This window comes from Narcine bancroftii, chromosome 3 (assembly GCF_036971445.1).
Source record: "Narcine bancroftii isolate sNarBan1 chromosome 3, sNarBan1.hap1, whole genome shotgun sequence".
Lineage (NCBI taxonomy): Eukaryota > Metazoa > Chordata > Chondrichthyes > Torpediniformes > Narcinidae > Narcine > Narcine bancroftii.
Genome location: NC_091471.1, coordinates 220682573 through 220826751, shown reverse-complemented (window position 1 = coordinate 220826751; position 144179 = coordinate 220682573). Strand labels below are relative to the sequence as shown.

General features: G+C 41.4%; 3 protein-coding genes and 1 long non-coding RNA gene across 6 annotated transcripts in view; 1 reads left to right on the top strand and 3 right to left on the bottom strand.

The window, feature by feature from the left end:
- Positions 1–45479: 45479 nt before the first annotated feature.
- plrg1 (pleiotropic regulator 1) lies at positions 45480–96437 on the bottom strand. Of its 3 annotated transcripts, XM_069926679.1 has the most exons (16): positions 96287–96436; positions 91722–91830; positions 78851–78957; positions 68579–68712; positions 63599–63652; positions 63123–63216; positions 61171–61261; positions 60948–61049; positions 59137–59229; positions 51465–51614; positions 51236–51337; positions 50991–51093; positions 49796–49904; positions 49143–49282; positions 47021–47214; positions 45480–45935 (listed from the first exon to the last, which is right to left on the bottom strand). In XM_069926679.1, exons 3-16 carry the CDS (start codon positions 78895–78897, stop codon positions 45876–45878), a joined length of 1473 nt encoding a protein of 490 aa, XP_069782780.1. In that variant the 5' UTR covers positions 78898–78957; positions 91722–91830; positions 96287–96436; the 3' UTR covers positions 45480–45875. The 3 variants fall into 3 exon arrangements, with proteins under 3 accessions (XP_069782780.1, XP_069782779.1, XP_069782781.1); XM_069926678.1 differs by lacking the exon at positions 91722–91830 and having other exon boundaries at positions 96287–96437; XM_069926680.1 differs by lacking the exons at positions 78851–78957; positions 91722–91830.
- Positions 96438–99320: 2883 nt separating this feature from the next.
- Positions 99321–119756, bottom strand: LOC138758155 (fibrinogen alpha chain). Its single transcript, XM_069926677.1, has 6 exons — positions 119646–119756; positions 119331–119444; positions 119058–119241; positions 109416–109561; positions 105165–106221; positions 99321–99424 (listed from the first exon to the last, which is right to left on the bottom strand). Exons 1-5 carry the CDS (start codon positions 119691–119693, stop codon positions 105202–105204), a joined length of 1512 nt encoding a protein of 503 aa, XP_069782778.1. The 5' UTR covers positions 119694–119756; the 3' UTR covers positions 99321–99424; positions 105165–105201.
- A 3811-nt stretch (positions 119757–123567) lies between these two features.
- Positions 123568–135159, bottom strand: LOC138758154 (uncharacterized). Its single transcript, XR_011354174.1, has 3 exons — positions 135023–135159; positions 126834–127996; positions 123568–123717 (listed from the first exon to the last, which is right to left on the bottom strand). It is a non-coding gene; the product is annotated as an uncharacterized lncRNA (long non-coding RNA).
- Positions 135160–143339: 8180 nt separating this feature from the next.
- fgb (fibrinogen beta chain) overlaps positions 143340–144179 on the top strand; it is a 20912-nt gene continuing 20072 nt past the window's right edge. Inside the window, exon 1 of the mRNA XM_069926676.1 lies at positions 143340–143485. Within this exon, the coding sequence (XP_069782777.1) occupies positions 143393–143485 (93 nt within the window). The 5' untranslated portion in view covers positions 143340–143392. The remainder of the gene's footprint in view (positions 143486–144179) is intronic.

The following is a 144179-nucleotide window of genomic DNA, read 5'->3' as shown; positions in this document are numbered from 1 at the left end:
CAGGTTGCTACTTAAAAGGTCGCCCTGACTTGGCTTTTCTTGGTTCAGTGTGAATGACCTGACCTGGCTTTAAACATGGGTCATTCACCAGCCAATTAAGTGGAATCTCTGTGTAAAAGGGTATATGAGGCTGCAGGAGTGAATCCATGGTGAATCCATGGATACTCAGAAGGAACTTCTCTTTGACTTATTATTGGGGCCACTGGGCAATGCTCATGGAGACTCTTTCTTTACCTTTATGTTAGTATATTGTGTATATAGCATTTTTTGTATTATTACATGACAATAAAAGGAACCTTTGAAACTTTGAATCTAAAATGATAACATTTAAAAGATATTTCACTAGGTACATGGATGGTGAAAGTTTAGAGTAGTAGTTTTCAAACTGCCCCACAAAACTCACATTTCACCTGAAGCAATCCCTATGCCATCGTTGCTCTGTGATTAGTAAGGGATTGCTTCAGGTGGGATGTGAGTAGGAAGGGAAGGTTGAGAACCACTGCTCTAGATCCAATTGTTACCAAAATATTTTGCTTGATAAAAATTGCCATTGGCCCATTTCCTTTGGAGTTATGAAACCGTGCACATAACGAGTCAATAAGGGATGATTAAAACAGTGGATTTCAAACCTTTTTCTTTCCTCCTTAAGTAATCCCTTACTAATCACAGAGCACCGATGGCATAGGGATTGCTTCAGGTGGAATGTGAGTTTAGGGAAGCAGTTTGAAAACCGCTGGCCTGGAGGAATGTGTGTATGGACCTTCTATTCAATTTGATCTGTTCTGAGCTACCTACAGTCCTGTTTCTCTTTGGCCACTACTGCTGGAACTCATGACATAATCCACACATCTTGTATTGGCTCCAGTCTTTTCTAATCAAAGCTGCTGTGGCTATATGGACCATGTTATCTGCTTTGTAGATCATGTGTGCCCTTGGCCCTGACTTGCCCATTTAATCTCTCCCTTCCATGAGTTTATGACAGCACCTTCCTGAGAGTATCTAATCCCCAGTATCTGCGCATACCCAGAAATCCACTGATGCTGCACTCCAAATAGCTGAGGCTTGCATCTCTCTGCCCTCATTGCTCTCCCCCATATGGCTCTCCCCCATATGGCCCTCCCCCAACATCTATCATACAAATATCCTCTCCACCTCTTGGTTAGGGTAGGTCAGTCATCAAAACAGATGACTGCGTCCAATATTATGTCGCATTGGCATCTTTAATCAAGCTGTTGTGTTCATTATCACTGGCCAGTGCTAGCAATGGGATCCACTGTCAGTTGTTTGACATCACTGGTCTCTGTGATCTGCTCAGCAGTGAATAAGTGCGAAGAGGTTTGTGCTGCGATTTCTGCCGGCTTCGGTGGATGTCTCTCATTGCTTCCTCCCTTATTAGACCACTGCCTCAGCTATATCTTGACGTGTCCAGGTTGCTGGTACTTAAAGCAAATCCCCCATGTCTTCGTAGCTGCTGTATCCACCACAGCCGCCTTACAAACTCTCTGCCAGTCTGTCCTTTGGTTCATGGCACTGTTGCAGAATAGGTGGATTCCAAGTGAGCTCAAGCCTTCCTTCAGCACTTTTGGGTCATCCTGAGCTTAATGGTCTGCCCTGACTACTCTTCATATTCTTACTCCGCATCGTTCACGGTAGGTTCATCAAACAACCGACATCATCACTCCCCGATTCCTCTCACTTTACCCACCCTTCCCAGTCACTCCTTCTCTCCTACCTTCTCCCACTCCTCATTACTGGCATGCACACGAGTTACCCAGGACCCATCCTGCACCCCCTGGGCCAGGCTGCCAGTTACGCAATGAGGAATCGTATTCCTCATACAGGAGGGAGATAGATCAGCCCGTTGAGTGGAGTAACGACAACAACCTTACACTCAGCATCAGCAAAAACAAAGGAGGTGATTGTGGACTTCAGGAGGAAGTCAGGAAAACATGACCCAGTCCTCATCGAGGGCTCAGTAGTGGAGAGGGTCAAGAACTTCAAATTCTTTGGTGTCAACATTTCCAAGGATCTGACTTGGAGCTTCCATGTTGATGCAATCACAAAGAAAGCTCACCAGCAGCTATACTTTGTGAGGTGTTTGAGGAAATTCAGTATGTCCCCAAAGACTCTCATAAACTTCTACAGGTGTACCGTGGAAAGCATTCTGGCTGGTTGCATCACTGTTTGGAATGGAGGCACCAACTCTCAGGACAAGAACAAACTCCAGAGGGTCGTTAACTTGGCTTGTGACATCACAGGGACCAGACTTCACTCCATTGAGGACATCTACATGAGGCAATGCTTAAAAAAGCAGCCTCTATCCTCAACAACCCCCACCACCCAGGCCAAGCTCTCTTCACTCTGCTACTCTTCTGAGGGGTGCTGGACAAAGTGGCGACTCTCTGTCTGCCTTATGGTAGACAAAAATAAAACAATTCATGTATGTTACATTCTAAATGTAGTATTACATGACAATAATGGAACCTTTAACTTTACCATCAGGGAAAAAGGTACCGGAGCCTAAAGACGAGCACTCAGCGACACAAGGACAGCGTCTTTCCCGCTACCATCAGATTCCTGAATAATCAATGAACCAAAGACACTGCCTTCCTTTTCATGCTCTACTATATTTATATATATAGTAATATCATAGGATGGTTATAATATGAATGTTTCCACTGTGATGGTGCTACAAAACACCAAATTTTGTGACTTGCTCATGACCATAAAATCTGATTCTTGAGCAAATAGCTATCACCAAAATTTGTACTTTCTTTCCAATTACACTAGACAACATTTTTTTCCCCAAAAGGTTTGCTTCCTGAAAAAGAAGTGGGGATTATGACTAACAACTTCAAGCTGAACACAAAGATAATTTTAGATCTGCTGTATCATGCTGGAAGCTGGAGACATATTAAATTCATGTTAGATCACTGGTACCATGTAACCCAGTACTACTTGTCGCCTGGTCAGGTCGTCGGAGACTAAACCATGGCCCCCACCAGGCTTGCTTGGTGTGGAGGGTGGCTAGACACCCTGCAGAATGAATAACAAGATCTATTAAAGGTTGGACGATCCCTCCCGTGGGGTCAACGGCCACCTAGCAAACACGTGCCGTGAAATGCGGAAAAGCCATCCCTTGCATCGCAGTTCGGTCTGGCCATTCACTGCAACAGAACTTCCCCCAGCTATCTTGGACCTCACCGTGCCGCTGGATCCGGGAGGGGATGTTGAGAGGGTGGGTCTGGTCCCGTGCAACCTCTACTCACCTAAAATCCATTAATGCACATGCTGCTCCTTTCTGAGGAGTGGGATATCCTCATATCAAACCCCACAAACTGACTGAAAGGAACCATCATCATCCTATGGGATGGATGGCCGGAAGAAGAAGATTAAATTAACTTTAATTGAATTGAGCATGTTTAATTGCATAATGATGCTGACACATTGATGCCTATCATGTCAATGTCCAACAATTGTCGGCCATTGATGGATTCCAGTTGCCTTGATACCGCTTTTCCATGGTTGCAATATCCAACTGAAACTTTAAAGCATGTTCATCACTGACTGCACCAAGATATGCAGGGAAGAAGTCCAAGTGCGAATGCAGAAAATTAATTTTCAATGACATGCTGCACCTCATGGATTTGTAGGCTTGAAGCGTGTTGTCATTCAGCTGGATGTATATTGGTGCTCTGTAGTTGTCAATGTAATGCATAGCATCTGTACATGTGAGCTGCTTTTTATAGCCTGTCTGCATCTATCCTGACTGAACATGCCCAGGCCTAAGACAACATTTGCATAGAACTTGCACTGAGTACATGCCCAGACATGCTTGGACTGACCAAAACAGCTTGCTTTGTGGGCAATATATTACAGGAAATATATTGCAGGAAATCACAAGAATAGGCTATATTAAAAATAACGGCACATGATACGAAAGATTTAAGGTGATTTTTGTGATCAGCAGCCCAAAATACACCCAAAGGTGTTCAGGAAGCAAAACCTTTGTGGTCCAGTGTTATTTCTTCTAACATGCCAAAAGTCGGCATTTCCATGTGAAACTATAAAGGAGAGTAGCTCTGAAATAATGCTTTTTTTTCTTTCTGGGTTGTGATTTATGGGTGTGGGTTATCAGAGTGAGTGGCCGACTGGGGTTATCAGCATTCCAAGCCTGGCCACAAATGGCACCGTCCGTCCAGGTAATGCTGAGTCTAATCTCTTCTTCAAGTACTTCCAAAATATACTGGATTGGTAGGTCTATGGGTGTAATATGGAACCATGAGCTGGGAGAGCCTTCTACCATGAACTAGGGGATTCTTCTACCATGAGCTGGAAGAGCCCTCTACCATTCTGCATCATGAAAATGAAGTTCCTATATAATTCCAATAAAGAGCATTGAGAATCAGTCTTTTTACCAGTGTAGAATTCTCTAATGCTCTTTTTAAATTATTTTGATTGATTTTAATGATCAAAAAATGATACAATTCAATAAAATGATATGGACCAATATACAAACTAAATAAGATATTCTGTATATCACTAACATACATAAATTGTAAATCATATCCATGATTCATATTCTAAATAGTATATACCTTTTTATAGAAAAAAAACTCTAATAATGCAAAAAAAAAGCAAGAAGACAAGAATAGAGAAGAAAAACTCAAACCCCCTTACCTCACCGTGTTGCCAGAGGCTGTATATAACTGGTATTAATAGAAAAACAAAGGTTAAAAGAAAATGAATAGAAAGAACGTGGAAAAGATACAAGTCAGAAATTTAATTACATTGGAGTAAAATTATAAAGTAAGATAGTGAATCATAAATGACACCCAAACTTTTGGAATCTTGTATCTGAATTATTATTAAATAACAAATTTTTTCCATGCTCGAACAGGACCTGATGTCTCGCAACCACTGATCATGAGTAGGTGGGGCAGCATCCTTCCATTTATGTAAAATCGCTTACCTCACCAAAATAAATAGTGTGACTCTGAACCAGAGATAAAAAAGAAACATTCCCTCCTCTTGAAGAGGGCCACCAAAGAGCTTGGTATTAAATCTATATTGAAAATTTCTATGGGCTTTCCAAACCTCCCAGGAACAGCCCAAATTTTTTTAAAAACACCCCAATTGCAAGTAACAAAGCTGTAAATTAAGTAAGTGGAAAAAAAACCTCGGCCTACCAGGCAGGAGCTGTGATGGCCCACAGAGCTGGAGCAGCGATATCGTGCTCCAGGTGGGAGCAGAAACTTCGGCCTAGCGGGCAGCAGTGATGATAGTCCACGGAACTGGAGCGGTGACATAGTGCTCCAGGTGGGAGCAGGAATCTCAGCCTACCAGGCAGCAGCGATGGCCCATGGAACTGAAGGAACAACAGGGTGCTCCTGGCGAGAGCAGAAACCTTGGCCTACCATGCCGCAGAGGCGACAGCCCACGGAACTGGAGTAGTGACATCATGCTCCAGGTGGGAGCAGTAACTTCAGCCTACCGGGCAGCAGTGGCTACGGTGATCTCAGGGTCCCAGGTAGGAGTGGTTATGGTGGTGCCCAGCAGTGGGGAGGAGTTGGGGAGTGGTGGAGCCGTGGGTGGGAAGGTGCTTCTTCCAGCATCGACTTATACATTGAATTGACGTCAATCTGGTTTTCTGGTGAATTTAAGGACTCAAAAGTATATCCAGCAGTTAAGTCAATCCCCCCTTTTGAGAAAATTTTTAGGGATTCTCGACTCACTTATAGGCCAAAAATATACCGTATATTCCATTAGGCCCTGGGAACTTATCCTCTGTAATATTTTTCAAGACACTCTAATACCTCTTCTTCCTTAATTTCAATGGACCTTAAAATGTCAACATCCACCACCCCCCCCCCCCCCCCCCAATCCACATCTTTCTGCTGCTTTGGTGAATACATTGCAAAGTGTTATTGAGGGTCTCAGCCACTTTCTCTAGCTCCATGCATAAATCCCCTCCATCATCTATGAGGGGACGTCCTTTCATTAGCTACCCTCTTCCTCCAATATACATGTAAATTGTCTTGGGATTCTCCATACTCCTACTTGCCAAGGACATTTCAAAACCTATTTTCGCCCTCCTAATTTCTTGTTTAAGTTATTTCCTGCTTCCTCTATATTCCTCATGGACCTTGTCTGGTTTCAACATCTCACACATGCTTCCATTTACTTTTTGACCAGGTACAATATCTTTTATTATAATATTTCTTGTCAACCAAGATCCTGGAAACTTGCCATCCTTATCGGTCAATCTCACAGGAACCTGCTGGTGCTGAACTCTTAAGAGTCTGGCCTTTAAAAGATCCCTCCCATATATTAGATGTGGATTTTCTCTCAAGTTGAGAGAAAAGTTGCTCTCTTCACTTCTTGTGTTGTTATTCATCATGTCCCGATTCAGCGCCCTCGTCCGAGAGGACCAGTCTTACCTTTATCGGTAACTATTTTAAACATTAGGGTTGCTGCTCCTGAGATGCTCCCCCAATGAAACTTTGATCATCTGACCAGGCACATTCCCCAAGAAGCACTCCAAGATGCAGCTAACAATCTGCCCTGGTACTGATTGGGAAAGTTGAAAAAAAATCATCCTCTACAATGATCCTGTGGTTTTGACACTTTTCCTCGATCTTGCAGCTGCTGCTGGCTCTCGGGAAGCCAATTGCAGTGATTACACCTTCCATATTTGTGAGTTCTATTTCTATGGCTAGGTGGCATGGTTAGCACCGTGCTATCACAGCACCAGCGGTGCTGGTTCGATTCTGGGGCTGCCCGAAAGGAGTTTATACGTTCTCCCTGTGTCTGCGTGAGTTTCCTCTGGGTGCTCCAGTTTCCTCCCACCGTTCAAAACATATGGGGATTGTTGGTTCATTGAGGTTTTTGGCCAGAAGGCCCTCTTATTGTGCTGCAGCATTGACAGTAGAACGCACGTTAGAGGGGTGCATTAGTGTGTTAGAGTGGGGACAGAGTACACCCCTCATAAACTCGCTCAGCTAGGGGGAGGCACAGCACCTCACTTGTGGGGGGTCACAAATGCCTCCCCTTGGCGCCAACCCTACTGTGCTGCACGTCTAGATTTTTAAAAACTCTAAAACTTTACAAATTTAAATTTATGGTTTGCTGTCCGTGGCTGTCGACTCCACTTAATGCTGCTCCCCACTTTATTCTCATAAGGTTGATCATGAGTTTATTGTCTTACATATTGTACAATGTACATATGACCCAAAATTATTACCTGCTGCAGCTGAACAGCTTTTTAAAAAAAAAACAATACAATTAAATTAAAAAGAGACAACAAATGGAAAAAATCAATAAATAATAACAATGATCCAAGTGCATAAAAATTTAGAGCAATGGTGTAGAGTTTTTTTGATGCTGTACTGGAGTAGTCTATGATTAGAGTAACATGGAAAGAAATTGCTCTTGAACCTAGAGGCAGTGTCGTTACTAGGGTTGGTGTCACCCAGTGCGGTAACTCATAGCGTCACACTCCCCAACATGGACCTCCTCCTGTACCAGATCATACAGAATCTTTAGTGATATTTTTCGTACTAATGAAACTCGTAAATCCTAATTCCCTTCGATCCCTGAATGTAATGGCAATAGTAATGAGGTAAACAGAAAACAGCCTGAGCACTGGCCTCCGTGACGTGACAAACCCATACCTCTGTCAAGAACGTCCTGAATGTTGTGTGTAACTGTGGTTGCTGGAGTGTTAAATGTGAGGGGGGAAGGGGATAGAAAAAAAACCTGAACTCTACAGAAAACCTCGTTTAGAATTGATAATTGTAAACTATAATCAATGTTGATGTTGTTAACATTAATATTAATATTAATATTAAGGTGCCTGCCACATTGACCACCGCCAGTGGGCTGATATCGCCTCAAACCGTGCATCTTGGCGCCTCACAGTTCGGCGGGCAGCAACCTCCTTTGAAGAAGAGCACAGAGCCCACCTCACTGACAAAAGACAAAGGAGGAAAAACCCAACACCCAACCCCAACCCACCAATTTTCCCCTGCAACCGCTGCAACCGTGTCTGCCTGTCCCGCATCGGACCTGTCAGCCACAAACGAGCCTGCAGCTGACGTGAACATTTACCCCTCCATAAATCTTCGTCTGCGAAGCCAAGCCAAAGAAAGAGAAAAAGATTAATAACTGTTTAAGTTTGGAAAATCACAAATAAAATATTCAAAAAAAGTAGCAGTGGGATAAACAACTCGTAAAATTAAAATTACAACATCATACACACAGCCTAAATGTATTTACAAATATAAGTTACCACAATATTAGAGCTAAAACACCAGAAAATTTGACAAAAGTAGCGACTATAAAAACAACAGCAGGAATGTAAACAACAGCACTTGTTTGTAGCGGCTGCAGACAAAACCACAAGATTCAAAGCATTATTGTAATTGGGTAATAATGACAGCTCTGACCGGAGCACATTAGAAGGTTCAAAAAGTAAATCAGCTTTGGGGCGGTGCACATACTCATGGCAAACCGGCCTCGCCTGCAGCATGCACCTCAGGCAGGCGTGATGGTGTCACTGCCTGCGTGGGGGCAGAATTCACGCTGCCCTTAAAGGGGCGCGCGTGAGTTTTGAATAAAATAGTCGTTGAGAACCTTCAACGTGGTGGTTGTGAGTCTTCTTCATCGTAGCTAAATTGGTGACCCTGACGAGTTCAGACGTTTTTCTGGCCTCCCAGCATGGATCCTGCAGAGATCAACACTGTTGCAGTGAAACTGCCCCCCTTCTGGACACATCGCCCACGTACGTGGTTCGGGCAGGCGGAAGCACAGTTTCGCCTCAGAAACATTTCTTCAGACACCATGATGTTTCACCACATCATGAGCGTACTCAACGAGGAGACCACGCCCAGGGTGGATGACTTCATCCACAACCCGCCAGATGATGGTAAATACCCTGCCCTCAAGAACCTCCTCCTTGGCACTTTCGGTCTCTCCCCACAACAGCACGCCAACAGACTCCTGCATCTGGGTGGGCTAGGAGACAGAACCCCGTCAGCCCTGATGGACGAGATGCTGGTGCCGGCGGAGGATCACAAGCCCAGCTTCTTGTTTCGCCAGATCTTCCTTGAGCAGATGCCCAAAGACATACAGCTCCTGCTGGCGGACGAGGATTTCTCTGACCCATGGTGAGTTGCAGCCCGTGCAGACACCCTCTGGTGAACCAAGAGGGAGAACGAAGCCACCCTCGATCAGGTCACCCAGCCAGGACTGAGTCGGCCGCAGGCCCCCCCCACCCCCCGCAGGCACCGCTGGAAAAATACCATCCCGCCTGGTGCTTCTACCACCGATGCCGGGGGGCTCAAGCCTTTAAGTGCAGGAAGCCCTGTACCTTTCAGGGATACAACTCGGCCAGCTGCCATTGATGGCTGCAGTGGCTGGCCACGTGAACAACCTCCTGCACGTGACTGACAAGTGCACCAGCCGACATTTCATAGTGGACCCCGGAGCAGAGCTGAGTGTCTTACCCCCGACTGCACTTGAGACCTGCACCCAAGCACGGGGCCCTACCCTGCAGGCAGCCAATGGATCCGCCATAAAGACCTTTGGCACTCGCAGAGTGTAGATCCAGATCGGGAAGGACGTTCCACTAGAGGTTTGTACTGGCCTCAATGGGCACTGCACTGTTGGGGGCCATCTTCCTCAGAGCGCATGGCCTGCTGGTGGATGTTAAGGTCAAACGACTAGTCAATGCTCACACTTTTCAGTCCGTTCGCCTCGATGCCACAAAAGCATGTAAGCCGGAGATAGCCACCATCACCACTCCCAGGGACAAGTATTCCACCATACTCAATGAGTTCCCCACCTTCCTGCATCCGCAGTTCACCACCACCATGCACCAGCATGGGGTCTATCACTACATCTCCACTCAGGATCCCCCACTGCATGGCAAGGCCAGGTAACTACCTCTTGAGAAGTTACAGCTGGCCAAGGAAGAGTTCTCCCACCTGCAGGAGTTGGGAATCATCCACAGGTCTGATAGTCCCTGGACCTCCCCATCCACGTGGTCCCCAAGACTTCTGGGTCTGGCAACCCTGCGGGGATTATCAGTTACTATGCCGGACAGGTATCCCATCTCACATATTCAAGACTTCACGGCAAACTTGCATGGTGCCCAGGTCTTCTCGAAAGTCGATCTGGTATAAGGCTATCATCAAATCCTGGTCCACCCTGATGGCATCAGTAAGACCCCGATCGTCAACCCGTTTGGGCTGTTTGAATTCTTGCGGATGCCTTTTGGCCAAAAAACATGTCCCAGACATTCCAACGCCTGATGGACGCAATGGGCAGGGACCTGGACTTTGTGTTCATATACCTCTATGACATTCTCATTGCCAGCCGGGACTACGATGAGCACAAGGTCCATCTCCGCACCCTGTTTGCCCGTTTGGCAGAGTTCAGCCTCACAGTCAACATGGTCAAGTGCCAATTTGGCAAGCAGCTGCTGCAATTCCTGGGACACACCATCTCAGCGGCCAGAGCCACTCTGGCACCAGAGAAGGTTGCTGCCATGCGTCAGTTCCTGAAACCCACCACCCTCAAGAGCCTACAAGAGTTTGTCGACATGGTGAACTTTTACCATCGGTTCATCTCTGGGGCGGTCCACATCATGCGGCCGTTATTCTCAATGATCGCCGTGAAGGACAAGGTCCTGGTTTGGTCGGAAGAGGTGGAGAGTGACTTCACAGCAACAAAGGATGCGCTGGCGAGCGCCATGCTATTGGCCCACCTGCGCCCAGAGGCCCACACCACGTTCTTGTAGATGCCTTGGCTATGGCCGTTAGGGGTGTGCTGGAGCAGTGGGTTGATGGCCAGTGGCACCCGCTGGCCTTCTTCAGCAGGCACCTCCAATCCCCGGAACTCAAGTACAGTGCCTTCGACAGGGAGCTCCTGGGCCTGTACCTGGCCATCAGACTCTTCAGTACTTCCTGGAGGGCAGGCCATTCACCGTGTTCACTGATCACAAGCTGCTCACGCAGGCCCTCACAATGGCCAAAGATCCCTGGTTGGCTCGCCAGTAGTGGCACTTATCCTATGTGTTGGAGTTCACCACCAATATCCGGAACAGGGCAGGTAGAGACAATGTTGTGGCAGATGCGCTTTCACGATCTGCAATCCACAGCCTCGCCCCCATCCTAAACTGCACCCAGCTGGCACAGGCCCAGAGGGAGGACGCAGAGACACAGTCCCTCTGCACTGCCATTACAGGGCTCCTCCTCCAAGACATCAGTTTGCTGGGCAGCCCGGACATCCTGCTCTGCAATGTTTCCTCTGGATTGCCACACCTGGTAGTCCCGCCGCAGTGGAGGCTGCGGGCCTTCAGCATGGTCCATGATCTAGCACACCCCTCAGTCAAGACATCGGTGCGAATTGTGGCAGAGTGGTTTGTGTGGCACGGGCTCAAGAAGGCAGTAGCACAAATGGTGAGGAGCTGCACCCATTGCCAGACCTTCAAGGTCTATCAGCTCTCTAAGGCCCCGATTCAACTGTTCGACCTGGTGGCCAAAAGATTCCAGCACATACACGTTGATATCATGGGCCCCCTGCCAGTGTCCAGGGAGGCATGCTACTTGCTGACAGTGGTTGACTGAACCACAAGATGGCCAGAAACCATCCCCATTAAGGATACTTTCGCCGAAACGTGTGCCACGAACTTGCTTGCTCACTGGATCACCAAGTTTGGAGTCCCAGCGCACATCACCAGCGACAGAGGTGCCCAGTTCACGACCGCCCTCTGGACACAGATGGTGAGCCTGCTGGGGGTCAAGCTCCACCACACCACAGTGTATTACTCGCAAGCAAATGGCCTGGTGGAGCGATTTCACCATCACCTGAAGTCAACCCTCATGACCCGCCTCACTCATTCCGGCGGGGCATCAGGATGGCTCCGAAGGAGGATCTGCAGATATCATCCATGAAGTTGGTTTACAACATGCCACTGTCACTGCCCGGTGAGTATTTCGGCCCGGACACAGACTCCATGACCGACAACCCAACCCTGTTGGCAGATCTCTGCAGCAAACTTGCCTCGCTGGCTCCCCCTCCTCCTACACGCCACAGTAGCCGACCATGCCAACTGCCCAAAGAGCTAGATGCAACTGAGTACGTCTTTGTCTGGTGTGGCTCGTACACAGCACCCTTGGAGTGCCCTTATGAAGGCCCCTACAGAGTCCTGCAGCGATCCGGCAAGACCTTCATGTTGGATATTGGGGGTAAAAGCAAATTGTTTAAGTGAACTGTTTATGGTGGACCGCCTCAAGCCGGCACACCTGGACCTCACTCAACTGATTCAAAAGGCCCAGTCTAAATGCCGAGGCCATCTGCCCAAGCAGCGGGATGCGTAAGACAGTTCTGGGGTGGCACACATACTTGTGGCAAACCGGTCCCGCTTGTACCTCCACATGGCGGGGCAGCCACGAGAAGATAGTGCCATCGGGGGACCTCCTTGCCTCGTGGCTTTAGCCCAGCGTGCACCTCAGGCAGGCATGATGATGTCACCGCCCACGCTGCCCTTAAAGCGGCGCACGTGAGCTTTGAATAAAACGGTCATTGAGAACCTGCAACGTGGTGGTTGTGAGTCTTCTTCATTATAGCTGCCACTACAGCATCGAGTTTTAGCCTTGTAAATATATTGATACATGTCAGCTGGGCTTGTGAAGAATGTTTTTGTGGTTATAACTAACTACAGGGATATTTAATAATAAATTTCTGCTGAAACACAGCACAAAATTTTTATAGACAGTCATTTTAGTCTCACGCCCTCTGATGATGTCACCCAGTGCGGTCTGCACCCCCCCCCCACCCACCCTCCTTCTCCAAAAAAGTAGCAAAAAGACGAGATCGTGGCCAGGGAGATGGGTGCCTTTTAGATGTCCTCAGTGGTTGGGAGATTGGAGCCAGTGATGGATTTGGAGCTTTCCTGGGTAGTCAAATTCCCAATCCAGGCTGTGATGTACTCAGTTAGTCTACTTTCAGACTACACCTGCAGAAGCTTGATAGAACATTTGTTGACATGCCAAATCTCCTCAGACTATTAGAAAACAGAGGCCTTCTTCATGCTTGCCTCGATGTGCTGAATCCAGCAGTGGATGTGGATTCACAGGAACTTGAAGGTTCCAACCCTCTTGTCCTCCTTCCCCTCAATACAGGCAGGTGTGTGTTCCCACAGCCTCTCCTTCCTAAATTCAGCAATATTCTCTTTGGTCTTAGTGATGCTTGGAGCAAGATTGTTGTTCTGGCACCACCCAAGCAGGTTCTCAATCTCCACCCTGTATTCTGACTCTTCATTAAGGAATAAACAAAAAGCAGATAAGTGCATGAATAAAAAGGTTGGAGGTGTTAGGTAGTTATGGGTGGGAGAGAACACAAGAACAGAAGAAATAGGAGCAGGAGTAGGTCATCGGCCCATCGAGCATTCTCCACCATTCAATGAGACGGCAGATGGGTGGCACGGTTGGCGTGGCGGTTAGTGCAGTGCCTTTACCGCGCCAGTGATCGGGACTGGGGTTCGAATCCCACACTGTCCGTAAGGAGTTTGTACGTTCTCCCCGTATCTGCCTGGGTTTTCCACCATTCAAAATGTCCCGGGCGAGTCGGTTAATTGGGTGTAATTTGGGCAGCAAGGACTCGTGGGCCGAAATGGCCTGTTACCATGCTGTATGTCTAAATTTAATTTAAAATTTAATTTTGATCATGAGTGATCTGATGATAGGCTCAACCTACCTTTTCCCCATATCCCTTAATTCCTGTACTATGTAAAAATCTATCCAACCTTGTCTTAAGTATATTTACTGAGGTCAAATCCACTGCTTTAAAGGGCAGCAAATTCTACAGTTTCACCACCCCATGGAAAAGCAGTTCCTTCTTATCTCTGTCCTAAATCTACTTCCCTGAATATTGAAGCTACATTACATAGTTCCAGTCTCCCCACCAATGGAAACATCTTATCTACCTCTATCCTATCTAAGGATTTCAGAATTTTATACGTTTCTATAAGATCCCCTCTCATTCTTCTAAATTCTAGTGAAAAGTGACCCAGAAGACTCAATGTCTTGTAATAAATAGGCCAAACCCACCTCCACCCCCAAGTCTCTGGAAACAATCTGGTGAACCTCCTCCGCAACATTGCAGAAGAAAAAAAGCTGAGAAGTGATAGGGGGAACGGATGGAGGGAAGAGGGAAGGGAGCTGGAGAATAAAAAGAAAGAGAAGCCTCACAGAAACAGAAGTCAGATGTTAATGCCACCATTCGGGGCCCCAAACAGTCCTTCCAAGGGAAGAAACACTTTATTTGTGTATCCGTGGGAGTGACCTACTGCATCTGGTGCTCCAGTAGTGGCCTGCTGTATATCGGAGAGACTGGACGCAAGCCAGTGGTGTAGCTAGAAAGGGAGTGGATACTTCTCCTGAGCACATTTTTCAAAAATGGAGTCTTTCCCCCCCACCCCCACCCCGATCTGATGCTGCTGCTCCCCCAGGTCCAATGCCTCCCCTCTCCCGTGGGTCCAATGATGCTGTCTGTGTATGGTCGTGATGCCTTGTCTATGTGCTCGCTCCTCCTAACTTTAGAACCTGGCTATGCCCCTGCTGCAGACTAGGTAATTGTTTCAATGAGGACCTTTGCTCTGTCTGCTGCATTAACGGGGACCTCTCAGTGGTCGGCCATTACAATTCCACACACCGTTTCTACACCAACTTGTTTGTTCATGGCCTCAAGCACTGCCAAACCAAGGCCACCTCCAAATTTGAGGAACAACACCTGATATTCCATCTGGGCACTCTCCAACCACATGGCATTTAATTTGCAGCATGGTAACAGGCTGTTCTGGCCCATGAGCCCACGCTGCCCAAATATAGCCTCGTGACCAATTAACCTGACCCTTTACAGCTTCAAAACGTGGGAGGAAACTGGAGCTCCCAGAGGAAACCCATATGGACACGAGGAGAATGTACAAACTCCTTATAGAGAGTGGAGGATTCAAACCTGGGTCATTGACAGTGTTATTGTGCAACACTAACCACTCCACTAATGGTACCACCTGATAATGATACTGTCTTATATAACCTTAGTGGATGTAATGGTGTGTAAGCCCTGCCACAGCTGTCAGGCATTTGGTCTGGAATTGTCTCTTTGCCTTGGTGATGGCTTTCCAGGGGTCGTACCTGGAATTTCTGTCTGTTTCTGAATCCCTGGGCTTAAATGGCAGTGATCCAGTCTTCAACGGTTTGCAGTTCATCCATGGCTTCTGATTAGGAAACACTCAGAGAGTCTCAGTAGGAACACACTCATCCACACATTTCTTGATAAAGTTGGTGACCACTGTGGCATGTTCATTCAGATCCACTTCTGAATCCTTGAATGTTGCCCAGTTACAAGGCTGCACTTCTGCCTCCCCAGATCAGGTCTGTCCAGTCTGTGCTGCTGGTTCCATGTCCTTCAGTTTTCAGTCTGTGTGCAGGAGTATTGCCAGGTGGTCCGACTTTCCAAAGCGCGAGTGTGGGATGGAGTGGTTGGCATCCTTGATGGTCGTGCAGCAGTGGTCGAGAATGTTCGATCCTCTAGCGTTTACTTCCCACTCAGCCATACTTGAAACTTCTCTTCACTGGAAAATTCAGCGGCCGTTCTTCCCCCTCACTCAAAGTTTCTGTGATGGTTACAAATTTGTAGTCCCTCGAAATACCAAACCAGGCTCTAGTTCATTTGCCTTATACACATTGCAGAAAAATAAATACACGACAGACCCTCATCATTCCTGCCATGTTCATTAACCGGGCCCTGCATGCTTTCCTTTTTGGACTTCCTTGACTTAACCTCTACCTTCTTCTCAATCATTCCCATTCCACTTGCTGGCTTACTGCTCTAATGCTCAGATGCTGGTACAATCTCTCTCAAAGGGCACAAGCAAACCTCCCTGCAAGGATCCTGTTTATGTATAGACTTTGTTTCGATTTTGCCTAATCATGGTAGTCACAAGTACATTTTGCTTCAATATTCTCCAAGTTAACATAAGATTGGGCAACAATTTTTTTCAAAAGGTTTGCTTCCTGAAAAAAAATTGGGGATTATGATAGACAACTTCATGCTGAACAGAAAGATGATTTCAGATTTGCTGTATCATGTAGTATGTTGGAGAAGCATTAAATTAACCTTTATTGAATTTAGCATGCTTAATCACATAACGATGCTGACAAATTGCATTAATTCAACCGACCTAAAAATGTTTTGCTAAATTTTTGTTTGTACTCGGCATCTGATGTCAGTGTCCAACAATAGTCGGCCTGCATTGATGGATTCCAGTTGCCCTGATACCCAGTAGGGGAATTAACGACCATCTGGGCCCAAGGCTGAGCTTTAGTAAGGCCCCTCTGCCCCATGGGCCCAGCCCCCACCAGCAGATTGTGTTTGTTAGCTTGATAGCTTCAGATTTCTGAGTCTCCTGCCTCTCCCGCTTTTCAATTGTCTGAGTTGTACTTGAAACGTCGTTTGTAGTTTGATGAACAATTTCAGAGTTAAATAAGTCAAAGGTTAGACCCTGCAACATTAAGAACCCATACAGCGTAGTATGTAAAATATGTTAGACGGACTCTTCACACCCAGCCAGGTTAATCGGAGGATACTAATGTCCACACCATATGGCGGGAACTGCTGATCTACTCGTGAGCTAGATGCCCCTGGGGTACAGGCCTGGAGCCACTGCCCACCCTGTCAGTTGTTGTCATTCAGATGGGAATGAAATTCTCTCCTCAAGAAAGAGCAGGCCCAAGGAATAAATCACTCCTTCCTCTGCAGGGTTAACTGATCCCCCTCTGAACCCGTTTTGTTTCCCTGCACTGTCAAAACTCAATCCACTGAATTAACATCATTTCCATTTGTTTCACTCGTGCACCTTTCCATCCTCAGCTGCTTAAAGTGATCAACTGACAACCTTTGCTAGACCCATGTTCCCTTATTTCCGTATTCGCAGTACGCACAGGCAATAGGCTCCGGGCACAGTCTCGCTATCTCGCATCAGGTAACTGCTGTCTTTCCCCACATGTCAACAGATCTGTCTCATAGTGCCGAGAAGGTGACTGGAAGGCAAGGGTGTTTATGCCTGTCTCTATCTCTGGTTTACAATGAGCTAAGAAGTGAAAGTTTGATGGGTTCAATGTAGCACACATGACTTCCTGTGTGATAAATTTGCTGGGATCAAATCAGTTTTAGAGACACGTTCCCTTACCTTGTTTTGTTCGAGAATGACGTGTTGAGTTCACACAATCCATTTTATTTTACAACGCTACAGGATATAGACCAATTGCTGAAACCTTGTATCTAGTTTTGTCTTTTGTTTATTGAACAGCCACTTTTGAAATATATTCTTAGGTGTTCAAAACAGTTTGTTGTTGAGGTTCCAGTTTATGTGGCAGGCTGCTGGCGACTTGAGGTGTGGAAACCACGGAGGCTGTGGGCTGCTGGAGACTGGCTCGAACTGGCTGGAGGGGTACCAGGTCTTGGAACCAGGATGCAAGGAGGTGCCAAGGGTGCTGAACGGTTCCTGACCATGTCGGAGGTTCGAATCTGGAGCTCGGATTGTTAATGGTTTGGACTGGACTCCGTGTGGCTGCGGGGGTTGCAGAAGTGCTGGAGGCAAGTTCACATTACACTTGGTGACTCTGGGTGGGGGGGGGGGGGGGGGTCTCTGTTTTGCTTCTCTCTGACTATAAGTCTGACTGTACATCTGACTGTACGTCTGACTGCAAGAGGCGCTTAGGCAATTCCTGCTGGTGGCAAATCTGTCTGCCTTGCAGCAGGCATAAAAGAAATTTCATGCAATACGACACTGTTTTATTACTATGATAATAATTTGAATCGAATTCTTCATCACAATCACCTTCACTCGAGGCACGTGCAGCTTTTAAAATCATCGAAAAGGCTTTGAGCCTTCTCTTGCACTAAAGTAAGGCTAATAGGTATATTACACTGATTTTGATCATCTAACCAAATTATTAATAGCCTTTCCATTTCAATTGTTAAACCACTGCATTGCTTAGTAATAATTGTAGCTTTCATCAGGACAGGGCCTTTCATCTGTGTGGTGGTACACCACCGGCCTACTGCAGGGCGCAATCTCTGTACCTGCAGGAATGTAAGGGGACAGGACAACACCTGGCCGGCTGTCAATCAGTCGACCTGAATGGATCAAGCCCCACCCGGTCGGGTGCCAATCACCCTCCAGGATATAAGCCTGCTCCGGCCTCCCAAGGCCTCAGTTAGAGTTGCTGCAGCCACAGCCAGCCTGGCTCTGTGGAAATCTTTGTGGATTAAAGCCTGTTGTGCAGTCTTTATCTTTTTGTGTGTCTGATTCTGGCTAACAGTGCACCACAATCTGCTCCATTAGTCTCACTTTATCCTTTAAAATTGTTCCGAATATTGCCCAACTGTAGCCTAACTTACAAACCGCGTGCAACAAGGAGCAATAGGTAATGAACCAGACAGTGTTTAATTTTAAAACACTAATTTTATTTCTAACTCTTAAGCTATAATCTTAACTTTTAAACCATCCTTAACAATAAATCTATCCCCAAGTAAGTGTGTGTGTGTGTGTGTGTGTGTGTGTGTGTGTGTGTGTGTGTGTGTGTGTGTGTGTGTGTGTGTGTGTGTGTGTGTGTGTGTGTGTGTGTGTGTGTGTGTGAGAGACCCAAATCATTACAGTCCAGGCCAAAATCCAGAAAGTTTCTTTAAAGTTCAGTCTTTCATATTCTGTGCTGAAACATAGGTCTTTGAAACTTGATGCCCAGAATTAATGTTGAACTGATGAAGACTGGAGTTGAAGCTGCTACAGACTCTTGAATTCTCCTTGTGTTGCCTTTGAAGAAATGTCCATCCACATGATCTGGTCCTTTTGTAGGCAAGACTCAAACTGGGCGGCCTCCACAAAACTTCCAAGATCCTGTCACTGGTCCCTCCAAGTGACCTCCACTGTAAGTCACAATCAAAATGAAACACTTTGCTGCCCAAAAGACCCTCCTGGCACAGATCAATTCACCAAAAAGTTGTGAATTCTAGAATGGTTGGCCACAAGAGCTGCCTCAAAGAGCTGTTTTCTCTTCAGCAGCCAGCATGGTTCACCCTTGCAAAATCACCATGTCTTTGCAAATGTATCAAATCTGGAGCAGACTGTGACAAACCTTCCCTCAGTTCTTCCAGTGTAACAAATTATCGCTGGGCTGTGACTTGTGTGATGGTGCTTGTGTGAAATGTTACCTGTAACCATTCAGTTCCTCCTGTCAATACATGATAATCCCATTTTACTAAAATGGGAGCTCATAATATAATGTTATTCCAATGACTGACGGTGCTTCACCTGTTTCCAACTGCTTTATTATTTTCCCTTTATTTTCAATGGTCATCGTTTTCTTTTCCTTTGATGCATCGCCAGCACTTGCATTGGATTTATGCTTTGGAAGCATGGTTACAAGGCTAAATAAGAGAAAAATTTAAGCCCAAATACGAAGTTGCACACTCAACACAGTGTTAACGGCAATGTGAATCAACTTAAATGGTATACAGTGTTCTCCTTCCTCGAGCCCACGAACCGATGAAGCCACACATCGTCTGTTCGCAAGGTTGAGTTGCCCGCAAATTGGACGTTCATAACCCGGGGACTTACTGAATTCAAAACCACCTTGTTGGAAATTCAGATTCCCAAAACAGTCTCCTTTTATTGCTTCTCTCTGCAGATTTATAAAGCTACAAGTGTCTTAGATTGAACACTACTTCTCCTTTGTATTAACTGTTATCCCACAACTTCTGAAAACTTCCATGACTAACAATTTCAAATACCAACAGCTTGGCACCTGGATCACCAGGCATTGCTTCCCTTTCAACTTACAGAAAAACGTTATTATTGTACTGCATATTGGTATATTAATTGGAATAAAATCCAATCACTCATGTGATTGACCAACCTTCATCACAAGTGTGCAGAATAATTGGAATGTTCCTGAAAGTGGGGAACGGAATTGCTCTGAGATCCATCACTGTCTCCCTCTTTTGATGCCATGAGAAAAGAAGGAAATGAGCCAACTTTCAATGCTTTGACTGGGGGGCAAGCTGCAGCTTTGCAGAAAAAATTCAAGGTGGTCCTGATTTGCAGTTAATTTCTTATTAAATATCCGATTAGATAAATTGAATGTCATAGTTATACTTGGTATACGTTGTGGGATTGAAAAGCGTCATATGAAAAAGGAACAAAAACACACTTAATTTTGTAGGAAAACAAAATCAAATCATATGTATATACTCTACCGATCAGAGAAAAATACTTCTGGGCTAAATAATTCGAATTAAAGAGACATCGGTGATAGTGCGGAATTTTACGTCACTATGAAATCAAGCATCTCCAGGCAACACAAATAAAGCAATTGTCCTGCCTTTCATTTCTTATTATTTATTTTGTTATAGCTAGAGGTTCGATGTGTGCAATTCATCAAAACTGCACAAGCAATTGAACCCAGACAACCATGATTCTATCATCATGTTTTTGCTTAACCTGCATCTGGAACGCTGTCACGTCCTGATTAATCATTCGGTTGTAATCTGCACCAACGTACTTTTAACTTTGTATGCATCCATTGCAGCAATGAGAAGACCAAGGAATTAGTAGAAAGTGCTGGCCACCCAGAAATAGGCTCTTTTTTTGTTGTTTTTTTTTCTTCCCTTGAAATAATTTGCTCCAAAAAATGCTGATTGGAAGTTTTTTGGGCATCCTCAGGGATTCAATGTCTGGCAAAAATTCAGACTAAATTGGAAACTTCTGCTGAGTTGAGGGAATGAATTTCATAAATGTATAAGAATCATAAATAAATAGGACTGTATCAAAGGTGTGCCACGACAAATGAATTGCCAGACAAATTAATGTATTCTTTTACTATATTAATGCATCAGAATTGAAATGATAAAGTTTTTATGCAAAATCATAACACAGATAATCTTTGAGGCACTTTATAAGTATGCAGGATTTATAGAATGAAAGCAGTCTAACATCAGTGGAAAGGCAAAACACTGGAATCTATTATTAAAGAAGTAGTAGCAGAACATCAAATAATAATGATGGAATTTGGCAGAGTCCCTGTGGGATTTGTGAAAGGGGAATCATGTGCATTGAATTTGTAACTGCAGAAGATGTTCAAATATGTATTTGAACTTCGAGAAGCCCTTTGAAAAGATCACACAAAAGATTATTAAATAAAATCAGGTCGCATAGTATCAAATAACATATTTGTGTAGGATTGAAGCTTGTTTAACAGTCAGCTATTTGTGGGATTAGGTGGGAACATTTTTGGTTGGCACATCATTAATTATTTTCTGGAAATCTGTATGGTTCATCCTCCACTTCCCCTTTACCTATCGAACAAGAGGATTAATGGGGACAGGGAGGTAGATGATGTGAACGCAGACTTTATCAAGGCCTTTAACCTCGTCCAGCCTAATAGTCTGGAAGGTCAAATTACTGTACATGAGATTCAGGGTGAGCTGGCTAATTGGATAAAAAATTGGTTTGGAGTCAGAAGGTCTTAGTGGAGGGTTGTTTTTCAGATTGAAGCCCTGAGACCAATGATGTACCGCAAGGATTGGTACTGAGTCCAATGTTGTTGGTCATTTAAATTAACAACTTGGATGAGAGTGTGGGTGGCATGGTTAGTAAGTTTTCATTCCAAAATCAGTGGCATAGTGGAATGTGAAGAAGATTATCTAAGAATGTGATCATCTGGAAAAGTGGACAATGGAATGGCAGGTGAAATTTAACTTGGACAAGTGTGATATGTTTCATTTTGGCAAGTTAAACCAGGGCAGGACACACAGAAAATGGTAGGGTGCTGAAGGTTGCTGTATTTAAGGCAGAGAGTGACATGCATTTGATTAGTCAGGGCATAAAGGGTTATGGGGTGAAAGTCGGAGAGTGGGGCTGAGTGGGTGGGTGGATGGATCAGTTCAATGGGCTGATTGACTTATTTCTGCTCCTCTAGCTTGTGATCTTGCAACCTAGGCCATTGTTGCATATTTCCCTGTAAATGGCAATGCTGGTAGCTTGGGTGGTAAGGAAGGCACTTGGCAACTTGTCTTCACTATTCAGGGCACTAAGTGCAATGATACAATATACAAGACATTGGAGAGATTGTATTTGGAGTATTGTGTGCTATTCTGGTCACCTCACTCCTATCAAGCTAGGAAGGATGCAGAAAAAATTCACAAGGATGTTACTGTGACTGGAAGTCTTGAGTTCTAAAGAGACTGGAAAGTCTGGGACTTTTCTCATAGGAGTGTCAGAGCCTGAGAGCTAATCTAGAGGGAGTGTATTGGGAAGGGTTGTAGCTATCATGTGACAGCACTGCTCCCTGCCTAGACCATACCAGCTGCTAATCAAGGTTTGGTTCTGCCCCACTCATTAGTGCACACCTTGCTGTTGGTTACATGTAAATTACCTGGACTGCATTCTCCAGCCTGTCTGTACTTGGCCTTGGGTCATTGGCTGTTGTAATTAGATTAACCCTCCTGCCACTGAGATATTGGCTCCCAGTAAATGATGAGGGCTTGTCTCTCCAGCACTATAAAGGTGCCATGTGTTGTTTTTGTTCTCTCTCTTTCCAAGCTTGGGACCACCCTGTTTCACCCCAGGCCTAGAAATGTGGAAGGGTGCTGGAGAAACTGTTGGTAAGTTGAGCACTGTTAAAAGGGTTGGGAGCTTTTAATTAGTGTCCCTTGTAGCATAAAGCTGGGCCTGCACTGAGTCAAGGGGGGGTGGGGCATCGGAGTGATTTTTCCCTGATCATTGTATGTACCAGTTCATTGTGTGTGTGTAGAGATTTGCCTAAAATATCAACCCTGTTGTCCCATTTCCATCCTTTGTGTGCTTTGTACCTGCAGTTTGCTCTGGTTCTTAACCCGTGGGACCCACATGAACCCAAACAACAGGGAGATAAAATCATGACCGGCATAGGAAGGATGAATGGTCACTACCTTGCTCCCAGCATAGGCAAACCCAAAAACAGAGGGCATAGATTAAAAGGGAGAGGTTAATAGGGGATCTGAGGGGCAACTTAACACCTGACACAGAAGGTGATGGATGTATGAAATGAGCTGCTAGGGGAAGCAGACCTGCTGGGCTTCTCCAGCATTTTGTGTTTTTACTACTAGAGGATGCAGTAGAAGTGGGTACAATTAGAACATTGAGGCAAGTACATGAAGAGCAAAGATTTAGAGCATCTTGGGCCAACTGCAGGCAAATGGGATGAGCTCAGATAGGCAACTCTGTCAGCTTGGATGAACTGGGCTGTGTGATTTGATGATCTTGTGACCGATTGCTAAAGCACAATAATTGATAAGGCATCAGAATAAAGATTGTGTTTTTACTCCAGTCACAGTGTCTGCGGATTTTCATGTTTCACTCCATCCCGTTGCTCCCTCTTTAAGGGATGCCTACCCTGAAGAAGCTCTCCTCCTCTCCGAAGAGAATTCTGTGAGAGTCTCTCTCACTGCTCCCCCTCTGCACACAGTCTTTATTCTAAACCTTTCTGACTGACCTCTCACCTTGTCAAAGGCCTTACTAAAGTCCATGTAGCAACATCTACAGCCTTTCCTTCATCAATGTTCCTGGTAAACTCCGTGAAAACCTACAAGATTTGTTAAACATGACCTACCACACACAAAGCCATGTTGACTCTCCCTAATCAGTCTCAGACTATCCAAAGTCTTGTATGTCCAATCTCTTTGGGCACTTTCCAACAATTTACTGACGCTCACCATCCTATAATTTCTTGGGTGATTTTTAAAGTCTTTTTTTTAAGCAACAGAATAATTCATGCTACCCTCAAATCCTCCGGCACCACATCTTCCAGGGCCCTTGCAATTTATGCACTAGTCTCCCCAACGGTCCAAGGGAGTACATTGTTAGGCCCTGGGGATTTATCCACCTTTAAGCTCTTTAAGGCAGTATGCACCTCTCTAATCTGAAGAGGTGCTATGACCTTGAGACTATGTGCTAGTTTCCTGAGTAAATACTGATGCAAAAAGTCTCTCTGTACATAGCAGGCCATTTCAAGAGGATAAATTTAGTCCACAACTATCCTTTTGCTCTTAATATACCTGTAGAACACTTAGAATTTTCCTTCACATTGTCTGCCAAAGCAACCTAATCTTTTCTTTTAGCCTTCCTGATTTTCCCCTTAAAGTTTTTTCCTGCATTTTTAATACTCCTCAAGTACCTCATTAAGTACCTCATTTGCTCCTTTCCTTGTTGTTTTTACACTTCTCTCTTCTTCTTAACCAGATCCCCAATAACCCTTGAAAACAAAGGATCCCCTATGCCTGTTAGCTTTGTCTGAGAAACTCTGTACTCTCAAAACTTCACCTTTGTTTGAGCTAATGGTTCAATAGCCAATGCAAACAGAGCTGGTGACAATGGACAACCTTGTTGAGTTGAACACGTCAATTTAAACGATGATGAAACTTGACCATTTGTCACCACCCTAGCAGTCAGGTTTGTATATAAAGCTTTAACCCAACCAATAAAAAAGGACCAAATTTAAACTTTCCAATACTTTAAATAAAAAATCCCATTTGACCCTATCAAAAGCTTTTTCCGCATCAAGCACAACCACCATTGCTGCTGCTGTTAATATGCATTGACCAGACTAATCAATTGAAGAATATTATCTGAAGCATTTCTATTTTTAATAAAAACATGTTTGATCAACATGTATCTATTTAGGTAAATACTTGGCAAGTCGATTTGCTAACATTTTTGCTATAATTTTATAATTGACATTAAATAAATAATAGGTCTATACAAAGACACTTTCAACGGGTCTCTATCTTTTTTCAGGATTACAGTAATTAAAGCACTAGAGCAAGATTCTGGTAACTCATGCTGATCTGTCATTTATTGTAATACCTCCTCATAAATAGTTTTATAAAATTCCACCGAAAACCTATCATTACCTGGTGACTTTCCATTGGGCATTTCCAACATAGCCGCCTTAATCTATAATTCTGTAAACAGAGCTTCCAGATCCATAACATCCTCCTCTTCTAATGTTGATAATGTTAACTTAGATAAATAAGAATCAATAAAACCACTATCCTGCTTTCCCTCAGAAGTATATAATTTTTTATAAAATGAATAAAACTGATCATTAATTTCCTGAGGTTTATAGGTAACTGTTGAATTCTTTTTTACAGCATTAATAATCCGTGAAACCTGTTCTTTCTTTAACTGCCATGCAAGTACCTTATGTGCCCTCTCACCCAACTCATAATAACGCTGCTTAGATTGATTAATTTCAACATTCAAATTGACAAGTCTTCAATGTATTATAACGTAATATCAATTTAGTCAAAGCCACTTTTTTAAAAATCTTCTATCACTTCCTTCTGAAATTCCTTCTCCAATTCATCAATTTTCTTTTCTAATTCTAAACTTTATGCCATATATTGTTTCTTTAGTGGTATAGCTAATAATCTGTCCTCTTAAATAAGCTTTTAATGCATCCCTTAACACAAAATGACTTTCTACTGAATTAGCATTCTCAGACAAAAAGAAAGTAATCTGTTCTTTAACAAAGATAACGAACTCTAATTTTTTTCAACAACATAGTGTTAAATCTCCATCTATGAGATGAACGTAGCACTTCTGAACCTACGCAAGAAAAAAAAAGAATGATCTGATATAACCCTACCTTTATATTCCGCCTGTAGTACCTTTCCTTGTAAATGTGCCAACACTTTTTAAAAAAAATCTATTCTAGAAAATGAATCATGTCGAGACGAGTAAAAGGAAAAATCCTTCTCTGTAGGGTTAACCCTTCTCCAAATATCCACCAAATTTAAATCCTTCATCAAGGCCCCAAATTTTAATCACCATCTTTGATTTCTTTATACTTTTTGGGGATCTATCCAACAAAGGATCTGAGACACAATTAAAATCTCCCCCAACTAAAATATTTTCATTAGCTTGATTTAATAACAGAAAAACATCTGAAATAAAAACACTCATCATCCACATTAAGTGCATAAACATTAAGCAAAGTCCAAAATTCAGTAAAAATTTTACAATTCACCCCTAAAACCCTTCCAGCATTCCCTTCCATAGTTTGCAATTCAAAAGACAAATTCTTATGAATTAGAATTGCTACACTCCTTGCCTTAGAATTAAATGAAGAAAAAACACATGCCCAACCCAATCTCTCTTCAATTTCAAATGTTCTTTTTCAGTCAAGTCTGTTTCTTGTATTTAAAAAAAAAGCAATCTCAATTTTCATTTTCTTGATATAAGCTAAAACTTACTTTCGCTTAATTGGATTATTCAACCCCTGAACATTAAAAGTTGCAAATTTCAAACTCGACATCTTTATAAACTAACAATATAATCACTTACTACAAAATATCACTCCCCTTCTAATAAATGAAAACCACTCTCCCTCCCCTAAATAATTAATTATCCCCCCCAAAAAAACACTTCCCAAAGGTAGTAACACCCTAAAAAACTGGGTGTGGTAAATGGCACTAGTGGCAGATGACTATCAAAGATTTCAGTGCCATCCACCCCCCCCAGCCAGAAATACATCATTCATATTAATACAATTCAATACTGTAAATATATTCAACCCAATGACTCCATTCCCAATGATTGTTCCGGGTCTTCAATGTCAATAAGACTTTGTGTTAAAACCTCTTTCTTTCCATTTTTCCCATTCTGCCCATTTCCCTTTCCATTTGCCCTCTTTTTAGGCAAAGGTGGCGAAACTCTTCCATGTCCATGTAAATCTGGTAATGAATTAGCAAAAATTAATGCATCATGATTATTCTCAAAAAATTGAGATTGAAAGTTACTATAAAAGACCTTTAACACAGCAGGATATCAAAAGGCAAATTTATAACCCTTCCGCCACAGCACTTCTTTAGCTGAATTAAATTCCCGTCATCGCCTAATAATTTCTTGACTCAAATCTGTGTTTTTTTTAAAAAAAAAACAAAAAAAACTGTTATTTTGACTTGGAAAACTTCCTGAACACATTTAACAAACTCCAAGCCATCCAGCCTTTTTGCATTATGGGAGTCCCAGTCAATATGTGGAAAATTAATATCACCTCCTATCACAGCTTTTTGCTTCCTTCGGTTTTCTGCTATCTCTCTACAGATTTGCTTCTCTAATTTTCACTGACTATTGGATGGTATATAATGAAACCCCGTTAAATGATCATATTTTTCCCATTTCTCAGCTCCACCCATATAGCCTCAATCAATGAGCCCTCTAATCTATCTGATCTGAGCAAAGGTGTAATATTTTCCCTTTCGAGCAATGCCACTCCTCCCCCTTTATCCCTTCTGCTCTATCGCGTCTGAACAAACCGAACCCTGGAACATTGAGCTGCCAGTCCTGCCCCTCCTGCAACGTAGTTTCACTAATGACAGGGTGGAACCACTGTTAACACTGTTTGTACATGTATGGTTGGCCCACCCCTTGCTAATTGTACCTGTGGTTTCTCCCCCTTGATTCCCTTAACAAGCTTGGGTTTCAGATGCCTTCTGCTTATGGTAATAAACCTATCAATCAGGTAACTCCTAGTCTTTGGAGTTATTGCTGATGCACCACCACAATGTCATAATTCCAGGTGTCAGTCCTACAATACTCTGCATTGATATAGATGCCCCTGAGAATGTTATTTTTAACCACTCACAACCCTTTAATTTCTGTTTTTATATCCAGTCTTAAAATAATCTTTTTCATCCTCCTCTCTACTACCTGCTTTGGCACTCTGGTTCCCATTCCCCTGCAAATCTAGTTTAATTCCACCCTCCTCTCCCCCTCCCCCCCCCACACACTCCAGACCATCAATAACAAACCTTCCCATGAGGATATTAGTTCCTCCTCCAGTTCAGATGCAAATCATCCCGCTGGTACAGTCCCACCTTCCCTGGCAGAGAGCCCAAAGATCCAGTTATCTGAAGCCCTCCTTCCCACACCATATTCTAACCTCATTAGCACATGGCACGTGAGATCACAACACTGGTGATCCTGTCCTTCAACTTCACGTATAACTCCTTGAACACTCTTTACAGGACCTTATCACCCTTCCTACCCAAGTCATTGGTACCTACATGGACTGCAACATCTGGCTGTTCACCTTCTCTCCTGAGAATGCTGTGAACTCAATCAGAGATATCCCAGATTCTGGCACCTGGAAGGAAACATACCATTAGGATTCATGATCTTTTCCACAGAAAGTCTTATCTGTTCCCCTCACTATTGAATCACCAATCACTATGCTCACCTCTACTCCTCCCTCCCTTTCTTAGCCACAGGGCCAGACTTTGTGCCTGAGACCTGACCGACATGACTTGTCCCTTGTTAGTCGTACCCCGAGAAGCATCCAGAATGATATTTGTATTATTGAGGGGAACAGCCACAAATGTGCTCTGCACGGACTGCCTATTCCCTTTCCCTCTCATCGTACAGTACCACCATCTGGGAATCTTGATCCCTTCCACAGAACCTCTTATCTGTCCCCCCATCACTAGAGCTGACCTCCTTCTCCCTACATTTCTTAGACACCTAATCCCACCAACAGTATCCAAAATGGTATGCTTGCTATTGAGGGGAATGGCCACAGGTTGCTCTGCCTGTCACCCAGCTACCCTCCTCCTCTTAGGTGTCACCCAGCTACCCTCCTCCTCCTAGGTGTCTATCACCCCCTCAGCCTCCAGAATGATCTGAACTTCATCCAACTCCAGCTCCAATTCCCTATAATGGTTTGTAAAGAGCATAGTTGCAGTAGGGGTGGGGAGCAAATACTGCCCCGAGTACATTTTTTCAAAAATGGCACTTCCCTCCTCCCCCCTACCTGTGGTCCGACGCAGTGGTCACCCCCCCCCCCCCACTCTGATGCAGCCGCCATTCTCCCCTGCTCTGATGCAACCCCCCTTCCCAAGCTCAGATGTGGCCCCCCCGCCTCCCCATTATGGTCTGGTCTCATGCAGCCGAAAAGTCAGTGCAGCTCACCATTCAACTTGCCATCTGGTACGTGCTTGCTCCCCTTAACATTAGAACTTGGCTGTGCCTCTAGACAGTAGTTGGATGCACTTCCCCTGATCCACAACAACCTGCATATTCAGGCAGAGGAAGGTCTTTCCATTAAGAAAATTAAGTTCTGTCAAAGAACATCTGAGTTTGTGGGAATCCAAATGTGGTGAGCAATAATTTGAGGAATACATTTCACCAGTAATTGCGTTGCATGAGTTACAGGCTGAGAAGGTAAAAACTACCATGAACTCCACCTCCAAAGGGAGAGCATTGCCTGGAATCTTGAGGTTTTGAAGGTTTTAGAGAGATCACTGGTGTGACATGGTATCTCTGAAAATGTTCTGTGCATTGGTTCGTCACAAGTGGACATGGGTGTGCCTCTTGTATCTTGCACCATTCCCCACAACCATCACAAATCACTGGAAATTCATTCTGAAAGCCTCTCCCACCGAGTTGCTTATTGTAAGAATGGGACAGCAGCTAAATACTGCCATAAGCACACCCTGCTAGTTTGATAACATTCAGTAGACTTTGGGAAGTGAGATGATTTTGAAGCTTCTTCTGAGATCTCCTAATGGCAGAGGAATAACCTTTAAGATTTATATCTCTTTATAAGCACAACTGCTCCGCTTGTGTCCCTTCGATTGTTTCACAACTGACGTAAATTGGAGCTCTGGGTAACATTGGAGTGGGTGGGAAAATATTCCATGATGATTGGCGACATGTGTGTGCCCAAAGCTGAAATAAAAACAGGAAGGACCCACCAACATGAATCACAACTGGTGGTCTGCAATCCAATTTCACGAATGGTGAGGTTTTAATTGGAGAGGCTCACTAATGCAATTTTGTCCAGTAAAAATGAGCATTCAAGTTGAAAAAAGGCAGAGCTACACAGCCCAATTTCTTGGTATAAATTATTTATTTATGATTAACAGTAAGACATCAAGTTAAGCCATATTGATTGAGTGGAACTGCATTTTACAAGGCCCGCTGCCCCGTTCAAATGTAGACAGTTTTAATAATCACTTAACTGCAAGGAAACTTGCAAGTTCTAAGCTCCAGCTCTGGAATACCAGCACTACCCTTTTAGTTTATTTGAACTGTTATGTCGCAAACCAGCGGCAATGGAAATTCACCAAGGCAATGTTTTCTTTTTTGAAAACACTATTTATTTATAACTACTAATAATATAACGCATTAGTCAAATCAAACCCAACTATGTGCGAGTGTGTGTGCATAGGGTGGGGCGAGGGGGGTGGGGGGGTTGGAAATACAGAAGCTCACAATTCTGGAAAGTCATTCCAAAATTCAGTTTCAGAAATCCATTGTTGAAATGTAGGCTTTTAAACTGATGCACAGAAGTAATCACGAAAGAGGTGGGAGAGACTGAGTGACCGGACTGCCGAAAACTCTCAAATCCTTGTTGAGCTTCTTCCAGAGAAAAACCCTTTCATACAAACAGTTGTCACAACTCTTTTCCTTGCATAGGGGAAACAAAACACTTCCATGATGCTTCCAAAGCTCAAGAATGGGTCAATCGAAATGACCATTACTTTGGTCACTATCCAATGCAGCAATTCTCCTTTTCCTGATGGGGGAATCAGCTAAATTGTCCATTATCACAGAGTCATTCCTACTCTGTGTTCAGTGAGATAGGCACTGGTCATTAATATGTTGTTCCTTCAGTGTTTCACACACACAAACTCTCTCACCATCTGTAGTCCCTGGAAAAAACAACAAATATTCTTCCTCCTCTCCAAAGTAGTGAGTACTAGCTGCTACCACCTAGTCTCTCCATAGTTGTGAATGGTTGCAGTGATATTCACATTAAATGAAATGGGAGCTCATAACAAACAGAACATCAGAGAATTGGACTGGGAAATCTGTCCATGAGCTTGGAGCAAGAATATCAAATCACTTTGGGAAATAAAGAGCTGTCAGATAAATAATACACTTATGTATTTTAGAATAAATATTTTAATTGCCAGCGTGTTTTAATTAAACAATATTTTAATTTTTAATGGTGCTTTCAAATGTTTAAGTGTCAAAATCATGAATTAAGGTTAAAAGTCCTAAATTGGTGATCAAAGTCATGTTTGGAGTTTGGAGGCCTTGTGGTATGAGAGTCTCACCTGAATTGAGGGAGTCCACCTCGCTGGGGAAGGCTCTGCCTGGGACACTAGAGTAAATACTGTCAGTTGGCAAGCTAGTTAGCTTGATAGCACCCTCCTTAAGCTCATCCTGAATGTTGCCTTTCTAGTCTTGAATTGTCCCATTCAATGGTCAGGTATCCATTGTTATGCTCATTTGCCTACATTTCTTCTCCAATTTCTGATACATTGTTAAAAATAAATCTTGTTTCTCCTGTTCAAATCACTCCATGGTCTTGGCTTTGGTCTCTGTCCCATGCACTGCAACATTCTACTTCATTGTTACTCAAACTCTCCCATTCCTTCATTGGTGGTGATATCTTCTGACTCGTTTCCAAACTTTGAATGGTCAGTGAATTCTATTACAGCACCAGTGATCCGGGTTCCAATCCGGTGCCATCTGTAAGGAGCTGGTACGTTCTCCCAGTGAAATATGCAGCTGCTCCAGTTGGGTTGTAAGTTCATTGGGTGTAATTGGGCGGCCCAGGTTTCAATGGTCAGAATTGGCTTCTACCATGTTGTAAATAAATAAAATGAAACATCTTGTGATACTATTTGAGGAAATTGTTTTAACTAACTGAATCAAGTTGTGTATCTATTCATGAATATTTTATTTGTTAATGTTAAAATGAAAAGAATGAATAATTTCCCCAATCAAAACACACAGAAGAGTATGAAAGAATCTTGTGAAATTCTACTGTAAAAAAAAAAAAAAACCCCGCAGGTACAGCAGTCAGCTGGCAACCATCCCAATATTAATAATCTATCGGGGGAAGGAAATCCTGGCCAGACTGTTACGAAAAAGTTCTTGCCTTTTGAAAGTGCACTGGAATCTCCATACATAAATCATTGAGCCACATAACCTTTCATTTGCATCTCTGAAAATACAATACTCCCTCAGTACTGCATTGGAATGTCAGCACAAATTGTTTCAATGCTCAAATGGGATTTGACTGAGAAGTGAGGCAAGCTGACATTTAGCGAAGAAAAATAGTAAAGTTATATTGTTGTTGTAGGGGTTGATTTATTATTGGTGAACAATTTTATTACTGCTTTTAGTTGTACATCAAATTTCAAGATAATTACAATAAAGAATAAATATTTTTACTCTATTCATTTCAAATTAAGTTGAACTTATTTAAGTCTTGGTTCAGAATTACAGCTACAAATAATAATTATTGGTACCGTTAAAATATACAACTGTATTTTTTAACCTTTGGTTAATAAAATAGTTTTTATTTTGCAGAAACGAGGCATTGTAAATTTATACCAAGCGTTCTCATTGACTAATTCGGCTACCAGAGCAGAGATGGGTGCTAAAACCTTAGCATTCACACATTCTTAACCTGCACTAACCACAATGAATAAAACTTGCCAAGGTATTAAAAATGATAAATTGATTAAAATAAATGTTCATTGCCTCTCATATATTTGAAAATGAATGAGATTTCTTCAATAACTCTGAATGCAATGAATTATTCTTTTCACATGAGTATGAAAGAATTTACTGAAGCAAAGCAACCCAAAGTTCCTTCATAGTATTCAAAACATTTATTCCTGTACTGACACTTCACAACTTCTGCTCCATACATCACAGTAATATCTTTTTTCACATATGCCCTGTGATTAATGACTCAAATTTATGTGATAAGTTTCACCAAGTCAAGATGAATCATATTGATATGGAGGGTGACAAAGTTATTTCAATATGACATCGTTTCTCCATGTAAAAATAGAACATTTAAAATGTTCCTCATGTAACAGTTCAAAATTTAATCCTTTTTGTAGACTTTTGGAGGACAGCAATGAGGTTTATAATTAATACATTTTCATAATTATTATGCAGTCAAGTTACAACTTTTGCATTGAAATTTCAATAATTATGAGATCATTTTCTGAAACAAACATAATTGCCGCAGCAATGCTTGTATAGATTTAATATATTAATGCACTGATATTTATGGATTGGATTTCAAATTTCGGTTGCAGATTCAAGCCACATTCTGGAAATCTGAGCACGTATTCTTAGATTGATGCTTTGAAGCAGCATTTTGTAGCCTTAGCGCAGCACCAGTGACCCAGGTTTGGATCCGGCTCAGCCTGTAACAAGTTTGTACGTGTCTGGGTGCTCCTGTTTCCTCCCACCCTTCAAAAACATAGGTGGCTTGTTGGTTAATTGGTGTAGTTGGGCTTCACGACCTTGTGGGCTGGACATGCCTGTTACCATGCTGTATCTCTAATTTTAAAATGTAAATGATCTCTCAGATAGAATGCAAAAGATTCTGTGGTATCATTTGGAGGCTGGAGAGTTGTCCCAGCTTTATCTTTGCTCAACCAGTATTACTGAAGCTGAATGACATGGATTTTTCCCTGACCAGTAAATCCATTGGATTTGTGCCAGAAATATAGCCAGAGGGAGAGGAGTTTGAGGAGATTCAGTATGTCACCAAAGACTAATGACAGGAATAAATTCCAGAGGACTGTATTGTGGGCACCAATCTTCACTCCATTGAGCACATCTACAAGAGATGGTTTCTTAAGAAAGCAGTCTCTATCCTAAAAGACCCACACCACCCAGGCCATGCCCTCTTCACTCTGCTACCATCGGGGAAAAGATACAGGAGCCTAAAGACGAGCACTCAGCGGCACAAGGACAGCTTCTTCCCCGGTGTCATCAGATTCCTGAATGATCAATGAACCAAAGACATTGCCTTACTTTTTGTACACTATTTTGATTTATTTTTATAGACTATATGAATGCTTGTGTCTTGTTCATCAGAATAAATTCTGATTCTGAAGGATGTTTGTGGCCCTGGATGGAGGAGCTGTAGAGACATGTTTTGCAACTTTTGTTGCAACATGATGTGCCTTCTCTCCATTCTAACCCTTAAGTACTGTCTGGCTTGCAGATTTCTTTAGCTCAAATGTCCGGTGGCATTTAATCTGGCCAAGTGGGAGGTGGTGTCCTTTGGGTGGTCAAATGTAAGGGAAACCTAGACAGTTAATGGCAGGACTCAATGCTGTGTGGAGTGATCTGAGGGTTCAGCGTGTAAAAGTGGCTATGCAAATCGATTGGTAAAGTAAGCATGTAGGAGTTTAGAAACAGTTACTTTTTGATTATTGTAGGAGTTTAGAAACAGTTATAGAAGGTAGAAAAAGGAAGGAAATAGCTAAAATGTTCTTTGTGTAAAATGGCGCATGAAAAAGTAGACAAGATAACAGGAATTTAAGGAGATATAGAAATATGCACGTACACACAAAGGGCTTGTTTAATAGGGGGTGGGGAAAGGAGGTGTGAGTACGGGATAGGAGAAAATCAGAGTCGGTCAAGAGTCAGGCGAATAGGGAAAAGTGCCAAACAAATCCAAGAAGGATAAATGTAAGAAAAAATGTAAGGGGAGGTGAATTGAAAAATGTATAAAAACAAAGAAGCTTCCCGCCCTCAGTGTACTTTCCCGAGGTAGGGGGAGAGTACCCAACCTTGCAATGTTGTAAATGTAAATAAATGTTCTTTGTTCTCAACTTTTGTCTCAAGCATATTTTGTGAACGTGAAGGGACTTCTCACAAGCATGTGGAATGCTTGCCTTCATTAGGTGATGAAATTTTGCAGCTTGTGAAGCTTTGGCTAGGCTGCATGGAGTACTGTGTGAATTTCTGGTTGCCCCATTGCAGAAAGGATGTGGAGGATTTGGAAAGATGCAGAAGAGATTAGCAGGACGTAGGCTGGAGCAGAGTGTGTGAACAAGGCTGAGGGGAGAACTGATTAAAGTTTATTAGAAAATTACATTGATCTGCTAGACAGTCAGAATCCTTTTCCTTTGGGGAAAAATATCACATTAGAGGATATACATTTAGGGTGAGCAGAGGGTTGAGTGAGTTTAAAGGAGATGTGTGGGACAACTCTTATACGAAGGAAGTGTATGATGCCTGGAGTAGAGGTAGAAAATACAATGGCAGCATTTATGAAGTCTCTACATAGATACATGCAGGGAATAGAGGCCTATATATCATATTCAAAATTCTTTTAGTCATGTAATAAGAGATGTTTCCTTGGCTTGGCTTCGTGGACGAAGATTTATGGAGGGGTAATGTCCATGTCAGCTGCAGGTTTGTTTGTGGCTGACAAGTCCGATGCGGGACAGGCAGACACGGTTGCAAGGGAAAATTGGTTGGTTGGGGTTGGGTGTCACAAAACAGCCTTTAGTCTGCAGTAAGACAAATGTCAGGGATCATCAGCAGAAATTATCCAGCACCCCTTAGAGTTATAAAAACAGAAGCAAAAAGGAGTTCCCCAGAGTCACTGAGGGGCTGTAGATTTGCCAACAGTGCTCCAGCAGCCAAATCCACTGGCACCTAGTCCAAACCATAAGCAAACCAATCTCCAGATTTAAACCTCCGACCCAATCAGGAAGCTTTCAGTGCCCAAGGCACCTCGGGACCCTTCTCGCCCTTGGCACCCTCTTACATCCCGGTTCCAATACCTGGTACCCCTTCAACCAGTCTTGAACCAGTTTCCAGCAGCTCACAGCCTGGTCAGAGTCCTTGGACCACAGTCACCAGCAACCTGTGGGGATTCTTCAGCTCGAGTCACCAACAGCCTACTGCCTGTGTTCTTTAGCCACTGAGCCCCTTACTGGTCTGCTGCTGTGGTCACCATCCTGTAGGTCGTCAACTCTGCTTCTCATTCTCATCATTACCGATGCCCTGCACCACTCCTCTGCTTCCCTGGAGTGTGTAACGCTTCAAGGCTGTGACCAAACCCAGGCCCTGTCATCCTGGGCCCAGACGCCATGGTTGCGGATTTTAAAATAAAATTCTGTAGGCTCCTTTAACAGGCTATTTAGACACTGTGCCAGATCCAAGAGGGTGCCAAAGGCAAGAAAGGTCCCGAGGGACCTTGGGCACTGAAGGCTTCCTGATTGTGTCAAAGGTTTGGATCTGGAGGTCGGGCTGCTGATGCTTTGGACTGAGTGCCACTAGGCGGAAAAACCCTGCAGAGGAGCACTGTGACTTTTCCCTACTCTCCCCTGGTCTGCACTGCTGTTATAGAAGCTCCCATAGCACCGTCATATTTTTTTTTTGCAAGCAGTAGAATCATTTAATTTGGGCATCTTGTGCAGTGCAGACGTGGGCCAAAGGGCCAGTTCCTGTGTGCACAGTTTCATGTTCTGTACTACATTATGCACTGGGAGAAGGACATACCTTTCAACAGTGTCTAAACCATCAATGCAATACCATTATACCATTGAAAATGCTATACAACAGGCCAATCAGTAGCTCTGGACAAAGAGCCAGAACTTTAATGTGAAATCTAGCATTGTGGAATGAATGGATTTGGTCGAGGTGAGGGAGGGGTTGAAAGCCATCAAAAAACATCGGGTTGAAGAGATGCATCAGGCAGTGTGAAAATGGCACCTCCAGGAGTTTTGGCTGGTAAATTAACATACACAAGATATTTACACAGATTTTATAATTGGGATCTGTGGGTATCCTGAAGCAAGGGTTGAGTACACAAGGAACTCAGGTGAAGCATAGGGCATAAGATGCTATCTCAAGAACACAGCCAACATTATAAGAGATGCCCATCACCCAAATCACAATAATGTATAAGCATTGCCCTACTACGTTAACCATGCAACCTTTCAATTAAAAAAATTAGAGATACATTCTATGTTTTTCCTTCATTGGCCATTTCTAGTGTTTTAATGTACTCCACTTGTTTCAGATAGATCAACTAATGCACTGCCTGTGAGGGGAAAGAAAAGCACTTCAATATTCCTTGCATTCACATAATGCCTTGTTATCAGCCTGACCTTGGTATTTGGGCCTTGCACTGATGATTGATAGACAAGTGCATGTACTTGTCACAATTAGAACATTTCAGATGGCCAAATTCATACACTAACTTGCTTCTTTATATATGTGCAATTTTTTTTTAAATTTTTTATTTTTCACACCATAAACCACATTGACCATGATACATTTTCCTTTTCAAATATATACAGTGCCATTTTCTCCCCCCCTCCCTCCTCCCATCCCACCCTCCCTACCTCTTCCCCCATCCATTTAAAGTACAAAATCTAAGATACATTAAACCAGTCAAACAATGTTGTCATTCAATAAAAATAAACAAGAAATTCCACTGAGTCAATTCTTTTCATTTCCTTCTCCTTTCGTTAATTTAGGTAGTGAATGTCCCCGGTAAGTTTTCTCTATTGTGTTTCATGTAAGGCTCCCATATTTGTTCAAATATTTCAATATTATTTCTTAAACTATATGTTATTTTTTCTAATGGAATACATTTATTCATTTCTATATACCATTGTTGTATTCTCAAATTATCTTCCAATTTCCAGGTTGACATAATACATTTTTTTTGCTACAGCTAGAGCTATCTTAACAAATCTTTTTTGTGCACCATCCAAATCAATTCCAAATTCTTTGTTTTTTATGTTACTTTGGAGGAAGATCTCTGGATTTTTTGGTATATTGTTTTCTGTAATTTTATTTAATATTTGGTTTAGATCTTCCCAAAATTTTTCTACTTTCTCACATGTCAAGATTGCATGAATTGTTGTTCCCATTTCTTTTTTACATCGAAAACATCTATCAGATACTGTTGGGTCCCATTTATTTAACTTTTGAGGTGTAATGTATAGCCTGTGTATCCAGTTATATTGTATCATACGTAACCTCGTATTTATTGTATTTCTCATCATTCCAGAACATAATTTCTCCCATGTTTCCTTTTTTATCTTTATATTTAAATCTTGTTCCCATTTTTGTTTAGTTTTACCATTTGTTTCCTCATTCTCCTTTTCTTGCAGTTTAATATACATATTTGTTATAAATCTTTTGATTATCATTGTATCTGTAATCACATATTCAAAGATACTTCCCTCTGGTAACCTCAGACTGCTTCCTAATTTGTCCTTCAAGTAGGATCTCAATTGGTAATATGCCAGCACTGTATCTTGAGTTATATTGTATTTATCTTTCATTTGTTCAAAGGATAATAATCTATTTCCTGAAAAACAATTTTCTATTCTTTTGATCCCTTTTTTCTCCCATTCTCTAAAGGAAAGGTTATCTATTGTAAAAGGGAGTAACTTATTTTGCGTCAATATTAGTTTTGGTAATTGGTAATTTGTTTTATTCCTTTCTACATGAATCTTTTTCCAAATATTGAGTAGATGATGTAATACTGGAGAACTCCTACGTTGTACCAATTTTTCATCCCATTTATATAATATGTGTTCAGGTATCTTTTCCCCTATTTTATCTAATTCTAATCTAGTCCAATCTGGCTTTTCCCTTGTTTGATAAAAATCTGATAGGTATCTTAATTGTGCGGCTCTATAATAATTTTTAAAGTTTGGCAGTTGAAAGCCTCCTTGTTTATACCATTCTGTTAATTTATCTAGTGCTATCCTCGGTTTCCCCCCTTTCCATAAAAATTTCCTTATTATTTTCTTTAACTCCTTGAAGAATTTCTCTGTCAAGTGTATTGGCAATGCCTGAAATAGGTATAATATCCTTGGGAAAATGTTCATTTTAATACAGTTTATCCTTCCTATTAGTGTTAATGGTAAATCTTTCCAATGCTCTAAATCGTCCTGTAATTTTTTCATTAGTGGATAATAATTGAGTTTATATAGATGGCCGAGATTTTTATTTATTTGTATACCTAGGTATTTTATTGCTTGCATTTGCCATCTGAATGGTGATTCCTTCTTAAATTTTGAGAAATCCGCATTATTCATTGGCATTGCTTCACTTTTATTTACGTTAATCTTGTAACCCGACACTTCTCCATATTCCTTCAATTTCTTATATAATTCTTTTATTGATAGTTCTGGTTCTGTTAAGTATACTATAACATCATCCGCAAATAAACTGATTTTATATTCCTTGTCTTATATTTTTATCCCTTTTATATTATTTTCTGTTCTTATCAATTCTGCTAGTGGTTCTATAGCTAACGCGAACAATAAGGGTGATAGTGGGCATCCCTGCCGTGTTGACCTGCTTAAGTTAAATTGCTTTGATATATATCCATTTACTGTCACTTTCGCCAATGGCCCCTTATATAATGCTTTAATCCAATTAATATACTTCTCTGGTAAACTGAATTTTTGCAATACTTTGAATAAATAATTCCATTCTACTCTGTCAAAGGCCTTCTCTGCATCTAAAGCAACTGCTACTGTTGGCGCTTTATTCCCTTCTACTGCATGAATTAAGTTAATAAATTTACAAATATTGTCTGTTGTGTGACTTATTTTAATAAATCCAGTTTGGTCAAGATTTACCATTTTAGGGACATACTCTGCTAATCTGTTTGCTAATAGTTTAGCTATTATCTTATAATCTGTGTTAAGTAATGATATTGGTCTATATGACGCTGGTGCGAGTGGAACTTTCCCTTGCTTTAGTATTACTGTAATTATTGCTGTTTTACATGAATCTGGTAAGCTTTGTGTTTTATCAATCTGGTTGATTACTTCCAGGAGGGGAGGAATTAATAAATCTTTAAATGTTTTATAAAATTCTATTGGGAATCCATCCTCTCCTGGTGTTTTATTATTTGGTAATTTTTTTATTATCTCTTTTATTTCTACTATTTCAAATGGTTTTGTTAATTTATTTTGTTTCTCTATTTATAATTTTGGTAGTTCAATTTTAGTTAAAAATTCATCTATTTTCCCTTCTTTCCCTTCATTTTCAGTTTGGTATAATTGTTCATAGAATTCTCTAAAGTTTTCCTTGATCTCCGTTGGATTATATGTGATTTGTTTGTCTTTTTTCCTTGATGCCAATACCATTTTCTTAGCTTGTTCTGTCTTAAGCTGCCATGCTAGAATTTTTTTGCGTTTTTTTTCCCCTAATTCATAATATTTCTGTTTTGTCTTCATTATGTTCTTCTCCACCTTATATGTTTGTAGTGTTTCATATTTTATTTTTTTAATTTGCCAATTCTCTTCTTTTAGTTGTTTCTTCCTTCATTGCTAATTCTTTTTCTATATTTACTATTTCCCTTTCCAACTGCTCTGTTTCCTGATTATTATCCTTCTTCATCTTGGTTACATAACTTATTATTTGCCCTCTAATGAACGCTTTCATTGCATCGCATAGTATAAACTTATCTTTCACTGATTCCGTATTTATGTCAAAGTACATTTTAATTTGTCTTTCAATGAATTCTCTAAAATCCTGCCTTTTAAGTAGCATGGAGTTTAATCTCCATCTATACATTCTTGGAGGGATGTCCTCTAACTCTATTGTCAATATCAAGGGTGAATGGTCCGATAATATTCTAGCTTTATATTCTGTTTTTCTTACTCTATCTTGCATACGAGCTGATAACAAAATAGGTCTATTCTTGAGTATGTTTTATGTCTACCCGAGTAATATGAATATTCCTTTTCATTTGGGTGTTACTTCCTCCATATATCCAAAAGTTGCATTTCTTCCATCGATTTAATTATAAATTTGGTTACTTTGTTCTTTCTGTTAATTTCTTTCCCAGTTTTGTCCATATTTGAATCCAAATTCAGGTTGAAATCCCCTCCTATTAATATGGTCCCTTGCGTATCTGCTATCTTCAAAAAAAAATCTTGCATAAACTTTTGATCTTCTTCGTTAGGTGAATATTCGTTGAGTAGATTCCAAAACTCCGAATATATCTGACATTTTATCATTACATATCTCCCTGCTGGATCTATTATTTCCTCTTCTATTTTAATTGGCACATTTTTACTAATTAATATAGCTACTCCTCTTGCTTTTGAATTATACGACGCTGCTGTTACGTGTCCTACCCAATCTCTCTTTAATTTCTTGTGCTCCAATTCAGTTAAATGTGTTTCTTGCACAAATGCTATATCAATTTTTTCTTTTTTCAGTAAATTTAAGAGTTTCTTCCTTTTAATTTGGTTATGTATTCCGTTAATATTTAAAGTCATATAGTTCAGCGTAGCCATTTCATACTTTGTTTATCTTCCCTTTCCGTTTCTCCATCATTACCTTTCCTTCTTATCCATTTCTGCTTTGTACACTTTATAAGACAACATTTCTAAAATATCAAACATTTTCCTTATTCTCCTATTTAAAACTTCTTTAACCCCATTCTCCCCTCCCCCTCCTGAGTTGCCCTTTATCCCTTGTCGGGCAACCACATCTCCCCTCTCCATTTGGATTTGCGAATTCACTCGCAAACGTCAACTGATTTTGTAGTGACTGTAACTCCTCCCCACCCAGCCCCCCCCCAGAAAAGATTTCAATGTTCATATGTAACAAAGGTCACTCTTTTAATTCCCTCCTTATTCCCTCTATTCCCTTTCCCTCCCTTATTAATTCTTGTCTATACTCTATATATTTTCCTCTAAATATGGATACATTCATGTATACACACTATATATATATATACACACACACACATATACCCCTTTACACACATACATATAGTTCGTGGTCATTTTTACTCTCATTACATGTCTTCATCTCTCTGCTTGTTTTGTAGTTGTTCTGCAAATTTCCTTGCTTCCTCTGGATCCGAGAATAGTCTGTTTTGTTGCCCTGGAATAACTATTTTAAGTACCGCTGGGTACTTTAACATAAATTTATATCCTTTTTTCCATAAGATCGTTTTTGCTGTATTGAACTCCTTCCTCTTCTTCAGGAGTTCAAAACTTATGTCTGGATAGAAAAATTTTTTTTGACCTTTATATTCCAGTGGCTTTTTGTCTTCTTTTACTTTCTTCATTGCTTTCTCCAATATATTTTCTCTTGTTGTATACCTTAAGAATTTTACTAAAATGGATCTTGGTTTTTGCTGCGGTTGTGGTTTCGGGGCTAAAGTTCTATGTGCCCTCTCTTTTTCCATTTCTTCCTGTAATTCTGGTCTTCCTAGGACCCTGGGGATCCAATCTTTTATAAATTCCCTCATATTCTTGCCTTCTTCATCTTCCTTAAGGCCCACTATCTTTATATTATTTCTTCTATTATATCTATCTTCTGAGCTAACAGCTCATGTGCCTCTAACTTTTTTATTAGATTCTTCGAATTTCTCTTTTAATTCCTCTACTTCCATTTCTACAACTGTTTCTCGTTCTTCCATATTTTCCACTCTTTTTCCTATCTGTCATGGCCATTTCCATTTTATTCATTTTTTCTTTTGCATTCTTAATTCTTCTTTTTATCTCATTAAATTCTTGTAATTGCCATTTTTTCACTGATTCCATATATTTTTTAAAAAAAGATACATCCATTGTCTTGCCTTTCTCTTCTTCTTCCACTTCTTTCTGTTCTTCTTCTCCTTCTTCCTCTGGATTGACCATCTGTTGTTTCCTTGTTTTCTTTTTACCCTCTTCTTTCTTGTTGTCGTTATTGTCTGTGTTCTGCACCTGCTGCTGTGTTGCAGGTGTCTCTCTCAGCTGTGGAGATCGACTCCGCAGCTGCTCCCCCCTCCCGTCAGTGTTTTTTTTCATGCGCGGTTGCGCACTTTTACTCGGCTCTGCGAGCCATTTTTGTAGTCCCGAGCCCGGGACTTCCACTGACCTGCGGGAGCGGGCTTCTCTCTCCGTGGCGGGCCTCTTCGGACAGGTAAGGCCTTCACCTTCTTCTTCCGACATTTTCTTCCTCTTTTCTTCCCGTATTTTTCGACTTTTCTCTCTTTGCTGCCATTTTCTTCTCACCTTTATTTTTACTTTATTATAAATTTTAGTCTTGTACCTTTGTGTGTTTTTTTTTTAACTTTTCGGGAGAGGGCTGGAATTCCCTGACCGGCCACTACTCCATCACGTGACTCCCCCTATATGTGCAATTTTAAGGATGCTTACCCCCTCCCCAAATGATTTGTGGGGCTATCTGATCACCCATTCAGAACATCAGACCTGAATCTCAAGTTTTTAATCGTTTGCCTATTCAAGCAAGGCTAACTTTTGGCTTTGCAAACTGAACACTGCTGAAGTTGCTCATCTCTCATTAGCCTCATTGAGATTCAAAGTTTACAGTCTCTATTGTTTTGTTCACCTCGTCATATCAATGACATGGATTACGCTGTTTCTCATATATAAAAACCATATAACAATTATATCACAGAAACAGGCCCGTTACCATGGCAACTTCAGTAAAAGCCTTGGTATCTGCAATATAAGAAGCTGGCAGCCTCAAGCAATGGGCAAAAAAAGGGGGAAATAAATAAGTAAATAGGTAGAAATGCACAAGTTTAAAATTGTAAGTCTTCTCTGAAATAACGCATAAAACTTTGATGAAGGTGGGAACAAATATTCAGCCAGCAGAGTGTCTTGCAATGGCATCACCCAGGATGCCACTCTTAAAGTGTCAGAGGCTTTATTTGTAAACTTGGGGAAGGGTGGAGGGTTAATTATCGATAATGTTATTGTTCGTCTTTCAGGCGGCTCTGTGGAGGGGGAAGAAACCTGCAGTTGCAGCGATGGTTAAATATATTCAAAGAAAGTGAGTGAAAATAAAGTAAAATGATTTAAAGTTTATATATTCATGCAAATGAAATTTGTGTCTCTTTGTCTTTTAAGCTGTTTATTCTTAATCCAGGTGTATTAGTTAGGCATTGTAAGAGAAAGTCTCAAGCAACCAGAAAATACACTTATCTGACATATGCCAATCCCCATAGGTGCCAGATACCAGGGATTTTATTGTATTGTGTTCTCTTATGGCCCTGTATAGTGCCAGCTTTATTTGTGAATTCAATTGCACAAAACACGTGTATGAAATCTGCTCACTTTTGCTTTATGATCTTCTGGATATCTACAAAATCTCTGCTACAACTCGACTCTGTTCTGGTCTTAACTCAAATGTTCAGACATCTGATCCTCCTATATATCTCTTTCTTTCTATCTATCATTGCTTGGTTCACTTTCACAATACATCCATAACCTGTTGTTACTTTATCCCTAGTTTATCCAGTTATTTATTGCCTTCTTCATATCGTCAACCATGCAGATTAAAATACCATACAAGGACAAAGAGCATCCATCTGAAGCAATATTTTGCTTCAGGATCACAAAAGATAAATTGGTAATTAAGTTCTATACCATATCAGCTAGTACTAGTAGTGTGCACAATTATGACATTTGTCCTCCATTAGCCATTAGCCTCCAACATTATGGAGAGAAAAACACCAGCCTATGGAGCCTCTCCTTATAATTCAAGCCCATCAGTGCCAGTAACATTTTCCCCAATCTTCTCCACACCCTTTCTATCTTAATGTTATCTTTCCTATAACTGGATGTCCAAAACTGTGCACAAATGCAGTCTTGTATAGTTGTTACATGACAACTATATGCTTCCGTTCTCAGTACCCAGATTGATGAAGGGAAGCGTGCCAAATGCCTTTCTTGCCTTTTTGTCTACCATGTCACCACTTTGACAGAACAATGTACCTGAAAACACCCCCCCCCCCCACCCCCCCAAGTTCTTTAGCTCAACACATCACAGAGCCCCATATTTCACCATGCAAGTCCTGGATGGGTTTAACTTATTGAAGTGTAACATCCCATACTTCTCCAAATAAAATTCCATCTGCCATTCCGTGGTTCATTTTCTCAGTTTATCTAGACCTGTTGTAATTGTGGATAACTTTAGTCATTGTCCACTATACCACCAATGTTGTAGTTGCAAACCATGCCAACTATATTATTATCTGCATTAATAACTTGGATAGCAAACAACAGTGGACTCTGTGCCTATCCCTGCAGCGCACCACTGGTCACGGACCTCCAAACTGAGTAACAATCCTCCGGTATCATTCCCTGTTCTCTCACCATCAAACCAATTTTATCCAAAATGACCAGATCATCCTGGATCCAATACGATCTGAATCGATGAACCTACTATGCAGGACCTTGTCAAATGCCTTGCTAAAGTCCAGAGAGAGTGTCTACCTCCCTGCCCTCAAACTCCTTGGTCACCTTTTCAAAACAAAACTCAATCAAATTCATGAGACAGGATTTCAAATGCACAAAGCATTGCTGACCATTCCAAATCAGTCTTTGGTGAACTGAGACTATTTTCAACAACAGACCACAAATTTAATGGGTCAGAAGATGTGTCGTTACAGAGCAGAAATCCTAACTCCTTAAAATGAAAGTAACTTCCATGCAGTATTTTCATAATGCATTGATCTCAGATGTGTATCTTGCAATTTCTAAACTCTCGCCTTTGAATAATTTCTCTCTGAACAGAACTGTTTGGCTTGCATCAAAGATTTATACAATTTATTGTAAAAAAAAAATGCAATGTTGTTATACATATAAAACATGTTCAGCCAGTTGGAAACAACACGATATTAAGTATTAAAAAACACATCTGGAAGACCACGTTAATGTTGTCTCATAAATTGACAGGGATACTCTTTTATGACGGGGTCATGCAGGGAAATTGCACAATAGAAATTAAAACAAAATCTATTCAGTTATTCTGCTGGCATAAAAATTGCAAAGTGACATCCTGCTGGTGGTCCAAAAGAAGCGTGGCCTTCTTAGAACTTCAAAGGAATAGGGAGGCGGGTAGGTAAAGTAGACAACCCAAGGAAAGGTATGAACATACAGCACAGTGGCTGCTAGGAACAGTAAGTGGAAGTCACTTAGAATCTCTTCCTTTTGATGATCTCTGGTTTCCAGTTGACAGGATGAGTTTCCTCAGTCTAGGATTTAAAAAAAAAAGACTGTCAGAATAAAATGAGAAAGAAATATCCTCAAGTTTAAACTTGATAAATTAAGGTTTCCCCCCCCACCCCCACCAAATGTAACACATTAGGGTAATATGACAGACTCCATAACTGTTTGGTTAACAATATAAAACTACAAATTCATGGACCATGCTCCAACCCAATAATCACCTGGTGGTAGTGGGGGAGGAGGAAAGGAGAAGCAGGAGGAATAGGAAAGATAAATCTCTTACCTTATGCAATAGTTACTCTAAATGTTTTGTTTTTGTTTTAAATTTTCAGACTGTTAGTTTTGTAATTTAACTGCTGCATCAGCAGTTGACTGCAAAAATTTCAAATTTCTGCTGAACCATTAATCCTTCAAATGCAATCAGAACATTGTACAGGAAGACAGAGCCACACATTTTCTTTATGTTTTAGAAACAATAGGATTTGCAGTTTTCACAATTTCTGAATATTAAATGTGATTCACAGCAATAACAATATTCAAAATAGGAATCTACTGACATTGAAAATCTGCAGTAAAACAGAAAATGCTGTAAACACTCAGTGGGCCAGGCAGGATCTTTAGATAAAAAGAACAGCACAGTGCAGGCCCTTTGACCCATAATGTTGCGCCAACCGATATAAACCTACTCTGCATCGATCTCACAGCCCTTAACCCCACCTTTTGCTCTTTTTTTTTACATCCACATGTACATCTGAGAGTATTTTAAATGTCTCTATGAATCCACCTCTGACATCTTCCCAAAACTTTCCAACACTCACCTTAAACAGATCTCTTCTGGTATTAGCCAATGCTGCACTGAATAAAAGGTGCTGACTGTCCTCCCTATCTATTTCTCTCATAATTTTTCCTTCTAAGTCTCCTCCAAATCTCACTCAACTATCAATCATGAGACATGTTCTCCAATCCAGGCACTATTCAGGTAAATCTCCTCCATATCCTCTCTAAAGTTTTCATATCCTTTCTACAATGAACTGAACAAAATGCAGTGTGGTCTAACCAGACTTTTATAGAGCTGCAACATTACAAAGAAAGTATTTAAATCAATACATACAGCCATATCATCTTCCTTGTAGACTTTGATTGTTTTATCAGCTTCTGCTGTAAGTAATCTGCTTTCCGACTGGTCAAAGGTGCATGCAAAAATCCCAGATTCACTATCCAAGGATCCTGGCTGCACAGCAGCATGTATTCGCTGAAAGTTATACCCGGTTCTCCAATCCCAAAGGTGCATTGTGCCATTGTCAGCTGTTGATATAAATTTTAAGTAACAATTTACTAGGCATGCATCTGCATGTAAAAATATAAAGATATACATATATTTTGTGAATTACACTTGTTTGCTCAATGTGTACAATTCCTATGTGGCAACTGATAACCCTCTAGATCAGGGGTGTCAAACTCAAATTCACGGAGGGCTAAAATTAAAAACTTGGACTAAGTCGAGGGCCAAACTAAATATTTATTGAAAATTTTCAACAACATCTGCATGTTTTCTCTTCTTTCAACATATGTAATGTTAAACTTTAGGATATAACTTTAGGAGGATAATGTTACAGGTCAGGAGTAGGTAGCTCAAGTTCACCCTTTGCTTGACCTGAGGGAAACCTATTTGGTCCCTGTGGAGATGTAGTCAGCATTCACAGGCTGTGTCCATTTTGGCCTGCATCAGGACTCAGCATTTCCTGCTCACTCCTCAGGCTCTAGGCCTCTATTCACCCTTGACCCACCATCCCTCTACCTGACCAGTCCTTTACCCAACCTCACTCGCTCTGCCTCTACCCACCCCATCCTATACACGCCCCTCTACTGCCTCTCCCCTCAACCTGTTCCTCCCTCTACCCGTCTCTCACCCTCTAATCACCCCTCCCCTACTCGCCCTGCCCCTCCCCTTTCACTTCTTCCCTATCCACCCCTCCTTCTACTCATCCCTCCCTCTAACTGCCCCTCTCACCACCATAACTTCCCCTGCCCATTACTCCTCACCTACACCCTCTGTCCACTCCTGTTTACCCACCCACTCAGGCCCAGCGCGCTGCCGATCAGCCTTTGTGGACAGCCACCATCTCTCTCTTCACGTGCAGGGCCGAACCAGCCGTCCCTGGGGTCCGCGCGGGTGCAAGCGCTGAAGGCCGTGGCGACCGGGAGAAGTGCGTTCGCGCTGTGGAAGGGCCGTCCGGTGCCAGTCGCGCGGGGCTCGCGCTGCCCGGGGGCTGTGCGCAGCCTGCCACGCTCGTCACGCCGACAGGAAATCACAGGCGCTCGCCCATCCACCGCACCGCTCGACAGGTGGGAGAAGTGACTGGTTGTGCGGGGAGCCTTCCAACCGGCTTGCCGGCTGATGACAACGACAGACTTCTCGTGTTACAATTTCTCGTGTTACAATGGGGAAGGATGTGCAATGAAGTGGGAGGATGGTGGGGATGACATTACCAAAAAACAGCATCAGCGGGCCACCTCTAATACATTTTTGAAATGATCTTGCGGGCCAAATATAATTATATCTTTGGCCCGCGGGCCAGAGTTTGACATGTGTGCTCTAGATCATCGTTTTTTTGAAAGTATGTTCTTAGCATAGAAAAATGCCAACATTTTATGACTGCTTCTGCAAGTTGCAAAAACAGATACAATACAATGAAAAATAATCTAGTCATATCAAGTTGTAATTACAATACAGATATTGAGTATTTTCTATATACATGTATAGGCAAGGGTTGGGTTCCTGATTAGCTGATTTATTAGTTGATCTATTAGCTGATTTCTCCAAGTCAGAAATATCTGATTTCCTCAGCTGCACATTGTATTGCTCTACATAAAATCTAAAATTTAATTCCACTGAAATATTAACTCTAACACTACCCATAATAAACAGCATCCAGACATGAGTGAATGCCTCAAAATATTTTATTATTACCATCTTGAAAACTGCTCAAAAAGTGTGGTAGAATTTGCCTAAAGTTAGATTTTTGCAGGTCAGGTCATCTGAATCCTATGTAATTCATCCGAACCCCACATATCACAACATGGTGTTGTGTACTCAACTACGCCACCAAAGTTTAGTTTTTGCTGCCAACATTATGACCAGATTATTCTTGCCTCTTGAGAATTTTCTTTTTATTAAATATTTTGCTCAGCTGCATTTATGCCTCCATTCCATTCTACCTCAAATGATTTACCTCCTGATACCAGGACACCGTCCGAGTTGACAGAAAGTGTGTTGATGATAGCATTGTGTCCAGGTAGGTTCTGAATGAAAATACCATCAGGGCACTTCCATTGTTTTATATTATCCGGAGAACCAGAAGCAAATGTATACCTACAATAAAATAAGTATTTATCATTTAACATACAGATAATAAACATTGCAAGTAATTAAAACAAAGAAACTCAGAGAAACACAAAATCTGCAAATGTCAAGGTACTGGAGGGAGTGAGCAGATTATTCAGCATCTATGGGTAGATATGGGCAGTCAACATTTTGGGTTGGGATCCTTTATCAAGAGTAAAGTGGGAAGGAGAGATAACACATTTACCAAGGGGAAATAAGATGGGGGAGAAGCCAAGAGGTTATAGGATAGTGGCCAGAATATGGGAGAGGTGGAGAAACATGTAGAGGGAGAGATCACTATGAAGTCGGGGGCATTGGAGTGGGGGGGGGGGGGTTAAAGTTATAGGATGAAAACAGTGGAACTGAATAGAGGAATTGTTTCCTGAGTTTCTCATTGTTTGTAACTGACAACTTCAAGAATTTCATTTCAAATGATCTTCATTGTTCAATCAGAACCACGAATATTAACATATCAAAGAAACAATTAAGAATTAGACGTACTGTCTTGGATGCAGAATTAGAGAACGAACCGACTTCTTGTGATTGGTTAAAGTAACTCTAGTTTTCCCAGCTACTAAGTCCCAGAGCCGTATGGTTGTGTCATGGCTTCCTAAAAGAAATACAGATTTACTATTTCATTTATTTTCAAGTAGGATATTAAAAGTAGGTTTTAAAATAGTCATGCATAGCAATGGAGATCAGACTATTACAAGTATTTAATTGGTCTATAAAACAGAAGCAAATAAAAATAGCAAATGCATGAAAAGTTCAAATTAAAAGCAATGAGTGTTTAGAGACTCAATGAGGACTTCCCAACAAGGAGAAAATAAGCAAAACTTATGGTATCTTAAGGATAATGAAATCACATCTCTAATGCTGTACAGTATTAATTGTTAAACTGGACAACTAATATATTATGTTTCACACTACACTTTAGAATCTTGCTTCCAGAGATCATACCACAAGCTGTTGCATCACTGCACAAATCTTTACAAAGGCCATTCAGGACAGACTGGACAGTTTTAAGGTGAAGCAACAGATTGAATCAAGGAGCAAGTTGGCTCTGAAATAGCTCAAATAATCCAATTCATTGGCAACTTTCAATGGAATTTCAATCAATGTCATGAGCATAAATTTTTAATGTAATCAGACACTTTCAATCCATCTTTAATGAAAGGTTATCCCCTTCGAAACATTGAAAAATCAGGACTCTTTGGTGTCTCGCGCAGCAGCCTGAATTATATTTAATTAGTTCTTTCTTCATTCATTGCCCACATCAACCTAGGGATCATCCAAGTGAATCTCCTCAGCATCACCCCTCCAAAGCAAATATATACTTCCTGCAGTGAAGTATTAATAGTTAGGAAAGAGATTAAAAAAAACCCAAATTTAAATCTGCACGATCCTCAGTAACACAGGAATCTGGAATTTTTAAAAAAACTTCAGTTAGGGGAGAGACTTTTGCTACTGCCTCATAGGCTTTAAGACATGTTATTTGTGAACTAAATAAGTGACTCATCAATGTAGGCTTATGCAAAAAGAATCAAAGGAGATTTGACTGGCATTTGAGAGAGAAAACCAAGTGCAGGGAAATAATGAGAGAAGGAAATGGGACCAATAAGAGGGTTTTACTTGGAGTTGGCAAGAATCAGTTAATTAGTACAAGAACAAGATGCTTAAAATTCAGTGTGATTACCTGTAATAATTTGTGGTTCTCCAGCTTGGCATTTCACAGTTGCTACTGTATTCGTGTGCCCTGTTAAAGTGTGTACATTTGCTTTTGTTCGAATGTCCCATACCTGCACCAAAAATAACCCGCAAGAAAAAGGTCTAGCAGGTTTCATGGTTCACTTCAACACAGTATTATTTAATGCAGATTAAGCCAAGGTAATTAACGATCCATGAACTAGACCATGGTGCAGAATTTTGAAAATAACTCACCCTTGCTGTTGAATCTCTACCACAAGTTATCAAGACATCGATAGTTGGATGTAAGTCAAGCCCATATACTGCACTTAAGTGACCGTGGTAATGACGAATAACCTAGGTAAACAGCAACAATTGTTCAAATGCACAAAACACAATATACATTCAGTACTAACACTGAAATTCAAACTGCAAATAGCAGCATTTTTAACTCAATTTAGAAGTGCACAATATGCAAATCTACCTTGTTGTATTCCAGATCCCAGCATTTCACCTGCTTATCCTCTCCACAGGAAAAAAGATATGGGCTGCGTGAACTGACAGCCACTCCACGAACAGTGCTAATGTGCCCAGTCAATGATAGCTTCAGTTTACCACTGGCAAGATCCCATATCTAGGCAGCAAAAACAGTATTTATTTCTTGCAACAAAATGAAGCATCTTTATAGTTATGCAACTTTGTAAAGTCTGTCATGGTTCTTCGTATTTATAATACATGAAACAAATTTTAAAAGTGACAGATTTCTAGAACAGCTTTTTTGTTCTGCAATTTAAGTTCAAGTTTATTATCATCCAATTGTCCAAGTGCAACCTGACAAAACTGTTTCTCGGTGTAAAAATATTCAGGCACACAATCAGACATAAGATACTACTGACAAGCAATGCAGATGCAGTAGGAATAATCATATAAAAAGAAATAAATATTATTTAATAAATAGTAGCTTTGGAGAGTTAGTGCGAGCAGTTCATTCAATTGTTTCAACGCCATCATCCCCTCAGTACTGGTTAGTAACTATTATTTGGTATTCCACATTAGCATAAAATTACTAATTAATTAAAATTGAAGTATTGCAATTGATATCAAGTCTTCATTCACTTGATGGCATTTCTTTTTCTCTCTCTGTATTGCAGTTGGTTTACATTTGTTTACATGTGTACATTGAGTAGCATTTTTTCCATGACCAATAAATGGTGATTCTGCCTGACCCACAGGAAAAATAATCTCAGGGTTGTATGTGATGTCATTTATGTACTCTGACAATAAACCTGAATATGATTTACTAATAGCAGTGCCTTATAGTGAACTATTTCTATACATAGCATTTTATATTTCCGATAGCACATTCTTTCACATGCCATCTCTACAGACTTTTACAATGCTTTAGAAAACAGGAAACATAATTGCAACAAGTGTCTATACTTAAACGTTGGTTATGCATATTTATCTTTGCTATACAAGGTACACTACTTGACCTTCTGAGTTTCTCCAGCATTGTTTGTTTACTCCATACTTATTCTGTCATCAAAATATTTCAATTCCAAAGCTCTAATCAAATGTGAAGCACTGTTTGCAAAGACTACTTCAGGAGGGAAAAGCTGGAAAGTGGCCACAAAGAAGCCAGTACACTGGTCATTCACTCGCACTCAGGATGAACAATGATGGCAGTGGAAATAATGCTAAAGATGTCACTATACCATTATTTAAGGAAATGCATTACTAGTAGTGCCATCACACAGAAACAAACCTTTGTTCTAACCCTTACTGCATATAACTATACAATAGTTTACAGCACGGAAACAGGCCATATCGGCCCTACGAGTCTGCACTGGTTAACTTGAACAACTCCACTAGCTCCCCCCGCCCATAACCCTCCAACCCCCTCATATCCATGTACACATCCAACCTTCTCTTAAATGACTGAAAGGACCCTGCCGCAACATTCTCCTCTGGAAGATCATTCCATTCTGCCACTCTGAGTGAAGAAGCATCCTCTAACATCTTTTCTAAAGTTTTGTCCCCTTACCCTTAACTTATGCCCCCTTGTTCCAACCTCCCCTGTCCTCAGGGGAAAGAGTTTACTCACATCTAGTCTATCTATTCCCTTCATAATTTTAAATACCTCTATCAAATCCCCTCTCAACCATCTACATTGTCATGGTGTCTACATTTCCTGGCCACCATTTTCATTATCAAAGAGAATCTCTGGCCTGGGAGGAGATTTGCAGACAAAGAAGGAAAGGCAGCAGCTTCCAACACACCCAATAAGAGGAAGACCAATTTATCCACACGTGGAGCAGCTACTGAAAGTCCCTAGTCATGCTAGCACTCACAGCCCCAGTTGGAATGCAGCCCAGAGCCCTGCATCTTGGCATGAAACAGTCACAACACTCATTTATAGCCCACCCAACACTAAGCCTCTGCAATGTGCCCCAAAGGTTTGCTCCTCTCCAAAGCACATGTGAATGACAATACCACTTCATTATGGTAGGAGAACGTGGAAAGGCAGGGATATGCTCCAGGATCCCAACATGGAAAGTTCAGACTTGGGATGAAGAAAGCTATAAAGAGTGAATATTCAGTAGGTTAATGCAAGATGGGGTACCAGTATTTCAGCAAGCCAAATATCAAATCAAGAAATTATTCCATACAATGGAATATCATATTAGGAGACTCAATAGTAAGTGGGACACAGAGAGATTCTGCCATCAAAGGGAGACAGGCAAGAGATTCTGCACCTGAGAAGATAGAGAATATTCTCAAGGGGGAAAGTGAACAGCCAGTGTGGTTGTACACGTTTATACAAATGACATGGTCGAGTATAAGGAATGAGGTCCTGCACAATAAATTCACGTTTAAGTAAGAGTGAGAAGCAGGACATCAAAGGTACTTCCAATGCCAGCAAACTTAGAAAAAGGAAGATACCCCAGATGAATTTATGGCTAAGAAGCTACTGCAGGGGGCAGGGATTCAGATTAATGGATCATTTGGGTAAACTTTTTGGTGGGGGGGGGGGGAAGAGAAGAGGTGACCTGTTGAAGTGCGATGGTTTGCACTTGTACCAGAGAGGACCAGCATCCTGGGCAGGCAGGTGTGCTAGTGCAATATAGTGGGTTTAAACAGGATTGGTGAGGGAGAGGGATCTTATGCAGGGCAGAAGCAGGTTAGAAGTTGGTAAGTTAGAAGTCAGTAATGAAAGACTGTTTAGTGGGCAGGAGAAAGGCATGAATGAGGAAGGACTGTTGGTTTAAACTGTGTCTATTTTAATATGGTTTGCTAGAGAAGGTGAATGAATTCAGGGCATGGATAAACACGTGTCTGGAAAATGGGATATTTTTAAAAGATGTGTTGACAAGCAAGAAGGTGGCATGGTGGCACAAGCAGCTGGGATCAAGTGTATACCTGGAGGAGTTTGTTAGCCATGACTGAAACCTGATAAGAGTGGCGCGACAAGGAGCACATTCCAGGGCACAGGGGCATCAGGAAAGACAGAGGTGGGATAAAAGAGGAGGGGGGGGGGAGTGCATTATTGGTTAAGGAAGATGTCATGCCAATGGTCAGAGAGGATATTATAGATGGGTCAGCTAGTGCTATACAGGTGGAGATGAGGAACAAGAAAGGCATAATGAACTTGTTGGAAGTGTACTACAAGTCTGCAAATAGTCAACAGGATTTAGAGGAGCAGATGTGCCAGGATATTGCTGCCAGATGTAGGTCAAATAAGATTATTACAGCAGGGGATTTTTACTTTCCAAATATTGACCAGTAAAGTCATAATGAAAAAGGTTTAGTTGGGGAGGAAAAGTTTAGACAGGTGTTTAGACAAATTTATTCTGCATTGTTTCCTTCAGCAATATGTAGAGCCCCAAATGGGAAAGGGCAATGCTGGATCTACTCATGGAAAATTTGGAGGGGGAAAGCGAATGAAGTGTTTTTGGATGAGCCTTGGGACCAGAAACCAGGTTTAAGGTGTCTATAAGGATAGACAGGGTGGGTCTACAAATTAAAATTCGTATTTAGGGCTAGGCCAACTTTAAAGATACAAGATCTAGCTCAAGTTAATTGAAACAGGTTTTTTTTGAAGGAAGGAGAACATTAGGAAAATGGGATATTTTTAAAAGATGTGTTGACAAGCAAGAAGGTGGCATGGTGGCACAAGCAGCTGGGATCAAGTGTATACCTGGAGGAGTTTCAGGAAATGAGAAGCTAACAAAAAAGCAGATCAGGAGGGCATTATAGCTCTAGCAGATATAATATTAAGGATAATCCCAATAAATTTTACATTCATTAAAGGAAAAAAGGGTGTCCAGAGGGGAAAAAAAGGAGACCCTTCAGGGTTCAATGAGGTCAACTGTTTGGAGCTGCAGCACACAGGCATGGTTGTAAATAGAATAGCTATCTTATGTTGAAACTCTGGAGAAAGATATGAGGACTGGGAACTTGGGGCAGCCAATGGTACTGTCTTGAGATCAGTATTATGGTTGAGGAGGTGCTGAAGGCCCTGTTGTATATGAAGGAAGACAATCTTACACCTTCAGAGGTCCATTCTCTACACTCCAATCCCAACCTCGCTATCAAATCCACAGACAGAATGGTGCCACTGTAGTCTGAACCTACCACTTGAGCAGGATCCTACCGGAAGCATCAGGCCATAGTCTCCTAAACCATCACTGACCTCATCACTTCCAGTAATCTCCCACCTAAGATCCACAAACCCAATTGCCCTGGTGCAGCTATTTTTACACATACTCCTGCCCTCGTCAAACTGCTATCATATCATAATTCTGTTTTGTTCTCCCTGGTCCAGTCCCTTCCAACCTGCATCCATGATACCTCACATGCTCCTACCACTTCAACAACTCAGTTTCTTGGGATGGACTGACTCATTTTCACCATGAACGTCCAGTTCCTATACACTTCCATCCTCCAAAAAAAAGTTCTCAAGACTCTGCTTCTTCCTTAATAACAGACCTAACCAGCCCCTCTCCATCATCACTCTTCCTCCCTGGCAGAACGCACTCTCATCTTCAATAACTTCTCTTTTGGTTCATCCCACATTCTCCAAGTCAAAGCTGCAGGCATGGGTTCCAGCCATGCCTGTCTTTTCATTGGATATGTCGAGCAATCCATGCTACAAGCTTATACAGGCAAAACTCTAACATTTCCTCCAATATATTGATGACTACATCAGTGCTGCCTCCTGCACTCATGATGAGCTTGTCAATTTTATCCACATTGCTGTCAAAAGCCACCCTGACCTCAAATTCACCTGGTCGGTCTCCAATGCATTGGTTCCATCTTGGGAGAAAAACTATCCAGACTCCCACAGTTAACCAGACTACACCTCTTCCCATCGTCTCCCGTAAGGGTTCTATTCCTTTGCCTCGATTTTTCCATCTCTGTCACATCTGCTCCCAGGAATGGACCTTCCATTCCCTCATATCTGAGAAGTTTTGCCTAAAGAAAACACACACACACACACAGTAGGCTTCCCCTACTGCCATTAACTCAGTCTTCATCTGCATCCATCCTATTTCCCCACACGTCTGCCCTGGTCCCTTCCATCCAAGATGTAACAACAGGGTTCCCCCTGTCCTTACTGACCATCCCACCAGTTTCCACATACAACATACTGTTCTCACCAATTTCCACCACTTACAAAGAGATCCCACCACTTTAACCAGCAACCACTCCCTCTAGGACTCCCTCATCCACTCAACACCCAATCTATCGCCTACTCGGTACCTACCTCTGTGACTGCAAAAAGAGCCAAACTTGAACTTACACCTCCTCCTTGGGCACTATTGGGGGCCCTAAATAGTCCTTTCAAATGAAGCAAAACTTCACCAATGAATCTGCAGGGGTCATTTACTGCATTTGGTGCTCCCAACATGGCCTCTTCTACATCAGTGAGACTGGACGCAGACTGGAACATCATTTCACTGAGCACTTTGATGTTTGTTAGAACTGCAAGGGTCTTTCAGTGGCCAATTAATTCCACATACCACTGCCACCCTGACATGTCAAATTGAGAGCACCCGCATATTGGAAGAACACCACCTTATATTTGATCTTGGCAATCTCCAACCAGGCGGCATCAATAATGACTTCTCCAATTCTGTTACACTCCTCCCCCAGTTTCTCTCTTTCCCTGCTCCTCCATCTCCTTTTCTCCCGCTCCTGATCCCTTCCCTTTCTTCTCCTAGTAGAGGGTGATGGTGGAAAGTTGTTTTTTCGGACTGGAGGCCTGTGCCCTGTACTAAGGCCACAGGGGTTGATGCTTGGTCTATTGCGGCTTGACATCTTTATTAATTATTTAGATGAAAATATATGTGGCACAATTAGCATGTTTGCACGATTCTAAAGGGTCTGGTATTGAAGACAGTGACGGAGGTTGCCAAAATTGCAGCAGGATCTCGATCAAATGGGTAGAGGATGGCTGATTGAATTTAATACAGAGAAATGGGAGGTGTCACATTTTGTGAGGTTTAAGGCCTATGCAAAAAATGGTAGGGATCTGGGGAGCATAGTAGAGCAGAGATTTAGGAGCATAGGTACACAGTACCTTGAAAATGGTACTAAGTATCACAAGTGGTCAATTAGAGCATTGCATATAAAATTTGGACTCAGCCAGAAAGTCATGAGGCATGGGATCAGTGGAACCTTGGCTATGTGGATAAAAAAAAATTGGCTTGCAGGAAGAAAGCAAAGAGTAGTAGGGGAAGTAAAGTATTCTGCCTGGAGGTTGGTGACTAGTGGAGTGCCGCAGGGATCGGTTCTGGGACCCCTGCTCTTTGTGATTTTTATAATTGGCCTAGATGAAGAGACTGAAGGATGGGACACTATGTTTGCAGATCAAAGGTTGGAGGAGTTGTGGATGGAGCTGAAGGTTGTCAAAGGTTATGAGGATATAGACAGGATGCAGAGTTGGGCAGAAAAGTGACAGATAGATTTAAATCCAGATAAGTGTGAGGTGCTGCATTTTGGAATGACAAACTAGAAGGTTAATGGTTGGGACTTAAGAATGTGGATGAACAGAGACCTTGGGTTACAAATCCATACATCCATCAAGGTCGCCGCACATGTCGATAGGATAGTTAAGAAGGTCTATGGGATGCTGGGCTTCATTAATAAGAGGAATGAGTTCAGGAGTAGAGAGGTCATGTTGCAACTCTACATATCTCTGGTACACCAATTCTGGTCACCTCATTATAGGAAGGATGTGGAAGTTATGGAGAGGGTGCAGAGGAGATTTACCAAGATGTTACCTGGATTGGGAAACAAGTCTTATGAGGCAAGGTTAGTAGAACTGGGACTTTTCTCTTTGGAGCGTAGATGGATGAGAGGAGACTGAGATTATGAGAGGCAATGATAGGATGTTTCCCAGAGCAGGATCAGCAAATGCCAGAGAACACGTACAAATGAAGGGAGGGAAGTTTAAGGGAGGCATCAGGGGTAAGTGGGTTCCGGGCGTCTGGAATGCCTTGCTGAGGATGGTGGTGGAAGCTGAAATATTAGGGGCATTTAAGAGACTCTTAGACATACACATGGATGAAAGAAAAAGAGGGTTATGGGGTAGGGAGGGTTTAGTACTTTTTTTAAGGAAAGTTCTGAGTCAGAACAACATCAAGGGCTGTATTGTTCTATGTAACCAGAGGTTACTGTAGGTTAAAGGTGAGGGCAGAGAGATTTAACAGGAACCTGAGGAGTAACTTTTTAAAAAAAAACAGGGTGGTAGGTGTTTAGAACAGGTTGCTGAAGATGGTAGATGCAGGTACAAGTGGAATGTTTAAGTAAAATTTGGATAAATACAAGCAAATGATAGGATCAGAGAGAAGTGGGTCAAATGCAGGCAGGTGGGACAATTAGAATGCTGAGAACTAAAGTACCGAATGAGAAACATATTTTTAAAAAGGGTGTGCTGTTGTAACCGGTACCATTGTAGTCAGCTAACTTGCTGGTCCAAGGTACTCTTTGGAGCCCAGTTGTGTGACATTTAATTTTGCAAATGATTGACATAAGACTTGGTGCTCAATGTGCAAGATAAGTAGGAAGAAAAATAATAGGAATCAGGAAGAATTCAGTTCAAATTTGCCACAATTTTAAAAAAAAATTACATTTCCAATAACTAATTTTACCTTAATAGTTCTATCAGCTGAGCCAGTGACAAACCATTGATTGCCAGGTTCCACTGCAAGACATCTTACCCAGCCCAAATGGCCACTAATTACCTGCAAAATAACAAGACTCGAGATTAGAAATACCAAATGTCATTGGCTTGTGCATGTACTGGTACAAGGATGAAAATAACCCAAAACCCCTACCCAAATACAAATCCTCTGGACAAAATTTCGTCTTGTATCTCTTGAATATTTAGATTTTCCATGGAATATACAATTACCCACTTTCTTCAGTGGTTTCTCTTTTGCTCCTGTCAAGTTCTTTCCGAGTTTATCTATCCCTTATTAGCATTCTGAAAAGAACTTGCTTTCAATTGCTGTTCTCTCTCCTCACAAGGACTGTTCCCCCTCTCTAAATAACCAAACTTATCTATCCTTATCAGTATACTCTATTTTCCTACTTTTCTTTAATCTGCTGTCTCCTCCCAAATCCACTGCAAAGTTTCTTGCGAGTATGCCTCTTTCCCCTCTTCAACAGGTCTGAAAGTCCCTTCCTCACCTCTGGTCCCCAGTGGTTTCGACTAATCACTTTCCAGCCCTTGCTTCACCACTTCCCTCTTTACACTGGCTAGCTCATCGCTACACACTCAGTCCTGATGCATTGTCTCGACCTGAAGCATCGACTCTCCCTCAACTTCTACAGATGCTGCCTGGTCTGCCGATTTCCTTCAGCAGTTTTTTTTTAATATACAAAAACTACACTTTTGGTTATCTACATTAATAATCCTAATGTGGATTCTGTCCAATTTTTGTCTGCTCATGATGCAAAACGCTTGAGGACATTTTGCAATGCTCAAGGTGTCAAGACAAATACAAATTGTGGTTGTGCCTGCCAAGGCCATAAACAGCAACTGTTAATGAAGGTGTATCAACATATCTAACTTGACTAGTTTTGGAAAAGTTCCTGGAAGTGAAAGATGAAAAATGACAATGCAAATAGAATACACAGGAATAGAAATAAACTGATAAAAAATCCTAAAAGAGTATATTCTATGTGAATCAGCTGTAGAAGAGGATGAAAAAAACCAGCACTTTACAAAATTATATTTTTAGGATCTGATTTTTGATACTTTCTCCATCTGTCAGCTATTTTTATATACAGCATTAGAGGATAATTAACACCAATGACCATACATGTTATGCCAACCTTAGTAAACCTACTCAATAATCTTAACCTTCCCTACCTCACAACCATAACTCTCTATTTTTCTTGAATCCATGTGCCTATCTAAAAGTCTTTTAAATGCCTCTATTGGACCACCTCTACCACTATCCCAAGCACTGCATTCCAGGCATCCACAAATCTGGGTTAAAAAAAAACTTGCCCTTCGCATCTCCCCTAATCTTTCCTCACCTCACCTTGTGCAGATGTCCTGTCAGCCTGGGATAAAGGAGCTGGATGTCCACCCTATCTAGGCCTTCAAAATCCATAGAGCCATGTTGCACGTACTACAGCTACTTAGAGCCATAGGCGAGAGCTGAACACCAGGTGAAGACCAAAGGTGGGCGAGCTGCCTGTAATGGGCAATACAGGCTCACCTCTCCCCCCTCCCCCCACCACCAAAGGTGCTACTCCTCCCTAGACACCCCATATACCCTAGGTAGCAGCAGAACATAACAATAAACTGAATTCTTTCATTCACATAGCTAAGCACTGTACAAAAAAAAGAAACACGGCAATGTTTATTTGCCACACATGCTGAACAAATTTCTGCTATGATGACATCCAAGAACAGGCTTTTACAAAAAGTAGACAATATTTTTCTTACTCGGTAGAGCTTCCAAGGTGGATGCCATTGTGGTTTTGGCATTGTAGGAAGTTTCCGTGTTATTTGTGAGGAATTCTTCGTACCTCCAGCTTCCAAGAGTGCCTATAATGGAAATCAAGCACAAAGGCAAACATGTAATATTTTCTCAAAATTAATTAGTTTTTCTCCATCAAATACAATGCATATTAATATTTACAACTTATCGAGACCAAAGAAACTGTACCATGGATGACACTGGAGGCTGTGAACGTTCAGCAATGCCTGCATGTCTGTGGATGTCAGCAAGACTGGCAGCAGTATGATTAACTTCTTGCCTTGAAGTGAAACAATCAATAGAGTCAACATTAAAGTGCTATTAGACAGCTTGGATCATCCAACACTTTCCACTTTGCGCATCACTATCTATTTGCTTAATGAGTAACTGCCACGCCAACATGGAAGAATCTACTGTAAATAGCTGCAATACAGGGTTAGAATCCACAGTAGGTAGATAACAGAAACTAAGAATTCTTGGTGAATTAAATAGGGATCCTCAGTTATTAATTTTTTTCTATTAATTAGACATAAAGCACTGTTACAGGCCAATTCGGCCCTATGAGTCTGTACCGCCCAAATTACACCCCATTAACCTACACCCCGGTACATTTTTGAAGGGTGGGAGGAAACCGGAGCCCCTGGAGAAAATCCACGCAAACACAGGGAGAACGTACAAACTCCTTTCCTGACAGGATTTGAACCCAGGTTCGGTCCCAATTGCTTCGCTGTAAAGGCGTTGTGTTAACCACTATGCCAATCGTGCTGCCAGTTAACAAAAGATACTTGCTATGGAATTGATATCTGTGAGCCAACTAAGTAATTGCAGTACACAGATAGTAATCTAAAGACCAAAAAAAATTCAAGTTCTTCCATGAGTAAACTTAATTTAAAAAAAATTATGTCAACCATCAAGGCTCACAATAGTCAATGTTAAAGAAAAGACAGGGAGCAAACCGAAATGAGGAATAAACCTACTTGTGGGCCTGCTTCTGTGCTGCACGACTCAAGGCAGACATTCAGATTTAGAACGTAGAAATCTATAGCACAGTACAGGGCCTTCAGCCCACAGTGCTACAAGACCTCATAACCTACTCTCTAACAGTTATCTAGAATTTCCCTACTGTATAACTCTCAATTTTTCTCAGTTCCATGTACCTATCAAATAGTCTCTTAAATAATCTATTGTACCTGCTTCCACCACCATTGCTAGCAATGCATTCCATGCACCTGCCATTCTCTGTGTGAAACACTTACCTCTCACATTCCCCTTGTACATACTCCCAAGCTTTAAAACTATGGCCCCTCATGTTATCCACTTCTGGCTTGGGAAAAAGCCTCTGGCCATCCACATGTTCAATGTCTCTCATCATCTTATACACCTCTATCAGGTCAATTCCCACCCCCCCACCCCCATCCCATCCTCTGTCACTCCCAGGAGAAAAGATCAGTTCACTCAACCTATTCTCATAATGACATGCCTTCAAATTCAAGCCGCATCCTTGTATATCCTGTTTTACACCCTCTCTGCAGCATCCACATCCTTCACATGAGGTAAGCAGAACAGAACACAATATTCTAAGTGGAGTTTAACGAAGGTCTTATTTGGCTGAAACATTACCTGACGGATCTTGAACTCAATCCCACTGTTAATGAAGGCCAATACACCATACGGCTTCTTATCACTATCATCCTGTGTAGCAGCTTTAAGTGCCCCATGGACAGGAACCCCACACTGCTCAGCATCCTCCCATGAACATTATGTTCTGTCTACGATTTTGACTACCAAAATTACACTTTTCTGGATTAAATTCCATCTGCTACTTCTCAGCCCAGCTCTGCATCCTATCAACATCCCTTTGTAACTTCTGGCAATCCTCCAAACTATCCACCACACCACCAATCTCATGTCAGCTGCACACTTATTAACCAACCCTTTTACTTCCTCATCCAGGTCATTTATATATTATATATAAGAGGAGGAGGGTTCCCAAAATAGATCCCTGTGGAACACCACTGGTCACCAACCTCCATGCAAAACATCTACAACCACCTTATGAGGGCAACCACATTCTGTATTCACAAAGTACTGCTTCCCTGGATTCAATGCCTCATTGCCACATTTCTGAAACAAACACTTACCTGGCTTTTGAAGATGGAATCACCATAGCCAACGCAAGAGTGCTTGTTTCACTGGGCATTTTCTGTAACTGTGTATCAGCTGTCAGTGCCACTCCTACAATTTAAAATGGCAATGAATAAAATATATTACGTTAAGCAAATAATTTAATTTCACTACTGTGTCAATCAGTACTAATGCTAAATTTTAATTTCTGAATCTAAATCATTCATGTTCATTTTGACTTTGAAATAATCCGTTGCTTACGATCCAAAAAAATTCCATCAATATTTAAAAACTACAGTAACTCTCCTTGCAAATAACTAATACAAGTCAATCCCAAACAAAGGCAAGCTATATTTCCTATATCCTTTCCAATGCTCATTTTTCTAAACAACTATTTTATTTAGCCCAAAGAGTTAGCTAAGTGATAATCAACCTACCAATCAATTGCAGATTAGGAAGTTCAAAAAGAAAACTTTTCAGGAATGCAACTGACCTGGACCTGATGGGTATGGATGAGTACCAGTTATAATGTAATCAGGTTCCTGACCTAAAATATAAAGAATGCCAAAATACATTGTTTTTATTTAGTCTTCAGTAAATTTAATTTTATTTTATAACCAGTGTTCAATTAAAAACATGCAAATAGTGTTTAACTTTTTTTTGTAAAAAATATTTCAGTAAAGTAAGATTACATTAAAAAAAAATACAATGTTTAAAAAATAGCATTTACAAAAACTAGTCACTTGCATATCCCTGATCCATAGACAAAACCGTAGTCAGATAATTGAAATAATTAAATAAATAGAATGGAACAGATAGAATGAAACAAGCAGAATATCAAGGAAGGAAATATTTAGGATCCGAGGGGAAACCAGAATTTTTAATGCATTAGTGGAACATAGATGTTGGTAGGTACTTGGATAGCAAGTTAGATCAAGATTGTATTGCCTAGACGTATTAAAATTAATTTAAAAGAGATACTGGAAACAAAGAGGGAAGAGAGCTTTTTTTTAAGATCGTGGATGGACAAGCTGAATTTGTCACTAATATTCCCGCAACAAGTGGGAATTTCAGTTACTGTAAAGCATCACACATTTTTTTTTTGAAGGACATACTCCAGGTTGCCATACCACTGGAACAGGACCCATTTGGCAAAGTAGGAAGAAACAGAGTATTGGAATCTTCAGGGCGTTTGTCACCGCTGGTAATGACTGGAATGGAGCACAGACCACAGATTAAAGAGCAATAGATTACACAAGAAAAAATAAATCATAATAATAAAGTCATGATGAGATTTTGCATAATTAGGAGGCATATCTGAATTTATTCAATGCCAATCCGGAAGTGGTATGTTATCCACAAAGTAGCAAGGTAAAGGATAACTGAATGGGGATACAGGTGGACAGAAAGTGGAAAGGAGATAATAGATAGAAAAGATGTGTCACGTGGCTTAGTTGGTGACATGGAGCTGCATATAAATGCAAACAGTCTGAGCAGCTACCAACTTCTATCCATGGGATGGGAGTAACAAGGAAATTGTCATATATTTGAATTTCGACTTAACTGTCTCTGAATTAGAATATTTAAGACATCTGGACAAGTACATAGATGGGAAAGGGTTAGAGGGAACTGGGCCAAGCACAGGCTAGCTCAGAAGAGCAACTTGTTTCTCATGAACAGGTTGGGCCAAAGAGCCTGTTTGCATTTATATGTAGCTCCATGTCACCAACTAAGCCATGTGACACTGATCTTTTTTATCTATTGTCTCCTTTCCAAATGGGCTGCATAATTAAGGCAAGAAATTTCACTCTGGTCCAATGAAGAATCAAAAAGAGAATGCCGGCCACAGCAAAATATGCAGCTAAAATTCAGGTGTATATAGAAAATAAAGCAGGATCAGGAGCCATGTGTAGTTTTCAGCTCAAGGATCCAACTGGAGAAGACTTGCTCCAAATCCAGAATCTCCAAGGTATGATGCAAACTTAGGAGGAGAGTTACACAAGAAATTCACAGATTCTGGGCCGAGTGCAATACACAAACTTGCTGCAGAAACTCAATAAGTCAAGCACCATCCATGGGAAGTAAAAAGGCAATCAAGGTTTCGGGCCCAAGCCCTTAGTCAGGAATCTGGAAAAACAGGTAGACACCTGAATAAAATAGTGGGGGGGAGGAAAGGGGAGAACCACAGGCTAAAAGGCAAGTGATAAGAGGTGGAAATAGGTGGGAGTGTGGTAGACAAAACCGAGAAGTAATAGCAGGAGAGGGCTGAGAGTCAAGATATGAGGCGGGAAGCTGGAGGAAAGGAGACAGAGGGGTAGGGAAACAGACCAGGGAGAGGATAAATGGGAAATGGAGAGGTCATTATTGATGCCATCTGGTTGGAGACCACTGAGCTGGAATACAAGGTGTTGTTCCTCCACTGCATGGGTGGACTCGATTGGCTGTACGAGGCCACGGATAGACATATCAGTGTGGCAGTGGTATGTAGAATTAAAATGGCATACTCAGGAGGGAGGGTGAGCAGCCAGATGAAGGGACCAATGATGTGAGCAGAAAGGATGATGAAATTGTGCTAAGAAAGATCAAGGTGTTAGGCATAAAGTTGAAGGACAAGACCTCCAGGGACATGGTCTCAGGATTGCTAACCTGCCACGTACTGGAGAGGTTAGAAATAGGAGGATGATGCATTTTAACTCGTGGCTAAAAACGGTGCAGGAGGATGGCCTCAGGTTTCTGTGTCATTGGGCTCTTCCACCGAAGGTAGGACCTGTTCTGATGGGACAGCTTGCATTTGATCTGGAGGGGGACTTTAAACAATATTGCAAAAGCAACAAATGCAAACAATGGTGGGTGCCTGTATTAGGCTGCCAGGATCAGTGGTGAAGCAAATACGATAGCACTGCTTGAGGGACTTCTAAATAGACATTAGAATATGAAGTGGCTGGAAATAATTAATGCACATTTGTTTAACATCATTATATGGAATTGCTACTGATCAGGCATCTCATATGTATATTTATCAAGCATAAAGGCTACCAAAAGTTGCTCAGTGAGCATTTGTAGGTTGTGAACGTCACTAGCAAGGGTGGCAAGGGTGCATGGACCACTGGTGGCTCCTGGGTTTGTTTGTAACACAATGAGGGAAATATTACCAATAGAATATACAAATACTATGTTATAAATATAACAACAAGAAAAAATAAAATTCTCAAAAGGATTCAATCCATTAATTATTTTAATAAGTATTGTAGGACTACTGGGGAGGATTAGGAGCAGAGGAGGAAGTGACACAGAATAAGGTTGAGGTTTTTCTTTAATTATTTGTGGTATGAGGGATTTGTTTGTATTTTTAAAAATGCCACTTCACTCAACATTTTAATTATCAGTTATTACAGGGGTGTCAAACTCAAATTCACGGAGGGCCAAAATTAAAAACTTGGACTAAGTCGAGGGCCGAACTAAATATTTATTGAAAATTTTCAACAACATCTGCATGTTTTCTCTTCTTTCAACATATGTAATGTTAAACTTTTTCTTATTAAAATAAATGTTTAATAATAGTTTTGGATAAACTCTTTCCAGAAGCATTAACAAATGAGAAATAAAATATTCAATAAATAATATTTCTCTATAGAGGATTTGTCAAATGTTGCTAGTGTGCTGTCGAATAGTAAAATCTGAGGGCTATTGAGAATGTGGGAGAATAACATGATTCCTGAAACAATCAAATGGGTGACTGATTGTGGGCATGAAGTCTAGCAGGGTTATTTGCCATGCCCTTTTTCCATTGGTACAGATATCCTTTGATTTACACACTTTTCAAGTTTTATGCCTAATGACCTTGTATCCAGGTGCAGGACCATTTTTAACCAGGAATATATTTATCACTGTGACATGAAACTATTGGAAGATCGTTTTATCCTGAGATTAAAGTTCATAATCCTTACTCAGGCCTGTGTGTGGGAGGGCGGGGTTTGCAGGCGATCGGGTTGGACAACGACAGTGCGGGGGCATTGGCTCTCGCTGCAGGGCGGCATCTTGGCGGATCAGCGGCCCCGTCACCGTGAGTCGCGGGTCGGCCTGCGGCAGGGAGGGGGACTGGGCAACGGTCCTGGCGAGGTCAGGCCCCCCCTGAGTTTCTGCCGGACCCCCCCTTGACCTGCTGAGATTCTCACAGACCCCCCTTGACCTGTTGAGTTTCTCCCAGACCCCCCTTGACCTGCTGAGTTTCTCCCGGACCCCCCTTGACCTGCTGAGTTTCTCCCGGACCCCCTCACCTTGACCTTCTGAGTTTCTCCTGGACCCCTCCCCCTTGACCTGCTGAGTTTCTCTCGGACCCCCCTTCGACCTGCTGAGTTTCTCCCGGATCCCCCTTTGACTTGCTGAGTTTCTCCCGGATCCCCCTTTGACCTGCTGAGTTTCTCCCGGATCCCCCTTTGACCTGCTGAGTTTCTCCCGGACCCACTTTGACCTGCTGAGTTTCTCCCTTCTGGTGTTTTTACGAGAACCACAGACTTTCGCTCATACATTGATGAGGGGGATCAAGGGCCAAACATTGTCAGGTACCTCTCTGCTGGATAAAGGATACGATTTAACCCACTGAGTTTCTCCAGTGTTGGGTTTTCACGAGGTAGAGTCAAAGGGCTGAAGGGCCTGTTTCTGATCTGTAATGTTCTACGGACCCTGCTCTTCTTTCCGTGCCGGTGTCCCAGGACCTTTCCAGGGCAGTCTCCGCGCTCAGGACCGCACTGGGATCCCGGTCAGCGGTGGAGGAGCAGGTGAGCGCGCTAATCCTGATCCAGCCCACGCCACTCCCGAGATTGGCGGGGGGGTTCCACCCTACTTGCCCGACCAGCCTCGCTCTCCACGTGTACTCCGGGCAACCGCCGCTGGTCCGGTGGGAAGGCGCAGGGCGGCCGGCGCCCCCATCGCCCGGCAGGGAGCCCCAATCTTCCCTCCGGCATCCCGACTCCATCTGCAGGGGGCCACTTCTAATACATTTTTGATATGATCTTGCGGACCAAATATAACTATATCGCGGGCCAAATTTGGCCCGTGGGTCAGAGTTTGACATGTGTGAATTATTACATTACAATTTGAAAAAATATTTTAAGACTTGTAAAACCTGCGAAAAATTAAAGGTGGTTTCTGAAATCAATAACAAGTCACAACCACGTTGACTTAAGAGAATCCACATTTTACGAATGCAGAAATTTATATGATTTAATATCATAAAGCAAGAGAAAATAATCAAGGAAAACCCTTCCACCTAATGACCTCCTGCCTATGGGATTGTGCTCCTCTTCCCACTATTTTTTTGAGTACCTGCCTACATTTTTTTCATACCTTGATGAAAGGTTCAAGCTCTTTGCTACATAAAGTTTCTCCAGCATGGTGCTTTTATTTCAACCGTGGGGTCTGCAGACTTTCATGACTTACCATGGAACAATACAGATAGTCTTTTGACACTTACCTTGATTTAGGCTATAATGTCCGTGATTGTAAGGATCAGACTGAGAGCATTTTTCTTTGATTTCTTTAAGTATAGGCATGTGAAGCACGGGACTGTACTCTGTTTGCAGCTTCACATTCATCTTGAACTTGTAACTATTCGATTACAAATGGGGAAAAAAGTGAATTCATACATCGCTCTTCCACAACAATAGCTTCAAACTAAACAGAATCCAATTTACAACCATAACTAATAGAGAGAGTGCAGAGAAGGTTCACGAGAATGTTGACAGGATTTCAGGGTCTGAGTTACAGGGAAAGGTTGTGCAGACTGGGGCTTTTTTCTCTGGAGCGTAGAAGATTGAGAGGGGACTTGATAGAGGTGTTTAAGATTTTAAAAGGGACAGACAGAGTAAATGTGGATAGGCTTTTTCAATTAAGAAAGGGGGAGATTCAAACTAGAGGACATGGTTTAAGATTGAAGGGGGAAAATTATAAGGGGAACATGAGGGGAAATTTCTTTACACAGAGGATGGTGGGGATGTGGAATGAGCTTCCGGCAGACGTGGTCGAGGCAGGATCATTGGTTACATTTAAGGAAAGACTGGATCGTTACATGGATAGGAGGGGACTAGAGGGGTATGGACCGGGTGCTGGTCAGTGGGACTAGGAGGGTGGGGATTTGCTACGGCATGGACTAGTAGGGCCGAACTGGCCTGTTCTGTGCTGTAAGTGGTTATATGGTTAATGAAAATAACTATTTTTTTCCCCCACGGCAATGCAATTACCATTTTACATAAAATCTACAAGAACTTTGGCATAAATTAAATTTCATTTTTTAAAAAAAAATGGGAAAGAAGATCACTTTCTTATTTCGCATCATTTAATCCACCCCTGAAACACCACCCAAGAATTCTCCTGGTCCCCTCCTTCTTCCAACTTCTTTGTCTGCAGTCATCCTTTACATTATGAAAAATATTAACCTATTTACATTTGACAAAGAAACTAAAAATCCCAGTAACTAGCAAGATTTTTACGAGAAGCAAATTTAACTGTGATTAATTTTTACATCACACAGTTACATCTCAACAATAGAACGGTACAGCACAGTACAGATCCTTGGACCCACAATGTTGTACCCATCCATATAAACCTCTCTATAATCAACACTTCCCTCCCTCACAGTCCATAACCCCCTATGGACTTCCATATATATGGATACTATCTCGGGGTCTTTTAATGTACCCATTATATCATCTTCCACCACCACTACTGATTGTGCCTTCCAGGTACCTACCACACTGTTTAAAATAAACCTTCCCTCTAACATTTTCTCTAAACTTTCCTTCCCTCTCCTTAAAAATATCTTCTGGTATTAGCCATTTCTACCCTGGGACAAAGTGCTGGCAGTCCCTTTCAATAATGACCCTCATAATTTTCTATCCCTCTATTAAGTTGGCTCTCAGCCTCCTTTGCTCCAAAGAGAAAAACCTAAGCTTGCTCATCCTTTCCTCATAAAGGACTCTCTCAAATCCAGACCATCCAGGTAAATCACCTCTGCACCCATTCTAAAGCTTCCACATCCTTCCTCTATTGAGGCAACTAGAACTGAACACGGTATTCTAAGCGTAGTCTCGGCAGAGTTTTATAGAACGGAAACATTACCTCATGCCTCATGATCTCAATCCCCCGACTAATGAACACCAACACACCATAAGCTTTATTAACTGACCTATCAGCTTGAGTGGGAACTTGGAGGGATCTATGGAGTTAGACCCCAAGATCCGTTTGTCCACACTGCCATTAACCATGAACTCCACCTTCAAGTTCCCTCTTCCAAAGTGTACCACTTCACACATTTCCAGATTGAACTCCATCTGCCACTTTTACGCCCAACTCTGCATCCTGTCGTAGCCTACAACCCCCTACATGATCCACAACACCTTAGAGCCATCTGCAAACACCTCCATTTCCTTGTCCAAGTCATTCACAAAGATTCTAAAGAGGTCCCAAAACAGATCACTGTGGAATACAACCAATTCCAAATCCACAGAGCCAAATCCCATGCTTCCTGACTTTCTGAATGAACCAACTATGGGGAATCTTGTCAAAAGCCTTTCCAAAATCCAGATACACAGCATCCACTGCACTTTTTTGATCAATGTGTTCTGACATCTCCTTGAAAAACTCTATTAGGTTCGTCAGGCATGTCCTTCCTCTTTCAAAGTAATGTTGATCATCCCCAAACTCTGCTTTCCAAATGCTCATCCTGTCCACAAGAATTATTTTCCAATACTTTCCCCAACACTGAATTAAGACTCATTAGTCTATAATTCAGAGGATTCTCCCTCCCCGTTACCTTTCTCAAAGAACATTTGCCACTCTCCAATTCCACTCATGGTCGGGGATAACGCAAGGATCATGGCCAATCTCTTCCCTCTTTTCCCTTTTTAACTTGGGATATATCCTATCCGGCCCTGGGACTTATCTAGCCTGATGCTTTTCAGTAAGACCATGACATAGGAGCAGAAGTAGCCTATTCAGCCTATTGAGTCTGCATGCCATTCAATCAGGAGCTGATACATTTTCCTATTCAGCCCCACTGCCCAGCCTTCTCCCCATTATCTTTGATGCCCTGACTAAACAGGGACCTATCAATCTCTGCCTTAAATACACGCAATGACCTGGCCACCACAAAGAAATTTCTGCACTTCTCTGTTCTAAGCGGATGCCCTTTAATCCTCAAGTTTTGTGCTCTTGTCCTAGATTCTCCAACCATGGGAAACAACCCATCTACATGTACTCTGTCCATTCAACATTTGAAATGTTTCCATGAGCACCAACTTCTTTCTCGACATGCTCCAGCACATTAGCCTGCTCTATGTTGACGTCAGATTGGTGAACACTGAAGCAGTAAGGACCACCCTCTACCTCCTCTAATTCTAGACACATTTCCCCTTTCTCATTGAGTAGTCCTACCCTTGCTCTAGTTTCCTCCTATTCATGTATGTCTAGAATGCCTCCAAGGTTTCTTTAATCCTACTTGCCAAGACCTTCTCGTGATCACTTCTAGTTCTCCTCAATCCCTTCTGAAGTTCTGTCCTGGTGACCATATAACTCTCAAGACCCCTGTCTTTAATTTTGCTTCCTAAACCTTATGTATGCTTCCTTCTTCTTACTGACCAAATGTTGCACCTCTCTTGTTAACCATGGCTCCTTTATCCTACCATCATTTTCTTGCCTCAGTGGGACAAATTAATGCAGAATCCCATGCAAGTGATCCCTAAAACAAAATCTCTACACGTCAGTTGAGCATTTCCCCTCAAAAGACGCACGGGGTCAGTTAGTTAATTGGTCACATGGCTTATATGGGTAGTACGAGCTTGTGGGAAGGGCCTGTTACCATGCTGTATCTCTAAATTTAAATTAATATAAAAATGGAAGCATGATGGTTGCTCAGATTCAGTGAATCGAAGAGCCTATTTCTGTGCTGCATCTCTTTATGAACAGAAAGATGGGACAGATAAATGTGTGGTTGGGGAACTGGTGCAAAGGGTAGGGATTCTGGTCCTTGGATCATGGGAAGTTCTTTTGGGCAGGAGGGACAAGTTACATCTGAACTGGAAGAGGTCCATATTCTGACAGGAAGATTTGCATTGATTTATTTGGAAGGTTAACTACATTTGCAGGAGACTGGGGCTCAGAGCAGATGAGAAGTTGGAGGCTAATAATGTACTCAAAGAGAGCAAGTGTAGTGGACAAGATAGCCAGGAGTATGCCAAAGTACATTATTGATAAGGGAAGACAAAACAACGGGGCTTAGAGAGAACATTCTTGGGTGATTGTCTAGTGAAGTTATATGAGAAGAACTTAGAAACAATGGATGGGGCTGTATTATAGGCCCCAAATAGTCAATGGGAATTGGAAGAGTGGATATGTAGGGGAATTGCAGAAAGCTGGAAGAATAATCAGGTAGAATTATTATCCCAAAGATTTACTTTTAGAATAAAAGGACTTGGATGGAGTGGAATTGTTAAGTGCGTCCAAGAGAACTTCCTCAATAAATATTCATGCAATAAATACATTTCTCAATAAATACAATAAGACAGAGGGTTAATCTAGACCTCCAGTTATCAAATGAGCTTGGGCAAGTGACAGCAGGGAGCAGTAATGTCAGTTATTGGAAAATAGCTAGAGGGGCACAACATTGTGGGCCAAAGGGACTTGTACTGTGTTGCATTATTTAATGTTCTATTATTAAGACTGGGTGATATAAAAATTAATCACAGTTAAATGTGCTGCTCCATAACACTCTTCAGAACCTAACCATTCACTGGGTAGGTCCTACCCACCTTAGACTTCCCAGAATGCAACACCTCACATTTCTCTGCATAAAATTCCATCAACCATTCCTACATCGACCTGCACAACCAATCAAGATCCAGCAATTTTTCGTAACCGTCTTCATTATGTACAATAGAGATACCTTGTGTAACATAGCTTTGAACAGTGTGGGTTTTGATATAACACGGTATATAATTATAATATAGTAATAACCAAAACTTGCTAATTTTTATTAATGTTGCATTACCAACAGTGGCAAAATAATTTAATGTGTCAGCAACAACGCTCGCTGCTCGGCTGCATTTATTCAACTTCATTATTAATTAACTTGTTTTAGTATCACTCTAGATCAGGCGTGGCCAAACTTGCTTAATGTAAGAGCCACAAACGATAGAGCTCAGATGCCTGAGAGCCGCAGGACATGAACAAAATTCACACATACGTTTTTATTGTTTGTTACATAAACATTTTGTTACAAAAATGTTATATAAATTTTAAGAAATGCATATTAAATGCAATTTTATTCAGCATGCAGTTTTTAAACTGTTAATTTGTATTAGTTTCATAATCACAAAGACACAAATATGTAAAAAAGGTAAACCAAAAAATTAGAGATATTTTAATCAGATTTCCACCTTACAAAATTAGTCAGGCGGGCGAAGGACCGACAGTGCGAGCTGGGTGGGCAGGGGACCGGCAGCGCAAGCCAGGGTTGAAATTTCTAGAATATTCGAATTTTCCAATAGCTGCATATTAAAGATCAAAGAGCCACATGTGGCTCGTGAGCCTAAGTTTGGCCACCCCTGCTCTAGATTTTGAGTGGGAAGCCCGTGGCTGCTCTAATATTCTAATTGTGTTGTATAAAAGTGCACCCTCACCAACAATATTAGTGGAAAAAGGAAATGCAGTGAAGGTGATACACGTATTAATGGCCAACATTGGAAAAGAAACTGGAAATTATTAAGCAACATGAAGATGGTGCATTTGCTGAAATAGCACGAGACAAAGGCATGAATGAATCGTCGGTTCGAATTCTAATCAAGAATAAAGATAAAATTAAAGAACATGGAATGGCAACAGCATCTTATATGACTAAAGTGATTGCAAGACGTAGAAGTTCTGCAATGGAAAATATGGAACACCTTTTAATGATCTGGATTGAAGATTGCAGCCAAAAAAAGAACTCCATTAAGTCAAATGACAATTCAAGCTAAAGTGTTATAAACCGCGTGTAACATGCAGCAATAGGCAATAAACTAGACAATGTTTAATTTTTAAAAAAATAATTTTATTTCTAACTCAAACTATAAACTTAAACTATCCTTAACACTAAGTCTATCCCCAGCTATGGACAGGTATCTATGTGTATGTGATAAACCCAAACTATTACAGTCCAGGCCAAAATCTAGAAAGTTACTTCAAAGTTCAGTCGTTCAAATTCAGTGTTGAAGTGTAGGCCTTTGAAATTTGATGCCCAGAATTAATGATGAACTGATGGGGCGACTGGAGTTGTTTCTGCTATAGACTCACAAATTCTTCTTGTGTTGCCTTTGAAGAAACATCCATCCGCACAAGCTATGGTCAAAACACTCCTGTTCCTTTTGTCGGCGAGACTTGAACTAGGCAGCCTCCACGAAGCTTCCAAGACCCTGACACCCCATCAGGTCTCTCCACGTGACCTTCACTGTTAGTCACACTCAAAATGAAGCACTTTGCTTCCCAAAAGACCCTCCTGGCATAGATCAATCCACCAAAATAGTCCAGTCAGTCACAGAGCCTGCTTTGCTCTGGATTCCACAGAATTAATGGGCACAAGAGCTGCTCCAAAAAGCTGTTTTCTCTTCAGCAGCCGAAATGGTTCTCCCTTGCAAAATCACAATGTCTTTATTAATAATATCGAATCTGGAACAGTGACAAACCTTCCCTCAGTTCTTCCAATGTATCACTGGGCTGTGACTTGTATTGTGCTTGTGTGAAATGTTAAGTGTTAACTGTGACCATTCGGTTTCTCCTATCTTTACTAACCCTTACAGTGATAATCCCATTTTACTAAAGCAGGAGCTCGTAATAACAGCAACAACCCTCTGTTGGACATTAAAATAAAATGGAAATGAAGGGGAAGCCACTGGAACTTCAAAAATCGCACGAAGTTCGAATTACTGGCAAATGTGCGAGTGCTGATAACCTTGTCGCCTTCATGCTGAGCAAATATCTTGAATTTCATCTCCAGAGTAATTGCAAACTTTCTGAATGAACTAAAAGCAGCGATTGACCACGGAGGATACAAAGGTGAGCAAATTTTTCATGTTGGCAAAACTGGATTATTTTGGAAAAGGCCTATATTGTCAGTAGGCTAAGCTCCATCCAATTTGATCTTCCATCCACCATATCATCAAGTGGCCCAGCTCTTTTCTTTGTGGTGATGGTGGAATTTACTAATTCTGACCATTTCACTGCATCACTGATTCGCCTCTTATCCTTTAAGATGGCCGAAATCGTCAATTGCAAGTCCTAACTCGCGTGCTCAACCCATTACCACCTTGTCGCCTTCATGCTGAGCAAATATCTTGAATTTCATCTCCAGAGTAATTGCTTTCCTCCTCTTCTTTATACCAGAAGCAGGAGACACACATGGGCATTTGGTAGACATGATGGGGTGTGTCTACTCACCAAAAGCAGGAGACACCCGTAGACATTTAGTCGACATTGGTTGTTTATAGTGCACTCATTCGGATGATCGCTAGAGATTGCGAGTGTGGTTGAGTCAGCATTGCGAGAGAGTATGCTGTACGGTACTCTCGCGCGATGCTGCCATTGCCCAGCATCATGAAAGAGTAGCGTACTCCATATCGCAAGCACAGGAACAGATCGGAATTCGAAAATGAAATTATGGACTTGAACCACCGTAACTTCGATAAATTGTAAGTCGGATGGTCGTAAGTAGGTACATTAAAGTACAATGCAGTAATGCGTTGAACAGTGCGGTTGTCCATAACACTGAACTTTTTTTAGGAACGTATTAACCATGTTATACAAGGTATCCCTGTACCAGCCATTCTGTGACATCCCCAAACTTGTTAATCATGCATCTGTACATGGACTTTGCCAAGGCCTTTGACAATGTCCTGGATGGCAGATTCGTCTGGAAGGTTAAATTACAAGGAATCCAAGGAGAGCTGGCCTGCTGGATTCAAAACTGGTTTATAGGATGAAGGCAGAGGGTCTCGTAGTAGGATGCTATTCTGCTTGGAGGCCTGTGACCAGTGGTGTGCTGCAGGGGTCAGTCCTGGATTCACTGCTGTTTTGTCATCTATAATTAACAATTTGGATGACAATGTAGTTAACTTGATTAGTAAATCTGCAGATGACACAATTGTCAAGAGTAAATTGCTAGTCCAGTGAACAATGAGGAAAGATATCCAAGTTAAGAACAGGATCTCAAGTTGGGTAGGTGAGCCAAGGAATAGCAAATGGAATTCTGACAAGTGTGAGTTGTTGCACTTTGATAAGTCAACCCAGGGAAAGACTTGCACTGTGAATGAAAGGACTTTGCAGTGGAGTCCAGAGGATACAGGATCAAAGTGGTGACTTTACTGGGCTTGATACAGATACAAAATTCGTGATTCCATTTTAGAAGGTGTTGGTGAGACCCCACTTAAAAGTATTGAGATATTTATGGTTGCCCAACAAAACGAGGGACATCAATAAATTAGAAAGGTGCTGATAAGATTCACCAGGATGTTGATGTGAATGGAGAGTTTGATTATAGAGAAGATGAATGGGCTGTTTTTTTCTCTTCAGAGTGAAGGAGGCTGAGGACTGACCTGATAGAGGTTTACAAACCTTTGAGGGGCGTGGATAAAGTGAATGACCCCAGTCTTTTTCCCCGGGGTAGAGGATACTAGAACTAGAAGGTGAAGGTTTAGGGTGAGAGGGGAAAAATTTAGGAAGGACCGAGGATAGTCTGCATCTGAAATGAGTGGCCAGAGGAAATTATAAAAGCAAGCACAATAACAACATTCAAAGGACATTTGGACAGATTATAGATAAAAGAACATCGGAGGGATACAGATCAAGTACAGGCAAATGGGATTAGCTCAGGGTACTATGTCTGTTGGCATGGACTAATTGGGCCAAGGTGCCTATTCTATTAAGTATGATTCCTTAAATCTATTTTACAATGCTATACAATTCAGCAATGAACACAGCAAATGATGGATCTTATTTCAGCTGCACATAAACGAATTGATTTTAGATTTAATACCATGATTTTGATTGTTATTTTCAGTATCTTTTGCGTCACATCTTCTATAGGATTTATTTAAAATTTCGCAAGGAATTGAAAACTCTGTCATGTAAACTGAGATCAGAAGAGATCAACAAATAATTGGCAATATTAACTCGAATATGGTTTGCACAAATGTTTATAGTACACTACCCTGTATCTGAAACACTTGGGACCAGACGTCTTTGGGGTTTTATTTAGGTTTTTAGGACATCAGCGGATAAACAACAACAAACAGCAGGCTTTTTCAGCACCGACATGATGCCACAAGTGGAAAATTCACATGAAATAATGTTTAGTACTTACCAAAAAAAAAAACTGCTTACAAAGGATGATAAATAAAGTACCAAACACTGGAAATTCTCCTCGTTGGCTTTTTCAAATGTTTCCTCCAATGTCAACTGCCTCATTAACAATGGTTTTTGCCTTTTGCTGCCACCAGTCCCCAACACCTCCTCTCCGCCATCACTGGTTCTGACACCTCCCCACTGCCTCCTCTGGTCCCCACTCCTACCCGGGAGCTAGAGGTGATTTCTTCGATGTGGAGAGCACCGCACCCAATGTTGAGAATGCAACTGATGCAGCTCTGTGTGGCATAATCCCATCCAGATGCAAAGATTTCAGGTTGTTTTTTTAAACTGACATTGCAATCAAAGTGGCACCAATAGAGCGTCAGAGCCCCACATGGGCAATTAGTTTTTGGATCTTCGGACACTGGTTTCAGTAAACTACATTAAAGAGAAACAGATGTTTTGACACAGACTATAAGGGCTGAATGGCCTGTTTTCTGTGCTGTAATGTTTTATGGTTCTAATACCACATTGAATACAGCAGATGAACAGGCCCTTTGGCCCAACAACTGCACTGAAAACGACACAACATTAAAGTAAAACTCTTCTGCCTCAACATCCATCCATTCTATATATTTTGAGGTGTCTACCCAACAGCCTTAAATGCTGCTATTGTTTTTGCTTTCAGCTCTACTTCTTCAGCCCATTCCAGCCACCCAGAACTCTCTAATAAAACTCTTCCCCCCCCCCCAAATCGCCCCCTCACCCAAAATGCATGGCTGCTTATATTTGAAATTTTATCTCTCAGATAAAGAATCAGACAGACTCTCACCTTATCTGTGCCTCATGTAACGTTCTCCCCTTTCATCTCTGATGTTCCAGAGAAAACAAGCCAAAATTATCCAATATCTGGGGGTAAATCTTTTCTGTACCCATTTCCAAAGTCTGTACACCCTTCCTGCCATGGAGTGCCAAAACTCCCTATGTAACTTTGATGAAGGTTTCAAGCCTGAAACATTGGTTCTGCATCTTTATCTTTGCTATATAAAGTACACTGTTTGGCCTGCTGAGTTTCACCAACATTGTGTTTTTACTTCAATTCCAGAGTCTGCAGACCTTCGTGTTTCACTCATGACCATCTTACTCAACACACCGACTAATCAAAATAAGCCTGCCATACATCTTTATCACCATATCCATTTGCATTGCCATTTTTAGAAAGCTAAAGGTCCAGACTCCCAGATCCTTTTGTACATCATGACAATTTCCACATCGACACGCCAACATTGCAGTCAAGAACATTGTGTCATGGAAATGCACTCAAGCTCCAAGAAGATATACTTTACTTTTAGAAATAAAGAATGCAAGCACTTACCTTTTCTCATCTACTGCAATAGGCTTGGCATGATCACTAACAAACATGTCATGGGTTCTTTTTAGAGATCTGAATACCAGTGTGTGGACTGAGTGTTTCTGCACCTCCTGACAAATAACAAAAATAAACTGCTTCAAGTGATATTTCACAAATAAAAGTGAAGTATGACATAATATTTGAGCACAAATTTAATGCAAACACAAATGCAAAAATACAAGATGCCTTGTCAAATAAATTTTTTAGTTGTAACATTAAGTGACATAAATGTTCTTTTATTTCTGGATCCATCATCAAAACTAGTAACAGGCCCAATGTGGCACGTTTGGACAGTTTCCAAGAGTAGCCAAACCCAACTCAAAAAACCTTTCCAAATTGTGATCTCAAGTTCAATGAAAACAATATTCCCATGCTGGTTTTAATGGCTAAAGTATTCTGAAGTATTGAAATCCCTTCAAAACTATTAAAGCATCGCCTGCTGGAATTCTTCTGACAGTTTGGCCGCCTTCCCTTGATTAAAAATCCTCATTTTCCATTCTGCCCATTTCCCTCTTCAGAATCAGTCACACAGCACAGAACAGACCTTTTGGCCCACCTCATGAGTGCTGACCAAGTTGACATTCTGGGCTAGTCCCATTTGCCTGCATTTGGTCCATACCCTTCTAATGTCTTCATATCCATTCACCAGCACAATTGTCTTTGGAATGTCAACATTATAGGCAGTTCTATAGTTTTCTCTGATAGTTCATCCCAGATACAGACCATCTTCTGAACGAAAAAGTTACTTTTCAGGTCCCTCTTCAATCTCTCACCTTAAACTTAGATGTTCCAGAATAGTCTACCCTGGAAAAGACTGAGCATTCATTTTATCACTGTCATCCCTGAGCCTCCTACACTCTAGAGCAGGGGTGAATAGCTCGTGAGCTACAAGCAGCTTTTTGACAAGTAATGTGCAGTTCACGGAAATATGTTTGCTGGAGGAAATACCAGCACTTTGAAGCCACCCCGAGACAAAAATCCCTGCAGCTAGGCCAAGTGATCCCAGGACAGTCATAGTCCAGGCTGCATGGCAAGAAGAGGAAAGGGGGAGTGGGCACTGGAGGAATGGCCCCTGCAGGGGAGCAGAGCAAGCAGCACGGAGTCTGGTTCTCCTCAGTCAGGCTGGTCCACACCAAAGCAGGGTGCTGCCAATGTGTGCGGTAGGAGGGTCAAGCAAAGCTGAGGGTCTTCTGCAAGGAGCAGCTGCAGAGGGGCTGGGCCAGGAGATCTCTGATGAGGCATGGCCTGACCCAGAGGTGGGGTGTCTGCCCAGGCACTCTGCCCGTGGGTGGGGAGATGACACCGCCAGCAACTGGGAATAGGGGAGTGGAGGACGGGACAGGGAGGAACAGAGCCATGAGCCCTCTGGCCTCCCTGCCACTGGAGGAAACTTTGCATCGAGTTGCTTCCCACATCTGGATGCTCCAATGGTGCAGACTAGTGGCAGCAATGTTCCTGAAGAGAACACATCAGAAACAGGAGCAGGAGTTATCCATCAGGCACATCAAGCCTGCTCCCACATTTAGTGAGATCACAGCTGATCTGGCCATGTACCAAGCTCCACCATTCTTCCATAACCCTCAATTCCCCTACGAAGCAATCCTACTGTATCTTAAATATATTTAATGAAGCAGCCTCTACTGCTTACTTAGGTAGATATTTCCACAGAAAATCAGTCAGGGTTTTGAAAATATTTGGTATGTACAGTACATGTGCACTTTTTGATTAATGAATCTGTTACAAATTAGAAGTTTAAAAACTACATACATAAATAAATATCATTAAGTGCATGTATTTCTTAATATTTATATAATATTTTTGTAATGAAATATGTATGCAAGAGTAAAAATGTATATGTAATATTTTTTCATGTCTTGTAGCTCTCAAACATTTGAAGTTTATCTTATGTGCCTCTTACATTAAGCAAGTTTTACCACCCCTGCTCTAGGGAATAAATACACAGAATAAAGAACTTTCCCTTCAATCCAGGCAACATCCTGATGGATCTGTGGATCTCTTGTGCACCCCTTCCAACTTTTTTTAATCCTTTCTTTGGCAACAGAACCAGAAAAAAAAATCTTAAGAAAGAAATAAATTAGAAAGGCTAAAAGTAGATGAAGCTGTTTTGGCAGGCAAGTTATCCAAAGGGTTTCTGTTGGTACATTAAAAGTAAAAGAATAGCAAGGGATAAAATTGGACCCCTTGAAGATGAGGGGGGTAGGGTCCGTGAGAAGTCAGAGGAGATGGGAGAAATTTTAAACTTTTTTTCTTCTTCAGTATTCACTAAGGAAAAGAATATTGAGCCAGATGAAGTGATGTGGTAGGAAGGTCATGGATGATATAAAGATTAATGAGGAGGTACTGTTGGCTATATTAAAAAAGATCAAGGTGGATAAATCTCCAGGTCCTGACAAAATATTCCCTAGGACCCTGAAACAAATAGTGGGGGCGTTGACAGAAATATTCAAAATGTTACTGGCCATGAGGGAAGTGCCAGTGGACTGGAGGGTGGCTCATGCAGTTTTGCTGTTCAAAAAAGGATCCAAAAGTAAAGCTGGTAATTATAGACCTGTATGTCTGATGTCAGTGGTGGGTAAATTAATGGAAAGTGTTCTTAGAGATGGTATATACAACTATTTGGATAGACAGGGATTGATTTGTAGTAGTCAGTGTGGTTTTGTATAGGATTCTCCTAAATAGAATAATACCTAGTGTCGCCGAGAATATTCTCCCAGAGTCACAGTGCGGCTTTCGCGCAAACAGAGGAACAACTGACATGGTCTTTGCCCTCAGACAGCTCCAAGAAAAGTGCAGAGAACAAAACAAAGAACTCTACATCACCTTTGTTGACCTCACCAAAGCCTTCGACACCGTGAGCAGGAAAAGGCTTTGGCAAATACTAGAGCGCATCGGATGCCCCCCAAAGTTCCTCAACATGGTTATCCAACTGCACGAAAACCAACAAGGTCGGGTCAGATACAGCAATGAGCTCTCTGAACCCTTCTCCATTAACAATGGCGTGAAGCAAGGCTGTGTTCTCGCACCAACCCTCTTTTCAATCTTCTTCAGCATGATGCTGAACCAAGCCATGTAAGACCTCAACAATGAAGACGCTGTTTACATCTGGTACCGCACAGATGGCAGTCTCTTCAATCTGAGGCGCCTGCAAGCTCACACCAAGACACAAGAGAAACTTGTCCGTGATCTACTCTTTGCAGACGATGCCGCTTTAGTTGCCCATTCAGAGCCAGCTCTTCAGCGCTTGACGTCCTGTTTTGCGGAAACTGCCAAAATGTTTGGCCTGGAAGTCAGCCTGAAGAAAACTGAGGTCCTCCATCAGCCAGCTCCCCACCATGACTACCAGCCCCCCCACATCTCCGTCGGGCACACAAAACTCAAAACGGTCAACCAGTTTACCTATCTCGGCTGCACCATTTCATCAGATGCAAGGATCGACAACGAGATAGACAACAGACTCGCCAAGGCAAATAGCGCCTTTGGAAGACTACACAAAAGAGTCTAGAAAAACAACCAACTGAAAAACCTCACAAAGATAAGCGTATACAGAGCCGTTGTCATACCCACACTCCTGTTCGGCTCTGAATCATGGGTCCTCTACCAGCATCACCTACGGCTCCTAGAACGCTTCCACCAGCGTTGTCTCCGCTCCATCCTCAATACTCATTGGAGCGCTTTCATCCCTAACGTCGAAGTACTCAAGATGGTAGAGGTCGACAGCATCGAGTCCACGCTGCTGAAGATCCAGCTGCGCTGGGTGGGTCACGTCTCCAGAATGGAGGACCATCGCCTTCCCAAGATCGTGTTATATGGCGAGCTCTCCACTGGCCACCGTGACAGAGGTGCACCAAAGAAAAGGTACAAGGACTGCCTAAAGAAATCTCTTGGTGCCTGCCACATTGACCACCGCCAGTGGGCTGATATCGCCTCAAACCGTGCATCTTGGCGCCTCACAGTTCGGCAGGCAGCAACCTCCTTTGAAGAAGACCGCAGAGCCCACCTCACTGACAAAAGGCAAAGGAGGAAAAACCCAACACCCAACCCCAACCAACCAATTTTCCCCTGCAACCGCGTCTGCCTGTCCCGCATCGGACTTGTCAGCCACAAACGAGCCTGCAGCTGACGTGGACATTTACCCCCTCCATAATTCTTCTTCCGCGAAGCCAAGCCAAAGAGAAGAAAAGAGAGATAATGCTTAGCAAATCTTAAGACTTTTTCAAGGAGGTTACTGAGTTTTTCAAGGATGTTACTGAAAAGGCTGTGGATTATGTTTATTAGGACTTCAGTAAGGCTTTTGACAAGGTTCCCCATAAGAGGTTGGTAAGGAAAGTGGAAGCATTAAGTATTAACGATGAAGTCATGAAATGGATTCAACAATGGTTGGATGGGAGATGCCAGAGAGTGGTGGTGGAAAATTGTTTGTTGAATTGGAGGCCGGTGATGAGTGGAGTACCTCAGGGATCGGTACTGGGTCCACTGCTGTTTGTCATATATATTAACGATCTAGATGATAGGGTGGCAAATTGGATTAGTAAATTTGCAGATGATACAAAGGTTGATAGTGTTGTGGACAGTGAGGAAGATTATCTTATAGGGTGATATCGGACAGTTAAAAGAGTGATCTGAAAGATGGCAGATGGAGATTCATAATGATAAATGTGAGGTGTTACATTTTGGTAAAACTAATGAAAATAGGTCATACAAGTTGAGGAGTGCAGTGGAACAAAGGTATTTAGGAGTCATGATACATAATTCCCTGAAAGTTGAATCACATGTGGATAGGGTGGAGAAGAAGGAATTTAGTATGTTAGCTTTCATAAATCAGTGTACAGGAAGGATATAAACAGAATAGAGAGAGTGCAGAGGAGGATAACAAGAATGTTGCCAGGGTTCAGGGTTTGAGTTACAGGGAAAGGTTGAACAGGTTGGGACTTCATTCCCTGGAGTGTAGAAGATCGAGGGGTGATTTGATAGAGGCATTCAAAATTATAAGGGGGTCAGACAGAGTCAATGTGGATAGGCTTTTTCCACTGAGAGTGGTGGTGGGGGGGGGGGAAAGAAGAGATTCAAATAAGAGGCATGAATTAAGAGTAAAAGAGGAAAAATTTAGGGGAAACGAGCTGGAATTTCTTCATGCAGATGGTTGTGGGGGTGTGAAATGAACTTCTGGCAGAGGTGACAGAAGCAAGATAATGTTAACATTTAAGGAAAAGTTGGATGAGAGAGGTATTGAGGGTTAAGGGTTAAATGCGAGCCAGTGGGACGAGGTGGAAGAAATTGTTCGGCATGGACTAGAAGGGCTGAACTGACCCATTTCTGTGCTGTAAATGGTTATACGGTTAAAAGAAAGACTCACCCCAAAGAAAAAACACCACATGGTATTTTTGTTCATGTTCATCTAAAAAGCTGGCTGGACAAAGCTGGAATCAAATTACTGTTGCAGAAAATATGGCGAAGGTGTCCCGGTGGACTCTTTATATAAAAAAACCCTGCACTTCTGGGCAAGGATCAATTCAGGGCACACAGCAAAGATGTTTAAAAAGGTGTGTGAACTGAAAATCCAGATGGCTGGTATTTCTGGTGGTCTTACGAGCCAATTGCAGCCGTTATATATGTGTATAAACAAGCCATTTAAAAATAGCATGAGGGAACACTAGAATGAATAGATGGGAGAAAAGGAGCATGGCACTAACACAAGGAGGAAGAATGAAATGTCCCACCATTAGTGTGTGAGTGGGTGAAGACTTCTTAGGACACTGTAAGAGCTGGAATTATTGTTAAGACTTAAGAAGTGTGGAATTAGTAATGCCCTTGATGGTTCTGGGCATGATGCATTATTTAAAGGCAGTGATACCAACAGTATTGATGCTAAGTTTACAGGCTTTGACATTATTTTCCTCTTTCTCAACCCTAACACCCTGTTCCCTTCTACCCTAATCTCTATACTCACATTCTGATTCCTACCTCCTTACTAAACTAATTGAAACCGTCCCCAACACAACTCTAGCAAACCTGCCTGCCAGGATATTGGTTCCCCTCCAGTTCAGGTGCAGCCAGTCCTTTTTGTAGAGGTCAGTCTTTCTACATAAGGGACCACAATGGATCCACAAATCTGAACTGTTGCTCCCTGTACGAAATTTTCAGCCACACATTCATCTGTCACCACTTCCTGTTCCTACCCTCTCTAGTGCACGGCACAGCCAGCAATCCTCAGGATGGCAGGACCCTTGAGGTCCTGTTTTTTAACTTCTATCCTAACTCCCTGAATTCCCACAAGGTCTCATCCCTATTCCAATGTCATTGGTCCCCACATGGACTACAACATCTGGCTGCTCACCTTCCCCCCCTCCAGAATGCTATGAACTCTATCAGAGACATCCCTGACCCTCACACCTGGGAGGCAACATGCCATGCAGGAGCCTCAATCTCATTCACAGAACCTTCTAATCACTTGTCTTTTTAATTTTTTCACTATGAGTCACTCAATAACATCCACAAAGGATCATCAACAATATATACATAGTGACATTTTTTCTTTTCCCCCCACTTCCTCTCTCCCCTTCCCCACCCTCATCAAAAATCAATAAATGGTAAAACACTTAAAACAAAGAAATAACCAAAAAAAGAAAACGTTGTATCATCTACTTTCACATATTTAAATCTTATTGTGCTCATAATTATGTCATTTTAAGAGATGGAGATTTGTGGTCGGGATTCTCCAACATATTTTATGTCTAGTTCCCAAATTGGTTCAAATAATGTACACTTGTCTTTCAGATTCTATGTAATTTTTTCTAATGGAATACACTTGTTTATTTCTGTATACCACAGTTATATTTTAAGGCTTGTTTCCAATTTCCAGGTTGTCATAATACATTTTTTGGCTACTGATAGCACTCTCATAATAAACTTTGAGCGTTCCGGCTCTACGTTCACGCTGGACATTGGCGGCATGTGGGAGCTGTTTACCATGGACAAGCTGAAGCCAGCGCACCTTGATCCCACTGAGCCCGTGGTCGTAGCCCAGCCCAAGAAGCGAGGCCGTCTGGCGAAAAAGGACATTGGCGCCAGTTCTGGGGGGGGGCCTGTGTGGTAGCTCACCACTAGGCAGGCGAACCGGCCTCAAGCCATGCAGCAGGGCAGCCAGCTAAAATGGTGCCGTCAGGGGTTTCCCCTTCCTCCCACACAGGGCTCAGAAGCTCGCGGTGGGGGACCATGTGACGCCCAGGTGACGTCAGCGCCCTCCAGCGCAGTTCTCAGCCAGGTCCGGGCTGAGAGTATAAGTGCAGCCCAGCAGCCTACAATAAACTAGTCTGCTCACTGAGCTCAACCTGTCTGGTTGTGTGTGTTCTTGCAGGAGCAGAGTAGCTGCCGCTACAGGTTCATAATTTAATTTGTATAAATGTTTTAGGTTGTTTATCTATTTGGATACCAAGGTAACGTATCGCATGTGATTGCCATTTGAAAAAGGTATTTTTTTAAAATTCTGAATAATCAATTTTGTTTATTGGCATCACTTCACTTTTATTAGTGTTAATCTTGTACCTGATATCTCTCCATATTCTTTCAGTTTCATATGTAGTTTTTTTAATTGACTTATCTGGTTCTGTTAAATATACTATGATGTCATCTGCAAATAGGCTGATTTTATATTCTTTCTCTTTTATTTTTATTCCTTTTATCATAGTTTCTTTCCTTATCAACCCGGCGAGTAGTTCAATAACCAAAGCGAACAGTGAAGGGGATAATGGGCATCCCTGTCTTGTTGACCTGCTTCATTTAAAGTGATCAGATACATATCCATTTATTACTACCTTTGCTAGATGCCACACAAATGTTGTCACTGTTCCTGTCTCCATCATCTCCTCTGGGCCCCTTTATCTCTCAGACACCCATTAAACCTCCTCCCCTCAATTTAAATTAATGCCCTTTTATTTTGGATCCCTATCACGGGAAACAGACCCTAGCTATTCCTCAAATAATTTCATCTATCTCTATCGCCCCAGGGAAAATACACCCAGCTGATCCAACTTCTCCTTATAACAACATGCCTATGAATCTCCTCTGCACCCTCTCCAGTGTAATCATTTAGTGCCCTCCATAATGTTTGGGATAAAGACACAATTTTTCCTCTTTATTTGTCCCTATGCTCCACAGTTTAAAATCCATTCTAGATTTTATTCAAGGTTATTATATGTAAAAATCACAGCATTTGTTATACATAGCCCCCTCATTTCAGTGCACCATATTTGGGACATAGCAATGGTATGCACAGTATATTAAAGTAGTCATGTTTAGTACTTTGTTGGATATCCCTTACATGCAATGACTGCTTGAAGTCTGTGATTCAAAGACATCACCATGTGCTCTGCCAGGCCTCTACTACAGCCATCTTCAGCTCCTGCTTGTTTTGGGGACTTGTCCCCATAGGTTTTCTCTTCAGCATATGAAAGACATGCTCACTTGGATTTAAATCAGGTGACTGACTTGGCCATTCAAGAACTTTCCGTTTTTAAGCTTTGAAACACTTATTTGATGCTTTAGAAGTATGTTTGGGATCATTGTCTTGTTTTAGGATGAAGCACCGTCCATTGAGCAGATGTTTCTATACACACCAGAATTCATTTTGCTACTGGCCATCAGCAGTTACATCATCAATGAAAAGAAGTCCTCCAGTACCTGTGGCAGCCAAACATGCCCAGGCCATAACACTCCCACCACGTTTTAAAGATGAGATGGTACCCTTTGGACCTTGGTCAGTTCCTTTATACCTCCACACTTTCCTCTTGCTATCACTGGATGAGGTGGTACGCTTTGGACCTTGGTCAGTTCCTTTATACACTTAATACTCTACATCACCTTTGTTGACCTCACCAAAGCCTTTGACACCGTGAACAGGAAAGGGCTTTGGCCAATACTAGAGCGCATCGGATGCCCCCCAAAGTTCCTCAACATGGTTATCCAACTGCACGAAAACCAACAAGGTCGGGTCAGATACAGCAATGAGCTCTCTAAACCCTTCTCCATTAACAATGGCGTGAAGCAAGGCTGTGTTCTCGCACCAACCCTCTTTTCAATCTTCTTCAGCATGATGCTGAACCAAGCCATGAAAGACCTCAACAATGAAGACGCTGTTTACATCCGGTACCGCACAGATGGCAGTCTCTTCAATCTGAGGCGCCTGCAAGCTCACACCAAGACACAAGAGAAACTTGTCCGTGAACTACTCTTTGCAGACGATGCCGCTTTAGTTGCCCATTCAGAGCCAGCTCTTCAGTGCTTGACGTCCTGTTTTGCGGAAACTGCCAAAATGTTTGGCCTGGAAGTCAGCCTGAAGAAAACTGAGGTCCTCCATCAGCCAGCTCCCCACCATGACTACCAGCCCCCCCACATCTCCATCGGGCACACAAAACTCAAAACGGTCAACCAGTTTACCCATCTCGGCTGCACCATTTCATCAGATGCAAGGATCGACAACGAGATAGACAATAGACTCGCCAAGGCAAATAGCGCCTTTGAAAGACTACACAAAAGAGTCTGGAAAAACAATGAACTGAAAAACCTCACAAAGATAAGCGTATACAGAGCCGTTGTCATACCCACACTCCTGTTCGGCTCCGAATCATGGGTCCTCTACCGGCATCACTACGGCTCCTAGAACGCTTCCACCAGCGTCGTCTCCACTCCATCCTCAACATTCATTGGAGCGCCTTCATCCCTAACGTCGAAGTACTCAAGATGGCAGAGGCCGACAGCATCGAGTCCACGCTGCTGAAGATCCAGCTGCGCTGGGTGGGTCACGTCTCCAGAATGGAGGACCATCGCCTTCCCAAGATCGTGTTATATGGCGAGCTCTCCACTGGCCACCGTGACAGAGGTGCACCAAAGAAGAGGTACAAGGACTGCCTAAAGAAATCTCTTGGTGCCTGCCACATTGACCACCACCAGTGGGCTGATATCGCCTCAAACCATGCATCTTGGCGCCTCACAGTTCAGCGGGCAGCAACCTCCTTTGAAGAAGACCGCAGAGCCCACCTCACTGACAAAAGACAAAGGAGGAAAAACCCAACACCCAACCCCAATCAACCAATTTTCCCCTGCAACCGTGTCTGCCTGTCCTGCATCGGACTTGTCAGCCACAAACGAGCCTGCAGCTGACGTGGACATTTACCCCCTCCATAAATCTTCGTCCGCGAAGCCAAGCCAAAGGAGAAGATTTCTGCAGACAGTGATCATTGACACATCCACACCTGCCTCTTGAAGAGTGTCCTGATCTGTCTGACAGGCATTTGGGGATTTTTCTTCATTATGATTTGAATTCTCTGTTATCAGCAGTAGGGATCTTCCTTTGCCTTCTGGTCCCTTTGTGATTACAGAACTTATCAGTATGCTCTTTCTTCTTAACGATGTTACAAGCTGTTGATGTTGGCAATCCTAAAGTTTGAGAAATGCCTCAGTGTTTTATTCTTCTTTTTCAGGCACAGAATGGATTCTTTAACTCTCATTGCCACAATCTGGTTCTCAAGTTGAAAAATGAAAACTACAGACTCCAAAGGTGATCAAAAGCTTAGAAGCAAGCCTAGCTCTCTTATACCTGCACCAATGAAGAAATTACACATACCTGAGTGACCACAAACAGATGTTCCAAATATTATGATTATGTTGTGTTTTATGCTCCGAATCATGGGTCCTCTACTGGCATCACCTACGGCTCCTAGAACGCTTCCACCAGCGTTGTCTCCGCTCCATCCTCAACATTCATTGGAGCGACTTCATCACCAACAACGAAGTACTCGAGATGGCAGAGGCCGACAGCATCGAATCCACGCTGTTGAAGATCCAACTGCGCTGGGTAGGTCACGTCTCCAGAATGGAGGACCATCGCCTTCCCAAGATCGTGTTATATGGCGAGCTCTCCACTGGCCAGCGAGACAGAGGTGCACCAAAGAGGTACAAGGACTGCCTAAAGAAATCTCTTGGTGCCTGCCACATTGACCACCATCAATGGACTGATATTGCCTCAAACCGCACAGCTTGGTGCCTCACAGTTCGGCGGGCAGCAACCTCCTTTGAAGAAGACCGCAGAGCCCACCTCACTGACAAAAAACAAAGGAGGAAAAACCCAACACCAACGAACTAATTTTCCCTTGCAACCGCTGCAAACGTGTCTACCTGTCCCGCATCGGACTTGTCAGCCACAAACGAGCCTGCAGCTGACGTGATCATTAACCCTCCATAAATCTTCATCCGCGAAGCCAAGTCAAAGAGAAAGAAGAAGAGAGGTAAGTTTTAAAGGAAATAAATTATGGCAGGTTTTTTGTAAGTGTAGGTCACATACAAACATTTAAAAACCGATCTCATTTAAAATACAGGAGCTCTGCTCAAGCCAAACAGGCTGACTCAGAGTCCTTTTGCAAAAGCTTTGGGGAGTGCCTATAGAGACTTCTCTAATAGATTGTTGATTTGAAAAGCAACAAATAAAAGAACTCCGTTTGGAGCCGCAGTCTGTCTGAGTGTAGGTTGCTGTTCTAAGAGGGCCATGTGGTCTTACAAGCAGAGAGTGTCAAACAGGCTTTTCTCTGGGAGTAAGGGAGAGAAAGAGAAAATTCAGTTCAGCAGCAGCTGGGACTGGAACAGGACAAGCATGTGGGAAAAACCCCATTTTGAAGACGGGTTGTAAGTGATTAGTTCAGCCTGGTCAAAGCCCTTGTGGTCCATACAAGAGGAGAGGACTGGCTGTCTAATGTTTCACTTGAATTAAGGGAAATAAAAAGGAACTCTGTGATGACCTAAAAGAGGGCATTATCTAGAAAACCCTGATGGGGCAAGTTTCTTCGGCAAGACACTGACGTGGCTGATTAGAAGGAATCAGTTTGTGTCCAGCAAACAACAAATCGCTCTCTGGAAACCGACAAGAACCTTCCCGGGCAGTAACCATTTACCTTTCAAACACCAAAGCCTGGTGAACTTCATATATGTTAAATTATATGCACAGTATAAGAAATGCCTGCAACCAGTGAACTTGGAGGAGTGAGAAGTGAGATTGGACTGTGAATCAAAGAACTTTTCTAAACTTACACACACATTACATACACGTGCACTTAGAATTAGAAGGGGGTTTTGTTCAAGTAACCATTTGTCTTGGTGACTATCTAATGCTGCTGGGTTTTGGGGTCTTCTGGGCTCGAAACACTTGAAATAAGGGGACGATGCATAAAAAGTGCCATCATTTCTACATGGCCAAAGCAGAATAACCTTGAATAAAATCTAGAATGGGTACTTTAATCATGTGAATTGTTTGATTACAAATTAAAACTGTAGAGTACAGTGGCAAATAAAGGGGAAAAAAGGTATTTGTCCCAAACATTATGGAGGGCCCTGTAATGCATCATCCATGCACACATAACCCCAATTGTGGCCTGACCAACATTTTGTATGTGACATGACATCTCATCTCTTGTACACAGTGTCTTGGTCTATGTCAACAAACATCCTATGCTACTTTAATCATATTTCAGAAAACTATATTCTTGTACCCCTAGGATTCAAAAGCACTTACCAGGGCCCTGCCACTCACTGGGCATTAGTTAAACTTACACAATACATTATTTTGCACTTGTGGAGTTAAATTCCATCTGCCATTCCCTTGCATAGCTGACCTATATTCTCTTGTAAGTTTAGTCATCCTTCTTCACTGTCCACTATTCCAACAATATTGATGCCATCTGCAAACTTGCTTATCATTCTTACCCAGATCATTAATGCACACAAGCACCAGCACATCACTGGTCACAGAACTCCAATGTTAATAACAAACCTCTGATCATCCTCTGTCTTCTTTCTGGACTAGCATACTTTGCCAGATCTTGTAAAAGGCCTTGCCACAGTCCACTTACTCTCCTGCCCTCTTCAATCTCTCAGGTCACCTGTTCAAAAAATGCTCAAAATTTGTGAAACATGATTTATCACACCCACAGCCATCTTTGATCAGTGCTTGCTTTTCTAAATTCAACTAAATCCTGTGTCTCAGAATCTTATCCAATAATTTTATTATCACTGTCAAGGCTTACAAGCCCCACCCCCCCGGCTTATCTTTGCTACACATCTTAAATTAAAAAGCACATTAGCTATCCTCCAGCCCAATACACACAAGTGCAGCAGAAACTCAGCTGGTCATGCAAGATTCAAGATTCAATTTATTGCCATGTAATAAAGTGTCATATTATACAAAGTTGCTTTTGCCTGCCGTAAGGAATTTGATTTGCCATCAGCAGAAATTGCCTGAAGCACCTCTTAACAGTCACAGAGAGAAGAAAGTTTCTCAGAGTCACCGAGTGTCCCTGGATTCATTTCCAGCGTTCCCACAGCCTCTGCAGCCAGAGTCCAGTCCAAACCATTGGCAACCTTAGCTCCAGATCCAAACCTCTGATACCCTCGGCTCCTCTTGCAACCCGGTTCTGATACCTGGTACCCCCTTCAGCCAGTTTTGAGCCAGTCTTCAACAGTCAGCAGCCTGGTGTGAGTCCCTTGACTGCAGTCTCCAGCAGCCCACAGCCTCTGTGGGTTCCTCGCCTCGAGTCACCAGCAACCTGCTGCCTGTGCAGGTCTTTCAGCTGCAGAGCCCCCTCACTGGTCCACCACTGTGGTCACCATCCTGCGGTTCATCGTCTCCTCTGCTTCTCCTTCTCAGATGGGGGATAGTCTCCCTATCTCTCTGTTTTGCACCAGTCCTCTACTTCCCTGGAGTCTGCAACCCCTCGTGACTGTTGCTGTTCATAGGCACCGCCATCTTGGGCCCAGTTGCGAGATTTTAAATAAAAACTACCATCAGCTCCTTTAACAGGCTGTTCAAATCCTACACGGAGCTGATGGCAGTCGGACTGGGCAGTTGGACCCCACGGGATTGCTGCATCTCTGCTCCCTGCACTCCATGGGTCCGAACCCATGGCAGCACTGCCGTTATGGCACCTTTGGCAGCACCGCTTTTTTTCTTAATATAAACACAGCTTCTACAAGAAGTAAAAGGCAAACAACATTTTAGACATGAGCCCCTCCTCTGGATGTTACATGACCTGCTCAGTTTTTCCAGGACTTTTGTGTATTTCACTAGACCCAGCATCTGCAGATTTTCTAATTTGACTCCACTTAGCTATTCTCCAGTCTTCCAGTACCTCACCTGAGGCTAATAAAATCACTGTAATGGCCCAAGCAATTTTCTCCCTTAGTTCCTACATCACAGGATGTAATAACAGCCAAGTTTATGCTTTTCAAAGACCTCCTTCGTAGTGCCTGATACGGTCCAGTACATCACTGTTCTCACTCCTGAATTCACCAGCTTCCACTTCCTTCTCTTCAGCAAGTACAGGCAACTACTTCATTACTTCCTGAGGCTGCACAGGTACATTACCATACTGATCCTCAGGGGACCTATTATAATTACCCTTTTGCTCTTCATGTGCTTATTGATTCTCCTTTACCAGAGGTATCTTAGCTTTTTGTCCCAATTTCCTTAAATGTAGTCTTCCATCCCCTTTAAACCTCAATGGTCTTGTTGAATTCAGGCTGACTATTTCTGACATCATCACCCTTTTCCTGACCAATGGCTCAGTATCCCTCAACATCAAGCTCCTGATGAACTCATTCTACCTTAATTTAAAATTTCCCGCTTGCCAGTCATCCTTTTACCCACAGCCTCTATCCAGCAGCCCCCCTCCAGTTCAAGTGCAACTGATCCTTCTTGTCCAAGCCATCTCTGCCCAGAAAAAAATCCTAATGGGTGACACAGCTGAAACCCTCCTGCCTCGTATCAGCTCTTCAGCCTTGCATTTGTTTTGCTTTCCCTTCATATTCCAACTTTCATAACCCAAGATTACAAACCTAGAGGTTTTTTTTGACCCAGGTCAGATGATTCACTTTGTAAGACCACTTTGTAAGACCTCATCACAAAGTTGTTAGCACCGAGGTGGAGGACCACCTCTAGTTGCTCATCCACCACTTACACAATGCTGAAACACCAACTATGGCAGGGAGTACAGGCCATTAAAGCCTACAGAGTGAGGGTGAACACTATAGATGGCTGTGATGCTTCATTACTCGATGAGCTGAACACCTTCTATGCCCTCTTTAAGAAGAACCAAACATACCGACTAGAATCCCTGAAAAACCTGAAGATCCTGTGATATCGGTCTCTGAGGGCGATATCTGAACATCATTCAAGAGGGTAAACCCTCGCAAAGTGTCAGGTCCTAACAGCGTACCTGTCAGGGAACTGAAAATCTGTGCCAACCAACTAGCCGGAGGCATTCATGGACATTTCAAACCTCTCATCGCTGCAGAGAGGTTCCCACCTGCTTCAAAGGGGCATCAATCATCACAATACCCAGGAATAGTAGTGTGAGCTACCTCAACAACTACTGCCCAGTAGCACTAACAGTAGTTTAACTCAGTGGTTCTCAACCTTTTTCTTCCCACTCTTACCACTTTAAGTATTCCCTATCCCAGGGTGATCAGTGATAAGTAAGGAATTGCTTAAGGTGGGATGTGGGTGGAAAGAAGAAGTTTGAAAACCACTGTTTTAATTGTTCTATTGGACTAGTTATGTGCACGGTTTCATAACTCCAAAGGAAATGAGCCCATGACAATTTTTCTCCAGCAAAATATTTCAGTAACAATTGGGTCCAGAGCAGTGATTCTCAACCTTCCCTTGTTATGTGAGTGGAAAGAAAAAGGTTGAGAACCACTAACTTCTACTGTGATGAAATGGTTTGAGAGCCTGGTCACGGCTAGAATTAACACGTATCTAAGCAAATATCTGGACCCGCTGCAATTCGCCTATTGTCACTATTGCTGGCTCTCCACTCAGCTCTGGAGAACTTCAAAAACAGCAACTCATACATACGGCTGCCCTTCAGACTACAACTCTACCTCCAACAACATTCTTCCCTCAGTGCTGCTCAAGAAGCTACAAACTCTAGGCCTCTGTACTGGATCCTTGACTTTCTCATTGTAAGACCACAGTCAGTAAGAATTGGAAACAACGTCTCCTCCTCACTGATTATTAACACAGGCACACCCCAAGGATGTGTGCTCAGCCCATTGCTCTACTCATTATACACCCATACCTGTGTGGCCAGGCACAATGCTATCTACAAGTTTGCTGATGACACCACAGTCATCACCAGAATCACAAAGGGCAATGAGAAAGCAAACAGGAGGGAAGATGGATCAGCTCGTTGAATGGTGAAATTAGAACAACCTTGTGCTCAACGTCAGCAAAACCAAGGAGATGATAGTGGACCATGAGGGAGTGAGGGAACACGACCCAGTCCTCAGAGGGCTCAGTAGTGGAGATGGTCAAAACTTCAAACTCCTGGGTGTCAACATCTTTGAGAATCGGTCCTGAACCCTTCATGTTGATCCAATCACAAAGGCGGCTCGCCAGTGGCTATACTTTGTGAGTGTCTGAGGATATTTGGTATGTCACCAAAGACTCTCGTAAACTTCTACAGGTAACCGCGGAGAGTATTCTGGCAGGTTGCATCAGGTTTGAAGGCACCATAGTTCAGGATGAGAATAAACTCCAGAGGGTTGTTAATTCAGCCCATGGCATCACAGGCACCAGACCTCACTCCATCGAGGACCTCTACACAAGACGGCGTCTTAAAAAAAAAAGCAGCCTCTACCCTCAAAGACCCTCTTCCCTCTGAAAAAGGTACAGGAGCCTAAAGACGAACACTCAGTGGCACAAGGACAACTTCTTCGCCACTGCCATCAGATTCCTGAATGATCAATACACCAAACACACTGCCTTACTTTTCGTGCACAACTATTTCAATTTTTTTTCCCAATTGCAATGTCGCAAGATGATTATAACATGTTTGCCCTACGATGCTTCCGCAAAATACCAAACTTCATGACAATAAATTCTAATTCTAAAACTACTTACAGAAGGCGGGGGGGGGGGGGGGGTGGGGGGGAAGAGGGGGGGTAAAAGGCAGGGAACATACCTTTGTGGAGGCCACCCTAGTGCTACAAAAAAAGACTTCTAGAACTTAAAACCGAATTACAATCGCACTCTCTCCAACTCCTGCACTATGGTTTCGGCACCTAAAGGTAGGGAAAAGTTTCCAATACGGTGATCATGAGAACTTTGCAGGTCTGTGCAGAGAATGTAGTACAGCCTCCCCTCCCCCCAATACTAAGACCAGATTAGAAGATGATGCAGAGTGTAGAACACAAACACGGAGGGTCTAGATGCAGAAGTACCTCCCTCATCCCAACCAATGGATTGGAAGGCCTCGCCTGCCCTTATTTCCCATGCCCCCGCCAAGACCCTTGGGCGCCATTACTCCGCAGCTGCCCGGACCCACCCACCAAACCCACCTCCACCATGGTCGCCACTTGCTGCCCGCCGCTCAGAACCGCAAGCCTCCCCGATCAAATCCCACGGTTAATCCACGACCTCCGGCTGCAAAGTTCCACACGGAATGAGCGCAATGGTGGCCGGACGTCTTCGACGTCGTCACCCCGCCCCCTCTTGCCCTCGCACGCCGGCAACAGCGGCACCTCCCGTTAGCGGTCGCACCCCGCACGTGCAGCTGAGCCGGGCTCTCGGGCGGCGCGGGGAGGCGAGTGTTTCGGGCGCGAGGACCCTCAGCGTTACACTCCACCCAGAAGAAGCCGAGGCCCCCGATTAAACAGAGATTTCTTTTTATTGATAATTTTAGTTATCATTTGCATCAATACAGAACATTAATTCAATGGAACAAACAATGCAAAATTAGCCAATTTCTTTTTCTATTCTCTCCAGCGAACGAACCAGCAGCAAATCGAAATTGCAAAGCAGCAGCAACACTAAAAACAAGCATTTTCGAGCAGCTTAATGGGGCAGAACATCCCAAAACACTTCTTAGGGAGAATTAGTCAATGTATGACGAAGTTTTCGTCCTGAAACCTCATTCCATGGAGTGTGTTCCCTCCATTTTCTGTTTTTAATAAAGGAAACCCGTTAAACCACACAGAAGTAACACACGGTGGTTCGCTGTTAGCCAGAATCAGACACACACAAGGTAAAGACTGAACAACAGGCTTTGTGGCTGCAGCAACTCAGTGTGAAGCCTTGGGTAGCCGGAGGGTGATTGACACTCGACCGGGTGGGGCTTGATCCATTCAGCCCGACTGATTGACAGCCGGCCAGGTGTTGTCCTGTGTCCTTACACTCCTGCAGGTACAGAGGTTGCCCCCTGCAATAGGCTGGTGGTGTACCACCACACACACAATTTCCAATATCTCCATGACATCCACAAGTTGTCTTCAAAAGATTGCACACAACCAATGCTATGAAAGGATCTGTTATCCCTTCTGCCATTTAGTAGGATGTACCGTAGTACTCAGGCCCCTATGCCCAGATTGGGCAACAGTTTTTTCCCCCAAGTCATCAGACTGAATTCCCAGAGCATTTATGCATAGGTTACCGTAGACATTTACTGTATACGTCCTAATATTTTAATGTCTTTAACTTCTAACTTTATGTAAATATGGTCCTGGAGAAATGCTGTCTCATTGTAACAGTGCGAGCATGATATACATAGAAAAGTACAGGACAGGAACAGTCTCTTCAGCTTCCACCAGGAAGACCATAAAGCCAAATGTAACATGTTCATTCTCACTGTACATGGGTGTGGGGTGGAGGGGTTGGAAGAGTGGGAGGGTGGTTTGAGGGGGAAGGGGTATATTAGCACATGTAATAATTTTTTTGACATCATTTACAATTGAATGTAAAGTAATTATATTGTTGTTAAAAATTTATAAATAAAGTATTCAAAAAAAACCCAGTTTAGTCAACATGGCTTTGTGTGTCCAGCTGATGTCTCAAGAATCTTGTAGAGTTTTAGCTGAGACTGTTTGTGAGAACAGGGCAGTGGACAAGGTCCCACACCACAATATAGTCTGGATGGTGAAATCACATGGGATGCAAGGTGAGCAATTAGATTCAAAAGTGGATTCGTCAAAGAAGCAGTGGGTAGTGGTGGAAGGATGCTATTCTGCTTGGAGGTCTTAGTCTAGTGGTGGGCCTCAGGTATTGGGTCTACTGTGTATCATCTATATTACTGATTTGGATGACAATGTAGTTAATTAGTAAATTTGTGGGTAACACCAAAGTCAGTGATGTAATGAGCAATGGGGAATGGATATCTAGGTTTACAATAGGTGCTAGATTAGTTGGGGAAGTAGTTAATGATTGACAAAATGAACATAACTGACAAATGTGAGGGCTTGCATTTGGTAAGTTAAACAAGGTTGGACTTACACAGAGAATGGTGGATCACTGGAGAGTGTTGTAAAACAGAGAAACTTAGGGGTACATGAAAGTGACAACTCAGATGGTGAAGGTATATTTGCATAAATGTCTTCATTGGGTGGGGTATAGTGTACAAAAGTTGGGAACTCATGATATACGGTGCTGGGTGGAACCACACTTACAATGTTATGTGTAGATCTGCTTGCCCAGCTACAGGAAGGACATCAATAAATTGGAAAGGGTGCAAAGGAGAGTCACTGGGAAGCAGGATTAGAGGCATGAGTGTTTGGGAGAGGTTGCATTTATTTGCTGGATCTAAGGAAAATGAGAAGTAATCCAATAGAGTTTTGCAAAATCATTTAGGGCATGGATAATGTGAATACTCATAGTCTTTTGCCCAGGGTAGATGATTCTAGAATTAGAGGATATATGAGAGGGATCTGAGAAGAATTTTTTTTCACTCAGATGGTGGTCTGCATTTGGAATGAACTGTCAGAGGAAACTGTAGAAGCAGACACAATATCAACATTCAAAGGACATTTGAACAGATTTATGGATAAAAGGAGGAATATAGATCATGTAGAGGCAAATGGGATTACTCCAGATTAACATATTGGTTGGCATAGAGGAACTGGGCTGAGAGACCTATTCCATGCAATATGACTCTATACAATAAACAATATGAATAGAATTTTAGCCATGAATGGTTATGTGTTGGTGTGAGGGTTTCCAGCAATTGACAAATTATTCAATGGATTCTTGAAGTCTTACATACTGCACGCTGCAGCTGCATGGATGAGAATATTTAGCACGTTGAATATTTTCTGCTGTGTTATCAGCTTGTTCTTTTCAAGGAACAGACAATCATGAAACCTAAGGTTCTAAAGTTATCATGTATTTTGGCGATGTGTCTGAGAATTTTCTTGTCGACTTCCATTTCAATACTTGGTGGTCTTGAGAATAATATCAATAATAATACCTCATCCATTGGTCTTTAATTGGAACTCAATGGCTTCTGAAGTTTAATCTGCATGTACATCATCGTCTTCTCATTGTGTAAGAGGTTCTTTGATCAACATTTCCACAATATTATCAATAAGAGATCAGAAAAGAAGCTTGTACCCAGTGTTACACATCTTTATTTGAAATTACTAAGAAAGCTTTTCTTCTTTAACTGATAATGGTCGTGAGAGAATAAGGACTGCCATTCTCTTGATTTTCTGCAAAATAAAGCGGACACACCTTAAGATGTCATAGACATTATAAAATACTCATCAAAAACTCGTACTAGAATATTTGAAGAAGAATGGGTGAATAACCTGATTTTTCAGTCAATATTTATCTTTCAGCCAATGTCAATAAAACCTACAAATAGATTGCTCATTTTATGGTTGTTCTGAACATGTTAAGGTCACAAAAAGTGCTACATCATCCGTGCTGTTTAACTGCATGGATAAAGTAATTATCATTAGATAATATATAAAATTTAATTTACATGACGTTAAGAACAAGTGTTTTAGAATTCTGTATATTTTGTTGAATCAGTCCTTAGTGAGAAACAAATGCTGTAAAATATACATTAAATAACTGTTAAGGCATTAGTCCAGTGAAAATTGAAGAAACATGTAAACAAGGAACAAAGAAAGCAAAAGGGAAATAGAAGTGAAGGAATATAAACATAATTAAGCAGGGAAAAGAAAACAGCAAGGAAGGGGAATCAAAGACGCTTCGTGCTTGAGCCCTTCATCAAGGTATGGAAAAATGTCGGTAGGCATCTGAACAAGAGGGCAAGGGAGAGAGCCGTGGTCACAAAGGCAGGAGGTAATAGGTGGAGAAGGGAGGGAGGGGACAGCAGCAAGCAGGGGAGGGGGATGGCTGGAGGAATAGAGGGAGAAGGGGGTGGAGAGCTGACAGGGGAAAGGGAAGGGAGGGGGAAGAGGAGAACAGGTTAGCAGAAACTGGAGAAGTTTATGTTAAGGCCATCTGGCTGGAGAGTGTCGAGTCGGAAAATCAGGTCCGTTATGTGTTTTTATCTTTGCCATATAAAATACACTGTTTTACCTGCTGAGTTTCTCCAGCATTGTGTTTTTACTTCAACTATGGCGTGTGAAGGCTTTCATGTTTATTTAACTACTGAGGGGGACAGACTGGAGAAACTGTGGCTGTAAATAGACACCAGTATTGTGCATTGGCACCCAGGTACCAGGGTTAGGGAGAACATTCTCAAGGGTTTGGTGAGCCAGAGGTTGTTGTACGTGTTGGTACAATTGACATAGGGAGAGTAATGGATGAGGTTCAGCACAACGAGTAATGACAGTTCGGTAAGAGGTTGAGAAACGCGACTTCAAGGGTAGTGACCTCTGGATTACTTTCAGTGACGTGCTAATGAACTTTGAAATAGGAAGAAAGGCCAATTGAATTTGAGGCAGATGAAGTTCAATCCAAAAATATTTGGACTGATGCACTTTGGAAGATTGAACCTAAAGCTGGAATGCAAGGTTAATGGCTGAATCGATAGCAGTGCAGAGGAACAGAATGATCTTAGGGTCCAAGCCCTTCAATCACTGAAGGTTGCCACACAAGTTGATAGGGTGGTTAAGAAGGTATATGGTGGTGCTGGCCTTTATTAGAACCACGGAAGATTACAGCACAGAAATAGGTCCCTTCCACCCTTCTAGTCTGTGCTGAATAATTTTCTGCCTAGTCCCACAGAACTGTTCCTAGTTCAGAGCCCTCCATACCTCACCCATTCATGCACCTGTACAAATTCTTCTTAAATGTTAAATTTTAGCCTGCATTCACCACTCCAGCTGGCAACTCATTTCACACTTCCACCACTCCCCTGATATTATCCCTAAACTTTTCCCCTCTTATCCTTAACCTAATTCCTCTGGTTTGTATCTCACCTACCCTCAGTGGAAAAGGCTTACCTACATTTATTATGTCCATCCCCCCTCATAATTTTAAATACCTCTATCAAATATCCCCTCATTCTTCTATGCTCCAGGGAATAAAGTCTTAACCTTTTATTCAGTTCCTGAAATCTGGGCAATATCCTAGTATATCATCTCTGCACTCTTTCTATCTTATTGATATATTTCCTGTAGTTACTTGACCAAAACTGCACACAATATTCCAAATTTGGCCTCACTAACGTCTTATGTAACTTTACCATAACATTTCAACTCCAAAACAAAATACTTTGATTTATAAAGTATGCCAAAAGGTTTACATTAAAACTTTATCTATTGTGATACCACTTTCAGGGAATTATGCATCTCTCTTCCCAGATTCTTCTGTTCTACCATACTCCTCAGTGTCCCAGATTTACCATTTATATCTTTTCTTGGTTTGTCCTTCCTAAATGCAACATCTCACATTGTCTGCATTCGATTCCATCTGTTATTTTTCATCTCATCTTTCCAGCTGGTCCAGATCCCACTGCAAGCTATCTAAACCTTCTTTGCTGTCCACAATGCCTCCAAACTGCAAACTTGCTGATCCAATTTACCACATAATCATCCAGATCATTGATATAGATAACAAACAACTATGTTCCCAGCACTGATCCCTGAGGTATATCACTTGTCACAGGCCTCCAGTCTAAGAAGGAATCTTCCACCACAATTCTCTCAGGCTTCTCCTGTCCAGCCATTGTCGAATCCGGTTTACTTTTTCGCTATGAATACTGAGCGTCTGAACCTTCCTGACTAACCTCCTATCTGGGAACTTGTCAAAGGCCTTTCTAGAGTCCATGTAGACAACACCCACAGCTTTTCCTTCATTAACTTTCCTGTTAAACTCCTGAAAAAATCTATCAGATTGGTTAAACATGATCTACCACGCACAAAGCCATGATGACTATCCCTAATCAGTGCCTGGCTATCTCAATAATTGTATACCTGTATCTGATCTCTTGGAACACCTTCCAATAACTTACCTACTTCTGACATCAGGTTCCCTGGCCCATAATTTCCAGGGTTACTTTTGGAGCCTTTTTTAAACAATGGAACAACACAAGCCACCCTCCAATCATGCATCATACATGCCTTAAGGACATTTTCTGCCAGAGTACCTATAATTTCTGCATTAGCCTCCCACAAGGTCTGAGGAGATATTTTGTCAGGGGGGAGAGGAGGGCAGAGGCAGGAGGTGATAGGTGAAGAAAGGAGGGAGGGGACAGGAGCAATGAGGAGGGTGATGGATGGCTGGGTGGGTGAAAACACTGAACAGACAAGGAAGGGGGAGGGGAAGGAGAAGGCGATCAGGTTGAATGAAAAGCAGTAAAGTCAATGTTGATGCCACCTGGCTCGGGACTGTTCCCCGACACTTCCTGTCCTGTCTCGTTCCCTAATAGGAGATCCAGTATTGCATCCTCTTTAGTTGGTATCTCTATATATTGATTTAGAAAAATTTCCTGAACACATTTGACAAACACCAAGCCATCCAGCCTTTTTACAGTTTGGGAGTCCCAGTCAATATGTGGAAAGTTAAAATCTCCTACTATCACAACTTTGTTTCCTGCAGCCGTCTGCTATCTCTCTACAGATTTGCTCTACCAATTCTCATTGACTATTGGCCAGTCTATAATGCAACCCCAGGAGTATTATACATTTCCACTTCCTCAATTTCACCCATATTGCCTCAGTAGATGAGCCCTCTGGTCTGCCTTGCCTGAGCAAAGCTGTAATATTTTCCCTGACAAGCAACACAAGTCCTCCCCTTTGCATCATCCCCCCCCCCCCCACCTCCAACCAACCCCTTTCTATCGCATCTGGAGCAATGGAAGCCTGTAACATTAAACTGCCAGTCCTGCCCCTCCTGCTACCAAGTTTCTCTCATCGCCACAATGTCATAATTCCAGATGCCACTTCACCTCTAAGATCGACTGCCTTTCCTACAATACTCCTTGCATTAAAATAAATGAGGTCATCAATCCCCGGAATGATTTTGCATTATTTGACACAGGCATGCCAATTGATTCCCTTAAGCAGTAAATTGGCCATCAATATCTGGGCAGTGGAAAAGGGGCTATTGATTGGGTTTTCTTCTTCCAGAGAAGGTGGGACCTGTTCTGATGGGATGGTTTGCGTCTGAACTGAATGGGGACTAATATCCTTGCAGGAAGGTTTGAAGTGCTGCTCTGGGATGCGGGGTGGGTGGGGGGGGGCGTGGGGAGGGAGGTAGGTTTAAATTAGATTTGCATTGGGATAGAACCAGCATGCCAAAGCAGATGGAGGAGTGGGGGACAGAAAATATGATATGAAAATTGCATGTAACATAAGAAGTCAATGGGTTGAACGAGGTGGAAATGTTCTCAGGTGGAGCTGAGTCCACATCTGATTAAATATCGGAGCAGGGTCAATGGGCCAGATGGGCCAGATGATCCTTTTTCATATGTTTAGACTTAATAGATATCCCTCCACCCCTTTCATATTTGTGTGTCTATCTGGAAGCCTCTTCAACACCACAATAGTATCTGCTTCTACCACTACCCTCTACAGACCATTCCATGCACCCACCACTCTGTGCAAAACAATTGCTACACGAAACTCCCTCAAACTAAATCATCATCACCTTGTCTCTGGTGTATGTTGGTTTTACCCTGGGTAAAAGATTCTGATAGACCACCTTATGATGATTTTATAAACTTCTATCATGACATCCCTCAGTGTCCTACATTCCAGAGAAAACAACTCAAGTTCTCCATTACCCTAAAGCAAGTGACATCCTGGAAAACCTCTTTTGTACACTTTCCAAAAGTCTACATCGTTCCTGTGATGACCAATCAGAATTGCATACTGTAATCCAAGTGTGGCTTGATCAAAGTTTTATATAACAGCAACATGACTTCTTTATTTGTGTATTGATTGCCTGCCCAATGAAGGCATCATTTCACATGCTTTTTTTAATGATCCTATCTACTTGCATGGCCACTTTCAATGAACTATGGGCCTGGATCCTCTGCACATCAATGCTTTTAAAAATCCTGCCATGAATTATATCGGTTCTTTTTGCACCAACTCATGCTTAAACTCCATCTGCCATTTCTCTGCTCATATCTATATTTGATCTATATATCCTGTTGTTTGATAGCCCTCAACACTATCCACACTTCCACCAATCAATGAATTTACTGATCATCAATGAACTTACTACCCACATACTTTTTTTTTCAAGTCATTTGTATATTTCAAACAACAGGGGTTGCAACACTGAACCCTGTGGAACACCACATGTCATGGTCTTTGAGCCAGAAAACACCCTCCCATTACTACCCACTCTCTTCTCTGGGCAAGACAAACTATTGCCTCACCCTGGATCTCATCCATGAGGGTCCTTATCAAATACCTTACCCTACTGTACATGTATACAAATTCACTGCCCTACCCTCATCAACCACCTTTGTATTTTCTCAAAGTGTTCAATCAAATTAGTAGGACATGACTTGCCCCTCACAAAGCTACGTTGGACCATAACTTTCCAAATGTACTTTAATCCAATCCTTAAGTATCCCTTTCAATAGTTTCCCTATCACTGTGTGATTTAGTGGTTTATAATTATTCTTAATTCCCTTCTTGAACAAAGACATGACATCAGCTGCTCTCCAGATCTTTTGGACCTTACCTGTTGCAAGTGAGAGTACAATTTTTTTTTTCGAGCTCCCAGAAATCTCTTGCTTTTTTCAATAACTTGGGATGTTTATTTGCTTATTCATATATTTTCCCAAAATAAAATGGCAGGAAATATGCATTTTGAATATATTTTTAAAAAAATGGTGGTTCTGGAAACATTTCAAAGCCCACCATTCAAATGTCAGAAATTAATAAATCCTTCTTTAAAAATGGTATACAAATTCTATAAGAATTCATCTATATCTGTTACATTTACTGAACCTGATTTAGCAAATTAAAAATAAACAGTTAATTACATATGGAAGGCAGAGCTGGTTGCACCTACCTTTTGCAAAGCCGTCTTCATCTCATCACGATTGACTTTAATGCAAGTGACTGGTCTGATTGCCTCCACTTTCATCATTAGGAAAACTGGCCACTTTTACACCTTGGTTAGATGTGAATCCCTTTGTATAATGGCTCTCAGACCTATGTGTTTCACTTTCATGAGAAACCCTAACTGTTTTTGTTGAACTACTCTCACCTCTGTTGTCACTTGGCCACTTGATATTCAAATTCATAAAATCACTGTGTTCACCTAGATTTGAAAATTCATCTAAGTCATCAGTGTTTGTGGTGCCCCTTGTATTAACTAATGAATCATGGGACATAGACATGGTGGATTTTGTCCCTGAAGAGTGTAGATTTCCTAATTCACGAAAGGTGTGTTTGTCTGTGCTCGAAGCAGATCCCTTAATCTGGCTAGATCCTGTTACTTTTAATGTGTCACGAAAATGATCAACTTCAGGAGGGAAAGAATCAGACACGTCCGATGTGACTGTTTCAGTAACTTTACCATCTTTTGAAATGATTGTTTTAGTAGTTACAACCCCATATGAAGTGTGTTTATTAATATCTGGTGTATGGCTAAAATAGTGTGTTGACAGGTGTGATGTTGGTTCATGAAATTCTGAATGGGAGAACCATGGGGAAATACTTATATCATCACCCCTAGATGAGCTACTTGTGTGAATTGCTTCAGGTGTTACTTTATCAAGTGAGCCTGGAACTGCAGTACCATAATTAACAGGTTCACCAGTTGCACCCTTAGAATCATCAGTATTTTTTTTTAGGGTAAATTCCATCTCATTTGTTTCTTTCCAGAAATCAGAATATCTTATCCCTTTTCCACCAGATTTTTGATAGATGTTGGTCGGCTCTTTTCTTAATACCCTCATATTGAATGTATGTGTTGGTTTTCTGTAATGAATCTTTTCGATTGAGAGTGAAGTGAGAGATCTGTAGTTCTTCTGGAGTTGCGCAGCATTTCCTTTATCAATGTGGTAAACGTATGACCTTTTACAAGATCCTTTGCAAGCTCGTATCTTGATATCAATGTCAACCTAAGTAAGGATAATACAGAAGGTCTTTAAAATTTTGTAACAAATAAATAAATGACGTGAATTATCTTATAAAAGCATTTCAAATTGGAAACATTTTTTTCTTTTCTAATTTCCAGGCTGTCTTAAAAACATAGCTTGGTTTCCAAGACCAAGGAGCTTATTTTTGGGGAGACAGAAGAACAACATATCTTCTTGCATCGTTGAGAAGGAAGTGGACAGAGTTGGTACTTTAAGTGCCTGGTAGTCCATATGTTGGAGGACCTCACCTGGAACCTGCACATCAAGACAACTGTGAAGATGGCATGCAATGCTTTAACTTTCTAAGCAATCTGAAGAAATTTGGCGCATCGCCGAATACTCTATCAAACTTCCACAGACTGACTGGTTTCATCCCAGTTCGGTTTTGGTAAGTCGAGTGCACAGGAACACACAGACAGTACCAAACATAACCAAGTCTATCACAGGTTCTGATCCCCTCCCCCCCCAAAAATGAACACATCTACTTGACATGCTCCTCAAGAAAGCAACCAACATCTTAAAGGACTCCCATAACTCTTTTCCTCCTACTGCTACCTTCAGGTAGGTCCAGAAACCTGGTGTATAGAATCTCTAGTTTCAAGAACTGTTTTGTTCCATTGGGTACCAGCCTCTTGAATCTCCATCCTGATCATAAAATTTGGCACTATTGGAATTCCACTTTTTCTTTTATGCACCTGCTGTCACTGTGAATATTTATTATCTGTTATGTATTTATTATCTCTTTAGATACAATTATTCAATGGAGTTTTTTTTTGCAAAGTACCTGCTTAGTTGGCAGCAAAAAGGAATTTCAGTGGGGAATGATAATAGCCTCATTAAATTAAGTTCATTGAGATAAATTAAGCTACTGTTGGTAAAATGTTCTTCTGCTGGGCTTGAAAGTTTCTGCCACCATTAAGTTGCTGAATAAAACTTTATCTTGTGATTAACCTGAAAACCTGATCCTGCTTGTATTTATTTATATCAATTTTCACGTTGTTGATGTGAATGCTGTATTATCATTGCTGGAGATTGTTAAAAGGTATGGTACGGGCTCATTACTGAGTCAAGATCTAGCCAAAGGATATGAAACCAATCATAGGTTGCCTGCTCCACGTAACTATTTTCCTGGGCAACGTGATAGCTGCTTTGACTTGGTTGCCAGTGGAGCTAATAGCAGAAAGATGTTCTAAGTTCATCTCACTGTCAATGAATTATTGAAATGTCCTATTACAAAAGATAATAGGTTTTATTAAACATCGTGTTCTCAATCTTAGTAGTTCTCATTTCAGGTCAGGACTGATAAAATCCATATTATGCATTTACTCCACAATTTCATCAATTTTCCCATCGAATAGGTGCTCAGAGTGACCATAGAGTTGAGGATCTCACCTTCAGCTTTCAGAAATCTTCCTTTGTGCTGTTTATTGTGAATTGACTTTTCCCATTTGCTCATTCTCCCTCATTTCCCTATTCCACTGAATCTACTTTTCTCTCAACCCAGAGACTTTCTGCATTTATGCTCCAAATTGGAGGCAGAAAATTGTCTGCAGGTTGGTAACCTTAAGCAAATGAGGTGTGCCTTCAAACTTATGAGGCTCAGTTTTTCAAACAGACCTGTCTATCTGGCAGATAAAGGGCTATTCAAGATAGTTTCAGTGTACAAATGAAAGAAGGGACTAGACCTAACCCAAGCTACATCAGCCATGAATCAACTTTTATGCAAAACATTAAGGAGAATCTGACATGTTCTAATGACTAAAGTGACCTTTGACCTTGAATCGGAGATATGAAACAATTCCTTTTCAAAAGTTAAAGAATATGATGAAAAAAATTGAAGTTTTGAATTAATGGAAAGGTTGATTAAAAGGCAGGGACTGATAGGATGAATCTGTGCAGTGGACATCATGAATTTGAATGACTTTTTTGAGGTTATTGCTATGAAAAATGATAAAGGTAGAGTAAACAGTGGATTACATGGATTGTAGTAAGGCTTTTGAAAAGGTTGGGCATGGTCGGCCGGTCAAGAACTTAATGCACAAGGGATCCAGGTTGTGTTGGCATACTAGATCCAAAATTGCCTTTGTTATACAAGGTGTGCTGAATGAATGTTTTTTTAACTGCAGGGATTGGTTCTAGGACCTTAGTTGTTTGTAATATATATGAATTACTTGAATGAAAATGTCATAAGTTGCAAATGACAAGAAAATTGATAGAGTTGTAAATAATCAAGAAGGTTGTGATGGAGTTTAATCCATGCAAATGTACTGTGGTAAATCAAATTCTGGTAGGAGCACTGATGTATAAAGCAACTTGATAATGGAGACACAGATGGATTGGATGGTGTAGAAGGTATTTGTATGCTTGCCTTCATAGGCTGAGGCATTGAATATAAAAGTTGGGTTATCATGTTGTAGCTGTGCAAAACATTGTTGAGACAACTCTTTGAGCAGTCATTCATGACCTTTTTATGGCTGTGCCTCCTCTCCACACCCCCCCCTCCCCCAATGCTAGGGACTTTGCGCAAACTTTATAGGTTCCCTTCGCTGTGAAACAGTCAAGTTTCGGTTTCTTCTGTACTTCTCTCCTACTGACGACATTAAAAAATATATATTTATGTTATGTGAAATGAAATGAAAACCAGGCTTTCACTGTTTTACTTAAATGTGCTGGGTGCCTCCCTCCTCCCTCCCCCCATGTTGAGAATGGCTGACGGAATATTATGTACTGTTCTGGTCACCACAGTTGCAGGGGCAATGCGGTAGCAATAGAGAAGTGCAGAAATTATTCACCAGGTTGGTGGACAAATTAGATAAGTTGGTTTTATTTCCATTGGAATATAGAATACTGACTGAGGGTTTTATAATATTATCAGGGACAAAGTTATTTTACATAGGACAGAAGTAGACAGCACAAGTTTAAGGTGAAAAGGAAGAAATTTAATGGAGATTTGAGGGGCAAGATTTTCATGCAAATGGCAGTGAATATCTGGAACCTGCCAAAGGAGTTGGTGGAAGCAGACACAAATAGAGTTTGGATTTGGATAGTAAAGGACTAATGTAGGCAAACTGGATTAGCACAGGTAGGTAACACGGTCAGCATAGATGAGATTGGTAGAAAGGACTTGTTCTTTGACTACCAGTATATATGATTCAAATATTCTATAAAGTTGTTACCTCCAGTTTTGTAATGTCTTTGAATTGTTCCACAATGCTGTTTCGTAATATATTTATGCGAAAAACTTGTTCATTGATTCTGTTCTGCACAGTAATTAGTCTGGAATTCAAACGATCAACATGCCGGTAGTAGGTCTCACCAGTGTCTAAAGAGGTAAAAAAATAGACAACACTTCGGTTAGATTTTTTTGGTAAATCTCAATTTATATTTTATATTTGCATAATTCAGTAAGAGGGAGGATTTAAAAGCTCCAAATGTGTTCTCCTTGTTTGATTCTCCTGGGAATTAAAGATCAATGAGTAACATCAGTGGTGGGCAAACAATTGGAGAGGATTCTTGAGGACAGGATTTATAAGCATTTGGAGAAGTTCAGCTTCTCAGAGATAATCAGCATGGCTTTATAAAGGGAAGGTCGTGCCTCACAACCCTAATTGAGTTTTGTGAGCAGGTAACAAATAGATGAATTTAGGGCAGTAGATATGGTCTATATGGATTTTAGTAAGGCATTTGACAAAGTCCCCCATGTTCAGAAAAGCATGTGGCATGAAACCTTGGCTGTGTGGATTCATGTAGAAAGCAAACGGTAGTAGTGGAGGGAAAGTATTCTGTCTGGAGGTTAGTGACTAGTGGAGCTCTGCAGGGATCTGTTCTGGGATCTCAGCTCTTTATGAGTTTTATAAATAACCTGGACGAAGAAGTAAAGGGATGGGTCAATAAGTTTGCTGATCACACAAAGGTTGGAGGAGTTGTCGATAGTTTTTAATTTTAATTTAGACATACAGGCTCTTTTGGCCCTCGAGTCCATGCCCCCAATTAACCTACACCCCTAGAACTTTTTGAATGGTGGGAGGAAACCAGAGCCCCTAGGGAAAAGCTACGCAGACATGGGGAGAACGTACAAACTCTTTACAGGCAGTGCAGGATTCAAACCCCAGTCTCAATTGCTGTAAAGGCATTGTACTAACCACTACGCCAACCATGCTGCTTCAAGGAAGTGTGAAGGTTGTTGTAGGTTACAATAGGATATAGATAGGATGCATAGTTGGGGGGAAAAGTGGCAGATGGCGTTCAATCTGGATAAAGGTGATGCATTTTGGAAGGTCAAACTTGAAGGCAGAATACATGGTTAATGGTAGGAAACAGAGGGACCTCAGGGTCCAAATCCATAGATCACTCAAGGATGTCATGCAGGTTATTTGTGAAAAAGGTTTAAAATACTAAATTTTTACAATTTTCTTTGCCTAAACAATATTTGAACCCATTTACCAAAGGGATTAAAGAAGAACAGGACCCGTCTGGCAGCCTCTGGAACATGTCGGCAGAAGAAAGGTACAAAGGAACAAAGGTATTATCAGGGACATAGTTCTTTTACCTAGGACAGGGGAGGCTAGAAATAGACAGCACAGTAAGAAGCCCGCAGAGGAAGTTTGCTTTACCTCCCAATCAGCAGTATCTCTCCCTGGCTCTAGTGCTACAATGTCATCGGCACTAACGATGACAGAAACTGCAGGGGGAACCCTTGATTCAATGCGCAGGTGCATAATTACGCACGTAAGCGGCTCAAAGGATCGACTACAGAAGCCAGAACTAATCGAGGAAGAGGAGTCATCACAAAATGGCGACTCCAATAAAAGTTCCGAGGAGAAGAGGAAACCATGGGAACGGAGAAAAAAAAGGCAAAATACGTTAAATCTAAACATACTATAGACGATGTTTTAAAGGCTTTGGACAGAAAAGAGAAAAATACAAATAAGAAGCTTGATAATATTTTAAGAGCAATATTGAAGGTGGAAGGAGCTATAGAGTCATTAAATGAAAGAGTAATGTTGTTGAAGAAAAGTTCAAAGGTGTAATGGACAGTTTGGACAAAGAGGTTAGCACTAGGGACCAGGAAAAAGACAGAATTTGGGACAAAATCAATGTCTTAGGAAACTTAGAAGGAGAAATAACGTTAAGATTGTACGCTTTAAGGAAGGCATTGAAGGTGCTGAGCCTATCACATACTTTCAAGACTGGCTACCTAGAACACTGGGACAGGACAAAGTGGGTGAGATCACTTATGCCCCCCCCATCCTATTTCCAGGCCAGAAACCCTGCTCCATGTTGACCATATGTCTATGATTTCAGGACCGTGAGAACAATCTTAGAGCAGTGGCCAAAGGAGGAAAGGAAATGGGGGAACTGCTCTAAACTTAAAGGGGGAAAGTTTTCTTCTACCTGAACATCAGGTAGGCAGGAGTTCAACCCTTTAAAGAATTCTTTATGGAAAAAGGGTTACGAGTTTGTTTTTCACCACCCTGCCACCCTGAAGATCGTGATGCCCTATGGCAAAATCAGATTTTTTACAGATACAAAGCATGCTACAGACTTTGTTAAGCTGGGCTTGAGGGCCAAAAGAACTTAGGCGATGGTAATAATGTTATCTTTATATATCTAAGTAATATTGGAAATATTTCTCTTGTAAATAAGGATCTAAATTAGTATTTGCAAAATGTTAATTTCTGGGGGGCGGGGGGGGGTTAAATATGGTTTGTCTTTGTCACACCAGATGTGTGTTTGTGCATTCGTCACAGCACATAATAGTAATGTGGGTAGTGTTTTGAGTATATTTCTTAATATTTATCGGGGGAATTTAAGTTTTGTTTTGATCTTTTTTTATAGATATGAAATTATCTATATCTTTTTATTTATATATATAATTTTATTTAATATTTTTCTATAGGAATTATAGGTAGATTTGGGCCCAGCAGTGGAGGAAAAGGAAATTTGGACCTTTGGAGGAAGGGATGTGGATAGATGGAATGAAAGGTAAAAGGAACAAATATAAGGACAATCTATGGCAATGGTATTAATGGGTTAAACAACCCTTTGGAAAAGGGTTGCATAAGTTGGTTAGGAAGTTTATTTGGAGAGGAAAATCAGTCCATGGAAAGGTTAATTTGGAAATACCATATGGGGGGTTTGCAACTCCTGAATTTTAAATATTACTATTGGGTGGCCCAGATGAAATTTGTCACTTCCATCTTTGATGGAAGAAACAAGCCTTCATGGATGGAAATTGAACTGCATAAAGTCAGAGAGAGAGAGAGAGAGTAGCAGAACATCTTATAAATAAATGGTATTCTAAATCTATTTGTGGTGAAAAAGAAGCACTGAAAACTAAGCATATTTTGAATATTTGGTAGAAATTGAATAGTTTAATTGGAACAAAAGGAAAATATTTTCCAAAATGCCCTCGACTCAAAATAGATTAATTCCTTTAACAAGATTCTGCATATCTGGTCCCAGAAAGGGATCAAGTATGTAGAAGATTGTTACGTTCAAGGCAACTAATGCCATTTGAGCAGTTAAAAAATAGATATAATATTCTTAATAATACAATCTTCTGCTACTTTCAATTAAGAGCTTTTTATTTCAGAGATGAATTAAGACCGACCATGATTCTACTAGAATGCAGTGAAATGGGGACTCTGATTGAAAAGGGGAACATGAGTAAGTTTACATCAGTCAGGACCTCCCAAACGGAAGTTATGTAAATCAAAACAAAGATGGGAATCAGACTTGAATATTAGTATTGGTGATAAAAACTGATCTAATTTATGACAGGACAACATGACCAATAAAATAAATATAAGATATAGACTAGTGCAATATAAAATTTTTGCATCAGCTATATATTGCCCTGCATAAATTTCATAAAATAAATTCTAATATATTGAATATATGTATTAGATATGGTGAAGAAACAGGAATCTTTTTACATTCCATTTGGCTGTGCTCTAAAGTGAAACCTTTAGAATTTATGAATTTTATTAGACCAAACTATTGGGAAACAATTGCTACAAAGTCCAGAAATGTTTCCCCAAGGAAATATTGTGGACATAAGACCCAAAATTAGAATTTCTTGAAGTTGCATTGCCAGTGGCCATGAAATGTATTGTGGTTATCTGAAGGTCTGATTCCCCTCTGGACATAACCTGATGGAATGTGGAAATGCAGAGTTTCCCTGGAGAAAATTACTTACAATCTAATGAAGATGTAAGTTTTGGCAGGTTTGGCAGCCATACTTGCAGAATGCAGGGTTGACTATTTAAGGATACATATTTCGTTCTTGCGTTCTACATCTTTGTTCTTTACCCTATTTGAGATCTAGGTAAGGAAAGGATATAATACTCTGAAGGGAACCCCGGATCCTGACAGTTCCTCTTCTTTCCCTTTTTTTTTTGCTTTTCTGATTCTTTTTCTCTTTCTATTTTCTTTTTCTTCCTTTCTATCTTTCTATTTCAGGGTTTTGGGGGGAGGGGAGACAGAGCTGTTCAGAGATATGGGCAACTTGTACCATTGTTTTTTTTCATTTCAATCCATGTATTTACTTAATAGTTATTTCTTGATACATGTTTGACCACAAAATTAAATATTCAAAAAAAAGATGTGATCCAGGTTGACCGGATATTTAAGAAGGCTTCTGGGATGCTGGGCTTCATTACTCAGGGGACTGAGTTCAGGAGTCAAGAAGTAATGTTGCAGTTCTATAAATCTCTGGTGAGACCACATTTAGATTATTGTGTTCTGTTCTGGTCACCTCATTATGAAAAGGATGTGGAAGCTATGGAAAGGGTGCAGAAGAGATTTACCAGGATGTTGTCTGGATTGGGAAACAAGTCTTATGAGGCAAGATTAGCAGACTGAGACTTTTCTCTTTGGAGGAAAGAAGAATGAGAAGTGACTTAATAAAGGTCTACAAGATTATAAGAGGCATAGATAAGTTAGAGAGCCATTATCATTTTCTCGGGGTGGAAGTATCAAACACCAGAGGACATCTGTACTAAGTGAAAGGTCGACATCAGGGATAAGTATTTTACACAGAGAGTTTTGAGTGCCTGGAATGCATTTTCAGAGAGCTAATGTGGAACAGATTAATAAACCTGTTCATAAGGTTAATGTGGAGCAGGATAGTAGGCCTGAAATGAAGTCTGGAGAGAATGTTAAGAGAAATGATGAAGGTAAGGTGGGAAAGGACATAACATCTGCATATGTATGGCATTTTTGTAAGAAACTTGGTCATGTGATTGTGTTGTAGAGTGTTGAAAAAGAAACAAGAAAAGGAGGTTTTATCAGAAGCATGTATTTAAACAGTCGAATTTAAGAAGAGCAGATGTTCCAAACCTGGTAAGGAGGTCATGGATGTTTTCAAACCTTTTGTGTCAGAGGGCTTGGTTTCAGTAAAGGAGGGAGAACCATAGGTTCTAGTTAAAATTCTTAGAGATACTGGCACTGCTCAGTCATTGTTGTTGGAAAATGTTTTAACTCTGGACACAGAGGAGTCAACTTTGATTAAAGGTGATGGAGGTGAGGTGGAGTCAATATTGCTTCACAATATTGAGCTAAATTCAGAATTAGTGAAAGGACCTGCTATAGTAGGAGTAATTTCAAAGTTACCCATGCAGGGGGTCTCATTTTAATTTGGGAATGATTTGGTAGAGGATAAAGTTGGGTCAGTTTTGAGATTAACAGATTGGCCTAATAAGAATGAGGTTAGAGAGGACTGTGAGATATATCCTGCATGTGCTGTAACGAGGTCTGTGACTAAGAAAATGATAAGAGCTGATCCAGTTGATAGAGACTTGCCCAGCACTTCTGAAGTACTTTTGAAAGAGCAGGGTAATTGTGAGAGTAAGGATTTCTCTTTATCAAGGAAAGAGTTAATTCAGCAGCAGAAAATAGATAGAGATCTTGTTGTCTTAAGGGACAAAGCAGTAAATGAACAGGAAATTAAAGAATTAGCTTGTGGATATTACTTCAAAGGTGAATTGTTGATGAGAAAATGGAGACCTCTTGATATTCCTGCTAATGAAGAGTGGGGGGGGGGGGGGGGGTGGTTCATCAGGTGGTTAGTCCTAGAAATTAATGGAAGGAAATATTAAATCTAGCCCACAGTACACCGTTGGGTAGTCATCTTGGTATAAAGAAAATCATGAATAAAATGTTGAAACAATTTTTTTGGCCTGCTTTAAGGAAGGATGTCAGTTTTGTCAGGTTGTGGGGAAACCTAACCAGTGTCCTCCAGTGGCTCCATTACAATGTATTCCTGTTGTTGAGGAACCTTTCACTAGGGTTATTGTAGATCGTGTAGGCCCCCTGCCAAAAACTAAATATGGTAACCAGTATTTATTAACAATTATATGTGCAGTGTCGAGATTTCCAGAGGCTATACCATTGAGAAATATTAAAGCCAAAAAGGTGGTAAAGGCTCTGGAAAGATTTTTCACAGTTTTTGGATTATCGAAAGAGATCCAGAGTGATCAAGGATCTAACTTTATGCCTGGGTTGTTTCAGCAGTTGGTTTATGAGTTGGGTATAAAACAGATCACTTCATCTGTGAACCATCCTGAAACTCAAGGAGCTTTGGAAAGATTTAATTCTTCTCTTAAAAATATGATGAGGATTTATTGTCTGGAGAATGGAAAAGATTGGGACAAAGGTATTCATTTATTGTTATTTGCAGCAAGGGAGGCTGTGCCAGAGTCATTAGATTTCAGCCCTTTTGAAATAGTGTTTGGACGTCAGGTTAGAGGGCTTTTGATGTTGATAAAAGAACAATGGATTAATAAGGATGTGCAGTTGAATTTGCTGGATTATGTTTCTAAATTTAAAGATAGGCTACAAAAAGTGTGAACTTTGGCTCAAGAGAATTTAGAAATGGTTCAGGGTAAAATGAAGTGTCTATTTGGCAGGAGCGCTCAGGTGAGGAATTTTAAGACAGGAAGTAAAGTTTTGATTTTGTTTCCAACTCATTACAATCCTTTGAAAGCTAAATTTTCTGGACTGTACATAGTTAAATCAAAACTGAATGATGTTAACTATGTTGTTAATACTCCAGATAGAAGGAATAAATCTCAGGTTTGTCACATAAATATGTTGAAACCTTATTATGAGAATAAAAGTAGTGGAAAACAATCTGTTTCTGAGGTGTTAGTTGTTAGGGTTGAGGAAGTTATGGATCATAACATCATGGAAACAGAATCTTGTGAGGGTAACATTAAAGAAACCATGGTCCTGTGCGCCTGTCTAACTCAACAATTTTGGAGAATTTGGAAAAGAAGTTAGGCCATCTTAAGTTATAAGAGCAGATGCTGTCGAGAGAAATACTTTTGAAATACACAAATTTGTTCCCTGATGTTCCAAAAAGGACATAAGTGATTTACCATGATGTAGATGTAGGAGAAGCAAATCCATAAAACAGCACGCATTTAGAATAAACATTCAGAAGAATAAAATCATGGATGAGGAGGTGGAATATATGTTGAGAAATGATATTATTAGACCTTTGAGCTCAGATTGGAGTTCTCCTTGCATTCTGATACCAAAACCAGATAGAACTGTTAGGTTCTGTACAGATTACAGGAAGGTTAATGCAGTAACTAAAACAGATGCTTATCCTATTCCGAGAATAGATGACTGTATTGATAAAATTGACAAAGCTAAATTTCTTACTAAGTTGGATTTGTTGAAGGGTTACTGGTGTGTGCCTTTAACTGAGAGAGGAAAGAATATTTCAGCTTTAGTAACTCCATCTGGTTTATACAAGTATAATGTGTTTCCTTTTGGCATGAAAAATGCACCTGCAACATTCCAGAGGATGATTAATTTGGTTATCCAAGGGTTAACTCATACAGATGGTTATATTGATGACTTAGTCACAAAAGGTGACACATGGGAAGAACATCTAGAGGAAATGGCCAAATTGTTTGCAAGATTATCCAAAGCAAACTTAACTGCTAATTTAGTCTAAAGTCAATTTGACAATGCCACCATAACATACTTGGGTTATGTAGTTGGCCATGGCAAAGTTGCACCTATTCAAGCTAAGGTGAATGCAATTTCTGAGTTTCCTATTCCCAATGGCAAGAAAGCAGTGAGAAGGTTTTAGGAATGGTAGGATATTATAGAAGATTTTGCAGAAATTTTTGACGAGTTTGTTCTTCCTTGAACCAACCTTTTGAAAAAAGGGGAGAAATTTGTGTGGACTAAAGGTTGTCAGACAGCTTTGGAAAATTTAAAGGAGCTGCTATGCCAATGCCCTTTGTTAAAATCTGCTGATTTTGGCAAACATTTTTTTTTAGCAGTGGATGCCAGTGAGGGAGCAGCAGGTGCAGTTTTATTGCAAAAACATAATGAAATTGACCATCCAGTTGTCTACTTTTCAAAAAAATTCAATGTTTATGAAAGGAACTTTTCCACTATTGAAAAAGAACTATTGTCTATCATATTTGCTCTGCAGAATTTTGATGTATATCTCAGTACCTCTCATGAAACAATTGTGATATTTACTGACCACAATTCTCTGGTGTTTTTGAATAAAATGAAGAATAACAACAGAAGATTGTTAAACTGGAGTTTGATATTACAAGAATATAATCTGCAAATTAACAATATCTGAGGTGTAAATAATATTATTGCTGATTGTTTGTCAAGATCTTAAAATTGATCATGTATAAAAATACTCTCAACATTGGGTTACTGCATTATAGCATGTTGCGTATTGTGTATTTTTAAAATCTCTTTAGTGCTCTTTTAGATATTTTAGTTTTAACTGAATTTTAACTCGAGTTAAAATTCCTTTAAAGGGGAAGGTGTGACAAAGTATATAGACATGTTTGGGACATAAATTGGGAAAGATTTGTTAGAGCAGGTCACACACAAATAATTTAAAACAGAATTTTTGCAGGAGTTTTGCAGAGCACTCAGAGACTTCAATGATGGACTCCTATTTTGCAAAAGGCAATAAACAAGCAACATACAGTAGCAGTTTGTCTGGAAAAGAGTTTGCTGTCTGGAAGAGCATGTGATCTTTGCAGCAGGGGCAGAACAACTTTGTTGTTAGTGTGGGAGGGAGAGAGAGAGAGGAGAGATAGAAACCGGTTCCAGCGGGACAAGCTGGCAAGCTTTGGAAGACGGCCTGGTCAAAAGAGAGGACTAGCTGTCTGGTGTTTCCCTTAGTATAGGAGAAACAGAAAGGAACTCTGTGGTGACCTGAGAGAAAGAAGTTATCATCTGGAGAAACCTGAAGGGGGAAAGTTTTGTCAGCAAGACACCGGAGTGGCTGATTAAAAAGGAATCAGTTGTGGATGTCCTGGAACAAGAAAAACTCTGAAAACCAACAAGAACCCTCTCCTGAGTGGTAACAATTTATCTGTTAAGCACCAAAGTCTGGTGAACTTTATTAATGCTAACTTCTGTGCACAGTACAAGAATTGCCTGCACCCATTGAGGTTGGACTGTGAACCAATGAACTTTTCTAAACTTATATACACATTATACACACGTGCACTTAGAGATAAGTTAAAGTTTAATTCTGTTTTCATGTTCAAAGATAATTAAAAGCAACTTTTGTTTAAGTAACCCTTTGTCGTGATGCATATCTATTGCTGCTGGGTTTTGGGATCCTCTGGACTTGTAACAATACTGATAAGTGCAATTCCATGGAAGAAGAATTGCCTTGGCGCATAGAAAGGATCTGCCTTGTAAAAACAGTGAAGTGTAAAATTCAAATGAGTTAACATTTTAAATGTTAAATGAGAACTCCTTATGAACCCAAAAGGTGAAACTTTCTGGTGTAACCATAAACAGAAGACACTCACTTCCCAGTCTGTCCAGAGACTGCTTCAATCTATTGCCAACTTCTTGCACAGTATTATAGGTACTCCCAAACATTTCGGAATATTCTCTCAACATCTGCCGTATCTCGTGTACTCGATCGTCATTTTGCATATTTTGAATTTCTATTTTTCCTTTCAACCTGCATCCAGATGGACATTTATGGCCCTGAAATAGTAATGCACAATTATTTTGTTTCACTGATTTGCTATGTAATAAATCTTCACTCAATGTGAAATTGCCACCTTACCACTTACCATGTCATCATCATCACACACTGGCCATTTGTCCTCCTCTGAACACGATGCTTTTTCTTGACGCGACACCACAGGTCTTGGTCCACGAGGTGACAGGATACTTAATGGAATCGCCTATGTTTTGGTGAAAAACAAACCAGTTTACACAGGTAATTTCACCTGACTTGGTTGCAAAGAACATATTAAACTTGCACATATGAAGGAAGATATCCTTTTAAATTAATTTAAAACCCTCAAAATAAACTGGTTCACCTTTTTAAAAAAACAACCTGATTCAATCTCCAGGACAATGATTCTACCAGAAAGCAAACTTACCAAATTAATGAAGCCTATTATCAAACCTAAGACCAGTGTTCCTCGCATTGTGCCAACGAGAGTATCCAGAATTACTTGTCTTTCTGCCCTCTGTTGCGTTTTAATTCTAAAATTTCAACATTCTGTTTATCATAAAAGTGGAAGGTTTGTCAAATATTTACCATTCAAATGTTTCACAATGCACTGAACATCAGGGCATGTCTTTGATTGTTCAAAAATCAATAGATTAAAACTCTTCTTCTGTCATGACCTATTCCTCGGAATTGGCACAGCCCAATAGTTTGCAACATCTAGTAATGGAAATAAATCCCACTCTTTAGTAATGCTGGGAAGCATTGACTGAGCTTAGAATTTTAATCCTGTGCAAAGGACCTCATCCTCCCATGGCCTGTATTGCAATTAAATCAATCTTTATAGGACATTGCTGTAGGACTCCTCTATGAATGATCCAAAATGTAATAGATGGCCATTGTGTTTTGAGGGAAGGATTTTGAGGAAACTTTTCAGGAGGTGGCTGAAATGTTACCTATATTTGATGCTCCTGATGCACACTCCACATCCTCTCTGCAATGAAAAATCATCCCAATGCTCATCCTCTTGAATAATGGTGTCCCTAATGATAGATCTAAAGGTTGTCATAGCCGAAGGGTGGTAGTGGGGGTGAGCTCCCACTGATAAACAAATGGAGTGTGCCTCAAACAGCCTCTGACAATCAAGTCCAACTCCTGGCCTGCACGTGTGGCGTTGTTCTTATGCCCAATGGAGCTGACAAGAGAAGGGGGAAAGGCGGGCCACTGGCACCTTAACCAGTTGCTCTGGACAGATGGGGATCGTTAACCAGAGTTGGTAACTCATGTAGGAGAGGGAAAACTCTGATTTCAAACCTCCACTGCCCTGTAGCTATATCTGCTCATGGGAGAGGCTTTGGGAGTAACTCCCAAGGAAAACTCTGGAGTTGCAATCCTGAAGGCGGCTGTCTGCTGCACACAGCACTGGCTTGGCAACTCCTGCGATGCTTGCTGGCACTGAATTGTATTGGATCTGTCATGTGGGGGGGGGGGGGGTGGGGGGTGTCCACTGCATGGACAACAGACGGATCTCCATTTCAACTCTGTCCTGGCTTGTGCCCTGGAGATACTACCAGAAGCGCTGTACCCATGGTCGATCACGACTGACGGAGGCCACACACAATGATGGTTGAGACTAAAATGAGTAATTTTAAGTGTTGTGAAGTCATTCGTGTGCCTATGTTTTCTGTATAACAATCTCCTTCACTTTCACTCTAAATTGAAAAGATGTACAATGATTGGCACCAGTGGGGTGAGATGAAGGCTGTATTTAAGAACACTACAGGGAGTTAATCTGCTTCTTCCCACACCCTCTAATCCTTAAATACAAAGCAGGTGTGGGACTTCAGCACAATGCAATTACTGTGCCAGTGGCCAGAGTTTGAGTCTGGTGCTGTCTGTACATTCTTCCCATGTCTGTGTTGTAGTGTTGGCTGGGTACTCTGGTTAGAAGGTTAAATGATCACATGGGCACCACAGGGTGATGGGTAGAAGGGCCTGCTACCATGCTGTTTTTCTAAATTAAAAAAATAAATTGAAAAATGTAAAAGAAATCAAAATTAAAAGATTACATTAAAACAAATTGAAAAAATAAATAGTTCATCATTAAAATGGATTCATTCACCTTCTTGAATAGGATTTCTTTCAGTTCCAGTTTCAAAATTGTTCCATTTATGGAGTCAACCTGTTGTGATTACTTTCTTTGCAAAACTGAGATGTGGGATCCTTGCCTTTGTTGACCCAACATTGGAGGCCAGTGGTTCTCAACCTTTTTCTTTCCTCTAACATACCACTTTAAATATTCTCTATGCCATCGTTGCTCTGTGATTAGCAAGGGATTGCTTAAGGTGGTATGTGATTGGGAAGAAAAGGTTGAAAACCACTGTTTTAATCGTCCCTAATTGACTCATTATGTGCATGGTTTCATAGCTCAAAGTTAATGGGCCAATGACAATTTTTCTCAAGCAAAATATTTCAGTAACAATTGGGTCTAGAACAATGATTTTCAACCTTCCCTTCCCACTCACATGCCACCTTAAGAAATCCCTTACTAATCACACAGGACTGATGGCATAGGGATTACTTAAAGTGGTATGAGGGTGGAAAGAAAAAGGTTGAGAACCACTGTTGTAGGCCATTGTTTTGGGAACTGGTTTTTCGGCGCAACCCACCAAGGCTGACTACTTGTCGATTTGAGCTGGTCCCATTGGCCAGTGTTTGGCCCACTTCCCTGCAAACCTTCTTGATCCATGTATCTGTTGAAATGTCTTTTAATTGCTTTAATCGTTCCTACCTCAGTAGTTTCCCCCCAGCAGTTTCTCCCATACATGCACCACCCTCTGTGTGAAAAATTTGCCACTCGTCCTTTTTAAATATTTTCCACCTCACCTCAAATCTTTTCCCACTTGTTTTCTACTCTGGAGAAAGGATGATGATTATTCACCTTATCTCTGCCCTCATGAGTTTATGGATGTCAATAAATTCGCACCTCAGCCTTCTATGCTCCAAGGAAAAAAGTCCTAGCCTATCTAGCCTCTCATAATTTGTGTCTTCCTGTCCCAGTAACAACCTTGCGAATCTGTTTTGTGTCTATTCCCAGTTCAACGATATCCTTCCTGTGGCAAAGCAACCAAAACTGCATTCAGTATTCCAAATATGGCCCTACCATTGTCTTGTACAGATGTACTTGACTTTTCAAAATGTGCCAATCTCCCTTTTCATCACTTTGTCCATTGGTGTCACCACTATCAAGGTCCTATGTACCAGTATCTCTAGATCTCTCTGGTCTTATTGTTTACTGTGAGTTGTCCTGCCTGTGCATGCAACATCTTTACTGACATTCCTCTGTCTATTTACCTAGTTAATCAAGATCCTGTTGTTGTCTGAGGTGATCCAATTTACTACCCACTACATCGTCAATTTTAGAGTAATTCGCAATCTTACTCTACTAATGACAAACAACAGCACTGATCTCTACAGCACATCACTGGCCACAGGCATCCAATCTGAGAAAAATCCATAACCATGCTTTGCCCACTTTCCCAGTTCATCTAGGTTCTGTTTTAATCTAATTTAACCTTCTGCACTCTCCTCAGTTCTGCAAACTTACTGATGTAGTAGTGAAACTATCAGGCTTTTACTAGCTGAAGACCGGAACACTATCAAACAACCATCCACCTCCTGAACTGATCAGAGCAGAAGTAAAAGGGATGCCTGCAAGGGGCTATGGGTAGGATCGGTCTCGGGAGGCATGTCCAGTCGGTAGCAGCCAATCACCTCACTTACCATCCATGTTAACTGCAGAGATGGCAAACAGCACATCCAACATCAATACCTGCAGCACATCACTAGTCACTGGCTTTCAGTCTGAATAGCAGCCTCCTCTACTGACCCCCCAGTCCTTACCACCAAGCCAAATCTGTGTCTCATGTGATATGACTCCAGACCATGTGGGACCATGTCAAAGGCCTTGCTAAAATCAGCGTCGATAACATTCACCATCCAGCCCTCATCAATTCTTTTGATCACCTCCTCCTTGTGAGTTTTGATTTTGCTTGCACAAAGCCATGTGACTGTTCCTAATATGAACTTGCCACTCCAAATCCTGTGCCTCAGAATCACCTTCAGAAACTTTCCCACCAGTGATGATAGTGTCACCAGTCTGTAGTTCCCTGACTAGACCTTGAGATGAATAAAGGCAAATTTATTGAATAAATGTGAAACCTTAGACAGCCTCCAGTCTTTACTCATGGCTAAAGATGATGCATGTATCTTTGCAAATTTTTTCCTAACTTCCTACGAGGTCATAAGAAACACTTGATTAGGGTCAGTATTATTTTGTTTGAGTACCTCCTTTTTTGTGGTATGGATATGTTACAGGACATCACTATTCATTACTCCTTACTCCTTAGCTTCCATGGCCTCCTCCGTTCATTTCTGGTTGGCAATCGGTGGTGAGCAGGATGCCACTGGAGACATTGCTGTGCATGAAATACAGAAGCGATCTGGAAGAGGGGACAGAGTGTAATGCATCTAAATTTGCTGATGACACTAAATTGAGTGGAAAAAACAAATTTTGCAGTGAGATATAGATAAGTTATGTAAGTAGCCAAGGGTAGGGTAGTTGGAGTACAATATGTTGGCAAATGTGAGGTTATCTATTTTGGAAGGAAAAACGGAAGATCAGAAGATTATTTAAATGGAAAGTGATTGCAGCATGCTGCTATACAGAAGGACTTGGGAGTGCTTCTGCATGAATCACAGAAGGTTGGTTTGCAGGTGCAGCAGGCTATCAAAAAGGCAAATGGTGGCCTTCAATACTAGAAGGATTGAATTTCAGAGCAGGGAGGTTATGCTGCAACTGGTGAGGCTGCACCTGGAGTACCACGTGCAGTTCTGGCCTCCTTAACTTGAGGAAGGATGTACTGGCTTTGGGGGCGGTGCAGAGGAGGTTCATCGGGTTGATTCCAGAGATTATCTTATAGAAACATCCAAAATTATGAAAAGCAGAGATAAGATAAGAGCAGTGGTTAAACTGGCCCCCTAAACACACATTCCACCTTAAGTATTCCCTATGCCATCAGTGCTCTGTGATTAGTAAGGGATTGTTTAAGGTGGTATGTAGGTGGAAAGAAAAAGTTTGAAAACCACTGTTTTAATTGTCCCTAATTGACTCATTATGTGCATGGTTTCAGAACTGCAAAGGAAATGGACTATGACAATTTTTCTCCAGCAAAATATTTCAGTAACTATTGGGTCTAGAGCAATGATTCTCAACTTTCCATTCCCACTCACATACCACCTTAAGTAATCTCTTACCAGTCACAGAGCACCGATGGTGTAGGGATTGATTAAGGTGGAATGTGAGTTTAGGGGGGCAGTTTGAAAACCACTGAGATAGATCTAGGTAAGTTGTTTACATTGGTGGGGGAGACCAAAACTAGGGGACATATCTCAAGATTCAGGGTAGTAGATTTAGGACAGAGATGAGAAGGAACTGCTTTTCCCAGAGGGTGGTGAATCTGTGGAATTCACTGCCCATTGAAGCAGTGGAAGCAACTTCAGTGAATATATTTAAGACAAGATTTGCATATAGTAATGGAATTAAGGGATATGGGGAAAAGGCAGGTATGTGGTCATGTTGAATGGCAGAGCAGGCTCGATGGGCCAGGAGGCCTACTCCTACTCCTATTTCTTATGTTCTTATTTAAGATATCAGCCACCTGCTGTGGCTCCACACCAAGACCATACATTCATCTTTAAAAGGTCATAGTCTCTCCCTAGTTACTCTTGTTTATTTTTAAAAATACTTGTCGAATCTCTTTGGATACCTTTTTTTTGGCCTTATTTTCCAAAGCCATCTTGTGTCTCTTTTTGTTCTCCAGATTTCCCTCTTAAATGTTTTTACACCAAGGGTGGTGGGTGCCTAGAAAACATTGCTGGGGGTGGTGGAGGAGGCTGGTACAAACGACACTCTTAGAGAGGCACTTGATGTAAGAATAATGGAGGATTATGGGCTGTGATGGAGGGAAGTGTGTGATTCATTGTGGAGTAGGTTAGCACCACATCATGGGCCAAAGGGCCAGTACTGTGCTCTATTGTTATATGCTTTCTATTCTGTTCTATGCACCTCTTATATTCCCTCAATTGATTTGCGACCTAAACCTGGCATATATCTTATTTGCTCAAAGCATAGCCTCAATATCTCTCATAACCAGGGGTAATCCTGATAATATTGCCTTTCATTTGAGCCTCCCATTTGCTAGATTGGCTCTTTACCTGCATAAAACCTCTGCCAGTCAAGTCTGTCTGATACTATCAAAATTAGCCTTCCCCCAATTTATTACTTAAACTTTTTGACCCATCCTTCCCTTTTCCATAACTATTTTAAAACGAACAGAGTTATGGTCACTGCTCCGGAAGTGCTCTTTCACTGAGACATCAGTCACCTGCGCTGCCTCATTTCCCAATAGGAGGTCCTCCTAGCTAACCCCCCCCTCCTTCCACACCCCCCCCACCCCACCTCCAGCAGGGCCATCTGCATACTACTTGAGAGAACGTTCCTGGACACTTTTACCAAACCCCTCCCTGTCTCACTGGTCCAAGCCCTTTACCCTGTGGTCATCCCAGTCAATATAGAAACAAAGAAGATATGAGCAGGAGAAAGCCATTCATCCCCTTGAGCCTGCTGCACCATTCAATACAATCATCGGAGATCATACATTTTCAGCACCCTATTCCTACTTCCCATCCATGCCCTGACATCCCATTAACTAACAGGACCACATCCTTTTGAGTATATCTGACGAACTGGCATCAACAGCTTTCTTTGGTGGTGAGTTCCACAAGTTCACAACTCACTGAATGAAAACGTTTCTCCTCATCTCGGTCAGAAATGGCTGACCCTTATCATTGAACTCCGATCCCTTGTTCTTGACTTCTCCAACATCGGGAACATCCTTCTTGTATATGAAAGTTCAAACTTCTTATTAATACAACCTAATTGTTCTTGCAATGATCTTTCTACATATTTGTTCGTTGCCTGAGTAATGTATAAACCCAATTATATTAAACCAGTGGTGCTTTCAAAATATTATTTAAAGAAGACTAGAACTTGGAGTTTGGACTTTTTGGTGCATTGTGGGTATATGATGCAGCGATTGGAACTAATTGAATGATCTACAAAGTAAAATGGCAGCACTGCCCCTGGTGCAGACCCGGGAGAGCAGAGAGCGGAGGTATAGCGCTGCTCTGAAGGGTTCAACTGCCCAGTCCTAATGCAAATTGTAATGAGGATGTGGAGAGTCTGCAGAGGGATATAGTTAAGCTGGATGAGTGGGCAAAGGTCTGGCAGATGGAGTACAATGTTAGTAAGTGTGAAGTTATCCACTTTGGCAAGAAAAATAAAAGAGCTGAATATTATTTAAAAGGTGAAAAACTACAGCATGCTGTTGTGCAGAGGGACTTGGGAGTGCTTGTGCATGAATCACAAAAAGTTAGGTTGCAGGTGCAGCAGGTTATTAAGAAGGCAAATGGAATGTTGGCCTTCATTGCTAGAGGAATTGAATTCAGGAGTAGGGAGGTAATGTTGCAACTGTATAAGGTACTGGTGAGACCGCACCTGGAGTACTGTGTCCAGTTCTGGTCTCCATATTTGAGGAAGGATATACTGGCTTTGGAGACGTTCCAGAGGAGGTTTACGAGGTTGATCCCTGGGATGAAGGGGTTGACTTATGATGAAAGATTAAATCATCTAGGATTGTATTCGCTCGAGTTCAGAAGAATGAGAGGAGATCTTATAGAAACATATAGGATTATGAAGGGTATGGATAGGATAGATGTAGGAAGGTTTTTTTGAGCTGGCTGGGGAAACTAAAACGAGAGGACACAGTCTCAAGATTTGGGGGAGTAGATTTAGGACAGAGATGAGGAAAAATAGTTTTTCCCAGAGAGTAGTGAATGTTTGGAATTCTCTAACCAGGGAAGTGGTTGAGGCTGCCTCATTAAAGATATTTAAAATTCGGTTAGATAAATTTTTACATGATAGAGGAATTAGGGGATATGGGGAGAAGGCAGGTAGGAGGAGTTAGGTCATAAATTAGATCAGCCATGATTGTATTGAATGGCGGAGCAGGCTCGATGGGCCATTTTTGGCCTACTCCTGTTCCTACTTCCTATGTTCCTATGTTCCTATTTAACGCTGTCAGCTCTGTACATGCTTTAAAGGAGCTAACGGTGTTTTTATTTAAAATTCTGCATCTGCCGGGTTTATGCTCAAGATGGCAGCTCCATTGGAGTGACTATGAGGAGTTGCAGCCTCTAGGACTGGCACAGGGCATCAGAAATGGGAAGGACAAACCCCCGCTGAGAAGGAGAAGCAGAGGAGACGACCCTACAGGGAAGGTGACCATGACAATGAACCAGCGAATGGCTCAGCAGCTGAGAGACCCAGGCTGCAGGTGACTTGCAGTCGGGGGGCCTGCATAGGCTGTGGGCTGCTGGGGACTGACTCATGGAAAACAGGTGTTGGAAGTAGAATTCGAGAGGGTGCTGAGGGCAAGAAGGGCACCCAAAGAGCCTTGGGCACTGAAGACCTCCTGATCATGTTGGATGTGGAGCTTGGGTTGCTGATGGATCAAATAGAGGTCTGTGCAGCAGCAGGAAGACTGGAGATGAATCCACGGACACTCGATGATTCTGAAGGGGCTCTGTTTTGCTTCTCTTTCTCTCATACTGTAAGTGGCATCGGGCAGGCAGAAGGAATTTCTTGTAATATTACTTGCTCTGTAAAGTAAAGAAACCTTGAAATAACAGTAAATTGAAAAGAATATATAAAATCATTGTTAAAATAATTAGCTCTAAATGAGTGGTTTTCAAACTTTTTCTTTCCACTCACATACCATCTTAAGTAATCCCTGTGCTCTGTGATTAGTAAGGGATTGCTTAAGGTGGTATGAGAGTGGGAAGAAAAAATTTGAAAACCACTGCTCTACATCATACAAACACGTCATGTGGATATTTCCTACTGGAAGCTACCAGCAGAGGTCGCACCTGCTACATCATTTGCATGAAACAAATCAGCCCTCACCAAAGTATTCCATGTATTGAAGCACAAAAGTCTCCCATGGGGAGACTGAAAAGTGCAGTGGAAAATGGAGCAAGTGCACTGTTCTTTGTTGCTGGGCACAACCAACAAGATAGCCTGACCTGATGATAAATTCTCATGTGGCGATTCCGCATCCCCCTTGTCAATGCATTGCCCTCAGCTATTGCAAATCACAGACACAATAAGGGCCCAATGATCACAGCATCATACCTTGAAGTGCATAATGTAGAGATGTTACAATCTTCTTCAGTGATGCCTTGGATTAAGCTGAGCACAGAAAAATTATTCCAATAAATTGAACAAAACATCAATGTTTTATTGGAAGTCTTCAATTCACAACTCTTGCCAATTTTCTGTGGCATTTGCTTCTTATCTTACAGGGAGTGAAATTTGCACGTCATAATGAAGTGATATAGTATGGCTGCATACAAAACTAACTTGAAATACACTGGCTGGTTCCATCACAGCCTGGCTTGGCTATTTGAGTGCCCAGGAACACAGAAGGCTGCAGAAGGAAACAAACATAGCCAGGTCCATCACAGGTCCTGCCCTCCCATCCACTGCAAACAACTATGTGAGGTGTTGCCTCAAGATGGCAGCCAACAGCATGATGGACTTCCACCACCCTGGACACAACTTCCTGTCACTTCTAACCTCAGGCAGGAAATACAGAAGTCTGAAGACCAGCACTTTAAGAATAGTGTCTCTCCAACAACTATCAGACTCTTTTTGGTACATTTATCGTGGACTGTTTACACTATTCCAAGTCTATTTTTTTTTGCATTGGAATAAAATGAATATATATTATCAATCTTACATGTATTTATTGTCTTTTTTAATGTAATTCAATTAACTTAATACACTGGACAACAATTTTTTTTTCAAAAGGTTTTCTTCCTGAGAAAAAATATAATTTCAAATTTATTGAATTTAACATGTTTAATTGCATAATGATGCTAACACATTCCATTAGTTCAACTGACCTAAAAATGCTTTGTTTCTGATTTTTATTTGTACTCATGTCAGTCTCCAACCATAGTTGGCCAGCATTGATGGATTCCAGTTACCCTGATAACGCTTTTCCATCATCGCAATGTCCTTTCACCAAGTTCATCACTGACTGCACCAAGATCAGCAGGGGAGAAGTCCAAGTGTGAAGGGGAGAAGTGCTATCAGATGAGAATATCCAGGCATAAACGGTTCAACATTTGGATCAGTGTCGTTTCTCACATCTGATTCATGAACTATGGCATTTTCATCTGCCTCATCTAGACTCCATGTCTCTGGTAGTTTAAGAACTAGCAAACTATCATCATGTGGTACTGGTATCATGGCCAAAGGCAGATTGGGCTATTCAATAGATCTCTTATTTTTAGCAGAGAAGCTAGATACATCAGCCAGACAGAAGTAACGGCCTGTCATGTGATCCTTCTGTTTTTGCCATATCAAATGGCATTGACATCCAAGTACCTCTGAGCCAAGCTCTCAGGTTGACTGAATATATTGTACCAAAGGTGAAAAGCCAAGGGTTTGTCTTGGTCACCAATCTTACAACCGAAGTAGAGCTCATAGGCTTTCTTAATAAGTGAAGTCATGCTGCATCTTTGAGAATTAAGTGAATACTCGCCACAAATGAAACAAAATTTATCACAGCTGTTGCAACATTGACAAAAAATTGCTGCTGCATTGTATGTTAAGTACACTTGCAATGCTATTGCCCGAAGACCATAGGCATCAACACACGTTCAATCTATATCAATGTAATGCACAGTATGTTGAGCTGTCTGGACACACCCTTTTGGCCGACTGTACCTGTGGCTCCTCCTACAGTCTCCTGAATAAAGGTGACTGTTCCACAGCCCCCTCCCCAGTTCAGGGCATTCGACCAGCATAGAGATGCCTCGATTCCATTGCTAATAAAAGCCTGTTATATATACGTAACTTCTAATTTTTTTGAGTAATTGATGGAACATCACACAGCATCTTTTAATGTAAGCTGTTTTTATTGCTTGGCTGCATCTATCGTGACTAAGACAACATTGGCATTACACCTGCACAAAGTGTATGCTTGGACTGATCAAAACAGGCTATTTTGTGGGCAATATACTAATAGACCTAAAGTATGAGAGGAAAACATAAAAATTGGTTATAAAGGTTTAGTACCCCTTCTCCAAAGATCTGAAAACCAAAAAGATCCAAAACCACTTTTTTTTTAGTGCTGACATGACATCAGGACTGGCAGCAGTGAGGAGATGTTGGGGACTGGCAGTGGTGCTGGGGATGTGTTGGGGACTGGTGGCAGCAGTGGTGAGGAGGTGATGGGGACCAGCAGTGATGGTGGAAATGTATCAGGGACCAATGGCGTGGTCAGAGGGGATGTGTCATGGGCTGGCGGTGGCAGAGTTGGGGAGGTGTTGGGGACCAGAGGTGATGGTGATGGGCCGGTGTTGGGGACTGGTGGCGGTGGTGAGGAATTGATTGGGGAGGTGGTCTTCTTTTGTTAGCAGAGATTATGTTTGTTTTGGTAAGTGCTAAACATTATTTCATGTGAATTTTCCACTTGTGACATCATATCAGGGCTCCAAAAGCCTGCCCCTGTTTGTGGTTGTTTAACTACTCATGCAGGTATTCTGCTGGTGCTACTGTGCGTGCTTACTTCCAAAATCCAAAAAACATCTGGTCCTGAGCATTTTGGATAAGGGGTACTCGACCAATATCTAAAACATAGATAGGAAAGTTTTGCAATTCTCATGATAAGCAGCCCAAAATCCATAAAATGCACCCAGAAGTGTTCAGGAAGACAATTTTTTGTTGTCTAGTGCTATTATAGTTTATCTTTCCAAGCATCTGTTTGGCTGCAACAAGTAAGAATTTTTGCCACATATGTACACTGTGCAATGTGCATGGCAATAAACTCAACATTGTCAAAACTTGATGGGCATAGTCAAGTTGGGCCAAAGGCTCAATGCTGTGAAAGCTCTGGGATGCTCCATTCAATCATTTTTTTGTTTTTATGCCACGAGTGAGAAGCTCAACCCATCAATATATTTTTGCTGGCATTCAACTTTTCACGAGTTGAAAGCTAAAATTACCTTTCGGCCAATCCGTGCTCATTTAGTCAGACCAGAGGGTTTGGAAATGAAAAATTTCCCCATGATGTGACTTACAGCGTCCACATTTAATCTTTAATTATGTTCTACCTAACCCTTGAGACCTGCGTTGATCTTCTCCAAAGAAAATTAAACGGCCTCTCAATTTATGGTCCGTGGATCATGTGGCACTTTTCGGCATTTCACTCTGCTTTCTTTTCCTTCTTTTCTTTGTCTTTATCTTTTTCTCCTTTTCTTGCTTTTTCTGAAATCTACTCTTTTCTTTGGACTTTATTCCCTTGGGTGGGTGGGGGTTGGGAGTAAATACCAGATTTACATTTATTCTTGTAATTTCAAACTTTGTAATTGACTGCACGTATGGTCAAAATTCTTATATAAACTATTTAAAAAAATTTTTTAAATGATGTGACTCATACAGTAAATATTAACTCAATACTTTTTGGTGTCTGCTCGTAAAGTAAATCGATCTTCTGATGTAGTTGTGCGATAAAATGTGTATTCTGAAATAGTTAAACAGAGACATAGGCTTGACAGCCCACATTGTGTATACTGATTATCAAGTATCTAATCAAGTACATCTTATCATATTTACTACATGAGGTCCATAGCCTATCATGCCTTGACAATTCCAATGCTCATCCACGTGCTTCTTAAATTTTGTGAGAGTACCAACTTTCATCACTTCCTCGGGCAGGGCTTGTACAACCCATTGGGTGAGAAAAAAAACATTCTCGATTCCAGCATAAACCTCTTACTCCTCACCTTAACCCAATGTCCTCTGTTATTAGATCATTGAGTCACATAGCATGGAACAGGCCTTTAGCATCAACTTCTCCACACTGGCCAAGTTCAATATGGCATTGGAAACCATGGCAAGCCTCTACAGATGTGTAGTGGAAACTATGCTGACGGCGGCAACACAGCCTGGTATGGGGAGGGGGGGTGGACGGGAACCCTGCAAAATGTACTGAACACAGCCTAATACATCATGGGCATAACTCTCCCCACAATCAGTAAAATTTACATGGAATGCTGCCATCATCCACACCACTCTTGTTCTAACTGCTGCCATCAGGAAAGAAGACTTACACCATCATGTTCAGGAACAGTTGCTACCCCTCCACCATCAGACTCCTCCACAACAAACACAATTAGGGACTCATTTAAGGAATCTTACTTTGCATGTAATTTATTACTGAACTTTTTTATGTATATGCATAGTCAGTTTGCTTACATTTCTTTCTTTTATATATGTATTTTTTTCTTGAGTACAGTTTATACTACTATTGCCTGGCCTGCAGGAAAAAGAATCTCAGGGTTGTATGTGATGTCATTCATGTACTCTGATAATTCACTTGAACTTGAATTAACATTCTGGGGTGGTCCCATTCACTTGCATTTTGTCCATATCCTTCTGGGTCATGCCAAATATATATTTATCCAAATGTCTTTTGAATGTTGTAATTATACCTGCTTCTATAGCTTCTGTCATTCCAGATACGATGACCATCTGAGTAAAAAAGTTGCCCCTCTGATCCCCTTAAATCATTCCCATCTCACCTTAAAACTTGTCTATCTTGGGAAAAAGACTGTGAGCATTCAATTTATTTACTTTGATATATTGATGTGATTGTATTACCCTCTCTATGGTTACTCCTCAGTCTCCAAGATTCCAGGGAAAAAGATTCATTCTATCAAGCCCTATCTCCCTATAACTCAAACCCTCTAGACCCAGAAACATCCTGGTGAATCTCCCCAATAATCCTGTGACGGAGTATTTAGAGGTGGTTTGGGAGGAATTGTACTTACACACACACATTTTATAACACAGAATATTTGCAGGAATTTTGCAGAATGCTTTTTGCAGGAGGTAACAAAGTATCGACAGCAGCTTGCCTGGGAGAGCATGTGATCTTTGCAGGCAGAGGAGAAGAGTTTTGCTCTCAGAGAGGGAGGGTGTGAAACAAAGAGAGAAGAGACAGAAATCAGTTCCAGAAGAACAAGCTGGGAAACTTTGGAAGGCTGCCTGGTCAAAGGAGGAGATTGGCGGTGTGAAAGGTGACCTGAAATAAAGAGGATCATCTGGAGAACCCTGAAGGGGGAAAGTTTTGTCAGCAAGACTGATTGAGAAGGAATCAGTTGTGGATGTCCTGGAAAAGGAATCTCTCTCTGAAAACCATCAAGAACCCACATGAGTGGTAACCATTTGCCTGTTAAGTGCCAAAGACTGGTGAACTTTATTAATGCTAACTTCTGTGCACAGAACAAGAATTGTCTGCAACCAGTGAGATTGGACTGTGATCCAAAGAACTTTTCTAATCTTAAATATACATTACACACACCTGTGCTTAGTATTAGAGGGGGGGGGATTAAACAGTTAGATAGGTTAAGTAATAAGTTAAAAGTTTAATTCTGTTTTCTTGTTCAAATATAATTAAAAGCTACTTTTATTTAAGTAACCCTGTGTTGTGGAGCATATCTATTGCTGCTGGTTTTTGGGGTCCTCTGGACTCTGAAACAATCCCTTCCAATTTATTGATATGCTTTCTAAAGCTGGGGTGACCAGAACTCCACATGTCATTTCACCATGCCATCCAGAGCTGAATTATGAGGTCCTAACCTTAGTACACAATACCCTACCCAATTAATGCAAGAATGCTAATTGCCATCTTCATTACAGTTCAGGGAACTTTGCATCTGTACCTCTAGCTCTTTTTGGTCTATAATATTGATGTATGCCTCCTTTTCCTCATCAACCAGACCTTTCTTAACTTGCCAGCCTTGCCTTTCATCCAATAGGATCATTAACTCTTTCTATCTCTTTCTATCTCACTTGTAAATGCATCCCTCATTTTAGCCACATCAAATTTTAATTGTAGGAGAGAATGGAGAATGGAGGGCCCCTAACCAGCAAATAACCACTGACAATTATTTTCAATTTGATTATCATCTAAATATATGTATACAACCAGACAAAGCAATTTCTCTGGACCACAGCACACACACATGCCCACAATACACAGCATATAATAGTCACATATATAAGGAGAGATATAATATAATATAATATAAATATACCTGAATATTGTGAAATAATTGACTTGGTTACAGAACACTGTTCATCAGACTCCTAGCCTGGCTGACTGATTTTGATGTTCCTGTACCTCCATCCTGATGGTAGTAGTTCAAAGATGCTGCATGATGGATAGTACAGATCCTCAATGATTCTTTGAGCCCTATTTAAACAATGGTCCTAGTGAATGTCATCAATGGAGGAAAGGGAGACCTCAGTGATCATCTTGGCCATTATCATGATCCTCTGTATCGACTTCGGGTGTGATGCCGCTGCAGGTTCCTGCCTAATACCTCCAAACCTGGCCTTTCCCCAAGTCAGAATCTTATAGACCAGTCCTGTCTTTCACCATAACCTTTTTAAAACTAATTGAATTTAGTTTGAACCAATTTAAAACATTTATGATATGTTGTTGGGAAGAAGAGAGGCTCCCTCGGATAAAATTTAAAAAGCCAGGGAACAGGGCCTACAGCTTTAAATTTCTAAAGAAACTGTAATGTAATTTTCAAATATGTTAATACCTCTTTTTATGTGCCCTCCATTCTCTCCTACAATTAGAAGTATTCCATAGGACTCACATGTCCAAAGTCAAATGATCTCATTTTTTACGCAGATGTATTTCCTCTTTGCAATAGATGCAGCAATGGAGATGCTTCAAAATTTTGGACATTATGTGGACTGACAAGAAAATATTGACTGCATTTCTACCTAGCAATTACCATATATTAATTAGTGAACTAATATTTGTTCATTGAAATCTAAAAATGTGCTGCACAGGAAAGTTGAGCTTTATTGAAAAAAAGATCAACAGGTCAAGTTTAAAAGGACAAAAACCACAGTGTAAGCAAATATGGTGGATCTTCGAATTTAGCAATCTTGCCTAATACAGCTGAACAAATGTGGAAAACATTTACTGATGTGATTTTTCACTGTTGACTTATCAGTAAATCAGTTGCCACATATGTCCTTGCAGTGAAGGGAAAATATTTGATGTGAGTAAAATATTTCATGTTATTTGCCAATATCAGTTCCTGCTAAACATTAATTCACTTATGCCTTTGAGTACCTAGCATTGACTCTGATGTGAGTCTATGAATACGGATGCTAACTCCTTTCATCCATTTATAAGGAAGTATTTCAGTTACTCTAAATTAAATTATTGAGTAAGGCATAACAGGTGAAAGTATAATGTTGAGATTTTTTTTTAAATTGAAGGCAGTATGTTGACAGACAGGCAAACAATGACAGCAGCTGAGCACTGGACATATTGATTAGCAAGCCAGTATTGTTGTTTCAGGCAGAAAAATGTGCTTGTACAGCAAGAGCAGCTTTTTTTAAAATTGTTCACAGCAGTATCCACACTGACTGTGTTTTGTAAATGTTTTGTAAACAAACATTTGTTCTATTCACTGTTATTTTCATCTACCTCTATCACCTAACATTATAAAAGTTCCATTTATATCATTACTTATACTTAAAATGTACCCCTCGTTTTGCATTTCATAAGTAATTGGGTTATTGTTGCAAAGATCTTTTTGGTAGGAATGCTTGATTACAAAATCAAGAGAGGAATAGATTGGGCAAACACAATTTCTTTTTCCCCATAGAAGGGGAATTGGTAACCAGAGAACAGAGGTTTAAGGTGAGGGGAAGAGAACCTGAGGGTAACCTTTTTAACACAGAGAGTGGAGGGTGAATGGAACAAGCTACCAGACAAGTGGTTGAGGCAGGTACCAATGCAATGTTTAAGAAACATTTGGACATTAGTTTTAGTGGGATAAAGGCCAAATGCAAGCAGGTGGGGACTAGTGTGAATGAGACATTTTGGTCAGTGTGGGGAAGATGGGCCAAAAGGCCTGTTTCAACACTGACTCTATGACTCCAAATGGTGAAAGCATGCTGAGTTCTGAAATAAAAGGCACCAAGGTATTCCAATGAATGATTCACAAAAAGTTAAGATGCAAGTACACCAACTAATTATTTATGAGGAGGGAAATTTATTACAAAATGGAGAAGCGGTTAAAGAAGTGGTTAATGTCAAAAACTGAAGGGCAGAGATGAAGGTGAGAAGGGAGAATTTAAAGGGAAACATCAGTGTGATATGGGATAAACACAGACAAATGAGACCATCTCAGTTTGGCAACTTGGACAGCACAATGAAATGGGCCAAAGGACTATGTGAAGGGCTCTATGACTATGAGTACTGTAACAAAAGTCCTTTCAATACTTCTATCGAGAAGTTTGGCGATGGAGACTATTTGTCATTCGCTCTCACCTGCCCTCCATCCTATCATTCTTTTTGCACTCTTATCCCATCCCAGAGAAGCTTAGAACAAATGTTATCAACATAAGAACATATTTTATGTATAATTTTCTTTTGTTCTGATGAAATGTTATTGTCTTGTAATATTATCTCTGTTTCACGCAGATGCTATTCAACCTGCAGAATTTGCTGTTATTTTCAGGTGAACAGCACATGCAATATTTTGCAATTGTAGTGATATTTTTTCATCAAATAGTGCATGGAAAAGAATCAAATCGATTTCTGTTGAATGTGTCACTATATAGTATTTGGAAATGTATTTCAATCAGTTGAATGATATGGCTTAATATATTCTAAATTTCACTGCACGACATTTCAAATTATGTTAAAAGATGCAAGGTTATTCACGGAGCCATAAAGGAATTTTACCTTTTTGCCCAAACTGGAATACATTATGTGGAAATGATATTTTTGCATAATGGATTATGATGCAGCAATATCCTACTATTTAATGTGCAAAAACCTTTAACCATTATTCTTAGCAGACCGTTGAAACCAAAGCAGGCTTGCAGAAAGGAATTATTTCAACTTGCAAGCAAAATCAAAGCTACTCCAGTATTAATGCATTATCATTTTTACTCAAGTGAAAAGGGTACATCTTTATCAACTGACATATTTATTTGGATTGAACTTGGGGTAAAATAATTGAGTCTGTCTCCATTACTAAAATGTAAATCAGTCAGCAAATTTAGATATTATTTTGTACTTTTACTTTCAGTCTTATTCTTTTTAGTCTCTGTTCTATTTTGGTGTGATGACTTTATGCAAGCCGCTCCCACATTTCCTTACATTTATTACAATGTTTCTACCATCTTTTCAGCCTATTCTAAAACTCTCAGAATTACCAATATGGTTCTACATTATAGCCTGCTGTTTTATATTATTTTGCACTTCCTGCCGTTCTCCAGGATGACTTGACTTTCCTGAATGCTCACAAAGCAAAGTTTAAACTCAAGTAGTATGGGACAGAATGGAAAAAATTGTTGATGATTGGAAAATGGTTTCCTTCAGGTCCATTTCTGACATTTTAATTTGATTTCTCTTCATATTCAACGAGGCTGAAAGGCATTGATTGCAGGTTTTAGGTTCTTCATCTGAGAAAATTAGTACAGGAAAAGGGGGAATCAAAAAGCCTGCGGAGAATATTTAAATTTAAATTTAGACACAGAGCATGGCGACAGGCCCTTTCAGCCCAAGAGCTTGTGCCATACAATCACCCACAATTAACCTGCAACCCCCATTTTGAAGGGTGGGGGGGAAACTGGAGAACCCGGAGGAAACCCAGGCGGACACAGGGAGAATGTACAAACTCCTTACAGACAGGCAGGTTGGAACCTGCGTTGCTGGTGCTGTTACAACTTTGTGCTCACTGACCATTACTCTAACCGTGCCACTCTGTCAAAGAAAGGTTGAAGTTGTTAGTGGGGGGGATCTTGGAGGCCAAAGAGCTTCATTCAGAAGAATCATTTGGAGGTAGAAATGTTGGGTAAATTTACTGTAAATAGGGTAGGTTTGATAAGTGGGTAAACAGGATCCCACTGAGAAACTCAATTACTCTGTTAATTAGCATTATGTATGGAGAAATTTACTTAAATCAATGAAACCTAATATTTCTGATGCAGCCACAAGTGACTAGAAGGGCAAATTGTATGTTGGTCTCTAAAGAAATTTTAACGCAAGAAAGATGGTTTGCTGCAAATATAAAAGATGTAGGTGAAGATAAACCTGCAGTGTTTCTTGTCCATCTTCTTACCTGAAAGAAACATCTGTTAGTTTGAGTGGAGGTGCATCAAAGTTCACCAGGCTGATTCCTGGGATATGAGGAGAGATTCAAGTTCAAGCTTATTATCATCTGACTGTATATATACAACCGGACGAAACAGCATCTCTCCGGACCACGGTGCACACATATGCACATAATAACTATATATATACATATATATCTGTATGTATATATAGATATATATACATAAATGTATGTATAAATATTTCAGAATAATTTATTGTTTAATTTACAAGATTTCATTCCGCAATCTCACAGCCTGTGAGAAGAAACCATTTCCCAGACTGACAGGATACTCTCAAATGTACTTCTGTAAAATGTCAAGATGAGAACCATTAGCTGTGCCCTCCTCAACCTTCTTAGGAAGTGTAGGCGCTGCTGCACTTTCCTGATTAATGAGAAGGTGTTGGTCCAGGGTAGGTTGCCCATTGTATGCACACCAAGGAACTTTGCACTCTCCCCTCTCTCCACCTCAGACCCATTAATGTCTATTGCTGACCTTCATCTCTCTAAAGTCTTGTCTCCATCCTCAATCCTCAATCATCTCCTTTGTCCTGTCCATGTTGAGACTCAGGTTGTTCTCGCACTATTTGACAAGCCGCCCTACCTCGTCTCTCAAAGCTGACTCATCATTCTTGTCGACTGCTGTTGTATCATCTACAAATGATGATGATGTTTGAACTGAGTCTGGCATTGCAGAGTAGATCTTTTTCCTCCAGTGTTTCGTAGAATGAGAGGTGACCTCATTGAACATATGGTTATAGAATTAGGAGCAGGAGTCAGCCAAATGGCTCTTCAAACCTGCTTGGCATTTAGATCAAGTTCTGCCTGATCTGATGATAAACTTAAACCTGTTGATTCACTTTCTTACCAAGTCTGCTCTCATAATAAATATCAAAGCTCTACTACTATCATCTTGTGAGGAAGAGACTTCTTGTTTTACCTCTTTCTTAAATGGATGATCCCTTATTTTGATTGTTCTAGTCTAGATTCAAAACAACCAGGTTCTTGAACATTTCAATCAACCTACTAACTTCAACACTCCAACAGTCTAGTTTTAATTTTTAATTTAGATATACAGCACGATATGTCCATGAATACGTACTGGGTGGAGGGGGGGGGGTGCGGTGTAGGTTAATTGGGTGTAAATTGGGCGGCACGGACTCATGGGCCAAAATGGCTTGTAACCGTGTTGTATGTCGAAATTAAAAATGAAAAGGTTGGCCATCTCTCTTCCTCACAGGATGGTGGACCTAGAGATTTGATATTTATTAATAGAGCAGACTTGGTAAGAAAGTGAGTCAACAGAAATTCATACAAAATTCTAAAAATGCTAGGCAGAGTTGCAAAAACATTATTTCCCCTGGTTGTGACCTCTAGGACAAACATTCACACTGTTAAAATAAGGGTAGCCATTGAAAACAAGAAATTCCTTTACTCAAAAGATGGCAAATCTTTGTGCTTCTCTACCCAAAAGTATTACACCACTCACCCACTGGTTGAATTCAATGTCAAAGTTAAAATTTATTGTCAAGGTGCATTCATGACATCACATACAACCCTGAGATTCTTTTTCTGTGGGCCAGGCAGAATTTCTGACTGTCGTTAACTATAAACTGAACTCCAGAGAAAGAAATATATACAAAAGGAAGAATTGTAAACAAAAGAAAAAATGTAAACGAACTGAATGAGCAAATAAAGAAACATAAATATTCAGGAGCTCTTTTTGCACTGGCATCCCAGTTAGTTGGCCATGCAGTGTCCTGTGAAGGAAGCTGTTTGTGCTGTTTCCACTAGGCCACCTTTAACCGGGACACTGACTGCCTTTCCACTGAACACAACTCATCCCCAGGGATTGGAGTGTTCTACCTTCGTCTGGAAGAGCCTCATGTGATGTCACATGCAATAGCAGGAAGTGACATCATCATTCTTCAGAACAATGGCGGACATCAGACAACCTGAAATTGTGTGGATCTGTTGCCAGTCAGGCAGGACTTATCAGTCTCCTTATCTGCAAGTTGATGCAAGGAATGGGGGAGACTAATCGAGCCTGTGTACATGGTCTTAGGGGGAAGAATTTTATTGCTATAATGTGATTAATCTGGGAGGGATTTGAGGAGGAGAGTTGAGCTGTGTTGACAAGCCGCTGGAGAAAAATGCCTGGTTATAATGTGGTATTTTGAAATGGTGTATAGTAGCAGAAGAATGTGGAAGAGGGAGAGGCTGCAAGGACCCGTGTTCTGGAACAAAGTCATCATAAAATACGACGATGAGCAGTGGTGTGAAAATCTTAGAATGTGTTGTGGAGCCTTTGATTTCATTGCAGGGATCCTCGAGCCACAGCTGAAGCATAAGATCACCAATGGCCTCGTATCAGACTTGCAATAGCTTTGTGGTGGTATGCCACCCCTTGTGAGTATACCCAAGGTGGTGAAGCAAGTGACCATCATGGTGAAAAAGCTCCTCATGAATTGTTTCACTGAGCTGCCAAGTGGAGAGCATCTTCAGGAGACAATTGCTGCATTTGAAAGAAGGGATGGATTTCCAATATTTGCTGGTGCCATCGATGGCACAACATTTCCCCACCATTTCCCCACAGGAAGATCCATTGTCCTACTATGATCGCAAAGGTTGGCATTCAATTATTCTGCAAGCTTTTGTCGACCACAACTGCTGGTAAGGATGGTGTTTCCCAATATCGGCTGCCGTCACTGAAGAAATCAGGCTTTATGTTGCTCCAAGCATTGTCCTTTCATGTTTCCAGCTTCACAGATGTGTGTGTGGGTTGGCCTGGTCACACCCATGATGCTCCAGTTCTTATCATTTACAGAATGGCTGAGCTTGCAGGTGGTTATCTATTCCCCCATGACCTAAACGAATATCACAGTGACATGCACATTTATTCATCTTGAGTGTCAGGTGAAGGCCTCTTCTTTCTTATGCTCCTTGTATTATGAGCATCCTATGACTTTTCATTCCTCTGCTCACAGGTCTCCAAAGAAGTTGATGGAGTGGAAGTCCCTGCACATTTGATCGGGGACCCAGCCTACCCATATAGAAAATGGCTGATGAACGGGTTAACACTTCAATAAATACCCAAAAGAATTTGTTAAAATAGCCCTAGCGATACTAGAAAGTGTGTGACAGTAACTTGGAAGTCAGATGTGTATTTGGGGATGAGTAGATGGCAACTGAAATAGGTCGTTCAATACCATCTGAAAAGATTACATATAATTCTGCACCCTGTCTCCCCTAACTAAATAGATTGCCATTCTCTATTCTCCACTAAACACAAACACTGGGGTTCTGCTCGTTGTCCCCTGCAAACATCAAGCACCACCTGCTGGTCCTCCCCAATCTACCTTGTTGTACTAACTCTTCACGTTTTTGCTTCCTCACCTCCTGCTGCCAGTCCTTCCTGATCCTCGTCAACCACCACAACTCTCCTCTACTTGGCAGAGAAGCACATTTTTAATCTGTGGTTAAAGAGGTAACAGTTATTTGCCCTCTTATCTCTCTTGTAAATTATGCCATGCTGAAATGGCTTTCTAATTACAGCATGCTTCAGTGTATAGTCTCATACTTATTCTACGAACAAGGAGTAGGGTAGTGGTATCACTTGATTACTACCAAATAAATCTAGGCCTCTATATTCTTGACAGAAAAGAGAATGAAAATATAGCCCCTTTTCCATTGACATCCCAGTTAATTGGCCGTGCAGTGTCCCAGGATAGGAAGCCCTTTGTGCTGTTCCACTGGGCCATCCTTAACTAGGAGATAATTGCTTTCCCACTGAACACACTCATCCCCGGGGATTGGAGTGTTCTACCTGAAAACTGGAAACGGGTGACTTGCTGCTGTCCCTTTTCCACTGGTTTTATCAGCACGCCGGCGACAGCAAATGCTGGGGATATGAGGAGGGGTAGAGGCGGTTAATCCCTGGCGTGAAACGATGTCATTTAACGCCAGCTTTTGGACACTGTTCCTCTTCTACTGGACCCTGTCCCAGTAAATTCCTGGGACAGGGTGTCAGTGGAAAAGGGCCTTATATGTTTTTTGAGTTTATGGAATAAAATGTTGATTTCGAGTCACAGAGCCAAACAGCACAGAACAGGTTCTTCAGCCCAACTTGTCCATGCCACTGCTTGGCTTTCATTTGCTTGCATTTGACCCATGTCCTTCTAAGCCCTTCCAATCAAAAAGATCAATGGAATTTTTCATGAAATTCAGTTGGTGAGTTGTTTTGTTATCCAGAATCCATGTGTAATTGGGTTGAGCTGTGATGACAAATTGCAAATTTTATAGGTTGCAAAAGAAGTCATCCCCAAAACACCTAATTATGGTTTGATTACATTTTGGTTATGTTAAAAATGTAGTTATAGTTATACAGATTGGAATTGGGCTCTGCAGCACAACTCGCCCAATTGACCGAGTTGTCTACCTGACCTCGTCCTATTTGCCTGTGTGTGGCTCACATCCTTCAGGACCTCCCATATCCATGGATCTGCTGAGTGTCTTTCAAAATGATTTGGATTCCCATCTGGCAGCTTGGCCCATGTACCCACCACCTGATTGAAGGATGAAGTGCTCTTTGTTCCATCTGATTATTGGTAAATGCACCATGGTTTGAATATTAACTCACTGATAAAGATTTACTGTGTTGCACCAATCTCTATCCTTGATTCCCTTGAAGGTTAGAGGAGAACATATAAAAAGGAAGGGACATGACTTCCGAAAGACTGAAGTGCATTTTATGCAGTGAGTCATCAACAAAGAATCTTCAACATGAACTTAATGTTAGTGTTTCTTTTCTGCTTCACAGCTGCCCAAGGAATGAACCTTGAGTATGATAATGACGCCGATGAGACTGAAGACACAGTGAGTTAACTTGCATTGTGTGGGGTTGGTGGACAAGTGCGGGGACATTATTGAGGACATCCAGATCTATGCCTTGGTAATGTTGCGCAAAATTCAAGCATTATAGGTTTTACCAACTTCTAAAAATACCACAGATCTCTAGAGTAAACGAGGCTGATAAGTAGCTCCTGTGTAAGTTAAAATTCTTCTTTCCTTTACATGATCAATATATATTCATAGGTATACCCTGCTTTACGAAACTAGACCGTTCCTATGAAACCATTTGTAAGCCCAATTCACTACTATGGAAGGCTATTTTCGTAAAAGCGAAACCCATTCAAATTTCTTTCAGAGAGCGAAGACGGGTTTCTTTATAAAAGCGGATTTGCGTGAGGCGGGAATTACCTGTAATATTATATAAGTGACTGGACTTCTTTGGTGATGCAGAATGTACTAGAGGATCTGAACTAATTGGTTATGAAGTGGTTTCTTATTTTTTGGGATGAGATAGCTACCAGAAGTGAAAAACAATTTATCTTGAGATTCCTATTGCAATAAAATCAACAATGTGAATTAATGCTTTAAAATATTAATATGAAACATTGAATTCTAAGGCAGAAATTATACAATATGATATTACAACATTGATACCCAGTCACCTGTGTGACCACATTAATCACTATGTGCTGATTATAGCATAATTTCCAGACTAATT

Coding starts and splice junctions, on each gene's coding strand:
- LOC138758155 (XM_069926677.1), bottom strand. CDS start 119,693: ATGCGAGGAACACTGGTCTTAGGTTTGATAATAGGCTTCATTAATTTG. Junction 119,445..119,645: donor TAATAGGCTTCATTAATTTG/GTAAGTTTGCTT, acceptor ACCAAAACATAG/GCGATTCCATTAAGTATCCT. Junction 109,562..119,057: donor GTCTCTGGACAGACTGGGAA/GTGAGTGTCTTC, acceptor TTACCTCTTTAG/ACACTGGTGAGACCTACTAC.
- plrg1 (XM_069926678.1), bottom strand. Junction 63,217..63,598: donor TCCATACCCATCAGGTCCAG/GTCAGTTGCATT, acceptor TTTAAATTGTAG/GAGTGGCACTGACAGCTGAT. Junction 45,936..47,020: donor ACAAGGAAGATGATATGGCT/GTATGTATTGAT, acceptor TTTAAATCCTAG/ACTGAGGAAACTCATCCTGT.